General features: G+C 43.5%; 3 protein-coding genes and 2 non-coding genes across 25 annotated transcripts in view; 3 read left to right on the top strand and 2 right to left on the bottom strand.

Moving 5' to 3' along the window:
* Positions 1-4,296: 4,296 nt before the first annotated feature.
* GGCT (gamma-glutamylcyclotransferase) lies at positions 4,297-16,151 on the top strand. 2 transcript variants are annotated; one of them, XM_019799682.2, is made up of 5 exons: positions 4,297-5,837; positions 7,830-7,950; positions 12,529-12,674; positions 13,974-14,106; positions 15,956-16,151. In XM_019799682.2, exons 1-5 carry the CDS (start codon positions 5,710-5,712, stop codon positions 16,097-16,099), a joined length of 672 nt encoding a protein of 223 aa, XP_019655241.2. In that variant the 5' UTR covers positions 4,297-5,709; the 3' UTR covers positions 16,100-16,151. The 2 variants fall into 2 exon arrangements, with proteins under 2 accessions (XP_019655241.2, XP_011223329.1); XM_011225027.3 differs by lacking the exons at positions 4,297-5,837; positions 7,830-7,950 and adding an exon at positions 8,218-8,694.
* A 17,392-nt stretch (positions 16,152-33,543) lies between these two features.
* Positions 33,544-98,144, top strand: NOD1 (nucleotide binding oligomerization domain containing 1). 20 transcript variants are annotated; one of them, XR_004628346.1, is made up of 16 exons: positions 33,546-34,341; positions 57,346-57,435; positions 58,473-58,780; positions 59,886-60,060; positions 62,716-64,540; positions 67,197-67,280; positions 69,623-69,706; positions 70,568-70,651; positions 73,814-73,897; positions 74,814-74,897; positions 77,594-77,677; positions 81,196-81,279; positions 82,820-84,950; positions 93,141-93,195; positions 93,484-93,709; positions 97,139-98,144. XR_004628346.1 is itself a non-coding variant. In XM_034669867.1 (14 exons), exons 3-14 carry the CDS (start codon positions 58,580-58,582, stop codon positions 97,209-97,211), a joined length of 2,766 nt encoding a protein of 921 aa, XP_034525758.1. In that variant the 5' UTR covers positions 33,546-34,341; positions 57,346-57,435; positions 58,473-58,579; the 3' UTR covers positions 97,212-98,144. The 20 variants fall into 20 exon arrangements, 8 of the variants coding, with proteins under 8 accessions (XP_034525755.1, XP_034525758.1, XP_034525745.1 ...); XR_004628353.1 differs by lacking the exon at positions 82,820-84,950; XR_004628347.1 differs by lacking the exon at positions 93,141-93,195.
* Positions 89,370-89,492, top strand: LOC117795543. Its single transcript, XR_004619602.1, has one exon. It is a non-coding gene; the product is annotated as a small nucleolar RNA SNORA24 (small nucleolar RNA).
* Positions 98,145-108,902: 10,758 nt separating the features above from the next.
* Positions 108,903-108,971, bottom strand: LOC117795603. Its single transcript, XR_004619680.1, has one exon. It is a non-coding gene; the product is annotated as a small nucleolar RNA SNORD2 (small nucleolar RNA).
* A 21,341-nt stretch (positions 108,972-130,312) lies between these two features.
* The window catches only part of ZNRF2 (zinc and ring finger 2), a 106,628-nt gene continuing 92,761 nt past the window's right edge, over positions 130,313-144,179 (bottom strand). The window contains 2 exon segments of the mRNA XM_034644571.1: positions 130,313-141,041; positions 143,981-144,060. Of these exon segments, the coding sequence (XP_034500462.1) occupies positions 144,003-144,060 (58 nt within the window). The 3' untranslated portion in view covers positions 130,313-141,041; positions 143,981-144,002.

The following is a 144,179-nucleotide window of genomic DNA, read 5'->3' as shown; positions in this document are numbered from 1 at the left end:
ATGTTTTAATGAGTAAGCTCAAGCATTTTGTTTCAAGAATCTACTGGCCTAACAAGACCTGCCATTGTTACCAATGTAATTAGGTACATTTCCATGAAGTTGTCTAACCTGTTTTATTAAGCCTGTAAACTTCTTTGACAATCTTAAAGGAACTAAGAAGGAACAAAATAAGAAGGGTGGGAAATAGAGCCAAGAAGCCGAATCTTTTTCCAGTTTGAGAATTTTGGACACTATCACTTTTGCTTTCAGCCTTGCAATCAAATTCTCATTTTCACCAGCTTGCAACCATTATTGCATTTAATAGAAGCTGATGGTTGATGGGTATTTTTAAACATGACTCTGCAGTTGCAAATTATCAGTTATCTTCAGTTTCTGGTTATCAGGTATTTAACCATCAAAGGCATGCACCATTTCCATGAGTCAACCTGTGAAAAAAGGTTATCTATCACCCACCAAACCAGTCAGTGGCAAACCAGACAGTAGGAAGATTTAGAATCTTCCCTTTCTAGCTTACACTGTTGCTTGTCTTCAGTTTTCTGGATAATTTAGGGTTTTATTTAATATGATTCTTCAAAACTTAATAGTCATCCTAAACAAATCAAGGTCAGCCTATCAACACAGAGTGGCATTTTCCACACTCTGAATAATATGCTTTCCACATCCAAGGGGTTCTATGACTAAAGAGGTGTGGGAAAGTCAGACAAACATGTCACCAGGTTTCTTCACTACAGGCATTCTCAGATTCCTTCATGTGGTAATAGACATCGTGAATCTCTAAAAGGAAATACAGAGTATACTGTTTTCCAGCTCATTTGACTACACAGCTGTTTTTGGATGGAGGACCATCTAGTGGGGCCATTGTCCTGAGCATCATACTTTGGAAACTATTGCTGTTCAAGTATAATTGTTATTCTTGAACACCCCCTATTGTTAATGGAGCACTGGGCACTATAAGGAGACTCCAGGGCAGGAGCAGCATGTTAGTAATGATTGCTTTTCCCTTCCCACAACATCCACCAAGCACCTACTGGAGGCAAAGGTTCTGCCATCATCCCTTGAAAATAGTAAGGGCATCACATTCCTTCGGTGAGTATATATGGGAACTGGAGTGACCTGTCAGGGAGACATGTCAAATCTGTTAAACTCCCCACCCTCACCTCAAATCAGAGGAAGTTGATGTTCCAGTTATCCACCAACATTATTATTTTTTTGTCCCCCAACCCCTACTCCTTTACCCACCAACATTCTACTGTCACTTCTCACAGCACTGATGAGAAACTCTGGAAATAGAAGGGTTTTGGTTTTTTTTTGGCTTTTTCTTTTCTTTTCTTTTTAATTAAGGTGAAATTCACATAATCTAATATTAACCATCTCAAAGTGAACAACCCAGTATCATGTAAGACATTCACAGTGTTGTGCAACTACCACCTCTTTCCAGTTCCAAGCCATTTTCATCACCCCTAAATAAAACCCTGTACCCATTAAGTAGTTACTTCTCTTCCCCCTAGCCCCTGGTAACCACCAATCAACATTCTGTTTCTATGGATTTACCAGTGCTGGATATTTCATACAAATGGAGTCATACAATCTGTGACCTTTCATGTCTGGCTTTTTTCAGTTACCATAATGGGTTTTCTTAGGTTCATCCACCATGTAGCATGTATCAGTACTTCATTCCTTTTTATGGCTGAATAATATTCCATTGTATGGATATACCACCTTTTATTTATCCATTCATCAGCTGACGGACTTTGGGTTATTTCCACCTTTGGACTGTTGTGAGTACTGCTGCTGTGAATATCCGTGCATAAGTAAGTGTTGGAGTCCCTGTTTTCAGTTTGTTTGGTTATATACCTAGGAGAGGAATTGTTGGATCATGGAAATAAAATTCTAAAGCATATGGTTTCTAATAAAATTCATATGATTTAGCTAGCTTGAGACAGTTTTTAATGCATCTAAAAAAGATGCATGTAAAATGTACTACCCTCAGGAAGCTTAGAGGATGCCTTACTGAAGCAAGTTTCTCCTCCACACAAAACACACCTATTTCTCCCATGAACAACTGTCACTTTTAGTGAGCCATCTGAGTTTCTGTTACTCAGCTATCTAGAGTTTCTGTTGTTTTCTCAGCCAATAAGCATTTAACAAAGACAATAAGTAGAGATGCCTTTTGGGAGCTCTATTATTGGGATGTGTTGTATTCATGTGAAAGCAGAAAATAATGAGGAAGAAAAAAGGTTGACACCAGCACTAGATCAGCTATTCTGGAAAGATTCCCAAACATCCAGAGTTGTTTTACAGTCAAGTAAAATGCTTCATTTGAGTGTATGTCTCTGAGAAGTGTTAATTGTTGATTAAATATTGTTGAATAGACTGAAAACACGAAATCCAAGCACATTAATTAAGCAGAGAGTTCAAGCATAGTTCTCACTTTCCATAAATGTTTCCAAATGCTTAATCTAGGCCTCACTCCAAAGCCATTCTTCCTATGGGGACATGGAGAAAACCTTGGCTCTCCTCTAATTATTATACATGATATTAAGACTTTACTAAGTTTAAATTACCAGGAAGAAAAGAATGAGGTCTGTTGCCAAGGGAAACATTGGGATTCTCACTAAAGTAAATCTACATTCTAAAGTGTTATTGCTTCTATTACAGCTATTGTTGGCAGTAGAAACATGCAGCAATATTCTTCTTTTATGTTTTAATTTCAGTTGAACTTAAAGTGTTGCAAATAATATGGACATATAAACCGAGAAGATGAGTGTATTAATTATGATTCAGTTTATCCAACTTTAACATTGACAGTAGTAAATCTTGGGATTGGTACATCTTGATCTAATGTAGCTATGGTAAATGACATGGAGACGGCTGAATTGCTGTATTTCCAGAACCTCTTGGAAGGGACTTAAGGTTGTCAGTAGGATCTAGCAGGTCATTGTCCTAGAATATACGTGTGGCCTTCCCCTAAACCAGACTGGGAAAATATTCTAGGTCTTGTATCCACGGGCATCCCACAGGGCAAAGAGGGACGATCCAGATAGACACATTGAGATTCTGCCACTGCAGGCCTCTCAGAATGGGGTTGTAACCCTTCACAGAGCAAGGCTGACCTGCTCTGGCCTAATTATCTGACCGGTTGAGAGGCAGACCCAATTGGGAATGTGTTTGCTGGTTCTGCTTTTATTTTGGACAATTTATTTAATCACCCTCTTTTTACCCTCCTGACATTAGATCTCCAAGATTCTGACTTAAAATTCCATAGGATATGAATTTAATAATATATGTATTTTTAAATAATGAAAGTAATACAGGAATACATGCTCGAACATGGAAAAAATATTGAAGAATACAGAATGAAGAAAATGAAAGCTCTTTGTCCAACCTGCTTCCCTATACCCCACCCCTCCAATTCCGTTCCCTTCCCACAGGTAAGCACTGTTAGCAGTTTGGTGCATGCCTTTCCAAAGTGTATGGTTATAGATATAAATACATATAGAGATAAGCACTCTTTTTTTACTAAGCACTAAAAAACTGTATTGGAACCACTTTCCAGGGTTAGTCTCAGAACAAGAATACGGATTCTCTGTCAAACTTCCTGAGAAATAACTGCCTACCAGAATTTTACTTTTTTTTCCCCCAGGACACTTCTGATTTAATATATTCTGGCAGGCTGCCCAGTCATGTGGCCATGAGCTGGGAGGAGATATAAATATAAATACCATTATGGCTAATAAAATATATGAAGAATCCTGTATGTTAAAGCATTAGTATGAATTTTTAAATCTTAAATCAGAGCTGAAGGACAAATGCCTCTCAGTAAGTCAAGGAAAGCCGGAAAAAAAAATAGAGAAAAGAAGGGTTTGGGAGTCTCCGTGAAGGATAGGGGAGATTTTGACTCTGATTCGATTAATCAGCAAATATTTATTATTCATCTGTGCTGTGGTAAGCACTGTAGGTGTACAAGAAGATAAGGTGTAGTCCCTGCCTCCAAAGGGCTTACCATCAGTGGGAAATCAGACTGGCCAAATAGAATGGAATCAGATAAGAAAAAGCTTTCACAAGAGCTTGAACTTGATCAAGTAGTAAACGACAGCCAGCCTCACAAGGTTTCTGCACAAAGGAGTGATACGATAAAAGCAAATTAGAAGAACGTCTTTGGGGGTACCTGGGTGGCTCAGTTGATTAAGTGTCTGCCTTCATCTGGGGTCATGATCCTGGGATCCCAGGGTCCTGGGATTGAGCCCTGTTTCAGGCTCCCTGCTCAGCAGGGAGTCTCCTTCTCCCTCTCCCTCCGTCCCTTCCACCGACTCATGCATGTGCTCGCTCGCTCTCAAATAAATAAAATCTTAAAAAAAAAAGACTTCTAGACTTGTCTCCCCTTCCCTAAGATGAACCCACTACTCCATTGAAATTGAACTATTTACCGTTCCCCAAACCCCTTCCGTGCTGTTCTCATGAGATCCCCCACCCTTACCCCATCTCCAGAGAAAAGCAGAGTCAGGGAAAACAGTTAGAAAGCTGTTGCAGTAATCCAGGTGTGGGCTGATGCCACCAGGGAGAGGTAGTGAGTGTGAGAATGCAGAGGATGGCTGATGGCAGCAGATCTTCCTGATTGGACACAGGGTTTGAAAGAAAGAGATGAGTCAAAGGTAACTCATTTTAGGCTTGAGGCAGCAAAAACAATTCCTTCTCCATAACTGCTTATTCCTCATCCTTGCAGTTGTTGGAGGTTCGTATTTATTTCCTACTGCCTGTGTAACCTGGGACCACATATAATTAATGATTTCTCTATACTTTAGGTCACTAGTATATATTTATTTAAAATAATACAGGTAGAGCAAAATACTTGGGAGCTAGAAGGCTTCAAGACACACTCTAAAATATTGTTGTGGGATTAAAAATGCCGCATTTCACATAACCTATGTGCATTTAATAGAACGTTTCATTTCCTTATTAGTGTGGTTTGGAATATAAGGCTTATGAGACTATCTTGTGAAAACCAAAGTGAGAAATTCGGCTGGGTCCAGTAACAGCTGGAGCCAGGCACCTCAGTGAGCTCAGGGCTTGGATTTCTCTAGCTCCATTCTCTCCTTAGGTGTGGTCTGCTTTCTTCTCAGTCACTCAGGTCACCTGCCTCCTCTACCCATTCCATCTGACACCAGGTCTGAGACCACCAGGCTTCGCAGTTTGAGAAATCTGGGAATCAGTACCCAGGAATGACTAGAATCAGAGGGTTTGGCCGTTAAACTAGGTGCCTGTCATTGCTAGCTACAACCTGGGGCAAGTGAGTTAACCTACTGCACCTCAGTCTCTTCAACTGTAAAATGAGAATAATCTTAGTACTATCCCCATAGGGCTATTTTCAGGATTAAATGAGTTAATATATATGAGTTTAGATTGGTGCCTGGCATTTGGTAAGTGCTCAGTGAATGTTAACTATTAACCAAGCTTGGGTTAAATTTGGAAGAACAAAACCCTTGCTCTCTTTTGCTTTAGCCAACAGGGGTCAGTACACAGCAATCTACAGCTAAATAAAATGCTTAAGGGACGTAAAAAAAAAAGATTTTCAGTGTTTGAGGAAACATCAGTGCTTCAGAAAATTTTTGTAAAATGGTGTTAAGAAAAATCAGTCACCATAAAATTAAGCAATGAGTGAGAAACATAGGAAGAGAAAAAAGGTGAAAATAATGAAATAATACATTTAGAATGTCTAAAAGCAATTTAAAATGCAGAAGGCCATTTTCAGTGGGAATACCAAAGCAGAGGCCTTGGGAATTCATGACCCAGTGGAACACTACTGCCAACAAGAGCAGCTTCCTCACTGAAGTAACCAAGTACGTATTTCAATTTCTACCTTGATGCTTGGGGGATGGGAGAGGGCATGGACCATCCTATGTTCCGATTACGTAACAACGTTATTGCTTATTGAGTGCTCGCTGTATGCCAAGTGCTTTACACACATCACATCACCATATTTCTTTTTTGACTCTTTAACATGAAAATGTGGAAATATATAGGAGAGGATAGAATGATAAAATGAACATCCATATACACATCAATCAATTGAACAGTTAACACTTAACATATTTAAATTTTTCTAAATTATTTAAAAATATAGATATCAAACATTTTACCGCAAAATACATTAATATGTATGTCTAAAAATAGAGACATTTTTCCAAATAAGCACAATGCTATTATCATACCTAATAAAAAAGCAATTGTTTAATAGCCTCTCTTGCCCTAGTTCGTATTCAGATTTAATTGTCCCCAAAATCTTTTTTTTTTTTAAGGCAACCCTTTTTTTTTTTTTTAAGATTTTTTATTTATTTATTTGATGGAGAGAGAGACAGCCAGCGAGAGAAGGAACACAAGCAGGGGGAATGGGAGAGGAAGAAGCAGGCTCACAGCGGAGGAGCCTGCTGTGGGACTTGATTCCAGAACGCTGGGATCACGCCCTGAGCTGAAGGCAGACGCCTAACGACTGAGCCACCCAGGCGCCCCACAAAATCTTTTATATCTGGTTTATTGAACCAGAACCAAGGACAAGCCATTGCATGTAGTTATTATGTCTCTTAGGTTTCTTTTAATCTGGAACAGCCTGCTCTCAGTCCTGTTTTTTTTTTTTTAATAATTACACTGACTTAATTTAAGAGACAGCCAAATTTGTTTAGCAGGGTGTCCTACCATTTGTTCAGAATTTTTCTGATTGTTTCCTCTTGGTGTCATTTTATTCTATCCTTGTAGTTCCTGGTTGAGCTTGATTATATAGAAGTGAAAGAATTTGAGAACAAATACTTCACAGACAATACTGGGGCTTTATATTGTATCACATTAGGAGGCACATAATGTCAGATTGGTTGCTTTTAGTGATTATAAAATTGACCCAGCTTAAAATGGGAGGGACCAGATTCCTTCATTGTCATTATGTTTTTCTTCTGACTACAGCTAGCAATCCCTGGAGGATAATTTGGCCGTAGGTGAATATTCTATTTCCTGTCTCCCTTTCACCAAATGGTTTCATTGATGATCCTGGAATGAATCTGTTATTTCATTAGGGGCTACAGTATGGTGATTTTCTAATTCTATCATTCATCTTACATTATTTAGCTGGCATACTTTTATAAAGAGAACTGTTTCCTCATCAACTGGGACTGTTTGGTTACCCTGAAATACAGATGCAAGTAGAAGGGCAGGAAAAATGTTTATTTTCTTAAATTACCACTTTTCAGAGTAAAGAGTTGCTGTAATAGTTAGCATGGCAAATGAGGCTTTTTAAAAATTGTTTTCTATATTTGGTTTACTCTTTTGGTGGGACTTTGATGTTTGACATTTTCAATCAATTTCAGTCATTCTTTCTGGTGCTCAAATTGTTCTAATTTTGGCCAGTGGGCATTCCTTCAAGCTGGCTCCCATGTCCTTTTGAAAGGACCTCGTTTTTCTTGGATACTTCCAGACTTTACTGTCACAAGATGTCACAAGATGTCCCAAGCTTTCCTATTCATTCCCATCTTTTGACCTGTCATAAACCATTTCTCCAAGGAGCCCTGGGACCTTTTAGTGAAAAGTGGTATTTAGAGATCAAAATCTGGGTGCCAAGAATGACCACTGCCCTGAGTTCAAATTTATATTTTCATTTCAAAGTTAACGATATAAGGTTTTATTTCTTGTTTTTATACGTTTATATCTTATTTTACACTGGAGTTTTTGCACCTAATAACATTAACAAAATTATTCTTTAAATACTTAAACCAACCCTGTGAGATAGGGTATCATAAGTTATATAACTGTGATAATAATTTATGTTAAAATCTCTATTTTACGAGGAGGAAACCGATGAGAGGTGCCCAACCTTACGTGGCCAGTAAATGGCAGCGTCGGGATTTGAACCTGGCACGCTACTTCCTCCGGGAAGGGAGCCCCACACCTTCGGAGGGGCTTCTTCACGTAAGTGATCGGGGATGGGGATGCGAGAACCAGCATATGGAGGAATTGACCCGTCGCGACCGACTGCTTCAAATCGGGAGGGCAGGGCGGGGGCGAGCTCTCTAAGAGCACGAAACGCCAGGGAACCACCCATGCACCAGCTGAAGGTGGGGAAACCTGGTTAGGACCCCACGCGGCGCAACCCCTAAACCGAACCCACCCGACCTGACCCGCCTCCGCGTAGCGCCCCCCCAGCCACCCACGCACCAATCATAGGGAGCCTTGAGCTTCGGGGCGGGACAACAGAGGAGCATGTCCAATGAAGAATCGGCTCCCGGCCGCCTCAGGGCTGAGCATTTCAGAATCCTAACTGGCGAACAGAGAGGAGGTGGCGGGCTTGGCCAATCATAGGGGGAGACTCCACATTTGGGACCGGCAGCCAATCAGAAGAGCGGTCGCTGCCAATCAGAAGAGCGGTCGCCGCCGACTCGCCCGGCCCACGCTTCCCGCCTTTCCGCTAACTCCAGAAGCCCCGTCTCGTTAGCCACAGGAGTTGGGACGCTCACAGTCGTCTCCTCACAGTCTTCCCGTCGACCCCGGGGCCGTGCGGGTGTCTGGTGGGACATGGCGAACTCGGGCTGTGAGGAGCTCCGGGGCCAGGAGGGGGAGAGTTTTCTGTACTTCGCCTACGGTAGCAATCTTCTGACTGAGCGGATCCACCTCCGAAACCCGTCGGCCGCGTTCTGCTGCGTGGCCCGCCTTCAGGTCAGTGCTGCCGCGTGCTGCCCCTGCAGCGTTGTGCCCACCCTGCGGACGAGGGGGCAGGATTTTGAGAAGTCGCTTTCTCGGGGCTGGGAATGCACTTCCTGCCGGTGAGAGGACGTCGGGGCTGTCTTCGCCGTCTGGCTTCCGCCCTCCTGGGCAAGCCCGCCTCGCCCCCACAGCACTGTGCCCGCCCGGCGGCTGTGCGCCCCGCCCCACCCCACCCCCGGGGTCCCTGAGCCCCCCTGCTGACTTGCCCCGGGAGGCTCGTTGTGCCCAGACCTGGTCGCCTCTCTTGGCCACCGACTTAGGGGGGCGCTCACGGCATCCGCTCGCCTGGTGCCTCCCAGAAGGCTTCTCTGTCGCAAGTCAGGGAATCCGTTGCTTTCTCTTCCCCATCACACCTTCGCTACAGGGCTTGTCAGCTGGTATTGTAAAACTCCGTTCACCTGTGTGTTTGCTCCTGATGAGAGAGGTCCTGAAAGCTGGCACCGTGTCGTAATCGTAGTAACGGTTGTGCTCAGTTAAGTCAGGTGGCTGGCTGAAGCGTCACCCGCCTTGGTGAAAGTCAAGGCTCTTCAGGGCCGCCTGGCTGGCTCAGTCAGAGGAGCATGGGACTCTTGGTCTCAGCGTCTGAGTTCGAGCCAAGCCACACGTTGGGCGTAGAGATTACTTAAATAAATAAAAAAGAATAATTGCTCTTCCATACAATCCATTCATTCCTTTGGTAGACTTTTTCCCCTGCAGATAAAAAAGTGATAAAGTGGGCTGCCTTGAGGACCTGTCCACGTCTATAGGAGGGACACCCCCCAAAATTATGTACAAAACCTTTTGACATTGTCAAATTAGACAAACATGGTCTCTGCTGTGGTTGTCAGAGTTCTTAGTTGCAAGCAACAGAAAGTGGCTGATTTAAGCAGAAAAAGAATGCGTTTGAAAGACTGTTGGAGGAGTCACAGAATGACCAGGAAGGTAGGACCACAGAGCTGATAAAACAGGGAGGCATAGGGGACCCTGGCTGAGTCAGTGGGTGGAGCATGGGACTCTTGATCTCAGGGTTGTGAGTTCAAGCCCCACTTTGGATGCGGAGGCTACTTTAAAAACAAACAAAACTAAAAACAGGCAGGCATAAAGGGAGGCACAGCAACCACAACAGCCAGTATCACAGCTAGAACCAGCCCAGGAGGCCACTGGTGTGCCACTGCTGAACTTGGTAAACATGAACACTTCGTTGTGCATCACTGACACTGCCTACTCTGGACCTTGCCTGCTACTGTCACTACACCCCTGCAGTTCCTGAAACCTAGATGTAGCCACCACCTCCAGGGTGCAGTTTCTGCTGTCTTTGGGCACTAGCACTAGCTTCTAATTCAAATCCCAGGTGGGTGTCCTGTTTGGCAAACTCTTGGCCACGTGCCCATGCCCTGAGTGCAAGCAAAGCTGGGAGAACCAACTGCTGGCATTTGAAGCCTCAAAAATGGGAGTTGGGCTCTAGCACTTTCTACCCCCCAGACTCCTAAGGTAGGGAATTGTCCAAATGCGGAAAAGAAGTTCAGATACTTATAGTTGGGACAAGTGGAAGAGCTATCAAGCAAATGATTACTGAATTACAGATATGGTGAGTTTAAAAAGGAGACATGTTGTAACTTCCTCTCAGTTTTGCTGTGAACCTAAAACTGCTCTAAAAAAAGTGAAGTCTTTAAAAAAAAAAAAAAACCTACGAGGTGCTTTGGGAGTGTATGACTTGGGGTCCCGACCTAAGGGCTTAGTAAAGCTTTTCCTGAAAATATCACTTTTAAGCTGAGACCTGAATGATTGGGCAGGGGGAGTCAGAGGAAAGAGAAGAAACAGCATATACAGATGACCTCAGGAAAGAAGCTGGATCATCCAGCTGCTGTGCCTGGAGTTTAGTGTGTGAGGGGGATATAGCTTGACAACTAAAGAGGTAGGGAAGGACCATGTGTTACAGGACCACAGAGGCCAAAGAAGACTGGTCTTTAATCTTGAGAGCAATGAAAAGATACATGGCAGAATTTAAGCAAATGAAAGATTAGATTTACAACTTTGAAAGCTCATTCTGGCTGTTATGGAAAATGGATTGGAAGGGGAGACAACAGTGGATGTGGGGAGCCCAGTTAGAAAGCTTTTGTAGTAATCCATGCTTGAACTGGGTTGGGGAGATATTTAGGGGATAACAATGTTAGGCCTTGGTGATTGATTGTGAAGGGAGGAAGAGGTAACAGGGGTGACTAAGGTTTTTGGTGCAATAGGGTGGATGGTGGTGATATTTGTAAAGAGAAGAGGAGAATCAGTTTTGGAGGGAAGGTCAAGCTCAGCTTAAACATATTGAGTTTGGGGTGCTTGTTATACATCCAAGTGAGCAGAAAAATATTAGTGAGCATTTATTAAGTACTCATTGTGTGGTAGGCCCTGTTCTAAGCACTTTTGAAGTTTAGAAGAGAGCTCTGGGTTGGATTAAACGATGATTGGAATATTGGTTGGTATTTGAAGTCATTGGAGGGGATAGATCGTCTTGAGCAAATTGCTGATGAACAAGAAAAGGGGCCTAAACTGAGCCCTTAGCAACTCTACCATTTAAAGACCAGGTATGGAGGAGGAGTTAGCAAAGGGAATTGAGATCAGGGAAGAGTCTGAAAGTCAGGAAGGAGGCAGATCAAGACAGGGTCGTTAACTATGTGAGAAGCAGCTGAAAAGTGGAGCAAGAGGAGGATTGAAAATTGTTTATTGGATTTAGCAGTAGATAACCAGTACCTAATGTGGTTGTGACTTTTTATCAGCTCTCTTGATGTCCTGCCAGGGCTATTTGGTCCTAGAATATCCACTATACCAACTGAAGATACTGGCCATTCAAACCAACCTTTTTCCTGAAATGTCTGATATTTTTAAGAAAATAAAGGTGACAGGGATAAAATATAAACCTTAGATTTAGTATCTAGTCCAACGTTTTTTATTTTATTATTAAGGAAGCTAAGCTTTGGAAAGATGGAAAGAAATTTTCTACACCAAATGGCCAAGTAAGGGTTTTTAATCTTCCCCAGGATTCTCTCCTCTGATTATCCATCTCTGTAGGGAAGAAGCTAAACTAGAAACCTGGCTCCATTACTTATTAGTTGTGAGACCTTGGGCAAATTGCTTAATCTTTATAAGCCACAGTTTTTCTTGTTGTTAAATGGGTATAATAAAGTTGTTGGCAGGATAAAAATGACAGTCCACATAAAGCTCATAGTGCAGTTATAGAACCTAGTGATGTACTAGTGTTAGCTGCTCTTATGTTTATTATAGATGTAATAGTATAATTCATGAATGTTAGATTAACATTCGTAAGCGTACAAATCACCCTCAAATGCCAGCTTCTTGAAGGCAAACATGGTGATATATGCTAGAAGGATACTCTCTACATCCATAAAAGGAGGTTATAACCCCTATGTAGCTACCCAGCTTTAACAATTATGTATATATACTATGTTTGCCTCTAAGTTAAAATCTATGTGTATGTAGGTAGACTGGGAAGCAATTTTTAAAAATGAAAATAGGTACGTTAAGGCATTGGAATTATGGGCTTTTTTTAAAAACCTGTCTACGGATGCATATTATATATTCAATATACATTTCATTTTAAAGAAAAATATGAAAAAATATAGTCCTTGAGATCTGGTTCCTTGTTTATCTTTGTATTTTTTGCAGCTTCTTATGCAGAGAAGGAACTCAAAGTTTCTGTCTTAATTGCATGGTGTTCAAGGTGAAATTTTTTTATTTTGAGGAGGGAAAATTTGGTTCAAGTGGATATTGATCATATCATTTTGGTTTCCTTTGTAGGATTATAAGCTTGACTTTGGCAATTCCCAAGGCAAAACAAGTGAAACTTGGCATGGAGGTATAGCCACCATTTTTCAAAGTCCTGGCGATGAAGTATGGGGAGTAGTATGGAAAATGAACAAAAGCAATTTGAGTTCTCTGGATGAGTAGGTGACTCCTAATTATAAGTTAATTAGTAACTAATTCAGAAAGCGGATCATATGCAAAGATGTGTGTACGTGTGTGTGTATACATATATATATATTGGTTTTTTTCAAAACCATATACCACATTCTTTACACTTTAGAGGTAACATAAAAGGTATAATGTGCATATCTTAAAAAGAAAAGCCTAGGGGTGCCCAAGTGGCTCAGTCCATAGAGCATGCAACTCTTGATCTCAGTGTTGTGAGTTCAAGCCCCACATTGGGCACAGAGCCTACATTTAAAATTTTTAAAAAAAGCCTAGAAGGGTCATATATTCCAGTTGAGATTTGGGGGACGTTTATAATCTCTTCTGTAAAAAATGGAAGTCTTTATTTTTGTTCTGTTTATCTTTTATAAAAATCTCTTTTTAGTTTCATATTGCGAAAAGGCATGAAGATGTTTGTAATTGTTGCATCTTTTTATTGTTTTCAAAAGCAGTTCAGTTTTTTTTAGAGTCTGTTTTTTTTTTTTTTTTTTTTAAGATTTTAATTTATTTATTTGACAGAGATAGAGACAGCCAGCGAGAGAGGGAACACAAGCAGGGGGAGCGGGAGAGGAAGAAGCAGGCTCATAGCAGAAGAGCCTGACGTGGGGCTCGATCCCATAACGCCTGGATCACGCCCTGAGCCGAAGGCAGACGCCCAACCGCTGTGCCACCCAGGCGCCCCTAGAGTCTGTTTTTAAAAAATAATTCTTTAAGGCAGCAGTTGAATCAGTAAAAAAGTAATAATTTGTAAAACCTTGGACAACATACTAGAAATGTTCTGATACTTTTTACAACTAGAACTCCCAACTTTCTGTGTGGTAGAGCATGTATACAAAGAAAGTTGGCAGAAAAGAGTAGGACTTGAGAAGAACACATTAACTGATATGCTTGACACTTTATGTCACTGGTGAATGAGAGTGAGCCATTCTCTCTACTTTTCTCTGGGTGGATATTCTTTTGTCAGAACACATAGTCATTTTTTGTAAGCTAGAGAGCGATGTTGAGGGGTATAAAGGTTAAAATAACTGTATTCAAACATGGGTTTAGATAGGATAAATGTAGAGATCTGTTAGAAGTATACCAAATAATACTAAATCTGAGGCTTTCCAATTGAAATGCTAAGTTTACTTTTGATGTGGTAATATTTATAATATGTTCTACCATATCCCAAAATACATAGGTAGCAAGTACATCCATATATGGTTAAATTTTTAATCCAGTAAACTAACTTGGCTAAGTCAAATATGGTTAAAATTTGGCTGTTCTGATTTCAGGCAAGAAGGGGTTAAAAGTGGAACATATGTCCCAATAGAAGTTAATGTTTATACTCAAGAAGGAAAAATAACCTGTCGAAGTTATCAGATGAAAAATTATGAGAGTGCACCCCCATCTCCCCAATATAAAAAGGTAAGCTGCTTACAAAGACTGTTGGCAATTCCTTTTTAATTTTCACTGAGCTAAACTAAAAAAATACCTTGTTTTAAAAAGGTTTTGTGTGCATTTAATTCTATACAAACACTTCATTCTTATTTTTTTTCTTTCCCTACCCCTATGAACACTTCATTTTAATCAAAATGTTTTTAATGTGAAAATGATAGTTATTTACCTAACATGCAAATTGAAAAATGCTCAGATTTATTTGGAATGATAGAACCATGTTCCTCAAACAGATTTATTAAAAAAGACTTTGGAAATCTATATGAGCCATAATTCTAGATATGTGTTTTCTTTCCTAAAGTAGAAAATAACATGTATGCATGTATTTTTAGTGGATTTATTCTATACATAGGCTTTTGTAATCACTTTTTCTCTACAAAACAGTATCTCATAACACCAAGATTCATTTTTATGGGGAAAAAACATATTTCCTATTGCTGATATGTTTTCCATCCCTTGATGGAGGGGAAAAAATCACACTTTCAAAATAGAGAAACCACTCCCACAAACATAGGAAGAGAACATGGGATAGAAACCCCAACATCCCTTTTTAGAAACCCAAACTTGGATACTATTGGAAGGCCCAATCAGGACATGGCATGTGGAGTGGATGACCCAGTTCTAGGGCCTAATCTGGAATATTCTAGTATGGAGCCTAGAGGAATTAGCCTGTTATGGATCTGGGAAGTACCACTGAACATAGTTGCCTTTTATTACCTTATTTCATATCCCAGATTAAACTAAAACTGCTCCCCTAAACTTCACATTTTTTTAAAGAATGGTGTTTTTTCTTAATAGATCATGCCAGTTCTATATAATAAGTTTTTATCTTAATACAAAAATATTTTAAATTAGAATGACTAGAATAAAAAACACAAGAAATAACAGATGTTAGCGAGGATGTGGAGAAAAAGGAACCCTCATCCACTGTTGGTGGGAATGCAAGCTGGTGTAGCCACTGTGGAAAACAATGTGGAGGTTCCTCAAAAAATTAAAAATAGAATTACCATATGACCCAATAATTTCACTACTGGGTATTTACCCAAAGCAAACCAAAACATTAATTTGAAAAGATATATGCACCCCTATGTTTACTGCAGCATTATTTACAATAGCCAAGATATGGAAGCAACCCAAGTGTCCATCCATAGTTATGGCTAAATAAGACATGGTGTGTATGTGTATATATATACTCATACATACATACAATGGAATATTAGCCATAAAAAATAAAGAGATCTTGCTATTTACAACAACACGGATGGACCTAGCAGGTATCATGGTCAGTGAAATAAGTCAGACAGAAAGACAAAAACCATATGATTTCATTCATATGTGGAATCTATGAACAATCAAATGAACAGACAAAAAAATACCCAGACTCTTACATACAGAGAACAAACCAGTGGTTATCAGAGGGGAGGCGGGTGGGGGGAATGAAATAGGTGAAGGGGATTAAGAGCACACTTATCATGATGAGCACTGAGTAATGTAAAAAATTGTTAAATCATTATATTGTACACCTGAAACTAATATAACACTGTATGTTAATTATACTTCAGTTTTTAAAAATATTTTAAACCTTATTATTGAGTAAAGTTGATACTCCATGAGAATGTTATCATGTGACTTTGAAAACTCCCTGTACATTTATGCTCACTATGAGAGGAATGACTGTCTCTATTTTGTTCTATAATTGTTTATTCTAGAGTTATCTGAAACCTAATATTTCATACTCTGATACTGCACATAAAGCTGTGGTATATTAAATTATGTTCCTAATTAAAAGGTGTTTTTTGTTTATTTTAACCATGTCTAGGTCATTTGCCTAGGTGCAAAAGAAAATGGTTTGCCACTGGAGTATCAAAAGAAGTTAAATGCAATAGAACCAAATGACTACAAAGGAGAAGTCTCAGAAGAAATTGAAGACATTATCAGAAAGGGAGAAACAAAAGCTCATTAGAACATAATAGTATTTTGGTTAGAAATCTCAATTATAATAGAAAATACAGATATTTTCTGTATGTGCTAATATATTTTTAACATTTAGAAAAGAGATCTGAGGTATCTCTATGTTTAATATATTTTCAATGGTGCTCTGAAGGGATATCTTACTTATGTGATTCCTTGTTTTCAGACTCTAAAAGGAAACTAGGTTAGACATTAGATAATTGAGGGGTGCCTGGGTTTCCCAATCAGTTAGACGTCTGCCTTCGGCTCAGGTCATGATCCCAGGGTCCTGGGATTGAGTCCCGCATCAGGCTATCTGCTCAGCAGGGAGCCTGCTTCTCTCTCTGCCTGCTGCTCCACCTGCTTGTGCTCTCTCTCTCTGTGTCAAATAAATAAATAAATAAAATCTTAAAAAAAAAAAGAAAGAAATTAGATAATTGAAAAGGAGGCCGTGAGGCACTGGAATGCGTGGCAAATGGAAGTAGGTACTCCTATGAACACTTGTTTTCTGGAGTTTGAGTGTATTCTTGCTCTGTGACAAAGGAGAGATTTGCAACTTGATCATGCTGGTGAATTGCTCTACTTTGGGATTTTTTTAATCGGCTTAATAAGAGCTAGCAAATTGCAGAGACAGTTGATAATTTTTTTTTAATTTAAAAATGGCATACTGTTCTTAGAGAAATAAATGTATTTGTGGTTTAACCTGTATTCCCTACTAAAGTACGATATTTTGCTTTGTTAGAGACTCATTGATATGAGTCTCACACACCCTGGGTCTGTTGTTGGCTGTACACAGTCCATACTAGAGGGTTATTGCACAGACTCTGGAATCAGGCAGCCTAGGATCACTTGTCAGTTCTACCACATTCTAGCTGGGAGACTTGGGATTATTTGACTCTGTGCCTCAGTTTGCTCAACTATTGAGTGAGGGCAGTTGAAACACCTATGTCTTAGGATTATTTTGAAGAGTAAATATATATAATAAGGTTAGAACAGAGCCTGGCACATAATAAATATTAGAAATCACTAATGTTCTTATTGAAGAATTAAATTTATACAGAGCCATCCTTGGAACAGGATTTTAAAGTAGGAGAGTCAGGATTACGAGGGGAAAAGATTGTATGGAAGCTCTAGTTTGACTCTTGGCTTCATAAATTTATTTCCTGAACAAAAGGAAAGAAGAGTCATGAATAAAGTAGCACTGGTTATCAAAAAATCAGGTCTCTGGAATGCAGTGAGCTAGACTTTTGAAACAGGTTATTGGAATGAAGTGAGCTAGCTGCAGGAACATAAAGATTTGGTTTGTTCCCTTGGGAAAAATAACCAAAGAACTTTTCGGCTACGGCTGTTGAAGTGGGACTGAACCACAGACTTCAGGTTAGATCATGGTTATAGCTGTTACACCTCACTGTTTTCAAGTATACCCTCTAATATTCTAGTTTTCTCCAGTTCCTAACTCCTCCCAAGAAGACCAAGTTTGTCAGTACCCAGAACTCAGTTATGGTAATATAGTGAGCAAGGCTCAGTATTGATATAAAAATAGAATATTATTCTCCTAATCTAGCTTACCCACCTAAAATGACAACTTTCATTAAGGAATTTAAAACACTAACAATAAAACCTTCATGTCTGTCCTTTTAACCAAAATCTGGTCATCATGAAGAATACTGTTTCTCCAGTCAATTTCAAGGTAGTACTACCAAATATCATATGCAAGGAATTTGCATTTCTACTAGCGATTTTGGCCATCTAACCACAATGCAACTAACTGGATAAACTGTAACAAACAGTTTTATGAAAAGCATTTCTGGGCTTGCAAGAAAATAAGGAAAATCTTCCAAGTTATACCAATCCATTTCCCACAAAAAGAAAAAGATAAACTTTTCCAGCACTGGTAAACAAATGACGCTGACATCTTTGGGTACAAATGCCAATAATAACCCTGGAATTTGACTACTAACCCTTGAGCAATCCTGCTTCAGGACAGGAAAACAACCTGAAAACTCTGTATGAAACTAGGACACTTGAAGAGAACGAGAATGGTCTCTAATGATAAGCCTTGTGGCTTCCAGCAGAGGCAAATGCAAATCCTCTCTGAAGAAAGCAATTCTAATATAGGTCCTCAGAATGTCCACCTGAAAATTTAAAAGATAATAATAAGGAAAATGATACATCATAAGTAAGAACAGATAAAACATCTAGATCCCCAAGGTTTTGAGATAGTGAAATGATCATATATGGAGACTTTGACTTCTGGAAAGATGGAGTAGACTTACTCTTCCTTATTCCTTCTATTAAGTATAACTAAAATCCCTGAATATTATATATAAAACAAGACTCTGAAAGGGAGAGAAAGCAGACTAGCTAGGGACAAGACACAACATGGTACTGAATTCCCTGGGTTTTCCCTTGCCTCCTGCATCTCAGACTTATAGCTGAAGGAGCCAGCAATCTAAAAGTACCAATGAGCACAGACAAGCAAAACAAAGAAAACCTACTCTGTAGTAAAAGGACTAGGAAATGGACAATCTAGCAAGACAAAACTTTCAGAGAACAAGTGCTCTCCAGCCAAACACCACAAAGAAAAATTATGGACCTCCCCGCCCCCCACCTCTGCCCATGTCAGGAAAGGTCAAGAGGGGAGCCTACACTTCCACCCTCACCAACCTATAACAGGGCACCCTAATACTGTCCCACACCACAACTACCAGTGCAGTGTCAGAAAAGGGTGAGTAGAGAGCCATGCAGCAGTCTAGGCCCTGTCTCTCCCCCACTCCCCATAGTGTTAGTGGAGACCATGCAGGGAGCCTGGACTTAAACTGCCCATCGGGCATTAACAAGGTGTCTCCCTCTCTGCTGCGGTGGTGTCAGAGGCCAAATGGTAGGTCAGGACTTTTATCAACACCCAGTGGTAAAAAAGCCACCCTTCCCTGTTGTATCAGTGGACATCATATAGTGGGCAGTGAAAAGGCTTTCCTTCTCCTAGGAGCTGGGGAAGTACCAGTGGAGGCTTATTGGGAGGGTTGGAACTCCCACCTCCACCCAAGTTCCTTAGGTGACAACAGTAGCTAAGTGGGAACCTGAACTTCTCCCACCATTTAGCAATATCAAGGCCATGACCCTTGCTGCCTTCTGCTGGAGTGGCTTCAGGTTAAGCTAGCTAAAGTAGATTTCAGTAAGATCCAGAGGCTTATAATTTCCAGAATGTCTAGGTTTTAATTAAAAATCACTCATTCCAAGAGCCAGGAAGATCTCTAAATAAGAGAAGATCATCAGTAGATGCCAAAACAATTAGGTTATAGTAGAGGAAAGAAGCAGTGAACTGGAACAAAGAACAATAGAAATTGTTCTACGTAGCAGAGGAAAAATAGACTGACAAAAAACTTGCAGCCTCAAGGGGGCTGTAATAGAAGATCTAACATTTGTGTCTCAGAAGGAGAGAGGTAATAAAGAGAGAAAAAGAAAGAAAAAAAAGGAGAAAAATATCCTAAGAAATATGGCTTAAGTGTTCTAAATTTGGGGAAAGACACAAACCTATAGATTCAAGAAGCTGAGTGAAGCCATGACAGTTTCATGTGGTTTAATCTAAACAACCTAACTCCCAGGTTTGTGGGTGGAATTAGCGATAGTGTACATAGAATCCCCAGCACAGTGCCTGATAATACAGCTGTTGCCTAGTAAGTAGTTAACATTAGGAGGAGGAGCTAAGTGAACCCCAAACAAGCCCAAAGAGATCTACACCAGACACTTCATAGTCAAACTTGTAAAAACTAATGACAAAAGTTCTTAAGAGGGATAAATGAGAGATGACACCTCACCTGCAGGAGAAACGATTCAAATGACACCAGATTTCTCATCAGAAACCATGAAAGCCAAAAGGGAGTGGCATATTTTTCAAGTGCTGAAAGAAAACTGTCAAATCAGAATCCAGTGAAAATAGCCTAGAAAAATAGTCTCACAAGCTTGTGAGAATAAAGGGAAAAATCAAGACATTCTCAGATGAAGAAAAACGAATTTGTTGCTAGCAAACACCCTAAAGGAATGGCTGAAGAAGGTTTTCTAGTCAGAAAAGAAGAAATAAAAAAAGGAACTAAAACAACAGAAAGGAAAATGTAACATGGTAAGCAAATATATGGGTAAATACAATAGATTTTCCTTCTCTTGAATTTCTGAAATAATGGTTGAAACAAAAATTATAACCTTGTGCTTCTAAATATATGTAGAAGTAATAAGTGAAGTAATTATAAAAGAACTGGTGAAAATGATGACACCAGTAGACTGAAAAATTATATGTATATATTGTAATGGCTAAAGAAACAGCTTAGAAAGGTATAGAAACAGATACACTTAAAAAAAAAAAACTATAGAGGGGGTGCCTGGGTGGCTCAGTCGTTAAGCGTCTGACTTTGGCTCAGGGCGTGATCCCGGCGTTCTGGGATCGAGCCCCACATCAGGCTCATCTGCTGGAAGCCTGCTTCTTCCTCTCCCACTCCCCCTGCTTGTGTTCCCTCTCTCACTGGCTGTCTCTCTCTCTGTCAAATAAATTAAAAATCTTAAAAAAAAAAAAACTATAGAGGGGTGCCTGGGTGGCTCGTTCAGTTAAGCCTCCAACTCTTGATTCCAGCTCAGGTCATGATCCCAGGGTCGTGAGATCAAGCCCCGCTTTGGGCTCCGTGCTGGGGATGGAGCCTGCTTAAGAATCTCTCTCTACTTCTCTCTCTACCCCTCCCCGCTTCTAAAAAACAAGCAAACAAACCCATTATAGATAAATAAAAATGGAATTCAAAAAAATGTTCAAGTAACCTAAAGAAACTCATACAAAAGAAAACAGAGAATGAAAACCAGATGAACAAAACAAAAAATAAAATGACACACTTAAACCTTAACATATCAATAATTACAGTCAATATAAATTATCTCAATACACGAACTAAAACACAGAAATTGGCAGAGTGGATTAAGAATATGATTGGGGGGGCGCCTGGGTGGCACAGTCGTTAAGCCTCTGTCTTCGGGTCAGGGCGTGATCCTGGCGTTATGGGATTGAGCCCCACATCAGGCTCCTCCGCTATGAGCCTGCTTCTTCCTCTCCCACTCCCCCTGCTTGTGTTCCCTCTCTCGCTGGTTGTCTCTGTCAAATAAATAAATAAAATTTAAAAAAAAGAATATGATCAAAATTTTGGGGTGTCTTTGTGGCATAGTCGGTTAAGCACCCAACTCTTGGTTTCAGCTCAGGTCATGATCTCAGGATCCTGAGATTGAGCCTTGGGTCTGCTTAATACGCTCTCTCCCTCTGTCCCTCCCCACCTGAACATGCTCTCTTTCTCTCTCTCTCTCTCTCTCAAAATAAATAAATAAATCTTTAAAACATTTTCTAAAAAGAAAAGAATATGATCCAACCTTATGCTGTCTACAAGAAACTCACTTCAAATATAACAATATAAGCAGTTTGAAAGTAAAGGGACGGAAAAATATATATGCTGCAAACACTAAGGGAAATTAGCAACAGGTAAAGTAGATTGCAAAGCAAAGTATCAGAGATGGAGGGGCATTTTGGTAACCCATACCAATTCATTTTATGAAGCTTGTATTACCCTGGTACCAAAACCAAAGGCAATAGAAAAAAACAAGCAAATAAAAATAAACCTACAGACCAATATCCCTCACGAATATCGATGTAAACATTATTAACTAAATCGTTGTAAATAGAATTCGGCACTACATAAAAATAATCATACATCATGACCAAAGAGGGCTTATTCCAGAGATGCAATGCTGGCTTGATACTTGAAAATCAAAGTAACCTGCTGTACTAACAAGCAAAAAAGTAAAGTCACATGATCATGTCAGTTTTTGCAGAGAAAGCATTTGGCACAATTCAACATCCATTCATGATTAAAAAAAAAAAATTCTCAGGGCGCCTGGTTGGCTAAGTCACTTATGCATCCGACTCTTGGTTTCAGCTAAGGTCCTGATCTCATAGGTTGTGAGATGGAGCCCCCAACTGGGCTCTTCACTCAGCGGGGATTCTGCTTGGAGATTCTCTCCCTCTGCTCCTCCCCCCACTTGCACATGTGCATGCTGTCTCTCTCTCAAACAAATAAATAGATCTTTAAAAAAATTCTCAGAAAAATAGGAACGGAGGAGAACTTCAACAATATGATAAAGAACATCTATACAATACCTACAGCTTAACATTGTACTTAATTGTAAAAGACTGACTGAATGCTTTCCCCCTAAAACCAGGAACAGGGCAAAGATATCTGCTCTCACCACTATTATTCAAGATGGTGCTAGAAGTTCTAGCCACTGCAATAAGGAAAAAAAAAATGAAAGGCATACAGATTGGAAAGGAACAAATGAAACATTTCCTATTTACAGACGACATGATTGTCCATGCAGAAAATTCCTGGGAATCTACAAAAAAGTATCACCTAGAACCAATAAATGAGTTCAGCAAGGTCACAGGGTACAAGATAAACATATAAAAATCAATTGTATTTATATACACTAAGATACATGGACACTGAAATTAAAAATGTAATAACCATTTATAATTGCTTTTTGTAAAACTAATATTTCTTATTGAGATGAAATTCATGTACCATAAAATTAACTATTTTAAAGTGAACAATTCAGGGGCTTTTAATACATTCACAATGTTGCCAGACTACTACCTTTATCTACTTCCAAAATGTTTTCATCACCCCAAAGGGAACCACATACCCATTAAGCAATTACTTTCCATTCCTTCTTCCTCCCATTCCCTGGAAACCACCAATCTGCTTTCTGTCTCTGGATTTACCTATCCTGGATATTTCATATAAAAGGAATGTGACCTTTTGTGTCTGGCTTCTTTCACTTAGCATGTCTTTGAGGTTCACCAGTATTTAGTATATATCAGTACCTTGTTCTTTTTTATGGCTGCATAATATTCTATTATATGTGTACACCACAACTCATTTATCTATCCAACCCGTATTGGACATTTGGAGTGTTTTCACCTTTTGACTATTGTAATAGTGCTACTATGAACACTTGTGCACATACCTTTGAGTATCTCCTTTTTTATTTAAATATAATTAACATAGCATTATATTAGTTTCAGGTATACAAAAGGATGATTCAACAATTTTATACATTTCTCAGTGCTCATCAAGGTAAGTGTACTCTTAATTCCCTTTGTCTATTTCAGCATCCCCCACCACCCACAGCATAGGTGTCTTTGTTGTCTCTTTTCCTCTTTATTCATTTGTTTCACTTCTTAAATTCCACCTATGGGTGAAATCATTTGATATTTGTCTTTGTCTGACTTATTTCACTTAGCATTATACCCTCCAAGACTATCCATGTTGTTGTAAATGGCAAGATTTCATTCTTTTTATGGTTGAGTAATATTCCATTGTATTATGTATATATATTCTTTATCCACTTAGCTCTATCTATCTATCTATCTATCTATCTATCTATCTATCTATCCATCGTCGTTACCATATCTTGGCTATTGTAAGTAATGCTGAAATAAATACAGGGGTGCATATATCTTTTTGAATTAGTGTTTCTGTTTTCTTTGGGTAAATACTCAGTGAAGTTACTGGATCATATGATAATTCTGTGTTTAATTCTTTGAGAAACCTCCATACTGTTTTCTACAGTGACCACACCAATTTACATTCCCACCAATAATGCCACAAGGGTTCTCTTTTCTTCACATCCTCACCAACGCTTATTATCTCTTTTTGATTCTAGCCATTCTGGCAGTTGTTAAAGTGATATCTCATTGTAGTTTTCATTTACATGTCCCTAATGATTAGTGATGTTGAGCATCTTTTGATGTGTCTCTTGACCATCTGTCTTCTTTGGAAAAATATCTCTTCGGTCCACTGCCAATTTTTTAATCAAATTACTTATTTATTTGGCATTGAGTTGTATTAGTTCTTTTTATGTTTTGGAAATTAACCCTTATCATATATATCATTTGCAAATATCTTCTCCCATTCAGTAGGTTGCCTTTTGGTTTTGATGATGGTTTTCTTCACTGTACGAAGCTTTTTATTGTGGTGTCATCCCATTAGTTTAATCTTGCTTTTATTTCCTTTGCTTGGGGAGACATATCTAGAAAAATGTTTCTATAGCCAATGACAAAGAAATTGCTACCTATGTTTTCTTCTAGGAATTTCATGGTTCAAGGTCTCACATTTAGGTCTTTAATCCATTTTGAGATTTTTTTTTTTTTTTTTTTGCATGTGGTGTAAGGAAGTGGTCCAGTTTTTTTTTTTAAGATTTTATTTATTTATTCGACAGAGATAGAGACAGCCATCGAGAGAGGGAACACAAGCAGGGGGAGTGGGAGAGGAAGAAGCAGGCTCATAGCGGAGGAGCCTGATGTGGGGCTCGATCCCATAATGCCGGGATCATGCCCTGAGCCGAAGGCAGACGCTTAACCGCTGTGCCACCCAGGCACCCCAGAAGTGGTCCGGTTTTATTCGTTTGCATGTTACCGTCCAGTTTTTCCAGTGCCATTTGTTGAAGAGAATGTCTTTTTCCCAATGTATTCCCATTGTATAGAATAACTGATGATAGAAATGTGGGTTTATTTCTGGGTTTTCTATTCTGTTCCTAGATCTTTGTGTCTATTTTTGTGCCAGTAACATACTGTTTGACCCCTACAACTTTGTAGTATATCTTATTTTTTAAAGATTTCATTTATTTATTTGAGAGAGTGAGTGAGTGAGTGAGTGAGTGAGTGAGTGAGTGAGTGAAAGAGCATGAGCAGGAGGAGGGGCAGAGGGACAGGGTGAAGCAGACTCCCCACTGAGCAGGGAGTCCGATGTGGGGCTTGATCCTGGGACTCCGGAATTATGACCTGAGCTGAAGGCAGACGCTTAACCAACTGAGCCACCCAGGTGCCCCAACTTTGCACTATATCTTGAAATCTAGGATTTCAGCTTTGTTCCTCTTTTTCAAGATTGTTTTGGCTATTCAGATCTTTTGTGGTTCCATACAAATTTTAGAATTGTTTATTCTACTGTGAAAAACGCTCTTGGTATTTTCATAGGGGATGCATTAAGTCTATAGGTTCCTTTGGGTAGGATGGACATTTTAATAATATTTGTTCTTCCAGTCCATGAGCATGGAATATATTTCCATTTGTTTGTGTCATCTTCAATTTCTTTCATCATTATTTTACAGTTTTTGGAGTACAATCTTTCAACTCCTTGGTTAGTTTTTTTTTTTTTCTCCCCAATGTATTTCATTCCTTTTGGTGCAATTTTAAATGGGATTTTTAAAAAATTTTAATTCCAGTTAGTTCACATACAATGTTATATTAGTTTCAGCTGTACAATATAGTGATTCAGAAATGTCATACATGGGGCGCCTGGGTGGCTCAGTTGTTAAGCGTCTGCCTTTGGCTCAGGGCGTGATCCCAGGGTGCTGGGATAGAGCCCCGCATTGGGCTCCCTGCTCTGCTGGGAGCCTGCTTCTTCCTCTCCCACTCCCCCTGCTTGCATTCCCTCTCTCCCTGGCTGTCTCTCTCTCTGTCAAATAAATAAACAAAATCTTAAAAAAAAAAAAACCCGAAAAACCCCAAAATGTCATACATCACCTTGTTCTCATCATGACAAGTGCATTCCTTAATCCCCGTCACCTATTTAATCCATTCCCTCACCCACCACCCCTCTGGTAACCATCAGTTTGTTCTCTATAGTAAGAGTCTATTTCTTGGTTTCTCTCTCTCTCTCTCTTTACCCTTTTCTCATTTGTTTATTTGGGTAAATACCCAGTGAAATTTCTGGATTGCATGGTAATTCTGTGTTTAATTTTTTGAGGAACCTCCATACTGTTTTCTACAGTGACTGCACCAGTTTATGTTCTCAGCAACAGTCCTTTTTCTCCACATCCTCACCAACACTTATTATTTCTTTTGGATTCTAGCCATAGTTTATTTTGCATTTATTTCCCTTGCCTCAGGAGACAAAATCTAGAAAACTTGCTACAGCTGATTTCAGAGAGATTACTGCCTGTGCTCTCTTCTAGGATTTTTATGGTTTCAGGTCTCACATTTAGGTCTTCAATCCATTTTCAGTTTATTTTTGTGTATGATGTAGGAGTCTTCTAGTTTCATTCTTTTGCATGTAGCTGTCCAGTTTTCCCAACACCATTTGTTGAAGAGATGATCTTTTTCCCATTGGATATTCTTTTCTTCTTCGTCAAAGATTAATTGACCATATAATTGTAGGTTTATTTCTGGGTTTTCTATTCTGTTCCATGGGTCTATGTGCCTATTTTTATGCCAGTACCATACTATTTTGATTACTACTCCTTTGTAATATAACTTGAAGTCTGGAATTGTGATGCCTCCAGCTTTGCTTTGCTTTTTCAAGATTGCTTTGGCTATTCCGGGTCTTTTGTGGTTCCATACAAATTTTAGGATTGTTTATTATAGTTCTGTGAAAAATGCTGTTGATATTTTTTTTAAGATTTATTTATTTTAGGGGGGGCATGAGCAGGGGGAGGGACAAAGGAAGAGGGAGAGAGAGAATCCTCAAGCAGACACCCTGCTAAGTGTGGAGCCTGATGCAGGGCTTGATCCCAGGACCCTGAGATCATGAGCTGAGCTGAATTGTGTTTTCATTTTCATTTGTCTCCATGATTTTTTAATTTTCCCTTTGATTTCCTGGGTGACCCATTCATTGTTCAGTAGCATTTTGTTTAGTCTCCATGTATTTGTCCTCTTTCCAGATTTTTTATTGTGATTAATTTCTAGGTAAATTTCTAGTTAAATGTGATTTCTATGCATGATATGATTTCTGTCTTTTTAAGTTTATTGAGATTTGTTTTGTGGCCTAAAAAGTGATCTGTTCTGAAGAATGTTCCATGTGCACTTGAAAAGAACGTGTATTCTGCTGTTTTCACATCCATTTGCATGATAAATGTTTCTCCATTCCTTCACTTTCAATCTCCATGTGTCTTTAGGTCTGAAGTGAGTCTCTTGTAGGCAGCATATAGATGGTCCTTGCTTTTTTATCCATTCCATCACCCTGTATCTTTTGATTGGAGCATTTAGTCCATTTACATTCAAAATAATTATTGATGGGTATGTACTTGTTGCCATTTTTTTATGTGTTTTATGGTTGCTTTCATCGTTCTTTTCTGTTCCTTTCTTCTCTTGCTCTATTCCCTTGTGGTTTGATGGCTTTCTTTAGTGATGTGCTTGGATTCCTTTCTCATTATTTTTTGTGTATCTTTTACAGGTTTTTGATTTGTGGTTACCATTACGATATATATACCATCTAATGTTAAATTGATGGTCACTTAAGTTTGAACCTGTTCTAAAAGCATTAAATTTTTACTTTCATCACCCACATTTTATGTATGTGATATCATACTTTATATCCATTTATTTTGTGAATCCCTTGACTAATTTTCATAGATATAATTGATTTTACTGCTTTTATCTTTTTACCTCTGTACTGGTTTTATAAGTGATTAATCTACTACTTTTATTATATTCATAGTTGCCTCTGAAATTTTTCCCTTTCATAATTTTCTTACTCCTGATTATCCTTTTCTTTCCACTCAAAGAATTCCATTTAGGGTCACCTGGCTGGTTGGTCAGTAGAGCATGCAACTCTTGATCTCAGGGTAGTGAGTTCAAGTCCCATGTTGGGTGTAGAGATTACTTTTTAAAAATTAAAAACAAATAATTCCATTTTATGTTTGTTGTAGGGCTAGGTTAGTGGTGATGAATTCCTTTAACTTTTGTTTGTTTGGGAAACTCTTTATCTCTCGTTCTATTCTGAATGATAGCCTTGCTGGGTAGAATATTCTTCACTGCAGGTTTCTTTTTCTTTCAGTGCTTTGAATGTATCATTCCACTCCCTTGTGGCCTACAGATTTCCTGCAGAAAAATCAGCTGATAGCCTTATGGTGTTTGCCTCGTATGTAACTTTTTTTTTTCCTTGCTGTTTATAAAAATTCTCTCTTAATCACTACTTTTTTTCCTTTTCATTATTATGTGTCTTGGTGTGGACCTCCGGGGGTTGGTTTTTTGGAGAAATTTTAGCTTTTATTTCTTCAAATAAATTTTCTGCCCCCTTTACTCTCTCTTCTCCTTCTGGGACCCCTACAATGTGAATGTTATTACACTTGATAATGGCCCTGAGTTCCCTTAACCTACTCTCATTTTTTATTATTCTTTTTTTCTTTTTGCTGGTCAGCTTGATTATTTTCCATTACTCTGTCCTCCAGGATGCTGATCCATTCTTCTGCCTCCTCTAATCTACTATTGATTCCCTCTAGTGTATTTTTTTTAGAGATTTTATTTATTTATTTGACACACAGAGAGAGAGTCAGTGAGAGAAGGAACACAAGCAGGGGGAGTGGGAGAGGAAGAGGCAGGCTCCCAGCGGAGGAGCCTGATGTGGGGCTCGATCCCAGCACACCAGGATCATGCCCTGAGCCGAAGGCAGACGCTTAATGACTGTGCCACCCAGGCGCCCCCCCTCTAGTGTATTTTTAATTTCAGGTAATTGAGTTCTTCATCTCCAGTTGGTTCTTTTTAATATTTTTTATCTCTTCATTGAGGGTCTCATTGAGATCCTCTACTTTGTTCTCAAGGCCAGTAAGTATCTTTATGAACATTACTTTGAATTCTTAATCAGGCATATTGCTTATCTCCATTTCATTTGCTCTTTTGCTGTGGTTTTGTCCTGTTCTTTCCTTTGGGACATATTCTTCTGTCTCTTCATTTATCTAACTCTGTGTTTGTTTCTACCTATTAGGAAAGTTAGTTACATCTCTTGACCTTGAAAGTAGTGACCTTATGAAGAAGGGTTCCTGTAGAGCCCTACAGCACAATGTCCCCTCTTTGCCAGAACCAGGGGATTCAGGGTGTCTCCTATGTGGATTTCACATGCTGAGCCTCATTTGCCTTCAGGGCAGTTGGCTGCAATGGCTCAGTGTGTTGTGGGCCAGGTTTGATATAAGCCTTGTATGCTGAAAACGATAAAACTCTGATGAAAGAACAAAGATCTAAATAAATAGACATACCATGTTTACGGGTTGTAAGGCTCGATATGATTAAGATGTCAATTCTCCCTGGTACAGGTTTAAAACAATTCCTATAAAAATCTTAGCAAGGGGCGCCTGGGTGGCTCAGTTGGTTAAGCGTCTGCCTTCGGCTCAGGTCATGATCCCAGGGTCCTGGGATTGAGGCCCCGCCTGCTTGTGCTCTTTCTCTCTCTCTGTCAGATAAATAAATAAGTAAATAAATAAAATCTTTAAAAAAATCCCAGCAAGATTATTTTTCCAAAAATTATGTTGAAAGTCAAAGAAACTAGAATAGTTAAAGCAATTTTTTAAACAATTTTTTAAAGATTTTTATTTATTAATTTATTTGGAGGTGGGGGAGGAGCAGAGGAAAAGGGACAAGCAGACTCCATGCTGAGCACAGAGCCTGATGTGGGGCTTGATCTCACAACCCTGAGATCATGACCTGAGCTGAAATCAAGAGTCAGACACTCAACCGACTCAGCCACCCAGGTGCCCTAGGTAAAGCAACTTTAAAAAGGAAGAATAAGATGGGAAGAATCTTCCCAATTTCAAGACTGTATGGTATTGACAAAGGTATAAACATAGATCAGTGGAACAGAACAGAGAACCCAGAAATAGACCCACTCAAAGGTGCAAAGGTAATTTAATGGAGGACTGGGGGGACCATAACCTTTAACAAATGGTGCTGGAGCAGCAACTGGACATCCATAGGCCAACAACAGTGGAGGAAGGAAGGAAGGAAGGAAGGAAGGAAGCAAGGAAGGAAGGAAGGAAAAGAAAAAGAAAAAATTAACCTTAACTCAAGTCTCCTACAAAATTTTACTTGAAATGGATCATGGGCTTAAATGTCTGACATAAAACTATAAAACTTTTAGGGAGAAAAAGGAGAAAAATCTTTGAAATCTAGGGCTTGTGAAAGAGTTCTTAGACTTCATACAAAAAGCATGATTCATACAAGGAAAAATTGATAAACTGGACTTCATCAAAACTAAATCCTTTGTGAAGCATCCTATTAAGAGAATGAAAAAACAAGCTAGGTGTGGAAGAAAATATTTGCAAACCACATATCTGACAAAAGGCTGGTATCTAGAATATATAAAGGACTCTCAAAACTCAATAGTAAAAAGGAAACAATCCACTTAGAAGATGAACAAGAGATGCGAAGAGACATTTCATCCAAGAGGAGAGAACAGATGACAAAGAAGGCACATGAAAAGATGTCCAGCATCATTAGCAAATTAAAACCACAATGATGTATCTCTATCACTACACGCCTATCAGTGTGGCTACAATAAAACATTGTGACAGCATCAAATGCTGATAAGGATTCTCTGAAACTGGATCACTCACACATTGCTGCCGGGAATTTAAAGTGACACATCCGCTCTGGAAAACAATCTGGCAGTTTCTTAAGAAGCTGAGCATGTGGGGGCACCTGGGTGGCTCAAGTCAGTTGAGCATTGAACTCTTGGTTTCGGGTTAGGTCATGAGCTCATGGGTCATGAGATGGAGCCCTGCATCCAGCTCTGTGCTCAGCAGGGAGTCTGCTTGAAGATTCTCTTCCTCTGCCCCTCCCCTTACTCTCTCTCCATCTCTCTCAAATAAATAAATCTTAAAGGAAAGAAAAGAAACTAAACATATGGGGCACCTGGGTGGCTCAGTCAGTTAAGTGTCTGGCTTTGATTTTATTCATTTATTTGAAAGCGAGAGACTGAGAGAGAGAGAGAACAGGAGCAGGGGGAAGAGGAGAAGCAGACTCCCCGGCTGAGCAGGGAGCCTGACACGGGAATCGATTCCAGGACCCTGGGATCATGACCATGAGCTAAGGCAGTCACTTAACCAACTAAGCCACCCAGGCGCCCCTCAACTTTTGATTTTGGCTCAGGTCATGATCTCAGGGTTGGGAGATAGAACTCTGTGGGGCTCTGCACTGGGCGTGGAATCTGCTTAAGATTCTCTCTCCCGGGGCGCCTGGGTGGCACAGTGGTTAAGCGTCTGCCTTCGGCTCGGGGCGTGATCCCGGCGTTATGGGATCGAGCCCCACATCAGGCTCCTCTGCTATGAGCCTCCTTCTTCCTCTCCCTCTCCCCCTGCTTGTGTTCCCTCTCTCACTGGCTGTCTCTATCTCTGTCAAATAAACAAATAAAATCTTAAAAATAAATAAATAAATAAATAAATAAAAATAAAAAAAGATTCTCTCTCCCCCTCTCCCTCTACTCTGCCCGCACCTCTCTCCCCCTCTTAAAAAAGAAGGAGCAGCAGCAGCAGCTAAACATGTAACTACAATATGACCCAGCAATTGTGCTCCTGGACATTTATTATGTTCGCATATAAACCTGTATGTGATTGTCTACAGCAGCTTTATTCGTAATAGCCCCAAACTGGAAAAACCCAGATGTCCTTCAACAGTGAACAGTTAAACAAACTGTGGTAATCTATGTGGTAAGGCAATGGAGTACTACCCAACAATAAAAAGGAAAGGACTATTGATACATGCAATGACCTTGAATATTCAGGGAATTATGCTGAGTAAACAAAACCCATCCCCAAATGTTACATACTCTTTGCTCCTATTTATACAACGTTCTTGAAATGACAAATTATAGAAATGGGATACAGATTCATGGTTGCCAGTAACTAAAAGGGAACCGATGTGGCATAAAAGGGCGACGTGAGGGATCTTTGTAATGATGGAAATGTTCTGTATCTTGACTGTATCAGTGCCAACACCCTAGTTGTGATCTTACACTGTGGTTCTGGAATATATTAACACTGGGAGAAATTGGGTTAAGGGTGAATGGGTCTCTCTGCATTATTTCCTCCAGCTGCATATGAATTTGTAATTATCTCAAAGAGTTTGATGAAAAACAAAAAATAACTATGTATTTTTTAAAGTGATGGAATTAGCAAAGAGCAGGAAACTTAAAAATGACCAAGAAAACTAGAAACAGAACCAAAATGCGTAGAAAGTAAATATATTGTTAAAATTAAGAACTTAAATGGGTGGTGTATTGTTTCCTAGTGCTGCTGTAACAAGTTACCACAAATTTAGTGCCTTAAAACAACGCAAATTTATTTTCTGACGTTTTTGAAGGTCAGAAGTCTGAAATTGGGGGCGCCTGGGTGGCACAGCGGTTAAGCGCCTGCCTTCGGCTCAGGGCGTGATCCCGGCGTTATAGGATCGAGCCCCACATCAGGCTCCTCCGCTATGAGCCTGCTTCTTCCTCTCCCACTCCCCCTGCCTGTGTTCCCTCTCTCGCTGGCTGTCTCTATCTCTGTCGAATAAATAAATAAAATCTTAAAAAAAAAAAAAAAAAAAAATTAAAAAAAAAAAAAAAAAAAAAAAAAAAAAGAAGTCTGAAATTGGTCTCACTGTGCTGAAATCAAAATGTCAGCAAGACTGTTCCTTTGGAGGCTCTATGGAAGAATCCATTTTGTTGCCTTTTCATCTTCTAGAAACCCCCTTAGTCCTTGGCTCAGAACGCTGTTCCTCCATCTTCAAAGCCAGCAACATCAGGCCAAATTCTTCTCTGCTTACCATCTCTTTGATTCTCCTTTTTCTGCCTCCCTCTTTCACTTATAAAGACCCCTATGACTACATTAGGCTCATCTGGTTAATCCACCATAATTTTCCCATTTTAAGGTTAGCTGATTAGCACCCTAAATTCCACCTGCCACCTTAATTTTGCTTTGCCATATTCAGTTTCCAGGTATAGGCCATGGGCATCATGGTGGGAAGGGTATTTATTACTCTGCCTACCACAGATGGGTTAAAGAGCAGATTCAAATCTTTGCAAAATAATTGATGAATGAAAAAACAGAAATGAAGAGGTTACTCAGAATGCAGCCAGAGAAACAGGATATGGAAAAGAGAGTTTAAAAGCCATGGAAGATAGAAATCAGAATCCTAGAAGGAAAGATAATTTTTCTAATTTTTCTACCAGAGGTTAAAATAAGGTTAAACTGAAAGAATCAATACCTTTATTGTCTTCGTTTTGGTGTTTACAAGTTGCACTTTCTATCCCTTCAGTTTTACATTTGCAAAGTTTTACTTTTGAGTTATGAACACACTTTTCTCAGAAGATAGCCTTTGGTAGGAACTTAGGAGCATTTGTGGTCACGTGACTGAATGTATTTTAGTGTGAATGACAATTTATAGAATCGGTATGCCTTATGTAGACCTTCCCCATTTAAAACTTTAAAAATTGGGTCGCCTGAGTGGCTCAGTCAGCTGGGCGTTTGCCTCAGGCTCAGGTCATGATCTCAGGGTCCTGGCATCAAGTACCATATAGGACTCCCTGCTCAGCGGGGAGCCTGCTTCTCCCTCTCCCTCTGCTTCTCCCCCAGCTGTGCGCGCTTTCTCTCTCACACAAATACAATCTTTAAAAATATAAATACAAATAGTTTAAACATATTTTATTGGGGAAAGTTATCAAATTTTATTTTATTGGTGAAATCACTGATTAATGTATACCATATAAAATGTACACTGCTAAGAACAAATTTAAGAACAGGAAGGCTTGGATTTTTAAAAGTATAAATCGAAATAAATGCTGTTGTGGAGTTTGAGTACTTTGAGCTACTTTTCATCCAGGTGCACGTGTGCCATTTTAACAAGTTTCACCTCCGCGCCCAGGCTTCGCCTCTGGTTGCAGGATGGGGGCGAGGGGGCGGGGACTTTTAAAGGAAAGTGCAACTGGCTTGGGCTCGTGGCTGCCATGGTCCAATTGGAGCTTTGAGTTCCCAGGCTTGTCACCAAGGAGCGAACTCTCCCGCCTGCTCTCTGGGCCCTGCGCGGTGGTCCGCGGCTCGCGCTCGGGCCCGGAGCGCCCCTTGGGCCTGCTGGCGGCCACTTTCCGCGCGCCGCGTCTCCCGACGTCCCGCGAGCCAGCGGCCAGAGCGCCGACCCCGCCTCGTGCCCCCGCGCTGGCACCGCCTCCGCCCCTCCGCGCTGCCAGCCAAGGCGAGCGGGCGCGGCCGCCAGTGCCCTCCCGGCCAGTTCCCGTTCCGGGCCGGGGCGCGGCTGCTCCAGCTCTGAGCCTCCCGCAGCTGCCAGTGCTGCGAGCTCCCCGGGCCTCGGCGCTCCCCGGGCCTCGGGGCTCCCAGGTCTCCGCGCTCCCCGGGTCTCCGCGCTCCCCGGGCCTCGGCGCTCTCGCTCTGGTTCTCAGCGGCTGCGAGGTCTGCAAACGTGGAGCCCAAGTAAGTTCTAGCGACGGGGGATGGTTGGCACGGTGAAGTTTCCTGGGGTCCTGGGCGCTGCTAGCGAGGAGGCGCAGAGAGGAGGGATCCTGTTTGTGGGTGGAATGCAAAACTCCCCTGGAAGAGCTCCGGGTGGAACAAGGAGGAGAACCGCAGACAGTTTGAGGAATGCAGGAAAAGTTCAAACGATGAACTTCAGCGTCTGCGGAATCATTGATCCCTTGTTTGGGGATTTCTAAATCCGGCTGCAATTTAGAATGCCCGGTCCGCACCCCAGACCAATTACGTCAAAATCCCTGGGGGTGGGACTAAGGCCTCTATAGCGTTTAAACTCCCCCAGGTGATTCCAGTGTGCAGCCGGGGTTGGGAACAACCAATGATCAAATAAAGGCTGGCTGCCTAGGAAGGTGGAAAACAGACAGGCAAGGACCTTGAGGGAGTCCAGCTGCAGACGGATCCCGCTGTACCCAGTGTCCTGCGTGGTCTTGGGGACCCGGCAGCGGGCTTCCCTCCGGCTTTCCGAGCTGCAAAAAGGGGAATGAGACTATGCTTGGCAGGGTAAATAGCATGTTCAAGGAACTTCCTATATTCACAGCCTTTTGCCCCATTGTGAGAAACAGAAGGACTGCGGGTCCTTCTCTTATGGTCCCTGATTGGTTCTGCATTCTGGAAGGTGACAGCATTGTGGCATTTGAAATGAAGTTGGGGGGAAAACCAGTAAACTCATGGCTTCAAAAAATTCTGGGTGATTTGCTTTAAGGGTAAGGCCAGGTGTGTTTGCCACAGGGTTGGGTTTGTCCCTCTTTCTAAAGGCCTCCATCTGCGTTATACGATATCCAGCGAAGGGTGACTCTACTGCGAATATCCGAGAGGAGTGGGTTTCACAGGATGGGCCCTTCCTCATCCCCGGGAAGACGCTGGGGAGAAGTAGCTATAATCCCAGAAGCAGGGCCATTGGACAAGACACAGACTTCTACCACATGTGCAGGGCAGATAAAAAAGGTGGATTTGAAACAAGCAAACGCCGGGAGGTGGAAGAAAGGACTTTGAAAGGTTTTAAGAAGAGTACCTTTAATTCTTGTGGCGTGGAGAAATAAATTCTGAGCTTTGGAGTCCATCCAACCTGGACTCGAAATCAGGTTCTGTCCCTTCTGATATGTGACCATAGGTAAGTTACCTGAAAACTGGGGATAAAAATAGTAACTCTGTCCTGGGACTAATATAGTTAAATGAGATAACGTGTAGCAAATGCCTGGCAGGGCAGGTGGCACGTGGCAGGTGCTCTGTGAGTGGTGGTTATTTGTGTCCGAAAGCTGTTTTCTTAGCATGGCCACGATGGGGTGGGGGAGTGTTTGTCCAGAAATTGTCTCCCTCAACACTCCATTCCCCAGCTCTTCTCCTGCCCTGCTAAGGGGAGGGTTCCTTCCCCCTTGGGCCTCTGGGTGCTTTGAGTTCTGGAATCTCAGGCCACCAGTTCCTCCCACCCCCTGCCCCCAGGGCTAATTGATGGCTCTGGAATACAGCTTTACTCCATGTGGTGGGAATGAACTTCTTGACAAAAGAAAGCAGTCCTTAATCTTGAGACTTCTCCATCATGCTGCCACGTAGATAAAAAATGTGCTCCCAGGGGCGCCTGGGTGGCACAGCGGTTAAGCGTCTGCCTTCAGCTCAGGGCGTGATCCTGGCATTATGGGATCGAGCCCCATATCAGGCTCCTCTGCTATGAGCCTGCTTCTTCCTCTCCCACTCCCCCTGCTTGTGTTCCCTCTCTCGCTGGCTGTCTCTATCTCTGTTGAATAAATAAATAAAATCTTTAAAAAAAAAAAAAAATGTGCTCCCAAGAAAGCTGGGCTGTCTGTAGGGTCTTGGAGTGGATGTGGCTCTCCTACTGGCAGTGTCCCCAGGGGACACCCGGGCTGCTCTTGTTTTGCCTCTGACTCTAGGGACAGTGAATCGTTCTTCAATGGCCAAGCACCGTCCGGAATTTGGGGAAGGGGGACCCAGATCCTACAACTGTCAGTGCCAACATCCCAGATGGACCTTTCACCCTGCTGTGTGTGTCGCTATCAGGATCACTGACAGTAACAGCAGCACTGTGTAGACCCTGATAATATGAACAATGATGTCATGTAAAAATTAAGATCAGGTGTTTTTACAGTGTATATGCAATGGTGATTTTTTTTTTTTTGCTTAAACAAGAATATTAAATTCTTGTCTCTTTTTATCTGAAAAGAGTTCAATATTTCTTCAAAATATAAGACCTAAGCCTAGGATTTGAGGTTTAAGTTACCAGTTTATTTTACGATTCTCTTTTTTGGGATGATTTTAGGCAAGATGAAATTAGAAAAGCTAAAATTTGTCCTTGTGCTGAATTTTTGTCATGCAGAACTGTAGATACTTTGCATGTTTCTAGAAGTCCTGTTTTCTTTCATGGTCTGGGCAAAGTCAATTGTGTCCTGCACAAAGGGCCTCCTTTCATCGGGACCTTAGGGATATGGGCTTCTTGATTTTTTCAGCCTGCCTTCTGGGGGAGGGGCCTGCCGCGATACTCAGGCAACCCTGTTTGGGTAGAGTCTCCCTGTCCCCTGCCAGGGGGAATGGGAATGGGTGTTATACGCAACTAATGAATCATGGAACTTTACATAAAAAACCAGGGATGGGGGCGCCTGGGTGGNCTGGGTGGCACAGCGGTTAAGCGTCTGCCTTCGGCTCAGGGCGTGATCCCGGCGTTCTGGGATCGAGCCCCACATCAGGCTCCTCCGCTATGAGCCTGCTTCTTCCTCTCCCACTCCCCCTGCTTGTGTTCCCTCTCTCGCTGGCTGTCTCTATCTCTGTCGAATAAATAAATTAATAAAAAAATCTTAAAAAAAAAAAACCAGGGATGTACTGTATGGTGACTAACATAATATAATAACAAAATATAATAAAAAAGAGTGCTAGGAAAAAAAAGGGGGGGGCTCCTTTCATCCACAAAGTCTGAACTTGTTTGGAGGAAAAGTCTTTGGTGCATCAAATGCTCATTGAGGACAAGGGTTTTTTTCCAAACTTGCCTCTTATAGTAAGAAGTGAGTAGTCACTGAAACTAAATTTCGATTAATTTATGGTTTTTCGAAGCAAGACTTCCTGGCTTGAATTCTTATTCTTGTGTTTTATCTAGAATGGCCACAGACCAAACTGTGTGTGAGTAGAGATTATGTTGCAGAGTTGGCCAAACCAGGCTCGTCACCACCCCTGCCTTTGCCCTCCCCCCGCCCGGCCTCTGATGCCAGCCGCGTCTGGGGGGCTGTCACCCTGAGGACGTCCTGGGCCTCTAGTGCCCTCACAAGGGACGTGCTGCTAAAGCCAGCAAGACAGTTTTGTGTTGCACTTCATTAAAATCCAAAGGGTAGTCTAGTAAAGTGCCGTTTTGGACTGCCTACGACCCCAAACCAAACCTTCTAGAAGGAGCTTGGTGGAAAGCTAGGCTTTTCTTTGGGGATATCCTTACTTCGTACAGTTCGTGACAGTGGGCTCTTTCATTGGGATGGAGTCACTCATGGACCCCATTTATCAAGGAAGTGTTTTATGCTTCATAGGAATTCGGGCACATCGATGGTTTCAAGTAGAGATGTAAGCTCTGTAGCAAATCCAGACAGGCAGGACTGAAACGGAAAAGACTGTGACTTTGGGGTCAGAACTGAGCTCAAGCCCCTGCTGTGTTCCTTAACTGTGTGACCTCAGCCAAGACACTCAACCTCTCCAACCCTGTGTCCTCCTTTGTCAGATAGCAATAAGCATTCCTTCTTTACAGAGTGGTTTTGAGTATTTGATGAGGTAGTTGATGCAAAGTGCTCAGCCCACCACCTGCTTTCAGGCAATGGTCATTATGACGACGGTGATGAAGATTGCTGGGGTTCGAGTGCTGGGGTTGCCCTGTCTGAGCTGTGTGGCTTTGGATAAGGTGCCTAACACTCGTGAGCCTCGGTGTTTGTATCTGTAAAATGGGGATAACTCTACCTGTGTGGAAGGAGTGCTTGGAGGCTTGATGAGATGACGACACCCCTGATCTGGGAGCCCCTGGGTGGGAGCAAACATGTAGATTTACTGTGTGCAACTCTGATCCAACAACCCTCCGGGCTAGTTATCATTTCCCCCATTTTTTTTTTTTCAGATTTTATTTATTTGACAGAGACAGCCAGCGAGAGAGGGAACACCAGCAGGGGGAGTGGGAGAGGAAGAAGCAGGCTTACAGCAGAGGAGCCTGATGTGGGGTTCGATCCTACAACGCCGGGATCACGCCCTGAGCCGAAGGCAGACGCTTAATGACTGAGCCACCCAGGCGCCCCTCATTTCCCTCATTTTACAGACGAGACAGCTACGGTTCAGTGAGATGGAATAACTAGCTCAGAGTCCACGGATAGTAAATGCCGCACCTGGGGTTTGAAGCAGAACCCTGTTACCGGGCCCCCGGCCCCCCGAAGCAGAACTCCACAAGCATCCCTCCCTCTGCTCACCTCCACGTCCCCATGCCCGCCTCCTTGTAACTGAGGAGCTCTATTTCTCACACAGGGCCCCAACTTCCAAAGAACCATCTGCTTATGAAGGGAAAGTGGGACTCCTTCCCCACCCCAGATTTGCAGCTTTTAAATCTCAGCTGGCGCTTCCGCTGGCCGAGCTAATACCCACTGGGTGTGGTGGGGCTGGGGGAGCCCTGCCATTCACCTGGACTACTGTTCTCAGAGTGGGTTATAGTGTTTGAGAAAAATGTCATCTCCGTGCACTGAGCTTGTTAGCTGGGCGTAATAAAACCTATCTTCCCCCAGACAGGGGTGTGGGGTACTTGGGGCGACAGAAACCAGGCCTGGAAGTTCCAGATGGGGGCTCAGGGGGACACAACAGTATTTAAAGAACATGTCCTCAAAAGTGCAGGGCCCGTTCCCACGTAGACTGCCTTTTCAGAAGTTTCTTACTCATCTTCCCTCTTCTGTACACCTCAGTAGCTTTTGCCTCTTTGGGGAATCTGGCAGTCTTCCAAGAGGCCTGAGCCAGTGGAGCCCCGGCCCAGATAATCAGATTCTCCACCCAGATAATTAGATTCTCCATCGAGTGAATTGTGGATGTTTACGCCTTTCAGAGAATGAGGTGGCAAGTGTTTTTTGGGCTTTCCCCTGGGTGTGAAGTACTTTACTGGCTCCCCAGCCTGGTGTTGAGGGCTGTTAGAAAGCTCTTTGTAGCTCCTGGTTCCTCTTGGCTCAATTCTTCAATTCTTCAGCACATTAATTCAACAAATATTATCAGAAGACCTTGCCAGTGCCAGGAGTCCATGAAAATATTTGGGCTACAGCAGTGAATGAAAGAGACCCAGCGCCTGGCGGAAGGGAGTTCACAGGCTAGCGAGGGAGGAAGGGGTGGGACACACCAGTACGCAGTTCTGAACTGGGCTAAGTGTTTAAGTGGAAACAACAGAATGTCCGGAGACAGAATATCAGAGCTAGACTGGGATTCAGGAAGTCTGGGATATGCCTTTTCTTTTATTTTTTTAATTTTTTTAATTTTTATTTATTCGACAGAGATAGAGACAGCCAGCGAGAGAGGGAACACAAGCAGGGGGAGTGGGAGAGGAAGAAGCAGGCTCACAGCAGAGGAGCCTGATGTGGGGCTCGATCCCATAACACTGGGATCACGCCTTGAGCCGAAGGCAGATGCTTAACCGCTGTGCCACCCAGGCGCCCCAAGGGATATGCCTTTTCAAGAACGAGTCTTTTTGACTAGGACTTGGGATGGAAAGGAGTCCAAGCATGCTGGACACAGGGAACAGCCTGTTTGAAGGCTCAGAGGTGGGAAAGCACTGGGTGTGTTGGGGAATGTGCAGAGAAAGCTAAAGAATGAACCAAACTCAGGCCAAGCAGAGCCTCCTGGGCTGGAACGGATTTGGAATTTTATTCTAAAAGGCAATGGGAGGCCTGGAGGAGCTCCTTCCTCCCCCACCTTTTCTGTTTGTAATCTACGAGAAAAAGATAATTAACGACCCCTATTTTTTAAGCTTTATAAACCTTGTCTTGATAGGTGAGGCAATTCTGGAGACAAATTATGGTTTTCAATTTCTAGGTGAGCCAACTGAGGCTCAGAATAAAGTAAAAGAGGGCAGAGCCAGGAATCGGGCACCGGCTCCGTGGTTCTCCGGGGTAGGTGTGTAAGTGCATGCGGGCCCCCTAGAAGCCCGCCTCCTTCAGCAGGAGCCTCGGTGGAAGGCGGTGGGGGTCCCAGTCCTTCCTGGCCCCTTGAAAACCGAAGAGCAGAGGAGGTTGGGAGTGTGGCTGTGAGAGCATCAGTGTCTGCAGGTGCCAAACGCGGGGGATCCCGTCCCCCGGCCAAGGGCAGGGGCATGGGACCGTCTTCCATGCTAGTCTGCTCTCTCTTGGACTTTCGCCCAAAAGCCCTCAAAGAGGTACTTTCTCTGCCCTGTTCATTAACTGGGGAAATTGCATACGCTTAAAAGGCACATGGTTTGGAAAAAAGGAAGTTCTTTATTTGGAGCTTTTAGGTCACAGAAAAAACCTGCAAACCAGAAGGGGCCAAGACCTCACATGGCATGCCAGCTTGCTCTGTGGGGGTCTGCACTGCCCCCTTTCTCCCTACTCCTATGACGTTGTCATGAGGTCCCAGGGTGAGAGGCTGTGGCAGGGCAGGTGTATTTCGGCTGGTGGGTGGGTGTGTTCCCTGAGATAGGACACACTGGGTGAGGACTCTGGAGGGCCCAGGCCCCGGGTGTTGCTGCCTCGTGGGGGGAACTTGACATCTTCTCAACCTCTCAGCACCCCACAGGGCCACACTACACACATCCCAGGTACCCTGCGGCCGGGCTCTGTGATAGATTTGTGTCCCAGGCGGTTGTGACTGTGGCTGCATGTTCAAGTGGGGTGAATGTAAGAGTCTCCAGCTAAGTGTCTTGGCCGGCAGTCACCAGTGTTTATTTACTCAGGGTCAAGTTGCAATTCAAGCCTCTGAGGTGACTAACATATTCTGTTCTTAAGGAGTGCCTTTCCTTTGAGAAGCCCCAGACACTTTGTGTGTTCGTTCTAAATGCCATCTCCAAATGTCCTGGGCCTTCTGGACCTGACACTTTCTCCCGCCTAAGTACTTTAACCCACTTACAGAGTTCCGGATCTGAGTCTTGGGTTCAAGGCTCTGTTGTCTTCTGTTGGCTTTCTTTATTGAGATATTTCTATTCACTGGCCCCTCGGAATGAATACCAAGCAGGGTGGTTTGGGAACTTTGTTTTTCAAAGCCTGGATAACACCAGGAAAATAACAATCAACAGTCTCACATCAGCCCCCTAAGGCATCGTGGGGGCATTGTCACAAAGCATAGGTGATTTTGTGCCGAGAGCGTGCATAGACAGTGCCCTGGAAGTGGAGAGCTGAGCTCTGGTTGAACTGAAGGCAGCAGCTAATATAAATGCCTCCGAGCAATAGCGAGTGCCTGCAAATCTGAATTTATCCACTAATACACTTAGCAGGTGACCTCCCCTAAGTGCGTGTGTTAACTCGGGAAATCCACGTATCCATTCAGCCATGTTAATGGAGCACCTGCCCTAAGCAGGGCATTGTGCCAGATTCATTCATTCAATTTTTTTTATCTAGCAGCCTCTATGTTCTAGAGAGAGGGTGACTCACCAGAGAGACACCGTCCCTCAGAGTCAAATGCTGTGCCTCGAGGATGAACCAGACTGAAGTCCTAGCCTAATCTCCCTTCTTGACTCTGATACGTGATTACAGGGTGACCAGTGCTATTCTAAACACTGTGTGTATATGCACTCCTTGAACCCTCACAGCAGTCTTAGGAGGCAGGTGCAATTCTTATCTGCATTTGACAGGTAAGAACACTGACGCGCAGAAGGGTGGTATGGTGTCGTTTGTCCAACTCACAGAGCTAGTGGTTGGCATCAGATAAGCTGGTTTTCGAGTCTTGGCCCTTCACTGCCATCATCAATCAATGTGAAGGGAGAAGTCAGGAAAGAAAAAGGTGAAGTACCTGTCCTCTGAGAGAAATGGGAATAAAGTACTGTGGGAGTTCCCAGCAGGCTGAGCCAGGCTGTGGGGAAGAAGAGGGCGAGGAGGCCCCACCCACCCTTCCCCATTCAGACAGGTGTCAGCCCCTGCTGGGGAGTGGGGGTGGGGCATGTGCTGCTGCTGCCCAGGCAGCTCTTCTAACCAGAAGCATCTGCCTCAGTGCCAGGATACCTGGGTCTGGTTCTGGTGGATCCACGCTGCCCTGGGCCTCAGTTTCCTCATCTCTAAAATGGGGGCATTGAACAACATTCTGTTCCACTCTGGAAGTCCATGGTTCCGGCAGAGAAGGAAGGAGCTGTCTCGGTATGCGTTCTCCACAGGGTTTCTTGACCAGAAGGTTTGACTCTGAGGGATGTGGAGTCAGACACTTGACTTCCCAGAAGGTCCTGGCGGCTGAAGGCATGGCTGCATTTCATCAGCGTCCATCCATCCTAAGTGCTTACGTCAGCTGGGGCGGCATTCCTTCCTTTGTAGGCAGGGTGGTGGCGTCTGTATCTGGAGTCCTGTGGAGCTTTCACAAGAAAGGAAGATAGAAACAGAAATAGATGGAAGGATAGGGGGAAGGGGAGAGAGAGGGAGAGGGAGGAAGAGACGGGAGATTATGAGAGAAGACTGACTGACTTCTGTATCTGCTTTGAAATTCTGAGGGATTAAGGGCTTTCAGATACTTAAAGTAAATGAGTGTTAATGGAGCTCAAAAGCTACAAATAATCATTGTAGCCTCAGCCATCTGCTGCATTTTCTCCAGAGGGAACTGTCAGCGGTTTTCTGGTATGACAGAGGCATGCAGGAGTGGGCTTGTTTTCCAGGATAAGAAATTAAAAACAAAGAAGAAAAATGAGAAGACAACAACAGAGAGAGAGAGAGAGAGAGAGAGAGCACGCGAGCGCGAGATGGAGATGTAGACCCATGAAAGAACGGCGGCTTGTATTTATCTCATGTCAGAAGCCTGGGAGCATAATGAACTTATGTTTTTGTGGATTATGCAGCAGGGAAAGTGGGAGCCAATTTGAGTTGACCCGTTGTGTGTATTCTCTGCTCGGTTCTACCAAGATGGTGTGGAAATAGGCTGGACATTCGTTTTCTGTGAGATCACTGTTGGGATGGGTTAGTCCACCTTGTTGGGTACCTTGAGTATCCCGGTGCTTCAAGTCAACACACACAGTATAATGATCTTCAGCAGTTTAAAACTGGTCTGAGGAGGCTATGGGTCATAGTCAAAATGAATCTTAAGAGAGGAGAGATTTCCTTGAGGAGAATCCAGCTATGGCCCTCAATGCTCATGGGTGTGTGGGTTCAAGTGTTGCTGGGGTTTACCCATTAGGTTGGCGGGATCTATTCTAATTGGTGTTTTACCATCCGAGTACTATCTCTGAAGTAGGTAGGGCATGGTGGCTTTATTGAACTCATCTTAAATCCACATTCAGTAAATAACTACCAGTTGCCTATTATCTGATACTAGTGATTGATTTCTGTCATCCAGGTCTGTGGCAGCGTGTTCTAGAAACCTATATTGTGCATGGCAGCCTGGGGCTTTGCCAGAGATGGTGTTTGCTGGTTAGACCTTCATGTCGGAAAGAGCAAAGAATCTAAAACGGTTTCATTGGTAATGGTACCTTTTGGGTGGGGAGCAGATATTGGGTGGGAAAATATGAGGTCCTTTTGGCCTCATCCATCAAAATGAAAACATCACTCAGGCTCAAAACATTCCACAGAAGGCAGTTGAGCCGGTATTGTTTTAAACTGCAGAGGTTTGTGCCACGTGAAAGGAAGGGGAAACATAAAGGGAAATGAGTATTTAATAATCATGGAGCATTTCTTCCATAAGGCGTTGCTTGAGGTCCTAAGATTGAAAACCGTCTACCTGAAAGTCAGTTTTGTTGATGCTTTTGCTCTGTAATTTTTGTGTGAGGACTGATGTTTTCACTTCAGATGCCTTCTTTCAAACCAGACTTAGCGGCATTACCATGAGTGGACAGCCTCCTACCAAACTGAAGACAAAATAAAACTGTTCCCACCCACACACCGGTCAGCTTGACTGTGATATTTCATCAGACCAGAGGGAGCGTGATGTTTATTCACAGGTGCGCAGAAAGAGTCGTAGCACCCTATTTGAGTTTGTTTGGTTTCAATGAACTGTCATTTCGTTTAATGGGGACAGGGCCTTTTTGTCTGGGGGGGATGGGCTTTTTGAGTTGAAAGTGAAAGTTCCTTAGGACAAAATGTTGCTGAGAATGTTTCACTGACCTGTCTCAAAATGGCCTAAGATACCCTGATGATTAAAAAGGCTCCAAAGTGGGGCTCCTGGGTGGCTTAGTCAGTTAAGCATCTGACTCTTGGTTTCAGCTCAGGTCATGATCTCAGGGTCATGGGATCGAGCCCCATGTTCAGCTCGGAGTCGTCTTGGGTTTCTCTCTCTCTTTCTCCGTCTGCCCCTCCCTGCCCCATGCGTGCACATTCTCTCTTTCTCTCTCTCTCAAATAAGTAAATCTTAAAAAAAAAAAAAAGACTCTAAAGTAACTTTATGCAAGTATATATTCTTTTTCTGAAAAGTGAAAACATTGCAAATGAAAGTACGCAATCCTGGCGCTCTCCTTGCCTGTCCAGGAGTAATTGCTATTCTCACAGAGCGTGTCGTCTCCCAGAGATTCTTCTTTGCATTTATGTTTATAGATGTATGCTTGTAGAAAATATATATGTTTTGTGTGTCCCTAGGGCAGGCGAGATGGGCAAGTTCTATCAATGTCACAGTCTGTATTTCTTTCAGCAGCTTGCCCTTTTCGGGTGATGCCATGTCTTGAAGATCTTTCTGTGTCAGTACATATAGCTCCGTCATGTTCTTTTTCTTCTCTGGTGGTGGCTCGTACCCGACCGTCCTGACAGTCATGGTGACGGTGGCCGGGGCCGAGGTGCAGTGGCTCTGGGACAAGTAACTGGGTGAAATGACAGGATGTGGGACCACTGCAGACGCGGCCGCCTCAGCCCCAATCAGTAGTATGCGTGACTTCCTTGTGTGCCTTTTTCCCTTTTTAAGACGTTAGTATTTTTTTCATAGGTGACTGTAAGTCAGAGGTAAGCGGAGAATGGTGTTTTATTTTAACTTACCTCTTTTTTTTTTTTAAGATTTTATTTATTTTTTCGACAGAGAGAGAGACAGCCAGCGAGAGAGGGAACACAAGCAGGGGGAGTGGGAGAGGAAGAAGCAGGCTCATAGCGGAGGAGCCTGATGTGGGGCTCGATCCCATAACGCGGGGATCACGCCCTGAGCTGAAGGCAGATGCTTAACCGCTGTGCCACCCAGGTGCCCCTATTTTAACTTACCTCTTAACTCAACAAATAGAGTCAGTTTTATGGTACCTGAAAAACAGTTGTAGCGGCTTGTCATTCCTACAGGTGGTCCTTTGATGTCATGGGGTCATGCCTTAGAGACATGGAAGACAAGGAAGGGTGAGGGCTGTGGTGTGCCTCCTGTTCTGCCTCCAGCCAGCTGTCTGGCCTGTGACAACGCACTTCACCCCTCTGGGCCTCAGTTTCCTAATGTGCTGAATGCTTTTCTTGCCCAAAAGCATGATATCTGTCAGGCTGGGCTAGGTTACAGATAATCCCCAAATCTCAGCAGCTCAGACAACAGAGGTCTGTGTCTTGCTTGTACTGTGCCCATCACAACCTGGCAGGAGGCGGTCCTCACTGCTGTGACTTGTGGGCCCAGGCGGATGGAGCAGCCGCCATCTTGAAGGAGCTGGTCAGAGGGCCAGAGGAAGAGCAGTTGCACATTGACACCCGTGGGGCCGAGGCTGAGAGCTTCCTACCCAGAGTAACTCCTTCCACTTCTGTTCACATTTCATGAGTCAAAGCAAGTGACTTCAAGGGGGGAGGGAAGTGTAACCCTACCTTATACCCAGGAAGAGAGTCCAAACTGTTTGTTTTTTAAAGATTTTATTTATTTTTAAAAGATTTTATTTATTTACTTATTTTAAGATTTTATCTTTGTGAGAAAGAGAGCGAAAAAGAACACACAAGCAGGGGAGGGGCACAGGGAAAGGGAGAGGAAGAGGCAGGTTCTCTGCTGAGCAGGGAGCCCGATGTGGGGCTCGATCCCAGGACCCTGGGATCATGACCTGAGCCGAAGGCAGACGCTTAACCGACTGAACCACCCAGGTGCCCCTAAAAGATTTTTCTTAATTAATCTCTACACCCAACATGGGGCTTGAACTCACAACTCTGAGATTGGGAGTTGCACACTCTGTCAAATGAACCAGCCAGGCACTGAACGAGTCCAAACTATTTAATGAGCCACCTACTTCTGTCACTGTGCTATTTTGCAAGGAAGAAGGAGGAAAGTCTGTGAAACTGTCCCATGGTCGATGAAGTCCTCTCCCTATGCTGATCCTCTCTATAAAACCACTGACCTTTTCTTCCCCTGTGGCCTCCCACATTTCCAGAGAGCAGCAGCCTGTTTGGGAACTCGCATTTTGAGACATGAGCAGAACTTGGCAGGAGGGGGCCAGGGGAGGGCTGTGGCAGGTGGCGACGGGGTCAGCATGGGTGCAGAGGCTCAGAGCGCTGGCCAGATTCCACAGCACCTGACGCCGGCAAAGCTGGCTTCGGTTTTCGTGTTCGTGTTTGTTTCCCATCTCCGTATGGAAAGTGTCCGAGGCAGAAATGCTTGCAGAATGGCCTGACTCCAGAGCTCGCCGTTGAGAACACTCTGGGCTGTAAGTCCAAGTTCGCCTCTGCTGCGTTGTTAAAGAATGTTTGAAGCAATAGGGCCTCAGATCCCTTAGGGGTCTTATTTGCTCTTGCAACACCAGTTTGTGGAAAGCTGTGTCATTTGTTCTGAAATCTCTATCTTTCAGGCCCAGGGTGAAAGAGGATTTCCAGTAACTGGGCGTCTAAGAAAAGAGTGAAATCATGAGGCCCGTGTAGATGACGGGAAATGATTTTCTTGAGGTTTCTGGAAGCCAAATTCTGTCCTACTCATCCTGGGAGTTGACATTCATAGGAATACTGTGGGCGGGGTGAGCTCTGCACCCTGGCTTTGCTGGGTGATTCTGCACAGAGCAAAGCTGGGGCTGAGCGGACGCGTTTGCCAGCATCTAACTCACCGTCTCACTCAGAGACAATGCCGAGGCTCTCTCTGTTCAGAGGGGTTTATCATAAAGATGCACGGGATAGGGGGTGGCACCCCTGGGTGCCCAGGGAGACTGTGTCCCTCAGCTGTGGGCAGCCTTGACCGAGCACTTGTGTGCTGGGATTATTGGGACTCCGTGTGTCTCACATTCCAACTCCTAGGGGACAGGGGCTCGAAGCACTTGTCTCGGTCACCCGTGGCTGCAGAGGCTCCAGCGGGGTGGAGGGAAGCCCTGCGGGGAGCTGCAGGCTGGCGCTGGGGCCTCATTTCTCATTTGGTGTGCTCACTGCACTTGAAACCTCTTGTTCTGTCCATCTGTCCTGCTGGATTATAAACTCTGTGACTTTGGGAAGACAGTTAACCTCATGTGCCTCAGTTTCCTCATTTGTAAGTCGGCGGTAACCATGGCCTCTCTGCCACCTAGTGTTGTCCCGAGAATTGAGTCAAATAATAGAGAAGATTAAATCAGGTGATCATTACTGAGTATTTACTCGATGCCTGGTCTACGCACTTCGAATAGGAACTCGGTCCTTACAGCAACACTTTGAGGTAGGGACTGTCCCTGTGAGGAAACCGAGGCACAGAGATGCTGGCTAACTTGCTAATGAGTGGTGGGCCCCTCAGCCTGGTTGGCTCCAGAGACCACATCTAGCCCTGCGTTACTGTCCCTCTCACGGGGAGTGGAAAGCAGGAGCTGGATGCTGGGCCCCTAGTGAAGGGCTTACTCAGTGAGGGTCTTTCTGTGTCCTGCTGGGGCCACCACGCAGCACAGGGCTTGACACCAGACCTCTGGAGAAGGACACAGGAGGCCGGCATCCTGGAGTCTTCCCAGCGCCCCTCCCCCATCTGGTCCCCTGTGGCTCTTCCTCGGGTCCCATCGGTGATAGTAGGTTGTTTTGTCGACTGGCCGCAGATGGGAGCATCTGGATTTGCTGAGGTGGTTCAGGCAGGCTGGCCGAGCGGGGGCAGGTGTTACTCCTAGGTGTCGTCTTTGATCCTCCAGTTTGGCACGTGGAATGTCTCAGTTACGGGGCTTTAAAAGATCAGAGTGGCAGGTGGCTCTTACTTTTCTTTATAAAATAGAAACCCAGGAAGTAAAGCATCTGTCAGAAACTAGCTTCTGCGGCTCGAAAGAGAAGGTGGTTCCCTGGCAACACAAGATCATGGTAAAGGTGCAGCAGATGTATGTAGTGTGATGCCAGCAAGCAAAGATCAGTGTAGGCATAACTGCATGTAGAGCAAAGCAGAAAGGGAATACTCCAGAATGGTAACAGTGGTGCGGGTGATTTGGCTTTTTGTCTATTTTTTTTTGGGGGGGGTGTGCATTTCCCAGAGCTTCCACAGTGAGCAGATAAATTGCTTTTATACTTGGGGAAAGTTATTATAACATAAAAAGGAACATCTATGGAGATGAACATCATTAGAAAGTGCTTTTTATCTTAGCATCTCAGTCACAAAGAATGCACATCTACTTTCAGGGTCCCTGGGGATAGTAGAGAGGGAAGAAAGCAGCAGCACTGGGCAAAATCTCTCTTTAGAAAGTGAAACTGAGTGTGAGGGGAAGGGCCTCCCCAAGATTCCGGGACTGAAAGGGGAACAGGAGTCAGTCAGTGTCTGCACAGGAGTCACGGCTGCTCCGTCCCCAGGGGGGACTCCTTTCTAAGTGAATCCTTTCCCCGATGTGTCCCTGTGACCTCATCGCATGCATTCTGACCGTGGGTCAGCCACAGCGCCCCGCTTAGCCTCCCCCCACCCCCCCAGCCTCACCTGCCTTCCCCAGACTTCTGGCTAATGAAGACCTCCCTCCGTTCTGGGCTTCCAAGTCCACCTCAGGCAGAAGTCTTCGCTTTGTTTCCTCCATTCTTCAGTTATTTTGTTTTCCTTGCCTTTGGTGGTCTGCCAGGTATCTGTTGATTAGGCTGTCTCTCTTGTCTGTGAGCCCCCGACGGCAGGGCGACAGTGGCCTTTATGCACAAGGAGTCTAAATGAACAAATGAATGACCCTGAGGTCTCTGCTCTTGGGCTGGCCTGCTTACCCTCACTGTGCTCTTCAGCCCGGGGGAGGGGCTGCTGACCCTTTTGCAGCAAGACTGCCTTGCAGTAGCGCTTTCTGGAAGGTGTGGCTTCGTACTACTCCTCACCTACTTGCCCTCCAGCTTCTCCTGGCAGCTGGCCGGTGAAGGAGAGTGTGGTGGCAGCCAGAGAACCCAGGGACCTGCATTGACCTATGCTCGTTGTTCTAAATAAATTCCTGATCTTCGAGGAAAGGCTCTCAGTTTTGCATCACGGAATATGATGTTCGCTGCAGGGTTTTGATATGTGGCCTTTATTATGTTGACATATGTTTCCTCTAAACCCACTTTGTTGAGAGAATTTTTGTTTTTCCCTTTTTTTGGGGGGGGGGTGGAGAACAGGGATGGGGGAGAGGGAGAGAGAGAATCTTAGGTAGAAAGAATCTTAGGGAGAGAATCTCCACGCTAGGTGTGGAGACACATGCAGGGCTCCATCTCACAACCCTGAGATTATGACCTGAGCGGAAATCAAGAGTCAGACCCTTAACCGATTGAGCCACCCAGACACACATGTTTTTCTTCTTTTTTTTTTTCCTTAAAGATTTTACTTATTATTTGAGAGAGACATAGTGAGAGACAGCACAAGGAGGGGCACAAGCAGGGGGAGCAGCAGGCAGAGGGAGAAGCAGGCTCCCCGCTGAGCATGGAGCCCCATGTGGGTCTCGATTCTAGGACCCTGGGATCACGACCTGAGCAGAAGGCAGACCCTTAACTGACTGAGCCAGCCGGACACCCATGTTTTTCTTTTCTAATAAATGCATATAAGTATATAAATTTCTGTGACTTCTTTAATTGTATCCCACAAATGTTGATATGTTGCATTTTCATTATCATACAGTTCAAAATATTTTCTAATTTCTATTTCTTCTTTGACCAGTTGTTTGGGGATTTTCTAGGTATCTTCTTATTTTTGATTTCTAGCTTGATTCCACTATGGTCAGAGAATATATTCTGAATGATTTCAGTCCTTTAAAATGTGTTAAGAACTTGCCAGGCGCCTGGTTGGCTCAGTCGGTTAAGCATCTGCCTTCCACTCAGGTCATGATCTCAGGGTCCTGGGATGGAGCCCTTGGTGTTGGGCTTCCTGCTCAGCAGGGAGTCTGTTTCTCCCTCTCCCTCTCCCCTTACCCCCGTTCATGCTAGCTGTCTCTCAAATAAATGAATAAAATCTTTAAAAAAAAATGTGTTAAGAACTTGCTTTATGTCAATTTTGACTAATACTACATGTGCACTTAAAATGCTGGGCGTTCTGTTGCTGTTGGGTGTGTGTTCTACAGACGTCAGTCAGTTAGGAGACTTGTTATTCTGTTCAGATTCCCCATATTCTTACTGTTTGCTAATTTTTTGTTCTTTTTGTTCTCTCAGTTACTCTGAGGCATGTATTAAAGTCCCCCATTGTGATTGTGGATTTATCTAGTTCTCTTATGATTGTCAATTTTTGCTTTATTATTTTGAAAATGTTACTAGGTGCATACAAATTAAAATATTTGTATCATCCTTTAGAATTGATCATTTTATCATTCTGAAGTGTTTTTCTATCTCTAGTAACATTTCTTCCCTTAAATTCTTTATATTTAATACAGCTATGCCAGCTCTTTTTTGGTGAGGGTATGCCTCATATTTCTCTTCCTATTTGGGGAAATCAATGAATTAATTAAACCCCATCATTTAAGATGTGTCTCTTTAGGCGGTATTTAGTTTTTTTCTATCAAGTCTGCCAAACCAGGGGCACCTGGGTGGCTCAGTTGTTAAGCGTCTGTCCTTGGCTCAGGGCGTGATCCCAGCGTTCATGGGATCGAGCCCCACATCAGGCTCCTCTGCTATGAGCCTGCTTCTTCCTCTCCCACTCCCCCTGCTTGTGTTCCCTCTCTCGCTGGCTGTCTCTATCTCTGTCAAATAAATAAATAAAATCTTTAAAAAAAAAAAAGTCTGCCAAACTAAGTTTTATAATTGGTGTATTTAGTGCATTTACATGTAATGGAATTATTAATACATTTGGATTTGTATCTGTTGTCTGGTTTCTGTTTGTCTTGGCTGTTTTTTTTTTTTTTTTTACCTTTTTATTTCCCTGTCTTCTTTTAGAATTAAGTGTATTTATTATTCCATTTCCTCCTTCTATTGTCTTGTAGTATTTATTTTACTATTTTTTTTAGTGGCAATCTTAGAGATAATAATCTGATCTTTGAACTATTACTATCTAAAACAAAGTAATACTGGAGCAACTAGCTGGCTCAGTCACTGGAGCACATGACTTTTTTTTTAATTTTAATGTTTTTTTATTATGTTAGTCACCATACAGTACATCCCTGGTTTCTGATGCAAAGTTCGATGATTCATTAGTTGCGTATAACATCCAGTGCACCATGCAATATGTGCCCTCCTTACTGCCCATCACCAGTCTATCCCATTCCCCCACCCCCCTCCCCTCTGAAGCCCTCATTTTCTTTCTCAGAGTCCATAGTCTCTCATGCTTCATTCCCCCTTCTGATTACCCCCCTTTCTTTATCCCTTTCTTCCCCTACCGATCTTCCTAGTTCTTATGATGAGAGAAATCATATGATAATTGTCTTTCTCTGCTTGACTTATTTCACTTAGCATTATCNTTTCACTTAGCATTATCTCCTCCAGTGCCATCCATGTTGCAGCAAATGTTGAGAACTTGTTCTTTCTGATAGCTGAGTAACATTCCATTGTATATATGGGCCACAACTTCTTAATCCAGTCATCTGTTGAAGGGCATCTCGGCTCCTTCCATGATTTGGCTATTGTGGACAATGCAGCTATGAACATTGGGGTGCATATGGCCCTTCTCTTTACTACGTCTGTATCTTTGGGGTAAACACCCAGTAGTGCAATGGCTGGGTCATAGGGTAGTTCAATTTTTAACTTTTTAAGGGACCTCCACACTGTTTTCCAGAGTGGCTGTACCAACTTGCATTCCCACCAACAATGTAGGAGGGATCCCCTTTCTCCACATCCTCTCCAACAATTGTTGTTTCTTGCCTTGTCTATCTTTGCCATTCTAACTGGCGTAAGGTGGTATCTCAGTGTGGTTTTGATTTGAATTTCCCTGATGGCTAATGATTTTGAACATTTTTTCATGTGTCTGTTAGCCATTTGTATGTCTTCATTGGAAAAGTGTCTGTTCATATCTTCTGCCCATTTTATGATTTGTTTATTTGTTTCTCGTGTATTGAGTTTGAGAAGTTCTTTGTAGATCTTGGATACCAGTCCTTTATCTGTGGTGTCCTTTGCAAATATATTCTCCCATTCCGTGGGCTGTCTCTTAGTTTTTTTGACTGTTTCCTTGGCTGTGCAGAAGCTCTTTATCCTGATAAAGTCCCATAAGTTCATTTTATCTTTTATTTCTCTTGCCTTTGGAGATGTGTCGTGAAAAAGGTTGCTCTGGCCGATGTCATAGAAGTTGTTGCCTATGTTCTCCTCTAGAATTTTGATGGATTCCTGTCTCACATTGAGGTCTTTCATCCATTTGGAGTTTATTTTTGTGTATGGTGTGAGAGAGTGGTCAAGTTTCATTCTTTTGCATGTAGCTGTCCAATTTTCCCAGCACCATTTATTGAAGAGACTGTCTTTTTTCCACCGGATGTTTTTTCCTGCTTTATCAAAGATTAGTTGCCCAAAGAGCCGAGGGTCCATTTCTGGGTTCTCTATTCTGTTCCATTGGTCGATGTGTCTGTTTTTGTGCCAGTACCATGCTGTCTTTGTGATCACAGCTTTGTAGTACAGCTCGAAATCCGGCATTGTGATGCCCCCAGCTTTGTTTTTCCTTTTCAACAGTTCCTTGGAGATTCGGGGCCTTTTCTGGTTCCATACAAATTTAAGGACTATTTGTTCCAGTTCTTTGAAAAATGTCCTCGGTATTTTGATCGGGATAGCATTGAAAGTGTAGATTGCTCTGGGTAGCATGGACATTTTAACTATGTTAATTCTTCCAATCCATGAGCATGGAATATTTTTCCATCTTTTTATGTCTTCCTCAATGTCTTTCAAGAGTGATTTATAGTTTCTAGAATATAGGTCCTTTACGTCTCTGGTTAAGTTAATTCCAAGGTAACGTATGGTTTTTGGTGCTATTGTAAATGGGATGGATTCCCTAATTTCTCTTTCTTCAGTCATTATTCGTGTATAGAAATGCAACTGATTTCTGAGCATTGATTTTGTGTCCCGCCACATTACTGAATTGCTCTACAACTTCTAAAAGTTTGGGAGTGGATTCTTTTGGGTTTTCCATATAGAGTATCATGTCATCTGTGAAGATGGAGCATATGACTCTTAATCTTGGGGTCATGGGTTCAAGTCCCACGTTGGGCATAGAGGTGACTTAAAAAAACAAAACAAAGTCATTCTTTTGCCTAGTATCAGAAAGTGCTTTGCCTTAGAACACTTTAAGTCCATTTATTCCCCTCCACGTTTTGTGATATTACTATTATACATGTTAATTCTGTGTATATTTTAGACTCCACAAGATATTAGTATTGTTTTGTTCAGTCAATACACATTTCTATTTACTCACATTAAACTTTCTGTTTCTCTCCTTTTTTTGTCTTAGGATGATTTTTCTCTACCTGCAAACCCCTCTCCATATACATACACACACATATGTGACCTATATATAGCACTTCAGTCAAGATAAAGGGTATTTCTATCTCCCAGAAATTTCCCTTGTTTCTCTATGCAGTCAGTTTCTCCTGTCTTCCAACCCATCTACCCTATGAAACCACTGCTCTGATTTCAGGGTCAGATTTCTAGAATTATATTAATGGAATCACATATTATGTACTCTTTGGAGTCTTGTTTCTCTTATGCAGCATAATATCTGTGATATTCATGTAGTATTTCATTCATATTATTGAATAGTGCTCTACTGTATGAATGTACCCCAATTTTTTGATCAGTTCACCTACAGTTGGCCTCTGTGGAAGTCACAAGCTACTGTATCACAGCTAGAACTAGAAGAAACTTGTTTAAGAAAAACCAAACACAAAATTGTCAGAACCTCTGAATCTTTTCAGGAGGCAGATTTCTAGGATGGGAAGTTACTAAATTGAACTTTTCACAGGCTCTTGATACATACTCTGAAATGGGTTCCCAGATGGTCTGCACCAGGATACGTCCCTGCCCACAGTGTACGGAAGTCCCTGTCTCACTATACTATCAATAGCATTTTTGACAAAAATGCTTTGACAAAAAATCGTTCTTATTTTTAGTCTTTTCCAGCATGCAAAGCTTGAATTTGTTATCTAGTCCTTGAAAGGAATTGTACGCTGACTATAAACCAGTGGGTCCCCTACTTATTTCCTTTCTGAGTTCACAGAACTGTCCGTGATCTCTCCTCTTTAACTACCTGCCTCACTGACGTTCTGAGAAACCAATCTGAAGAGCCAGTTCAGAGTCCTTCCTGGCATCAGTCTTTTAGATGGCAGGGGGGATGGGGCAGGAGCTCCGATGTCTTCCTACCCCGGCTTCCAGTGGGGCTCTAAAGCTACACCGTCTTGTGCAGTAGCCACTGGCCACGGGTGGCTGTTGAGCACTTGATGTGTGGCTGGTCCAAATTGAGAGGGGCTGTAAGTGTAAAATGCACACTGGATTTCAGAGCCCTAGTATGAGAAAAATGAATGTAAGATGTTTCATTCTATATTGATTACATATTGAAATAAGGTATTTAATATATTGGGTTAAACGGAACGTTATGAAAATTAATTTCATTTCTTTTTACTTTTAACGTGGCTACTAGAAAATCTTAGATTACACACATGGCTTGCATTTTATTTCTATTCAACAGTCTGTAGTCTACAGTGTTCTATAGCCTTACAGAGTTTCTCTCTCCTGTCTCTACTTCTTTTTCCCTTTGAATGCCTGCCCTCTCGCTTTGATTTCTTCAGAGAAGCTTCCCTTAGCCTTTCTCGGAGGGTCTGCAGACTTTATATTTAGTTCAGAAGATCAGATTGCAAGATGGGACCTAGGCATAGATCTCTATAAGGAGCCTAAGGCAGTGGATTGACCCTGGGATTCTGTTACCTGGGAACTAAACCTCTCTGAGGGCAGATCAGAAAGCCGGGAAAAAGAGGACACATTGGGGGTACCATCTAACCCCTCAGTTCTCAAGGGGCTCCCTGCCCACCAATAGGCTCTACCCCCACTTGCCTTTGTCTCAGGAGGCTTTAGGCTTTAGGTGGTAGACCAGCCCTCCCCTGATCTTTTCTCCTTCATTTCTCTGCTTCATCTTCCTCTTTTATTCTGTGATGGGTCTTGTTTTCTGGCCATCTCCATTGGCATAATGGATATTTTTGGCTGTTCCCTGGCCTTTCCTCACCAGGATCTCCACCTTCAGTCCTCTCTGCTTTACACCACTGCTCAGGGGGGAGCCCCAGCCATCGGAGCAGATCCAGCTCACCAAACCTGATTCTGGCCCAACCTTGCTCTTCTGTTTGCCTGGACGTGACAACTTGACCGTCTTCATTAGCCAGACCCACCTTTTACCAGGTGAAGACCATAATGGATCCCCTATCAGGGCCGGGAGATCCCTGGCTCTGTTTGGTAGTAACCAGGTGCCCATGAAGTGAATTTCTCTGCGGTGCCCCAGGATATAGATTTGGTCTACCCTTGAATTCTGTTTCCCAGGGCAGGTTCAGCTTTCTGTTTCCTCTTGCACCATCTACGCCTTAAGTTCTCGCTGAAGCGCGCTAATTCCTCAAATCTGATTAAATCTCAAACCGGGGCTTCGGAAACGATAGAACCCCAGCCAGCTGGCTGACACGTGATTTGTTGCTTGGCTGAGGTGGCCATAAATCAGGAGACTGAATTCTCTGCCTTGGATAGCAAGAGGTGGAGATGTCTGTGGGGTCAGTGTGGGCAGGCTGAGGGGAGAAATCACAGGTTTTGTGGGACTCCCAGGCTTGGAAGAGACAAGAGCTGTGAGTAAAATAGGACGGACGTGGATTAGGTTTGAACAGATGAAATGTAACACCTATTCCAGGCCTTCTTCCGGCACAGCAGCCGTGCCTGCGAAACACTGACTCATGAAGTAGGCAGGCACTTCCCCTTCCAGTTCTCGCAGAGGAAGGATCAGCATGAAGAAGGTCGCAGTTTTGTGCTACTCTGTCTTTAACACCCTCAAATGCTTCTGCGAGCGCATGGGCCTCAGACCTTGGACCTTTCCAGGCAGCACTGTTGAGGTGCAATACGATAGCCTGGGTTTATTTCCAGCGAATTTATTTTTGTGTTACTTTCTATTTCTGGGAGATGATAGTTTTCATTTATAATGCTGATATAAGACTTCCTTTAAAATTAAACTGAGTTTTAAAATAGTCAGTTTACGGGGATTAGGGTGTGCACGTGCCGTGATGAGCACGGGTATCATACAGAAGTGTTGAATCATGGTAGTGTCCACCTGAAACTGACATCACACTGTGTGTTAACTATACTAGAACTGCAACAAATAAAAAACAAAAAAATAAAACAGTCCCTCTAAAGCACTAAGTTAAGCAAATAAAGTATAGGTAGGACCCAATTGTGGCCAAAAAATATATACATATAAGTGAATATGTCGCCCAAATGACATTTAGAAAACATTGTCCTGAAGGAAGAAGGTGCAGAGAGGACTCCAACGTCCTAGAGTTTTGGATTTAAACTGTCCCGTCATCAATTTCATTTGTTCATTCACCATTCATTACAATAGTATTTTTAAAGAAACTTGTCTCTCTCTTTTTTTTTTTTTTGCAAATTCCAGAAAGAAATTGGAGACTGAAGATTTCCGAAGAGACAGTTATTTTAAAATATTTTGATTTACTTCAAAGAATAATGCTGGAAACTTAAAAAGGTATCATTAACCCCTAATTGTAATTTAATATTATCCACTGTATCCCTTCAGAGAACAGTTTTCCAAAGTTGTGGATCCTAAAATAGATCAGAAAGGAACTTTCAGGGATGGAAATGACTGGCTAATTACTACTGTATTAGACATATGCTTGCCTCTTAGATGTTAACACAGCCTTTTCCACTGTGGTCAATTGTATGTCCCGCTTCACTCCACACATGGCCGTTTTTCCTCCTTCATTCCCCAGGGTGCTTGGTAAAAGGCAAACTTTGCTGGAGGTGTGAAGATAGCTGGAGCAGGGGTGCGGGAAGGCCACGGCACAACCCGGAATGGGCAACAGTGATGGAAACGTCCCTGTTCCCAGGTTCCTGGGCTCTGGCTACCATAGGAGACTTCATGCTGGCTATCTCCCTCCTCAGGCCATTTTGGGCTCAGACCCTCTCTCCCATCAACCCTCAACGCCCCCCAACCATGGTTCCTCTGCTTCTAATTCTGGATGCTCCCCATTCCTTTTTATGGAAAATAATACACCTTTTATCTCTATCCCAGGCTGGGATTGAGGCACACTTTTCTTATTATTTGAAAGATAATAAAGTTTTGCTGTACAAAAGGGTTGTCTACCTCTGGTCACCCTCTCTAGGCATGTAACCCACAAGCAGAAACAATTCAATTATTTTTTTCTTTAATGTATCTCAGATCACCATCTTTTTAAAAATTTATTCTTTAATTTTTTTCTTTTTAAAAGAGTGTGCGTGGGCACACGTGAGCAGGGGGAGGGGCAGAGGGAGAGAGAGAACCTCAAGCAGACTATCACAAGTGCAGAGCCCGAAGCGGGGCTCGATCTCACGATTGCGAGATCATGACCTGAGCCCAAGTCGAGAGTCGTGTGCTTAACCGACTGAGCCGCCGAGGCACCCCTCAGATCACCATCTTAAGCATGACTCCTCTGCCTTGAAGTACAGAAATTCCAAGACCAACGAGGAGGGGAGGGATCTTTCCCATGGCTTTTGCTTCACTGGTGACTTCGTTTGTCTCTTCAGGGGCGGCACTGAGAGGCGGGCGTCCTGGATCCTGATTGCCCTTCTGCCAGGAAGACACATGTAGCCAAAGATGAATTTGGACAAAGTAGCCGCTCGCTCCTTTAGCCATGGAAAAGCAGGGCCACCGTGAGATGGGAATGATCCCATCAGAGCCTCACTCCCACGTTAAATTGTTGAAAATCAACCGGGAACTTCTGGTCACTCACATCCGCAACACTCAGTGTCTGGTGGACAACTTGCTGAGGAACGACTACTTCACTTCTGAAGATGCGGAGATCGTGTGTGCCTGCCCCACGCAGCCCGACAAGGTGCTGGTGACAGGGGCTGGCCTTGGCGGGCTGGGTGTCTTGGTCGCCGGAAGGGGCTTCTCCCATTGACCTGAGTGAGGACCTCTGGGCATTTAGCACATTGGCGGGATTTCCCGTTGGGGTCATTTATAGAACAGAAACACTTGAGTTATCTGCTTATGACACGATTCCGTATTTTACTTCTGTGTTCGTGTGGAGAGCAGACTCCGCTTACCTCTCCGCTCTCCTTGCTTAAGTGTATTTCTTCCCAAACCAGTTGTTTTCAAATCCACTTTTGATTAGGAGGAGGGAAAACGAAAACGACCATCAAACACTAGCAGTGGTGTTCATTCAGTGCCTTTAAACTCCAGAGAGCTGCTTACTGCTGGGTGAGACTCTGAGGATGGCCTTGCCTCTGGTTTGGGAGCAAACGCATCCCGGGCTGGGTCCGCAGTAAAGACTTCTCCACACTCCACCGTGGGAAGTCTAAACAGCCCTTAATTTCCTTTCAGCTTTGTGTCATCTCCCGAAAAATAGAATTGGCAAGACCCAAAACTCTTTGGTTGGGGGGGTGACAGAACTTGTTTGTAATGTGATCCTGCCGGGCTCTGGGGAGAGCAGAGGGTTTCTTGGGGGGAAGTACAGTAGCTGACTATGTGTGATTTTTTTCCCCCCGGCATTTTTAATAATACAACAAGCCTTTTTTAGGGTATAATTTACATGGGGAGCTGTTAGCCCCTTGTGTGGCCCAGCACCCGCCTCATTCTGCCTGTACAGTCACTCTGTCCCAGCAACACTCATTCCCGGTCAGCAGTAGTGTTAGCTTAGAGGGACAGGAGACACAGGGAGAATTCCAGGGGTGGGCACACCTCTCGTTTGTGAGTCTCGCCTTTTTACTTTAAGGTTCATGGAAGCCTCCTGGCTTTTTAGAGCTGTGTGCCTTAATTCCTTACTAAGTGGGGGTCCCTTTCACAGATTCTAGGCCTTCAACAGGTAGCATCTCACCCGGCTGGGTGGCGGTCAAGCTCGAGGCTGTGGTAGGAGCTTGGAGCCCTGCATGTGGGCCTCTCTGGTAGGAGGACTCCCCAAGCACCAGCTTACCCCCTCATGCTTGTGCCTCCACCAGGTCCGCAAAATTCTGGACCTGGTACAGAGCAAGGGCGAGGAGGTGTCCGAGTTCCTCCTCTACGTTCTCCAGCAGCTCGCAGATGCTTATGTGGATCTCAGGCCTTGGCTGTCGGAGACTGGCTTCTCCCCGTCAGAGCTCATTCAGAGCAGAGTTGTCGTCAACACCGACCCAGGTATGAGTCCGCCCCGGGGAGGACTGCAGACACCAAGCAAAGCCCTGGGGTTTGGAAATGCTGTGGTGTGTGGTCTCAGCAGGGCATGAACAGGGGGTCCACCACAGTAGGCCCAGGTGCTGTGTTCCCCGTCATCCAAGTGCCACCCGGGGACTATGGCTGAGCTGACCACGTGTAGCTGATCTGACTTACAGAGAGGCCTGTGGAAGTGTGGGAATGGCCTCTCTTCTGGCTTCTTGCTTGCTTCCCATTCGGACACATATAGACATTCTAATGGTCACGCAAATTCAAGGTTGCATTTTTTTTCGTTTTAAAAATCTTTCCAGATTTTATCCTAAGCAAAGTATTCTTCTATCAGCCCTAGTGGCCAGTCCTGATTTCCGAAGCCCAGTGGGACTGCATTAGCTAATCAATTCGTTCAACAAGTAATGATGGTGTTCCCACTGTGCCAAGACATTGTTCTGGATGCCAGGGGTATGATGGGGAGCAGACCAGATATGGTTCTGGCTCTGAGAGCTTGGAGGCCAGTGCAGGAGGCCCAGCTGTAAGTGGTCACACGAATGTGTGATTGCACGTGGTGACAAGGACGAGAGGAGTTCAGGCTACCGTGAGCGCATGTAATCGGGGCCGTGATCTGGTCTGGGCCCCGGGGAGCTTCTTTCTGTGCCCGTGTGCCCTCTAGCTTCAGACACTTGCTGGCAGTGTACCAGCACCAAGATCCCCAACTCTGCTGTCTAAAGAATCTAGTGTGACCTTGAACACAGAAACAGAGGACAGTGTCCCAGACCAGCAGGGGTGTGTTTGGGGGAAACCAGGCAAGCCAGCAGGGTCAGGGCCCAGCTGTTCTGTGGCTGCTATTAGCTTCTTACTCTTCCTGCTCCTTCCCACTTCGTTCTGCTTCCTTCCCCAGGAGCAAAGGAAAATGTTCCTGCCTGTGATCATTCTTTCAAAAGATGTCTCCACTGGTTTCTTTCTTTCTTTGTTTTAAAGATTTATTTATTTATTTGACAGAGAGAGACAGCACAAGCAGGGGGAGCTGCAGGCAGAAGGAGAGGGAGAAGCAGACTCCCTGGTGAGATGAGAAGGGAGCCCAATGAGGGGCTCGATTCCAAGACCCCGGGATCATGACCTGAGCCGAAGGCAGACACTTAACCAACTGAGCCTCCCAGGCGCCCCTCCCCTGGTTTCTTTAGCCAACTACTTCAGTAACTTTTAAAGTATAAGTCACTCTACAGAGCCAGATGTGAAAGAGCACATATTGTGTGATTCTATTTATACGAAATGTCCAGAAAAGGCAAATTAATAGAGACAGAAACAGACTGGCAGTTGCCTAGGGCCAGGGGCAGAGATTGGCTAGAAGTGGGCTTATGATAGAGAGGTTTTAGAACTGGATTGTAGTGATGTTTGCAGAACTCTGTAAATTTACTAACAATCATTGGGTAGTACACAATGCCTATTGTAAAAAATGTGAATTTATGGTATGTAAATTATGCCTTATTAAAGATGTAGGAGATAAAATTCACAAGTTTTGAGCAATCAAGTTGGACTCAGTTGATGGGAAAAAGTTATAGATGAATCTGGAAATGGGCATGTGTATCTCACTTATGTTAACAAAATTACAACGAAAATCCCAGAAGTATTTTAAAGGAATTTGTGGAACCTCTTGTGTGGGGAAGGACCACCTCCCTCTCAGAGTAAGCCTGTCTCTAGCTCAGGTTTGCCGAGCTCCAGGCCCATGTTGCATGTTGCCGTGTCTGGTCCCCGGTGGGCAGGTGCTCAGTCAGTGGCGCCCAGGTCTCGGCGGGGGCCCTGGGGCTGCTGTGCGCTGCATCGTTGAACAAGGTAGTTTTTATCTTTGTTTGCACTCTTTTTGTGCTTAGGCGCAGCTCATTTGTAATCTAGATTAATGTCGAATGTTGTATCTTCTCCCTGAAAGTTTTGGCATTTATTTATTTATTTATTTTTTTTAAAGATTTTGTTTATTTGACAGAGAGACAGCCAGAGAGAGAGGGAACACAAGCAGGGGGAGTGGGAGAGGAAGAAGCAGGCTCGCAGTGGAGGAGCCTGATGTGGGGCTCGATCCCCAGAACGCCAGGATCACGCCCTGAGCAGAAGGCAGCCGCTTAATGACTGAGCCACCCAGGAGCCCCAAGTTTTGGCATTTAGTTTGGGGATTTCCCATTGTTTTTGGAGCAGGGCGACAAGCAAAAGAAAGGCTAAGGCAGTTTCTTCCGCAACAACCCGAGTTTCCAGTGCCTGGCCGACTCAGTCCCTGGCGCCTGCGGCTTCTGATCTGGGGGGTGGGGAGCTCCAGCTCCACGCTGGGTGTAGAGAGACCTTAACTAAATACAAACACTTTTTTTTTTAAACTTTACATTTATATATTTTTTTGTTTTTAAAGATTTTATTTAATGATTCGACAGAGATAGAGACAGCCAGAGAGAGAGGGAACACAAGCAGGGGGAGTGGGAGAGGAAGCAGTCTCATAGCGGAAGAGCCTGATGTGGGGCTCGATCCCATAACGCCGGGATCACGCCCTGAGCCGAAGGCAGACGCTTAACCGCTGTGCCACCCAGGCGCCCCTAAATACAAGCACTTTAAAAAAAAAAGCGTTTCACGGGGAACTGGCTGTCTCCCTGCCTCCCCCCCTTCCAGTGAGCAGGTACACGGAGAAGCTGCGACAGCAACTGGGCCGTGACTCCAAGTTCGTGCTGTGCTACGCCCAGAAGGAGGAGCTGCTGCTGGAGGAGATGTACACCGACACCATCGCCGAGCTGGTGGGCTTCCAGAACGAGAGCCTCGGCCCGCTGGGCAGCCTGGCCAGCCTCCTGGACCACTCCACGGGCGTCCTCAGTGAGCAGGGCGAGACCGTCTTCATCTGCGGGGACGCGGGTGTGGGCAAGTCCGTGCTGCTGCAGCGGCTGCAGAGCCAGTGGGCCGCGGGGCGGCTGGAAGCCGAGTTCAAGTTCTTCTTCTGCTTCCGCTGCCGCGTGTTCAGCTGCTTCAAGGAGGGCGACACGCTGCGCCTGCAGGACCTGCTCTTCAAGCATTACTGCTACCCGGAGCAGGACCCCGACGAGGTGTTCGCCTTCCTGCTGCGCTTCCCCCAGACGGCCCTCTTCACCTTCGACGGCCTGGACGAGCTGCACTCGGACTTCGACCTGAGCGGCGCGCCTGACACCTGCTCCCCCTGGGAGCCCGCCCACCCCCTGGTCCTGCTGGCCAACCTGCTCAGCGGGAAGCTGCTCAAGGGGGCCGGCAAGCTGCTCACCGCCCGCACGGGCGTCGAGATCCCGCGCCAGTTCCTCCGCAAGAAGGTGCTCCTGCGGGGCTTCTCCCCCAGCCACCTGCGCACCTACACGCGGAGGATGTTCCCCGACCGCGCCGTGCAGGAGCGCCTGCTGGCCCAGCTGGAGGCCAGCCCCAGCCTCTGCAGCCTGTGTGCCGTGCCCCTCTTCTGCTGGATCATCTTCCGCTGCTTCCAGCACTTCCACAGTGTTTGGGACGGCTCTGCGCAGCTGCCCGACTGCACGGTGACCCTGACCGATGTCTTCCTGCTGGTCACCGAGGTCCACCTGAACAGGACGCAGCCCACCAGCCTGGTGCAGCGGAACACGCGCAGCCGGACCGAGACGTTCCGCGCCGGCCGCGGCACCTTGCGCTCGTTGGGGCAGGTGGCCCACTGGGGCATGGAGAAGAACCTCTTTGTCTTCGGCCCGGCCGAGGTGCAGGCGGCCGAGGTGCAGGAGGGGGAGCTGCAGCTGGGCTTCCTGCGGGCCGTGCCGGAGCAGAGCCTGGGCGGCGAGCAGCAGTCCTATGAGTTTTTCCACCTCACCCTGCAGGCCTTCTTTACCGCCTTCTTTCTCGTGGTGGACGACAAGGTGGGCACCCAGCAGCTGCTCACGTTCTTCCAGGAGTGGGCGCCTCCTGGCGGAGCAGGGGCCGACTCCTGCTATCCCCCCTTCCTCCCTTTCCAGTGCCTGAAGGGCAGCGGTCTGGCGGGGGAGGACCCCTTCAAGAACAAGGATCACTTTCAGTTCACAAACCTCTTCCTGTGCGGGCTGTTGTCCAAGGCCAAGCAGAAACTGCTGCGGCACCTGGTGCCCGCCGCGGCCCTGCGGAGAAAGCGCAAGGCCCTGTGGGCACACCTGTTTGCCAGCCTGCGGGCCCACCTGAAGAACCTGCCGCGGGTGCAGGTGGAGGGCTTCAACCAGGTGCAGGCCATGCCCACCTTCGTCTGGATGCTGCGCTGCATCTACGAGACGCAGAGCGAGAAGGTGGCGCGGCTGGCGGCCAAGGGCATCTGCGCCAACTACCTCAAGCTGACCTATTGCAACGCGTGCTCGGCCGACTGCAGCGCCCTCTCCTTCGTCCTGCACCACTTCCGCAAGCGGCTCGCCCTCGACCTGGACAACAACAATCTCAACGACTATGGCGTGCGGGAGCTGCAGCCCTGCTTCAGCTGCCTCACCGTCATCAGGTGAGGGCGCTAGGCACAGGGAGCAGCCCGGGGGGTCCGGGGGGGCGGCCAGGCTCGGGAGACACCAGGACGAGCCTCGAGGGGTGGGAGCTCCTGATTTCCCCTGGCGCTCATGACCACTGGTCTTGGAACCCCCGGACCTATTCTGTTTCAGGGAGGCAGAGGACAAGGAACAAAGCTTCCGTGGCGGGCAGCCCCAGCTGGGTGTCCTTGAATGAGTTGCTTAACCTCTCTGATTGCTCATCTGGAAAAAGGAGATGCTGGTATCCTAGCAGTTACAGTAATAACCACCAGCGTTTCTTGAGAACGGGTGAAGTGCAGTACGAATTTTACATGATCGAACCTTCCCCCCCATAAGGTGGTAGGTACTGTTATCTTCATTTTGGCAAACGAGGAAGTGTTGGCACAGAGATGTTCTCAAGGTCACACAGCAAGGCCATGATGGAGCCAGAATCATAAAGAACCAACCTTTTCGAGATTCATGGGAGGCTCAAAGATAGCGCGTGAAGTTTCTGGTGTGTGGGAGCTTTTGTGATTGCCCAAAAAGCAGACTCTGTGCTTCTTGGCCTCAGTTACTTTCCATGATCAGAGCCAGCAGCCCTGAGCTGCCAGGGATCTTAGTACGGAATGCTGACTCTTGAGTGGTTTCCTGTTTGATGGTTTAGAGGAAAGAGAGGCCCGTCTGCTTTCTCCTGTTAGTATTTCCTATATAAAATACACCTTGTAAATCTCTACAAGGGTTTCAGTTCTCGGTTCTCATAACTCGGCTCATGCATTTCTGAAGAGCAGAGGGGATTTGGAACTGATCCTGTGTGCCTGTTACAGCAATGCCGGTGTACGATATGTGAGGACTGGGGATGCAGGGAGCCTGAGGCTGCCCTGGCCTGTTCTCTATGCTCTCATCCTGGGGCATGCTCACATTCCGGGCCCCTCTGTGCTCATTTCATGAGATGGCATGCACCAGGGTGATGCTTCTGCCCCAGGCAGCTGTCCTCGTTTGACATTTTCCTCCACACCAGCAAAGGAGAGAGCGGGAGGAAATGGGCAACTCCAGAGAAGCATTTTGAGCTCCCTGAGATCATCAGTTAGGGTTATTTTGACTGAGAGTTGGCAAAAGCTTAGATAGGTTATAAGCTTGTCTCTCATGGAAGAGTCCAGAGGAGGGCAGTTCAGGGCTGCTGTGTGCCTCCACGAGCATCAGGAGCCCAGACTCTCTTCTCCTTTGCGGTGGCCCTGCTGCCCTCACTTCCTGATTTCCACCTCTTGGCCCAAGATGGCTGCTCATTTCCAGTCATTCAGTTGACATTCTAGCCACCAGGAAGAAGAAAGGGCAAAGGACACACCTCATTCTTTTAAGAAGACTTCTCAGCTATTGCTAATGAGAATTCAGCTTAGATTCCATGGGGTAGAACTTAATCCCATGTGCCCAGTTAAAGAAATGGCGGATTCTGTTTCTAAGAAAGCGTAGATATCGGAAGTGACTAATAGCCTCTGTCACCCTGAGATGGCCATGCAGTGTGTGTATGCCCTCTGCCCCAGCACCTAAGTGGGCACCAGGGGAGGAGGGGTCCTGAGTGTCAGGCCACATCAAAATGATCAGGTCAGAAAATCAAACTTTTACTTGTTCAGCCTTTCACTTATTACAGAGACCAGCTTGTGAGCCCAGTTTGGCCCAAGGCTTGCATTTGTAAATAAAGTTTTATTGGAACATGGCCACACCCATTTACACATCGGCTGCTTCGCACTACAGAGTTGAGTAGTTGCAATAGCGATCACATGGCCCGCAGACCCTAAAATATTTGCTCTCTGGCCTTTTACAGAAAAAGTTTGCTGACCCTTGGATGATTATCTCACCCACCCCTGATACCTCACTCTCATCCATCCCTGAGCCTTACTGTTTTTTGAGCCTCCCCTAAATGATGGGGTGGAAGATTGAAAAAATCATGGTAGTTTGTTACACAGATTATATGGTAGTAAAAAAATAGTATTTCACATTTTAGCCACATCAAAATATCCTGTTAGTATAGGGATTGTGCAGAACAATTCCAGCGAGGGGCTGGCCCTCGTGCAGGAGACAGCCATCATCCTGAAGGCTCGCTTTTCCCGCCCCTCTCTGTGAGTGGGACTTCCAGAGGGGGAGGCTGTGGGCACTGTGGGTGAGACCGTTCTCGTGGGGACTGTCTGCTTCTTGCAGGACACCTACTATCTCTGGCCCCACCTGCAAGACAGGGGAGCGTTCCTCCTCCAGCTTTCCATCACTAGATGGAAACAGCTCCACATGTTTCCAAATCCCGTGGCCCCTGCTGTGCAGTGAGAAACGCAAAGAGAGCCTGGCTGATACAGAGGCCGCCCACAAAGGATGGATGTCAGAGCTGGCTGGCCTTGCACGTCCTTTATGTGTCCCTTGTTGCCCTGCTGTTGGGTCGGGGCTGTGCCGTAGCCTTGCTGACCGGCGGGTTCTGGGTAGTTCTGTCGGCCCCATGACGACCGGGCTTTATAGGAGCTCTTTGGCTGACTGCTCTGGCCGCCCTCTCAGGTGGTGGTCATAGCTGGGAAAACTCCGGGACCTCCAGGCTTCTGGATCCTTGTGGCATTAATGCTGCTTCATAGGGATCAGCTGCCGTGATTTGTAACTTTCCTTGCTGTTCTGTTTCAGACTCAGCGTAAACCAGATCACTGACAGTGGGGTAAAGGTGCTATATGAAGAGCTGACCAAATACAAAATTCTGACCTTCTTAGGGTACGTATTTCTGACCAGCGCCAGGCCAGGGATGCAGTCATAAGACAGAGGAGCGGGGAACTGCCATTCATGGGGTCACTGGATGGTTGGGATGATGGTTGAGGCGCCAGGAAGATCCCGGACGGGGAGCTGGGCGTCCGGGGTCCTGCTCTTGGCTCGGCCAGCAGCCCACTCTTTGAGCAAGTCAGGAAATGTGAAACTGCAGCCTTTTCCCTTGTGCATTGGGATCCTCATACAGGCAAGTGTTTTACGAGTGGTGATTGGGGGTTGCTGAGGGAATAGCTGGGGATATTTTTTTTTTAAGATTTATTTATTTTAGAGAGAGCGAGCTGAGTGGAGGGAGGGGCAAAGGGAGAGAGAATCTTAAGCATGCTCCCCACTGAGAGTGGAGCCCAACACAGGGCTCGATCCCAGGACCCCGAGATCATGAGCTGAGCTGAAATCGAGTCAGACGCGTAACCAACGAGCCACCCAGGCGCCCCTGGGGACAGGTTTTATAAATGCTAGATGCTGTTTACACATTCGATTCGCCACTGTGGGCCCATGGTCTCTCATCCAGAACCCTGAGGGCAAGACACCGATCAGAGTTCAGGGTACATGCTGTGTCGTGGTGGTAGGACCGGTGAAGTCAAGGGCACGCACCCCGGTTTCAAGTACTTTACTATTTCGGCAGCAAAGTGGATGAACAGTCAAAGCAGTTAGGATAAAGACCACGAATGGTGGCACATCAGTGGCCAGAATAGTTGTGAAAAAGCTTTGGGTTTTCAGAGCCTCTGGGAGGTGGAGCGTAAGCGCTGGGCGGCTGGTCCAGCCGGCCCCTGGCCAATGCTGGCTGAGTGCGGCAGCCTGTCGTCAACCCGCGGGCCTCCCCTCCTTCCACGCTGGGGTGAGGCCCTGGAAGCCCATGATCCCAGGCGGCCGTTCGGCTCAGGTAACTGCCCATCACCCAGTTACTCCATCCCTCCACCCACACTTGAAACCCGTCTAGTTACCACTTTCAGCTTCTCTCTGCCTCCTTTTTGAACTGGTATCAGGTGGTTAAATGACTAACAGGGAGCAGTGAGGAGGCTCCAACACAAAACATTTTCCCCTCGAGATGCTGCTTGTAACCGTGATGGAACAATACCCATCACCGGCCGCTGGCTGTGCACCCGGGCTTGGAGCGGTCGCCCGCAGTTGTCCCAATGCCCCTGTGGGGGAGCCCGGATTCCTGCTCCTCCCTGCAGGTGCAGAAGCAGAGGCCGGGCCAGAGGCACAGCTGGCTCTCCACCCGGCCTGCGGGACCCCGGAGCCCCAGACTGCTCTCCGTGTCCTTCCTCTCTCCTTTCAGCCCAGACCTCAGAAATCGGCAGCCAGCACATACCCCACTTTAAAAATGGGGGTCATTAAGATGACACTGGGACACGGGAATAAAAGGAACAGCGTAAGGAGTATAAATCAGTGATAGTGGTTTTTTTTTCAATAGAAATATTTTTAAATTTCAGTTCAATTAACATAATGTAGTATTGGTTTCAGAGGTAGAGGTCAGTGATTCATCAGTCTTCTCTCACACCCAGTGCTCATTACATCACGTGCCCTCCTTAATGCCCGTCACCCAGTTACCCCATCCCTCCACCCACCTTCCCTCCAGCAACCCTCAGTTTGTTTGCTATGATTAAGAGTCTCTTATGGTTTGTCTCCGATTTCATTTTATTTTTCCTTCTCTGCCCCTATGATCCTCTGTTTTGTTTCTTAAATTCCACATGAGTGAAATCATATAATTGTCTTTCTCTGATTGACTTACTTGCTTAGCATAATACCCTGTAGTTTCATCCATGTCATTGCAAAAGGCAAGATTTCATTTTTTGATGGCTGAATAATATTCCACATCTTCTTTATCCATTCATCTGTTGATGGACATCTGGGCTCTTTCCGTAGTTTGGCTGTTGTTGATAATGCTGCTATGAACATTGGGGTGCAGGTGCCCCTTTGGATCGCTACATTTGTATCTTTGGGGTAAATACCCAATTGTGCAATTGCTCGGTCGCAGGGTAGCTCTCTTTTCAGCTTTCTGAGGACCCTCCATACTGTCTGCCAGAGCGGCTGCACCAGCTCGCACTCGCACCGACAGTGCAAGAGGCTTCCCCTAGTCAGTGATGTCGTACAGCACCCTGTGGTGACAGATGGGAACTGCACTGTAGTGAACACAGCATAACTTATAAACTTGTGGTTTCACTGTGCTGTACACCTGAAACTAATGGGACATTGCGTCAACTCTACTCAAAAAAAAAAAAAAAAAAGAAAAAAAAAGAAAAAAGCTGACATTGGGATCCTAAAGTCTCATGCTGTGCTTTCTCTCGAAGCCTATACAACAACCAGATCACTGATGTCGGAGCCAGGTACATCGCTAGAATCCTGGACGAGTGCAAAGGCCTCACACACCTGAAGTAAGTGGGGTGTGCGTGGCAGGTTATTCAGTCGCCTCTGTGGTCACCCCTTCATTAGTCAAAGAATAAATGCCACTATAAAGAGCGCTCACCCTAAAGCCTTCTGCTTGCCCAGAGTCACACTGGTCCAGTGAGAACTGTGTGTGGCAGGTAAGCTGTCCACGTGGAGGAATCGTGGCCTGACGGGGACGCTCGGGTTTCCACAGGGCCAGGTGAGGGGCGGGCTTCTGGTTCACGGATGGGGCCTTTCTGCTGTGTCCTCACACGGTGGAAAAGGAGGCAAGGGAGCTCTGGGGGTGCGCCTCACTGATCCCATTCACACCAGCTCCGTCCTCACGACCTCATCCCCTCCAAGGGCCCTGCCTCCTAATACCATCACCTGAGGGGTTGAGAGTTTCAGCATATGGATTTTGGGGGGACACAGATGTTCAGACGTGGCACCCATCTAGTTGCCTGTAAGAGCCTGATCCTTGGCCTTGTCACAGAAATGCTCTGACAGAGGTGACTGAACACCGGGCTCGGAGGAGCCCCTGGTGCTGCACTGGAGACCTTGGCCACTTACAGCTGAGACGGGAACCCCCGGGTCTGCTGATGGAAATGAGCCATACTCTGCAGGCCATTTAAAGAACTTCCAGGAAAGCTTAAGTCCCTAAGTTTTGGCAGAGACAGCGACCACGTCTGGAGAGGATTCTGATGGCTCTCTCTAGGGCAGTGGGTCCTTCCTTGAGAGGAAGCCCGGGCATGGGCGCGGCAGGTCCCAGGAGAACGGGGGGCAGAAGGGGCCCTGTGCGGGGCACAAGGGTGCTGACGGTGGAGTCCCCCCACCGCTGGGGGCTGACCTGTGCACGGCTCTCTCTGCAGACTGGGCGAGAACAAAATAACGAGTGAAGGAGGAAAGTGCCTCGCCCTGGCTGTGAAGAACAGCAAATCAATCTTTGAAATCGGGTGAGTAGAGGCGAGTGCGTGCGTGAGAGAGAGAGAGAGATACACGCTGTTCTGTGTAGGATCGTGCCAGCTGCTGTTCTCGAACGTAAATACACCAAAAGTCTGGGACTGACTGCAGCTTCCCTTGCACACACTTTTATTTCATTCATGCAAGAGTCCGTTATTCTCACCACCAGCAAACAGAGGAGCCGATCTAGCCCTGTGCAGTAGCTTTCCACAGACAGTCTTCACCTTGGCAATGTTCTATAGTCCCTGGAGGCTTTTTTTTTTTTTTTAAAGATTTCATTTATTTATTTGACAGCACAAGCAGGGGCAGAGGGAGAAGGAGAAGCAGACTCCCTGCTGAGCAGGGAGCCTGATGTGAGTGTCGATCCTGGGATCATGACCTGAGCCGAAGGCAGACATTTCACTGACTGAGCCACCTAGGTGCTGATGCCTTTTTTCTTTCTTTAAATTCAATTCTTTTTTTTATTGTGGTAAAATACATATAATATAAAAGTCCCCATCTTAACCATTTGTAGGGGCACAATTCAGGGGCATTACGCATCCTCATAGTTGTGCAACCATCACCACCGTCCATCTCCTCAACTCTTTTCATCTTGCAAACCAGAAGCTCTCTACCTGGTACATGAGAACTCCCCGTCGTCCCTTCCTCAAGCCCCCGCCCACCACCCCCGGCTTTCTGTCCCTGGGAGTTTAGAAGTGACGCCATACGGTATTTGTGTCTCTGGGACTGGCTTTCTTCACCCGGCCCGGGGTTCTCAGGGTCCATCCATGCCGCAGTTGTGTTGGCACTTCCTTCCGTTGTAAGGCGGGGTAGCAGTCCACTGTACGTACGCGCCACGTTTTGTCTGTCTGTCAGTGGGCACTTGGGTGGCTTCCGCACTTGAGCTGTCGTGAGGGCTGCTGCTGGGAACATGGTGTACCGAGATCTCTTGGACTTCTTTCGGCTATACACCCAGAAGTGGAGTTGTTGGATCAGCTGGTGATTCTCTTCTGAGGTTTTTGAGGAAATGCCACAGTGGTTCCCACAGCAGCCTCACCGCGTTACATGCCCAGACGCAGGGCACCAGGGTTCCAGACTGTCCACATCCTTGCCGACACTTGTTATTCTCTGTTCTTTTGCTAGTAGCCATCCTAACAGGTGTGAGGTGGTATCTCACTGTAGTTTTGATTCTGGAGGCTTTTTAAACCTCCTTATATTGCTATAATTTTTATCTGATTATGAAAGAAACACAGATAATTTATCTGTAAACTATGAAAAATATACTAAAAATCATCTCAGAAATACTGTCAGCATTTGAGGAGCAAGAAAGCTCTCACATGCAGGCGTGTGCTCTATTTGAGGATAGGAAAGGTCAAACTATGTACAGAGTTTTCTTCTTTTTCATTTAATCTCCTATCACGGGTAGTTTTCCACTCTATTAAAAATTTGATACCATTCAATTGTATGGTAAACATACCTTTTTTTTTATAGTTTCAATTTTTTATTCGTAGTTTCAATTTTTTATTTAAATTCCAGTTAGCTAACATAGTGTAGTATTAGTTTCAGGAGTAGAATTTAGTGGTTCATCACTTACAACACCCAGTGCGCACCACAAGTGCCTCCTTAATGCCCATCACCCATCTAGCCCATCCCCCACCTACCTACCTCCAAAGTGAGGTTTGTTCTCTGTAGTTAAGAGTCTGTTTTATGGTTTGCCTCCCTCCCCCCACCCATGTTCATTTGTTTTGTCTCCTAAATTCCACATATGAGTGAGATCCTACGGTATTTGTCTTTCTCCGACTGACTTATTTCACTTAGCATTATACTCATTAGCTCCATTCACATTGTTGCATATGACTACATTTCTTTCTTTTTGTTGGCTAATATTCCTGTGTGTGTGTGTGTGTGTCTATACACACCACCTCTTCTTTATCCATTCATCAGTCGATGGACATTTAGGCTCTCTCCATACTTTGGCTATTGTGGACATTGCTGCTATAAACATTGGGGTGCATGTATCCCTTCGAATCTGTGTGTTTGTATCCTTTGGGTAAATACCTAGTAGTGCAATTGCTGGGTCAGAGGGTAGCTCTATTTTTAACTTTTTGAGGAACCTCCATACTGTTCTCCAGAGCGGCTGCACTAGTTTGCATTCCCACCCACAGTGCAAGATGCTTCCCCTTTCTCTGCATCCTCCTCGAATACACACACTTTTTATGCAAAACACTGAGAACTCCTTGCAGGGCTCTAGCATCTGCAGGGGATGGTGGCGGGTTGCAGGTCTGGTGAGAGCCCGTTGCCCAGGTAGCCCCAGGTCGCTGGGTGGGGGCCGGGCAGACAGTGCTCTCAGCCTATTAAAAACAGCTGCTGCGTGCTGTAGGCCGGGCACCTTTCCAAGTGCTTTGCATATAAATTAACTAACTTAACCCCACACCTACTCTGGGGGAATATTAGCCCCATTTTACAGATGAGGAGACTAAAGGTCCACGAGATTATGTAATTCACATAATGTTAAATCCAGGTAAAAATCCAGTTAAAACGGGAGCCCAGTGTCCTGCCACGCAGAGCCTCGCAGGTTAGCCGCTGTGGAGAGGGCAGGTGTGGGGCTTTGTCACTGCAGCTCCCTGCCCAGACCCCCAGACCGCAACGACCCACTCGCACGCAGGGCAGGGCCCTCGTCACCCTGAGCGGCATTGCCAGTGAGGTTTCTGAGGGTGCTTCTTGGTCCTTGCTTCTTGGAAGACCGACTGTGTCCTCACGAATGTCTCGGACCCCGCAGCGGGTCAGACGGACGCTAGCAGTCGGCACCTCCACGGGCCTCCCTTTTCGGCCGCTGCCAACACGTCTCCTTGGTGGCGGGGGCATTTCTGCGACAGTCGTGTGCCCAGGCCCTCTGACAGCTCTCCGAAAGCCCACGGTGATGTTGGTCTCTAATTGTGCAAATACCCGCTGGGCTTCTGTCCCCAAGGCTTCTGCCGGTCTTACCCCTACACTTCCCTGTGAATGTGAAGCCTAGAGCATCCTCACTAAGGGGCTGCCGGGGAGTCTTCTCCAGGCCGAGCTCCAGGGACGAAGCCGAGACCTGTGCCTGTGAGTGAGGACACAGCAAGCACGGCCCCCCGCAGAAAGCAAGGGGTGAGCGCGAGCTCACACCGCCGTCTCGCCTCTGCCCTCAGGATGTGGGGCAACAGAATCGGTGATGAGGGAGCCACGGCCTTCGCGGAGGCTCTGAGGAACCACCCCAGCCTGACCAACCTGAGGTACTGCTGCCTTCTGGGACCCGCTGTCCCCGGGGTCCAGCCTGGGCACTCCATGTGCCTCCTGGTGTGCCAGGGGAGCAGCCAAGGGGAGGGGGGTTGGCTTGCCTAATGGAGAAGGTATTTGTGTGTGTGTGTGTGTGTGTGTGTGTGTGTGTGTGAGATTTTTCTTTTGTAAACCATTTTATGGACACGTAAGAGGCAAAGCACATTACCGTTCAGCTCGGCCACTTGTCATGTGTCACCACCACCCAGATCAAGACCTAGGACCCTGCCAGCCCCTCAGCGCTCGCCCCGGGCCCCTTGGCAGTGGGGACGTGGGGAGGATTCTCAAGTCCAGATGACACTGGAAGGGGATGCTGTCCCTTCCTCATTCACAGGACGGTGTTGACACAGAGGGGAACCTTCATCTCTGTAGAGACCTGCTCCTCCCTGGCCTTCTTTTAGGCCGCTGGCCAAATCCCAGAGCCTCGGGTGTCTCCCTGTTGCCCGGGTTCTTCCTGACACTGAAAAAGAATCCAAGATAGTGGGGGCAATAGCAGAGTTTCTTCTTCACCAGGGCAGAGGATGCTTTTCCAGGTCTCACTGATGGGCACCTTGCAAATGTTTGTCAGCCGCCTGAGGCAGAGCCCTCCCAGCCCCTGATGTGCTTGGGACCAGGTCTCGCGGACGTTCCATGTCCTGCCTGGCCTCTCCCTGAGCGGTCCTGTGCCTGTCCTCATGCTCGGAACGTGGGCCCTGGAGCAACAAAGCTGGAGCCGCTGCTGGCCAGGCTGAGCACTTCTTCCTGCCTCAAGTCCACTTCCTTCGTGGGCAGGGGCCGCCTCCAGGCAGCACCTTCTGGGAGCTTCTGTTGCTGAAGCCAAAGTCAAATGTAGACGTGTCTCTCATGACTGACCCCACACGTTTTCCTTCCTAGTCTTGCTTTCAACGGCATCTCCACAGAAGGAGGAAAGAGCCTCGCACAGGCCCTGCAGCACAACACCACTCTGAGAATATTCTGGTAAGAACCAGAGTCCTGTTGAAAGGTTGGGTCTCAGGGATTATTCCAAAGACCACATGACCTGGAATCTTAACTGAAAAGCCACCTTTTTAATTGAAAAGGCTCTAGGCCTTTCCTCAGTGTTGGGTTGATAGTTTAATTTCCTCCTAGAAAAAAAACAGCCATTCCTAGAAGCACAAACAGGTACAGAAGGGGGAAGGGGGCCTCAGGAGCATGGGTTGGACCTTAGCCTTCTTTGCCAACCCAGACCTCAGGAAAACCTGAAAGCTGGCCATTCTGTCAGGATTATCCTCGGAGCACCTTCAGATAAGCTTGCAGAGTCCAACTTTGGTGCACTTGCCTCAAACTTTTCTCTCTTCTTCCTCTTAATCCACGTTCCCCTCCATGTGCCCCATCACAGGATCTGGCCCTTCGTGGTCCAGCTCACCAGTCACTGGAAGCCCACTTCCTCACTCCCTCTCTGCCCTCCAGGGGGGACTAATTTAGTGTACGTTGCCTTCTGACAGTGCTCTTTTTTTTGGTTTTGTTTTTTCTTTTGTCATTTAATTTATTTGAATTTTTATTTACTTGCCTGTATCATAAATTCCTTATGGGTGAGAGAACTGTATTAGGGACTCAGGGCACCTATCAGCTGAGTTTGTTCATTCTGACAATGTCATTTTGAGAGTTCTAGTAGACCTGCTGGCCATGAAATGCATTTTTAATTCTGTTCCTCTAAAAAAAAATATTTAAAAATACTTTATTTTTAAAAAACTGTAAGGAAGTCAAAGTAGGAAGTGAAAGTACTTCCTCCCTCGTGTTTTCCAGATATAACTTTTTTTTTCTAGCATTTGAATATATATTCATACATATCCCTTTTCTTACAAAATAGAATTTTTGTATTTTACAAAATATCTTAAGGGGTATCTGGGTGGCTCAGTCGGTTAAGCACCCGACTCTTGATTTCAGCTCAAGTCATGATCTCAGGGTCGTGAGATCGAGTCTTGTGTCAGGCTTCACACTTAGTGCAGAGTCTGCTCAAGATTCTCCCCCTGCCCCTCCCTGCTGTGCATGCGCTCGCTCTCTCAAATCTTAAAGAAAAATCTTAACCATGTATTGTCCATATTTTACATGTCCTTTATGTCAAGGTCTCTCAGTCTCAACACTGTTGACATTTTGGTCTAAATCATTCTTGCGAGGGGCTGTCCTGTCCATTATAGGGTGTTTAGCAGAACCCTGGGCACCTACCCATTAGACACCAGCAGTGCCCTCCAATCTGATGCTCAGAATGTCTCCAGATGTTGACAAATGTCCCGTAGACAGAGAAGCATCCAGTTGAGAACCAATACTGTACATGGACAGTAACAATGTTAGTACCGAGCATTTCTCGAGTGCTGACTGTACGCCATGCATTCTTCTTGGCCTTTTACTTTTTTTTTTGCGAGAGCGAGCAGGAGAGAGTGAGTGTGTGAGTAGGGTGGGGGGCAGAGGAAGAGCGAGAGGACCTTGAGTAGGCTCCACACCCAGTGGAGAGCCTGACACGGGGCTCAGTCTCACGCCCGTGAGACCATGACCTGAGCCGAAATCAAGAGTTGGACACTTAACCGACTGAACCACCCAGGCGCCCCTAATCTCAGCCCCTTATAGTTGTTCACGCACCCTCACGGCCACCCCATAACATCTATACTGTGCCTGTTCACCCTTATTTGTCTGGTGAGAAAACTCAGGCGCAGAGAAGTTAAACCACTTGCCCGAGGTTGTCCTGCTAGTGAGTGACACACATGGGGCGTGTCTGGCTCCCGAGTACCCTTCAATGCCGTGTTCTTCTGCCTTGTTCTCTCTACCTCCTTCCCTCTAAAGGCTGCACAACGTCCCACTGAACGGATGTTTGCAATTTAGTTTCCCAGTAGCCTCTGCTGATATTTACCGCTGTCCACATTTCACATTACGACCGATAACGCCGCGGTCGGTACCACGTGCACAGATCTTTGCACAGATCTTTTCCCGCCACAGGGTCAGTGTCCAGAAATGCCATCGTGGGCTGAAAGTAGAACACATTTGAAATTCAGGTCGACACTACCAAGTTGCCCTTTGAGGAATGATATTTTAAGGTTCTGTTTCATTCTTCTTCTTTATTCTTTCATCCACTGGTACAACAGGGTCCAATCCTATTTACACCCAGGAGCTTCTAGTCCTCTGTGCTTTATCCAGACCACTTCGAGTTTTAAGAACAGCTGAGAGACTTCCCGAACTCTGAGTCCCTGAACGTGGGTCCTTCACAACAGGCTTCAGAGCAGAGCATTGAGCACATTTTAACACGTAGATGACAGGCTTTTCTAAGTCTTCCTACGACTGGCCTTGGTAACAGGCTGTCCAGTGTGTTCAAGGGGACTTGGGGGCTGGAAGAAGCCCGGGAAGCAGGTCCCTATCTTCTGGGGTCTGAGGCCCCAGCAAAGATGGGGAGGGAGCATGGCTCTGCTAGAGCAGCAGAGCTAAGAAGTGGGGGCTTGCGTACGGATTGGCACTAGGAATGAATCACCCTTTATTGTCTAAGGGGCTCGGAGGCTGGGGTCGGGACCTGGCTGCTTGCTCGGGCCAGCAAGTGATTAGCAGCCTAAGCTGCGGAGATCTGGGCTGGGATCCCACTTCTGAGAACGCATTTAAAAATGCGTGCCAGGTAGGGTGTCTCCTGGGTAAACACGTCCTTTCTTTTCTAGGCTCACCAAAAACGAACTCAATGACGAAGTGGCAGAGAGCCTGGCGGAGATGCTAAAAGTCAACCAGACGTTGAAACATTTATGGTAAGTCAGAGAACCTCCGAATTTCAGGCTGTGCTACTTGTAAAACCTATTTTTTGAGATGAGGTGCCTGGCTGGCTCAGCTGGTAAAGCAGGCGGCTCTTGATCTTGGGGCTGTGAGTTCGGGCCCCATGTTGGGTGTAGAGGATTAGTTTAAAAAATCTCAGTAACGTACAGGTCAGTGGTCTGTAGTGTACCCACAAGGCTGTGCAACCAGCACCACAATCCAGCTGCAGGTCGGTTTTACTTCCCCACGGCCCCCAGCCCGAGAACGCCCCCATGCGGTAAGTAGCGCCTCCCCGTCTTTCTCCTCCAGGCCCTCGACTATCTCGTCCCTGTGCATTTGCCTATTCTCTGCATTTCATGAAAATAGAACGCTATGACGTGTGACTTGCGTTCTTTCCCTGGCACGTGTTTCCAAGGTTCCTCTACGTTCTCGCACGTGTCAGACCTCGCGGCTCCGTGTGGCTGATATCCCTCTGTGCGAGTCGTCCACAGTCCGTTCGCTGGTTGGTAGGCATTGGGGTTGTTTCTACTTTTTGACTGTTGTGCATAATGCTACCCTGAACATTCCTGTGCATGTCTGTGTGTGGACATATGTTTGCTTTCTTTTCTCCTGGGCACACACTTAGGAAGAGAATTGCCGGTCATATGGCCACTCTGTATGTAACTTTCTGAGGAGCTGCCTAATATTTTCTTTTTTTTTTTTTTTTAAGATTTTATTTGACAGACAGCAAGAGAGAGAGAGAGAGAGAAGAGAGAGAGAGAGAGAGAGAAACAAGCAGGGGGAGTGGGAGAGGGAGAAGCAGGCTTCCCGCCGAGCAGGGAGCCCGATGTGGGGCTCGATCCCAGGACCCTGGGATCATGACCTGAGCCGAAGGCAAACACTTAACGACTGAGCTACCCAGGCGCCCCCAAATATTTTCTGAAGCAGCTGCTCTCCTTCACCTTCCCACCAACACTGTGGGAAGGCTCTGAGCTCCCACACCCTCACCAACAACACTGGTCATTGTCCATCTTTTTGAATCTCGCCACTCTAGTGGTTGTGACGTGCCCTCTCATTGTGGTTTTGATCTATATTTCCCTGCTAACACTGGGCCTCTTTTCATGTGCCTGTTGGCCTTCATGTATCTTTGAAGAAAATGTCTCCACATCCTTCCCCCAGATTTAATCTAAATGTTAATAGATTTAACTTTTTTGCCTTTTTATTATTGAGTTCTTAGAGTTCTTTATATATTCTGGGTACTAGACGCTTACGAGGTAGACAGTTTGAAAGTATTTCCTCTGTGGGGTTTTTTGCTTTCTTATTAGTGATCTTTGAAGCACAAAAGTGTCTAATTTTGATGGAAGTCCAATTTATTTTTTTTCTTTGGTGGCGTTTTAGGTGTCTTACCAAGAAACTGTTGCCTAATCCAAGGTCACTAAGATTTACATCCAAGTTCCGTTAACTGTTCTAGTTTGGCTCTTGCGTTGAGGACTTTGATCCTAAATGTTAATTTCTGGAGCTAATTATTGTGTGCGGTCTGAGGCACAGGGCCCAGATTCATTCTTTGGCATGTGGCTCTCCAGCTGTCCCAGCACCTCTCATTGAAAAGACTATCTTTCCCTTTTAAATGGCCCTGACACTTTTGCCAAAAATCAATTGACCGTAAACGTATGGGTGTATTTCTGGACTTTCTATGCTAGTTCACTGATCTGTTTATCCTTATGTCAGGATTACACTGTCCTGATTATTCTAACTGTAGTTAAGTTTTGAAATCAGGAAGTGTGAGTCTTCCAACTTTGTTCTTTTTTCTCAAGCTTGGGCTCTTCTGGGTCCCTTGTATTTCCATATGAATTTCAGCTCACCTTGTCAGTTTCTGTACAACAGCCAGCCTGTGCTTTTACATCTGTTTTGTTGTCGTTGCCGTTTTCCTGGCCTTTCGACTTTATCTCCTGCCCTTGGTGCCCTGCCAGCCCCCGCAGGGAGCCCCGAGCTGGACCAGGGCTAGAGAGTGAGTCTCTGCCGCTTTGTGTGCTCGCACAGACCACACTGGCCCTTGTGCAGGAAGCCCTGGGGGGCATGTGTCCCTGAGCGCTGCCACACTTTCTGGCTTTCTTACTACCCAACCTCTTGCTGGATCTTGGCTGGAAGCAGCTCTCCCCGCAAAATGGAGGTGATGCCAGTGGCGGCAGCCACAGAGGTGACGAGGAAGCAGCAGTTTAACCCCGTGCACGGTTCTGGGTCCACTTCCAGGTTCTATCTTTGCTCCTTTTGCCAAAATGTCCAAATTATGTTGTGGTCATACTTACCAGGGGGTTATCACCTCCACCGCAGAGCCCAGGGGTCCCACTTTGGGAGACGTGGCTGGGAGACTGGGATGCAGTCCTATGCGCTGGGGCAGTGATGGTGACAAGCTCCCTGCCCCGGGCCCAGGGGCAGAAACCGTGAGAATCACTTCCTTTATACACATCCTCCCACTGAGACCTCACACACCTGGGGAGGGGGTGTTCTCTTGCTCCCCTTTTACAGATGAGGCCACTGAGGCACAGATAGCGTGAGCTTATTTCTTCAAGGATCTGTGGCTGGGAAGTGGGGAGTAGGTGTGTGTAGGAGGGGAGCTCTGAGCCACTATGCTGTCCTGCTTCTTCCGGGGACTGGCCCCTTCTCACCTAATTTCTATAATCTCATCAATCACGATGGCGAAGCTGTCATCTTCCTCGTAGGGCTGCTTTCTTGGGTCAGTGCCCAGAATTTCTTAGGGTCAAGTTCAGCAGTAGCTTTATTCTGCAAACAAACAGCCAGGAGCGAGGAGTGGGTGCGTGATGAAGCAAAGACCCATCAGTGCCTCGTGCGGCATGTAGCTCTTGGTTGGGTTGGAAGCCCCGCTGCCCAGGGGAGCACTTGAGAAACTGCCCAGGCTCCCCAGCTGTATCAGAAACCTTCGTTTCATTTGGATCACTGCTGACATCATGGGGTACACTCTTAGAGGCCCCATTATCGATGCTTTTCGGCTGGGACCCATGAGAGGCAGCAGGAGAATCTCTCTTCCCTCCCCCCACGAGATGTTGGCGAGGACATGGTGCATTCTTAGAAGCCTTTGTTTCCCCAAAGAAGTGAACGGCCAGTTGGCAGCTGCTTAACTGTAAAAAGCCACCAGACTGCCTGTCCCCTGGGTGTTTCTTAGAGTTTGTTGTTCAGCCTGGTGGCCTCCAAACACTTTTGATGGGGCACCCGTGCAGCAAAAAATGCCAACGCACACACCTACATGTATTCATGTATTAAATTATCTATGTATGAATACACAGATACATTAAGCTCACTCTAAAAATACACCAAAAAATTAAACATGTTAAAGGATGTCCTTTATTCTAGCAGATCTAATCAAGACCGTCTGAGCCAGATTACAAGTCACGTGGACCCAGTTCGTCCGCTGACCCTGTCTCATTCCCACCATACCCTTAACAACTCCCTAACGGGGAGGGGGGGGCGGAGTTAATCCAGTATTAAGTATCTGCTACAAGACATGTTCTTCTTTCAGGCTTATCCAGAACCAGATCACAGCCAAGGGGATTGCCCAGCTGGCAGACGCCTTACAGAGTAACACTGGCATCATGGAGATTTGGTAAGACACGTCAGAATAATGATAACCGTGCTTACTCAGTCAGCACTGACTGGGTGCCAGCACAGTGTGGAGCCTGTGCACCTACTCCTCGTCTTTCCCATTATCTTGTAAAGTAGCTGGTATCATTTCCATTTCACTGATGTAGAAACTGAGGCCCAGAGCAGTGAAGTGAAACTTGCCCAAGGTGCAACCTAAGGAGAAGCTGGAGTCTGGTCCAGACTGCCTGACTCTGTGCTCAGTGCTCTCCTCCCAGGCCACCTGTCCTCATCTGCCCCCCCGGGGTTGCATGGGGCAAGCAGCCCAGGACAGGGGTTCCCACTGGGAGGGAATCAGGAGGCTGAGAGATGACCGCGCTAGCTGGAGGGTGGGGCTCATTCTCCTTTTCTGGGCTTCCTCGGCTTGCGGAGATGCGTCCATGCTGGGTTTGAACTGACTTGTGCTCTGCCTCAACTTCCTATTTCAAAATATGCTTTGAGGAGTTGCTTATGGGGCTGGTGGGAGGGAGCCAAATCATTTGCTTTCTACAACACTGAGCCCCATTCCACTCCGTATACCCCTGCCACCCCTGTTGGGTCGGGGCCTGTAGAATGTGCTGGGCCAAGTGGGGGTGGGGGGAGTTCCCATTAGTAACAGTTGCAGCCATGGCTTGGGTGCTGGGGAAATGGCAGCCAGACAGAAAGGACCCTGATTGCTTAAGAGGACTGGCTTCCCGGAGCTGAGAACAGGGGGCTGAACAGACTGCTGAGTGTTCTGGAGTTTGTCTTGTACGTCGGGTGGAAACAGCCCTGCAGAGTGACGGCGTGGGGGACCCGGCTGGGAGGCAGAGCCAGACCTCCCTTAGGACCCAGACTGGAGGAAGGGTTCACGCTCTCATTGTGGCTTCTCTGAGATCCAAGGAGCAGCCTCACTGTGCACTCGAATCCTCAGCTCAGGGGGTAGTTACTCATTAGCTACTTTATTTCTTCATAACTGGGGAGAATTTCCCAGCCAAAAAAAAGTAAATCGAGGTACAGACCCTTGACCTCGGCTCCGAGAACAGTGCTTTTTAAACTTTGGTTTGGAACTTGTCAGCAGGTCAGAAAATGAGTTTGATGGGTTGCAACCAGCACTATTTAAAAAACGAACTCGAGCAGAGTACCCGCAGGTACCGTGCGTAGTCTGAAGTATGATTTTATACTCTTGTTTCAGATATGGACATGTGTCTCTGAACAGATGCTGGTTCATGGTGTAAAACGTAGTTCTTATTTGGGTCATGGTTGAAAACACCCTTGGAAAACACTGTCCTAGAGGAGACAGGCCAGCTCCAGCAAGCCTGAGGGAGGCGCTGGGGCCCTGCCCGCTCCTCTGTCCGGAAGGCATGCGGGAGCGGATGAGACTTGAGTTCAAGCTCATCTCCAGCCCCCCTCCTGCCTGAGGCCCCTTCCCCAGAAGCCCTTCATCTCCGGCCGCTTCTGTTGTCCAAGGACGGCGGGCAGAGCGGGGAGGAGGCAGGCCAGGCTGCAGAAGTTTGCAGACAACCGCTGGCCTCTACTCTTCTCAGGGGCTGACGAGGACAGTTGTAAGGACACACAGCTGCTTTCTGGAACTCTGTCAAGCTTGAAAAGGTGCGTTTGCTGCCTCTGAAGGACCACTGTTCCTACCCAAGGCATGGTTTGTGCAGGGCCCGGTGTCTCTAGCTCCCAGGTGTGCTACCCAGAGCCGGAAGAGGGCACTTTGTGCGTGGATGGGGGGCAGGGGGTGGACTGAGAAGGAGGCTCAGGTGCTGGCCTGGCAGCATCTTCCCTTCAGTCCCTGGCTTGCCCCACGTGGGTGACGTCATGGAGCGGGGTTCCGCGAAGCCCGGTCGAGGGTGGGGGTGAGGGAGCCGCTCTGACTGCAGTCACCGGCAGCACAGTGACTCGTTCTTTGGACGTCTAGTTCTGCCTCGCCCGTGGCCCAGAAGCCCTTGCAGTCTCAAGTCCCGCTGGGGGCTCTGCTGCAAAGGCAGGTCGGGTGTTTCTGACTTGACACTGTACGGCGTTCGTCACGCACGTTTATCCTGCCAGGCGGTGTGCTGCAGACCGTGAGCTCTTTGAGGGTGGGGCCCGGGTGATGGTGTTGGAGAAACAGATGCAACCGGGTAAACTGGAAGGTCTAACTGGCTTTATTAAACAATTCATGAGCTGGGCAGCATCCCATCTAGCACGTATGGGGGAGCTCTGCTGAGCCAAATGAGACAAAGGTTCTTAAAGGCAGAGGGCATAAACAAAGATGAATTGATTAGCAGGGAATGTATTGTTTTATGCTAGGTTGCCCTCCTAAGGGGAGCTGAAGGCGTGTCTCAGCAAATTTCCTAGCATTGACCAGGAAATTCTAGGTTGACTGATGAAAGGTTCCATTCATTCTTCTCAGCGACTGCTCTGTGGTTCTGCGCGCCTCTGCTGACCTTTGGCATTCTCGGGTCATGATATTGGGGCTGTATCTCCATGCCATCCACAGGTTACGGCTTTGGATTTATATGCCTTTAAGTCGGTTGTCCTCTTTGTACCTGTTTGTTGGTCCATTCTGAGGGAGACCACTTGCTTGGTGGTGAGCGGCTGCAAACGTGCACTGAAAATCTGTGATGATGATGATAATCCCCAGTGTTTGCAGGGCACTTTGAAGCCACGGTTTCCAATCCAATCAAAATCCAATAAATCAAAGACCCCCTGGAAGGAGTCATCTTTTTAAGGCAAGTGGCTTGTTTTGTGATCTGCTGTAACTGAGTTTCAACTCTCCCGGAAGGGAGGCTCCAGCTGCAGGCGCCTCCTCGCCCAGCTGAACGACAGCCGAGAACAACTGTGGCCGGGAGTCGAAGGTCTTTGTGGGGCGGGTCTTGCTAGTGGCAGTTCGGACAACATTTCAAGAATTAAAGAGAAGTTCCTGATCATAGTTTCAAGCTATTTATCCCCGGAAGTAAGGATCTGCCAGAAGGAGCGTTCTGAATCATGCAAGGCTCCTGGTAGTTCCCTTCCGACTCAGGATGTAAATTCACAGGAGCCGACGAATGATGAAAGTGCGATTTTTCTCCTAGCCTGAAACAAAAGGGGCCTCTGAATTCCGGAGGCTGCCCCCTGAGCGGTGGCCTGGGAGGGAAGGGGTGTTATCTCCCCAAGCCAATGTCAGAGGGAAGGGAAGGAAAAGAGGGCAAATGGTGTCCTGTTGAGCTCCAGTGGGAAGTCTTGATCCGGCGTCATGAGCGGAGGCAGTCTATCGGGTGGCAGCTGTTTCTCTCCCTGGTCAGGGTGTTGGTAGGTCTCCAGCGTTTGTACAGGACCAGGGCCCGGGTGGAACCTTCTTCAGCGGGGTGATGGGGACTCACGGCTCCATGCTCTGGTTGTGCAGCGGTGTCAGCGGTCAGGAGCATTCTGTAAAGTCCCAAGAGCTGTTTTTCTCTGGTGCTGTTTCCAGAATCCCTAATCCTCAGAAGGCTCTAGACTGTGACTAACAGGACCCTTTGAACTGGGATCCCAGATGGTTTCTTGAAGCTGTTTGTAACAGGCTGGAGCACAAGACACCGAAGGCTCACAGTGGCTGCTCACACAGGCATGAAACAAGGGAGCAGCAGAAGGCTGTACCCGCATAGAGTTCCAGGAAATCTGCAAGGTTCTCAGGAAGTGAAGAGGGTGCCTCGATCGCTGGAGATTTACAAGGTATACCCCAAGCCGGAAACACTTTGAATAGCTTATTTCCCACTGTGAAGGCACCAGTCTTGTGGGACGGAAAGGCTTCAACCCATCCGAAAACACACATGCAATATAACAAGACTATTGGTGACCCGGACCCAAAGGCAGTTGAATGCAGCGCAGCTCCAGGTGTTCAAAGGGACCAGAGCAGGAGGGCTGAGGCCTCTGGGGACAAAAACAGCTTTTTCAGGATTATGGACCTGACCAGTCACACATTGCTGAAAGACTGTTTTTGCAATTTTATAGACATTCACCCGTTAATGTCTGTTGAGTAATCTTGAATGCACCGTGATGGGTGCAGGATGGCAAAAACCAAAAACGGGGTCAGGGGAGCGAGGAAAAACCAAGCGACCGTCCTGGGTTTCCCATAGTCTGTTAGTTTACTTTCTCTGCTTCTGGAGCAGACCTTTGCCATGTTGTAAGGACATCAGGATGGCAAATGTCTGGCCCTGAGGGACCATTTTCTGCAGAAGGAGAATGGAGTTAGTCTATATCTTTATAGATTCTGTTGTTGCTGCCTTGTACAAAAGTTGCCTTGAGCGCCTATTAATATTTCTTTCCCAACAAACCTTCTAGAACTTTCTTTTTTTACATTCAAATTGTGTCCTAAGTTTTCCCTTGTTAAATACCCAGTCTCACTTTAGGACAAAATTAGTTTCTTTTCCATCAAAGATGTATGTCTGTTTTTCATATTTTTTCTTATTTTCAGTAGCCAATTACATTAGAACTTTTAAAAAAGTTTTACTTAACTCTTAAAACCCTTAATTTTCAGTGAAAGCTAATATGTAAGCAAATGTGAACTGTTATGTCAGCATTTTTTAGATTTTCAGATTTATGAATATGTTTCATAGTTTCTAGAAGTATATACGCCTTTTTCAATTTCCCAAAGTAGCACAAACATATCAAAATAGCTTTTAGTTTCTCTGTAATAAGTAGTCAAACATAGATAAACCTATGTATGGTAAATATTTTAGTGTTTTAAGAAAAACTTCCTTAAATCTGGAAAAACAACATTTTTAAAAAAATCAGCAATGTTTTAAAAAGTTATAAAAATTATCCTCCTTAGTTCATTTAATCACATATTTTTCTTGTTCTGCTTGAAAGTTCTGGAAATTCTTACCTAGTTTAGTTTTATGAGGTGAAGATTATTAGGAACCTGGACAGAGAGGTCTTTCCATGAATCTCATGTAAGACAGAATACATTTGCAAGAGGCTTTTGCAAAAGTACAACTGTAAAGGATAGAAGTCTTAAAAATGGCCATGGTTAAAGATGTGGTTGGAGTTTATTACAATGTAGGTGGCAAGGAAATTTGGTTATATTTGTGACATATAACACTTTAAGATAACAACATACCAGGACATATCAGATTGTTTGGAGTTTCATAATTTTTTAAAAAGATTTTATTTATTTATTCGATAGAGACAGCCAGTGAGAGAGGGAACACAAGCAGGGGGAGTGGGAGAGGAAGAAGCAGGCTCACAGCAGAGGAGCCTGATGTGGGGCTTGATCTCATAACGTCAGGATCACACCCTGAGCCGAAGGCAGACGCTTAACCACTATGCCACCCAGGTGCCCCCTCATATACTTTTTAGAACGCTTATTTGGTAACCGACATCTACACAAATATAAAGTTTGGTCGCTCTTATTTGACAGTTCTATGGGACTAAACAGAGCAAACAAGCTTAATGAGTTTAATTATTCACAAAATCTTTGAAATGTGCAAGGGGCCCTCTGGAAAATTTCAATTAGGATGGGGTTGGAAGGACTTCATTTTAGAATTTGATTTTTGGGAAGTATGCCAAAAAATATCAAAAGGTTTGGACATGTGGTTAAATCAGATCATGATTCGTTATAAAACAATAGTTATCCATTTAACCAAAGGGACAATAAAAGATTATGGAAGGTTACATAGTTGTAAGCAAAATTTAGCCCTTTTAATATTAAGACTCAGTTTAGGTAATGAAAAACCTGATAAACATAGGATGTTATTCTGGCAAAACACAGGAACCTTGTTTTTTAGGCCAATAACTTTAATGGTAAAGAAAAACTTTTGGTCTGCTCTTAGTAAGAAATTATAAACAAAAGTTCAAGAAAACCTTGACCTTTTAACAAAGAGGAAACAATTCTAATTTTGCACAATTTTGATAATAAAACTCATTTATTTAAATTTTATCTTACCCAGTACTGGCTACACAGAAAATTTCTTTCCCGTAAATCTACAATTTTTTTTTTTTTACATCCAGATTTTGCCCTAAGTTTTCAGCCTCACTTTTCTTTTTCTTCAACAAAAATGTATTTTTATTCCTCATATTTTTTCTCACCCAAAACACATATCTTTTCTTGCATATAGATTTGTCTTATTTTCAGTACCCTTAAAAACATTAGAATTCTTAACTCTTAGAAACCTTAATTTCTAGTGAAAACTAAGTAAATATTTTTTAATTTAAGTAAGCTGTATGCCTAATGTGGGACTTGAACTCATGACCCTAAGATCAAGAGTCAAATGGTCCACTGACTGAGCCAGCCAGGTGCCCCTAGATTGGCAAATTTATGAATACGTTTCATAATTTAGAAACATGTGTCTTCATAGTACAATACCACAAAACAGGTTTTGCTAACAGACCCAAATTTGTTTTATACAGAGAAACTAAAAGTAGATAAACCTATATTAATACTTAATGTAATTTTCTTATTTGGAAATGACCTAGACACTCAATGAATTTTTCTTAAGATAGATTGCTCATGTGCGTGCACGCATACACACACGCTCGAGCACTAGCGGAGGGAGAGGGAGGAGCCGGAAGTGGGGCTCCATCCGAGGACCCTGAGATCATGACATGAGCTGAAGGCAGATGCTTAACTGAGCCTCCCTGAGGCCCCTAGATACTCAATTTAACTATCCATTTAATTTAGTAAAACTTTAAAGTTTTGGGTTACCACCAAAAAGATTTTGGAAGCTATTTAAAAGTTTACCTAGAGGGACACCTGGGTGGCTCAGCCGTTTAAGCGTCTTCCATTCAGCACAGGTTATGATCCCGGGGTCCTGGGATGGAGCTCTGTGTGGGGATCCCTGCTCCGTGGGGAGTCTGCTTCTCCCTCTGTCCCCGACTCGTGCTCCCTCACTCTCTCTCTCAAATAAATAAAATCTTATTTACACCTATTTAATTTACTTGTTCTTATTATATTTGGACTACCCATAAAACTTCATGAGGCATTAGACTCAACCATTATTCTGTTTTGGTTTTTTTCTGACAGATTTTGCAACAGAGAGAACATGAAACGCACCTGACTTTCAGTAAACACAGGCAGAATAAAAGGTTTATAGTTAATGCTGATAACTGTAAAGACAGGTCTTTTTTAATTAAACCAATAACCTTAAATTATTTTTAATACCAAATATTTTCCCAGATCACGTGAACTTAAACATTTGGGTTAGTTTTTAGCTTTCTGAGTTTTAAAAATTTATTTTAGAACAGTGCAGGTGGGGGGCGGTGGTTGGCAGGAAGAGAGGGAGAGAATCTCAAGCAGACTCCTCTGAGCACAGAGCTCCCTCTCACAACCCTGAGATCATGACCCCAAGATCATGACCTGAGCTGAAATCAAGAGTTGGGTGCTTAACCGACTGAGCCTCCCAGGTGCGCCCCAAGCTTTCTGAGTTTTAGAATGCCCAATTCTCACCAAGTGCTTGCCTTCAGCCAAACTAGAGCTCTGTTAACTTTAGCCATACCATCCAGAAGTACAGAACAAAATCTCACATTTACAACATACATGGACACACATACAAATACACAGACCAGAGGCAAACAAAATCTCCTAGCTTTTGATTTCACTCATGTTTGCAGAGAGATTATAGGCCCAAATTCCAAATACCCCCCCTTCCTTTTTCTGTTGAAGAGCTCCCCTCTCTTGTCTGCATCTCAAAGAATGGCTCCTACCTAGGTCCTAGAGAACATGGGGGTAGAAAGTACCAAACTTTTGTCCAAGGTGGAGATTTGGAGCGTATCTGCTTGTTACCAGAGGGGCTAGAGTGGGCGCGAGACCCTGGTACCGGTTTGTATTTTAAAAAGGCCTCTTTGTGGTTTTGATTTGTGTTTCCCTGACGGCTAGTGATGCTGATGAGCACGGGGTGTTCCGTGCCACTGATGGACTGTCGAACACTACAGCAAAGGCTAATGGAGTATTGTATGTTGGCTAACGGAACATAACCCCCCCCAAAACAACAGCAGCAACAACAAAAAGGCCTCTTTCCCTCCCATTTTTCCTTAAGCCTCAGGCCATGGTGTCCTGTGTTCACATTTCAAAGACAAGATTATGACTTAAAGGGACAGAGAAAGAATGCAAAAAAACTTTTTTTCTAATAGTTTTGGGGGCAATTGGGACTTGACCTTTTTTTAAACCTGTCAGCTGTGGCAGTCTCCCTTCCTAGCCACGGAAGAGCACAGTCTTGTGTATTGGCAAAGCTGTCACCATTTACTAGGGGTCAGATTCTGACTTGCACAGGTAACCTCTTCACGTCTGAAAACACAGAGGGTGCTGGGTTCTTGGGCACATACCTAGCTATTGTTCAGATGCTTCTAGGAAGCTCAGTTATCCCAACGGGCAGTGGAACACAGGACAAGATACCAAGAAATTCAAAGCGATGTGGGTGGAGGCCTGTTTATTTGGCATCCTGGGGTACACATTGCCAAACGTGATTTTAAATCTCAACAGCTTGGGTCCTGAATGGTGAATAATGCTCTGGAAACTATCAGTATAGGCCTGAATATTATTTCCGCCCAAATATGGCATTTAAGGAGAGAATAGGTGAGCGCTTCCTTGTTGTAATGAAATAAAATGCTTGATTCCTCTGGGGGGAAAAATTGCCTTTTTTCCCCGCTTAAGTACAGGGCAATTTTGTTCCAATATCCTGACCTTTGATAATATCCACAAGTATTCTGAGAGGAACAGGTGAGGTTTGGAGATTGGTAAAGATAGGTAGATTCTGACTTATTTCTAGAGTTGCATTTCTGGCTTTATGGAGATTTGTAAGACAAAGACCGTTGTTTTTAATTCCCCCAAAGAACTGGATTCCAGCCTGAATATCAAGGGACTGGCCTACCTTTTTAACTAAATTTGCTTCTTTATATCAAGGGGAATTTGATGCTTTTATACGGTCTGTATAAAGCATTTTAACAAAAGCCTTCTTCATGCTTACACAGTTCAGCCTTGGCTTCTGTTAGCCCCTCAGCATCAGCCTTCCTCTAATCATTTCTAGGCGGGCCTAGGAGAAATTTTATTGGTCATCTCTTTCCTCTGTGAAGAGGAAGTTGTGAACAGCCAAATCTTTTTAATGTTTCTCTAAGTCTGGTAGGATCTTCTGAAAATGGAGGAAAAGAGGCTTTATAAAAGATTTGCTGCTGTTTGGGAGACATGAATTTTTTTGCAGTAGGGGGCGGGGCCTAGGATACACCTGGCAAAGGTGAGCATATAGAAATGTCTGAGGCTGACAGAGGTCGATTACAGTAAACTAAGTCGTCCTGTTTGTCCTAGGTGCTTCTGTTAAATTCACTTTCTGGCTTCTAGCATTTATAAGAGTAGCCTGGATTGAACCTATAGGTTGGGCTGGATTTTAAGAAGGGGAATTTTCATGGAATGTAGACATTTATCTGTCTTAAGTCTAATTTCTGTTCTTTCATCTTGTCAAGGGAATCGCTAAGACTAGCCCTTATACTAATAAGACAATTGAGAGCTCTTCACAGATAATTTTTCTCTTTCAAATAGTCAATTTACAGGATCTAGTGTCTGGCCATTGACAGACTGGATCTTATTAATTTCAATAGTGACTCAAACCCACAAGCCTTTTAATGGCTTAATCCAAGACTCAAGAGGCGTCCCTAGAGAAAGCATGGATGATGCCACCCCTGTGACCCAAAAGCTGACTCCCAAGAACAGTCTGAGAAAGCCACCACCTTCGTTGTACAGGCCGTAAGAATGAGGTACTGTGTACGGTACCTCGGGTCTCCCAGAACGTAAGACGCCTCTAGTCACAGACCTGCTAACCTGTGACATCGGGCAGGTGCTCCTGCAATGAGATTTCTCCAGTACTAAGGAGCAACGAGGGGTGAAGCAACAGAGGCCCCTTACGGGCTGGGACCTCTCGTGACAAGCTTTCCTGCGAGCTGGCATGGCTGGACAGAGAGTGCTGCTCGTAACTGTGTCTCTCGGGCCCCCGGTCTATTACTTGCCGCCAAGATGCACCCTGGTAAGTGTGCACTCCCAAGTGACGGAGACCAGAGAAAATATGCTCGCTGGTCACAAAGCCAAGCTCTCAGGACACAGAACAAGAGGAAAAAATCTCTTCTATTCAGCCCTGCCTAAGCCTTGGGTCTCTGGGGGCCAAACCAATACCCAGAAGGACTGTGCCTTGAGGTTGGGGACTGTGCAGTGTTTACCGTGTACCTTGCTGCATGGACATTTTCTTGAAGCTGGCAAGGGGCAGAGTGTCAATCTAACCCATTCCATGACCAGGTTATCCTAATGGGGGTTTCTGAGTTAGATGATAAGCACGCTAACAGCTTCTAAGTGCTGACCCATGACCACCAATTCCGTCGCTTGGGCTGCCAAGACGTTTCTTTAGCAACAGCCTTTCCCTCACACGTGCGTTAACCCACAGCAGCGTGTGTCTAAACACACCCTGGCCTGAGGAGACCCGTGACCTCACCAGTCCGTGAGGCCGGCTACACAGCAGGGTTATAGAGCCGAAGCCTGCATTCTGTCCTGTGAGAATTCCTTCCTGTGACACTCTAAAAGACACACATGAAAGAAACCATCTCTGGGAGGAAATGATCAGTCACCCAAGAGTATGCTACCAAAAGTTGCTCAGCCCAAGGAACTAGTTCTACAGTATTTTCTTCTGCTAACTAAATTTAGAGAAAGATTCTTACCGCTCTCGATCCAGCAGACCCTGCAGACGGACAAGCTGGGAGGCTGGCGCGGTCGGAAACCTTACCTTCTGGCTGTGTGTCCGCAGTCCTGGGGCGAGCAGCCGTCCCGCAAAGGAGTATCCGCCGACTACGCCAACCAAAGGGAAGGGAAAATTCTTCCTTTATCCTTCAAGGTCTTCCAGCTGGACTAAGAGTTAAATTTACATAAAACGGATTAACCTGAGGGAAAAAACTAGAGTTTAATTATGTGTGCACAGTACACATAATGAAATTGAGACCTAAAGAGATGACCAAGGCAGGCAGTTTTTATACTTTTAGAGACAACAAATAAATCCATGAGGAATTGACGGGACGAAGAAAACTTAACTTTGGGAGCTCCAATTAGTAAGGAACTCTAGGCAGAATTTAGGGTGTGATATTAAATTAGTAAAAGTTAACAAGGATTGTTGATACAGCTTTTTTGGCTCTGAATTTTCTATCTCTGGTGATAAGAATGTCTCCACCTCCCTGGCACAGGGAGGGTGCCTTTCACATGGGAGATTTATCTCCTGCATTCAGGCATACAGAGGAGGGTCCGAGTGCCCTTCTTGTACGGGTTGTCCCTTACATATGCTTTATTTAAAATAATCAGTATGCCACAGTGGCACATTCTGGAGCAGCCTGCCCTTGGGCCCTACAAAACCAACAAACCATCTCTGTAGATATTCACAGCTCTCCCAGCACCATGGTTTTTAGACCTAAAATGAGCAGGTGTGCTGGAAGGTGGCATGCGAGCACTTAAGGATCCTATTAGCTAAGGCTTTATTTACACGATTGCTCTTTCTAGATGGTATTACTAAAATCAGTTTGTGAAGCAATATCTCACATTTATGACATACCCACAAACCACAGAGACAGGAGCATCCGGATGGCTCGACTGGACGTCTGCCTTCGGCTCAGGTCACGATCCCGGAGTCCTGGGATCAAGCCCCGGGTCAGGTTCTCTTCTCAGCAGGGAGTCTGCTTCTCCCTCTCGCTCTGTGTGCCCTCTCTCGCTCCAATAAAATTAAAAAAAAAAAAAGGCAAAAATCCTATAGTTACTAATATTTGTGGAGAAGATTTTTTTAAGATTTGTATTTGTCTCTGGAATCAATCTTAAGGAGGATGTGCTAGAGTTTGGGCACAAGAGCCCTTTTTAGCAGTTTGTACTTTAAAAAGGCCTCTTTTTCCCCCTTTTTTCTCCCTCTGTCTCAGGTGATTGATGGGCTGTGTTTGATAGATGTATAACTTCAAGGGACAGAGAAAGAATGTAAGTTCCTGAAAGAAGGGCTTGGGTTTCCCAAGACCAGTAATTTACGAGCCTTTGAGATAAATGAGGGAAGTTTTGGAATAGGTAAAGGAATAGGTGAATTTTGAATCGTGCCTGGAGCGGATTTTTATTTTGAAAGAAAAATATTGTAAGATAAGGATAGTTGCTTTCAATCTCTCAAAGAATTGGGCTGTAACTTGAATGACATCATAGGTCGGCCCACCTATCCCAACTACGTTATTAACGTCAATTCCTTTCTTTCCCCCTGGGTACATATTTGAATTTCAGATACTTCTGGCAGTACTGAGTAATCCCCCTGGGGTGTTAAGATGGGTTCCCAAAGAGGGCGCAAAGGATATTTACCTTCCCGAGATCCAGAGTCACTCCCAAAGACAGCCAAAAGACAGAACCACCGCCTGCACGTCCCAGGCAGGCAGAAAGCCAAGCCTGGTTACACAAATGGGACAAGGAAGAGGATGACAGCTGCCCCTGGGAGAGAGGGCATCCACAAACGGTGGGTTTGGATTCGGGAAGGAAAGGGTGACGTGCATTTTTCTCTTCCCCTCTCCACTGAGCACTGCAGGCACGTTCAGAGGAAGTGATTCTTCCAGTTTTTCCATGGTCCCCTGTGCGGCCTCTGCTATCTACTGGAGTTTCCCATTGGCTGTTTATTTTTTTTTAAGGGATTATTTATTTGAGAGAGAGGGAGCGCAAGTGAGCAAGACAGAGCACGTGTGAACGAACGAGCACCGTCGGAGGGAAGGGCAGAGGGAGAGGAAGAAGCAGGCTCCCCGCCGAGCAGGGAGCCCAAGGATCCCAGGACCCCCAGATCATGACCTGAGCTGCCAAAGGCAGATGCTTAAGTGACTGAGCCACCCGGGTGTGCCCCCCTCCCCTTTGGTTGAAGCAGTTTACCAAAAAATTCCTCAGTCCCATTAACTCTGAGAGGGGCCTAAGCGCAGGGGTAAAGACAATGCAGACCGAGGATTAGCAGAACGAGTGCTCAGAGGACAGAGAGGGTCAGCAGAAGTTTCTTCCGTCTTATTTTAGGTCCCTCTTCTACCTTTAATTTTCCTGGGCGTTTTGCTAAATCTTTTAATTACTCTTCTAACGAAACTATTTTGGAATTTTGAAAACTTTTGGAGCTCTGCTTGCCAGTGTAAACCAGCATCCCGTTCGGTTTGGGAACCGGTGCTTTCCAATGCGTTTCTTTTTTTTTTTTTAAAGATTTTATTTATTTATTCGACAGAGGTAGAGACAGCCAGCGAGAGAGGGAACACAAGCAGGGGGAGTGGGAGAGGAAGAAGCAGGCTCATAGCAGTAGAGCCTGATGTGGGGCTCGATCCCATAACACCAGGATCACGCCCTGAGCCGAAGGCAGACGCTTAACCGCTGTGCCACCCAGGCTCCCCTCCAATGCGTTTCTTAAATGACCTTGTCTAATGGGAACACTCCCCATCGTGGCCAATGTACTGCTAGCTTGTTTTTAGCAAAGTTTTGCCATTTCTGTAGATATTCACAGCTCCAGGCACCGTGGTTTTTAGACCAAAACGAGCAGGTGTGCTGGAAGGTGACATGTTTGACTCTTCAGAACTTAAGGATCCTATTAGCTAAGGATCCTATTAGCTAAGGCTCTGTTTACACGAAACGAGACAAATAAACATGTGCACCTAACATACCAGCAGTAACCACAAGCTGTTGCCGCCGACGGGCGGAGAGAAGGCCGCGCCCAGCACGGGGACGGGCGGTTCCCCGTGTGGACTGACCCAGCAGCCTCCGACCATCGTGGAGACTGCAGACTGGAAATGGGAAAGGACTCAAGCAGCAAAGTCCAGTAAATGGGGACTGCGGGTGGGAGCCGGGAAGGGATTCCCGTGTGGACTGGCGGGCTGAACCCAGGCTAAGGATTGGCGCTCCGCGAGAGCCCCCCATCAGCCTATGCTGACCCGGTGACCCTGGGCTGTTAAGCCCACTAGGTCAGTAGCTTGAAGGCAAAGAGGGGAGAAGAAACCCAGAGGACTCACCGGTGGCACCTGCGGAACTGCAAGAAAGGCGGGGAATGCAGACGGGCTCGCGGGGCGCCGTGCCTGTGATTCTCCTTGTCCCAACGGCGGCCAGAAGCTTGCTGCCAATCCAGTGCCACCACCACGGCTGTGAAACAAAATTCAGCCGTGTAAACGGGAAGGTCTCGTTGGCTTTATTAAACAATTCACGAATCAGGCAGCATGCCATCTAGCAAGTAGAGAGGAGCTCTGCTGAGCCAAACAAGAGAACGATTTCTTGAAAGGCAGAGAAGGCATTAACAAAAGGGAATTCACTAGCCAGGAATGCACTGCATAGGCCAGGTTGCTCTCCTAAGGAGCAGAAAGGGTCTCTCGGGAAATTTTCTGGTCAGGTTGCCCTGCTAAAGGCTGTATTCCCGGGGAGGTGAGACTGCAGTTCAATTAGGTACTGAGTCCTGGTTTACTGACCTGGGGCGTGTGAGTTTCATTTTAAAAAATCACTGGTCATTACTGTGTCCCCAGGGCTTAGCGTGACATCTTCATTTGCTGAATAACGAAGTGCTTGAGTGCCAGGCACGGTACTAGCACCATCCAGTGGTGACCAAAATGGACCTACCCTCTTTCATGGGTCTGCCACCTGGTGAGGGAGACGCAGAGTAAAGAAAAAAATCATTCAAGCAATTCATTACGATTGCTATAAAGGAGAAAGCTAAGAAGAGGACCTAATACAGATGAGGTTTCAGGGGACTTCTCCCTAATGAAGTGGCATTTAAGCTAAGCCCCGAAGAATGAATAGGAGTTAGTCAGCTGAGGTGAGGTGAAAGTGTTCCAGACAGAGGGAACAGCATATGCAAAGGCTCTGAGGCAGGAAGGAGGAGCATGTTATCCTTGAAGAACAGCAAGATGTTGGTGTGCCCTGGGGTTCAGACAGTATAGAAGAAGGGGCAAAAGGGGGGAGGAGAGGAATTGGGGTATACTAGACCAAAAGAGATCTGTGGGTCGTGTTACATATTCTGGTCTTTATCCTAAAAGCAATGGAAAGTCATGGAGGGGTTTGAAGCAAAGGGGGATATGATCCGATTTGCATTATAAAAAGACCACTCTGGCTCCTCCACGAAAATGGATTTGAAGAAGTTAGATGAGTACATGTAAATGGACCAGTGAGGAGGGCGCTGCAGGGATCCAGAGATGATGGCGCTCAGACCACCATGTGGTGGTGAAGATATGGAGAGGTTCCAGGGAGGCATTCTGGGGATGTTTAGAGAATAAGATAGAACTCTGGGATAGATAGAATATGAAGATGAGGAAGAAGGGGTCAAAGCTGGTCCCCGAGTCACTAACTTACATAGCTGGATGAAGAGTGGTCCGACACTGAGCTAGGGGCCCTGGGCCAGCGTGGCCACCTTGAGGTGCCTGGGTGGCATCCAAGCGAAGGTGTGGTGGGGCCACACAGGAGAATCCTGGGCTGCAAGCCCACTGACGTCGGGATGAGGTCACCTGGGGGCAGTGATAGGCCCTTCTCCCCAGCCTGAAGGAAATCCAACATTTAGAGGCCACATGCAGGAGAATAGGGGAGGAGAGACAGAGATGGAGTGGCAGACACAGGAGAAAACAGAGAGCCTACTATCAAGCCAAGTAGGTGTGGTGTTTCAAGGGGGCAGAGAGCATGACAGCCAAATGCCTATGAAGGACAAGACAGACCAGGCCTGAGAGATGTCATTAAGTTCAGGTTCACAGAGGCTATTGGTGACCTTAGTGAGAGCCAGTTCGGAGAGTGACGATAGCTGGAAAGGAGTAATGTTATCAAACAAGTACCCGACAAGAGCACGTCCCATAACTTCAGGGCGGTGTGAAGAACAGGAGTGTGTCAGGAACACACGCTGGCACGCCTCCTACAAGTTCCTAACATCTCACTTGTGTTCTTTTTTTTTCTCCGACAGCCTAAATGGAAACTTGATAAAGCCAGAGGAGGCCAAAGTCTTTGAGGATGAGAAGCGGATTGTCTGCTTCTGAGAGGCCGCGTCCATGTGCGGGGTCCCTGCCCCGGGAGAAGCCGCCCCGCGTAGCTGTTACAATTTTGCAGGGCAGGAGTGTGCCCGGTGAGCCGCTGCAGTGACTATAAATACACTATGAGAAGACATAATGCATATCCAGGATTATTTTTATCGGACATGAAAGGAATAAGACTGAGCTCGAACACCGGCCCTCAGGACCAGGGAAGTGAGCTGGTCATGCGTCTTCATGGAGGAGCTGAGGACACGGTAGAGAGTTAGTGCCAAGCTTCCTGGAGAAAAGGTGCTCAACAAATAAGTGTTTTACCTGGAACATTCTCTTCCTCCTCGGTCCCTCCCCACAGGTTGACGGTCTGCCCACTTCACAGCTGTAGGTGCTGAGATATGCACAGTGTCGGGTTGGACGCACCCAAGGTTGTGCCAGAGCAAAGGCTCCTCGTGGGCTTCTGTTTTCGTCCTTGGGTCCCAGTGTCTGTGGACAGAGATGACGGGGTAGCCTCTTAGCAGGTCTAAGAGAAAGGGTGGGGTCTTCATAATGCTGAGTTTCCACTCAGGGCTTTCTCGTGCTGGGCTGAGCTCCTCAGGAGGGCTGATAAGGGTGGGCGCAAGTGCTCTGTGTCAGGAGGAAGAAGCCGTGCCCATCCTCCAAAACGAGTAAGGCCCCGTTTGCCTTTGTGGCCTGAGGTCCAAACAGAAGCTTCTCTCTCTGTCTCTTGCCCTCCTGAGGAAGGGAGGTCTCTCCCTGCCCCGGACTAGTGAGGACGACTGAACTGGACTTAAGGCTGAGGGAGTTGCTGAGAACCCAGCTGGCAGAGCATGTTACACCGACCATCATGGCAGGCACGTGCTGGGTGTTAAATGGGGGAGGGGGTGGTGATATTACCACATAACTTGTTCTTTTGCCAATTCATTTAATAAAGTACTGAAAACATTATTTCTAATTGCCCGAGTCTGGGATTTTTAAAAGGGAATTTAGACTGATAAGCATGCTAGGATCCCTGGACTGCATGCCTGGGCTCCCTTCAGGATACTCAGTGCGTTGGGTGGGGCGCTGGCGTGTGGTGCTGTGAAGCGCCGCTGTAGGAAGGCCAAGGTGTCGGCGTTATGGTCCTCTGCAGCCCTCTCCACCTACCAAGGGATCGAGAACAGCCAAGGAAGCAACTGAGGCCTTTTCCTCCCTCTGACCTCTGAATCCATACAGCTGGCTTCTCAGAGGAGCAGACTTGGTCAGGGGTGGCTGGGGCCAGGATATGCTGCATGGGCCAAATTTCACAGCCCTCACCACTGTGCCATGATAGGCCCTGGCAGGCCAGGCTCGATGTCCACTACCTTCTGTGGCAGTTCACTGCTGAGTGGACCCGTCACCCACTGTGGCAAGAGGCACCAGGATGGTAAGGACCAAACATGAGAGGGGAAGGGATGAGGAGGCCTTCTGACAGTACCTCTGGGTTCTTGGAGGTCCCGTCTGCTTTGTGCAGCAGCCCCTGTCAGGAAGTGTGCAGGTGAGGAAGTGAGCTCTGAAAATCCTGTAGTCATTCAGCCACATGGTGCCTGTTCCCCTAAAGGGGGCCACTTTGGTAGCTCCAAGCCAACCCTCCCTTCACCCCAGATCTGAGTATTCACGTAATAGTCACCCCCTGAGGCACTAACTCTCCCGAACAGAGCTTCTGGGTAACAGGTATGGAATGAACGTGGCGAGCTGAAGGCCAGGGGTGCTTAGGACAGACTTCAGACTTCCTGAGTAAAAGAACTATACTTCTCAGCTGACAGATTCGGAATTTATTAAACCACTAAAACTAAACTTTTGAGAGACTAAAGTTTACTCAGAAACTACCACATAGTACTGCTTTTACAGATTATCAAAATTAAAACCGCTACCTCTAGGGAAATTAGAATTTGCGTAGTGTTGACTTGAATACTGTTTGGAAATACTTCTGGTCTTCTAGATGGTGAACGATAGATTTTCTATTTCTCAGTCTCCTAATTTGCCGGAAAGTTTCTCCGTTACTCACTGGTGAGCTTCTGTGCAGAGAAGTGGAGACTTTCCCTCATCAAGAAAAAAAGACCACTGAAAATTGAAAGAAAAAAAACAATTCCACAAACTTAGGAGAGGATTATTTCTTCCCACAAGACATCTTTTGGGAAAGAAACAACAGCTCCTATATTTCAGGCCTGCATTTATGGCATGTCTCTGCTGATTTGGAACTTATTAAAAAAGAAAAAAAAGAAAAGCCACATCGAGTCACCAGGTGGCTTTAGGCCGGGTCCCAAGACTCGGAAAGCAGGGTCGCTGCTCAGTACACCCTAGCCACCGTGAAGCCGACGCTGCTGTTTCTGCTCATCAGGGACCGGCCAGGTGGGTCTCCTCTCCGCTGGGGGTTTAGGGAACTTTGACAAGGTCACCTAGGGGCCTGGAAGTTCTCAAAGTCAGGTCCAAGAATATTCCATCTCAAGCAGTTTGGAATAGTCCGGCTTCGGCAGCCGAAAAGGCACAGCCATTAGAGTTCATCATTTCCACCCAAGAACCTACCGCTGAAGCAGGACTCACCCAACAGAGGGACGCACAGCAGCCCAGTCCTCCCCTGGTAAAGAAGGAGCAGGAGCCCACACCTCCGCCAGGTATCCCCCCTGCTCCCCCACTGGATGCACGCGGCTCACGGATCTCGGTCCACTCCCAGGCGTGCCACGTCTACTGCCGGTACCTGAGTGCTCCCTCACAGGAAAAAACCCTCACCCTGGAGCTGAAAGGCAAAACCACGATCATTAGCCCAGCTTCCAGAGAGAGGGATTTCAATGAAAACGGAATTCGCTGGCGAGGAGGCCGAGGCTCCTGTTACCACGCAGACGTGCTCGTAGCAGCGCTGCTGGGCCCGGGGGCCATCCCAGCACGATTCTCAGTCTTACAATGCAACTGACTGCATCCAAGACCAGCTTAAGACTTGTAAAGGCACTAAGCAGTGGAAAGGTTATGGGCCTCCAGTGATCTGTAATACATTTTTTAAACAATAATAAATGATAAAATAAGTGCAAGGATATTAAGCAAGTTTTTCCCATGACCACTTGGGTGGTTTTTTGTTTGTTGCAAATAACAAATATCAAAAGATCTCAACATTTTTTCCTTGTTTTTTTTCTGCCAGTGCTTTCTGTTATAAAAGCAGTATCACATTAAAGGAAATTTTTTAAATAATGCTTATAAATGACACAACACTAAGTTACTTTAATTTTTACATGTCATCTTCCCATGTTTTGCCTACTTTGTGCCATTTTTCCCAATTTTTTTTATTGTGGCAAAATACACATAAAATGTACCATCTCAACTATGTTTAAGTGTACAGTTCAATGGTATTAAATATATCTGTAATGTTGTGCCACCATCACCACCATCCAGCTCCAGAATTTTCTTAGCACCCTGAAACTCTAGATCCATTAAAGAACTCCCCATTCCCCCCTCTCCCCAACCCTTGGCAACCACCCTTTCTGTCTCTAGGATTTAAACAATTCCGAGTACCTCATATAAGCAGAATCACAGTATTTGTTCATTTTGTAACTGGCTTATTTCACCTAGCATAATGTCCTCAGGTTCATTTTCCCACATTGTTACACAGGCTTTATAATGATCATTTGTATTCTGTTGGTTTGCTTAATTATGTTCCAAATGTTACTAATCTTACAATTTCAGAGTTGTTTGTAAGTCTTAAGTAGGCCAGTACTAGGACATATGTTGACCCTTTAGAGTAGACGCCATTTTGTTTTGGTACAATTCTGCCCAGCATCAGTGTTGGAGTAGGAGACCCCCGAATTTCCTAATGGATGATGTTAAAGAAGAACCAGTCCTAACGAAAGGTAACCAGGAGGTTGTCTGGAGGAGCTAAATGGGACTGTAAGGCTAATCCCTAATTATCACAGAGCTCTACTAACCCTGCCGCCACACCAAGTACGGTCCATGATGGGGCTACTAAAGACTGTGTATAAAGGACAGCCACTAGGAAGCTAGACTGACCTCACAGCTGCGGAAGGGGGTGGATGCCTATTAATCAGGAACTACATAGAATTTAGCCAATTCATTTCCAAGGTGGCGGAAGGAGACCCGAACACAAGAGTGAGCATGCACTCCAAACCAACCATCCCTCGCCTGCAAGATTCCCCCAGCTTCTGCCCCTGAGCGTACCCTCCACTATCCTGCACTAAGACAAGGAAGAAGACGACAACAATAAAACAAACATTGCAAGGACCTTTTGGGGTTTAGGCCAGACTCCCTGGACAACCTATCTTGACCAGAGGGCTATAACATGCTTTCTGAAATAGGTTTTTGGTAACTCTAGAGTGTACTGTTCCATAGTAAATGGTATTAAGGGTTAGCCATGGAAAAAAACAAAAAAGAAATCCAGTCTTCCAGATTGGTTGTGTGGTGATTATTTCATACAACGTTTCTGTGGAAGTAGAAAATTCTTTAGGACTGTTTCTTTGGAGTAGGATTATCAAGTCAAAGATTCTTGCTATGAAATTTTCTTTCTTTTTCAACCTCTGTCAGCGCATAAAGTCTAGGGGTATACCAAATGGTTTGGAAGCAGATGGAAGTTATAGAACAATGTAATGTGAAGCTGGCAATGTCTCCTTTGACCCCATCCTGGACCCTGACCCTAGACAGTGTTGAGGCACTGCCCCTGCTCCCCCACCCTACGGATTATAGCTACAGACTGGCACCGGTGACCACTACGGCTTCTGGGAAGAAGGAATCATCCACAAATCAGCCATCTGTTTGAAACTGGTGCTGTGCAAGATAATAATTGATTAGTGTAGGTGTCAGTATCTTCAAAATCAGTTTTCCTTACTTTAAAAAACTTCTATATGTGTATATATGTCCTTGCTTTGCCCAAACACACCTACTCTGACTGGACCCATCAACACTGGGTCAGATGGAAACTACCTCTTCCCAAGAACCCTACAAAGTAGGACTTACCTCACGAATGAGGGAACCTGAGAACCCATGACTGTGGATACAGGTCTTCGTACTGATCAGGATGTGCATAAAAATGGGGGAGGGACAGGGTGGAGCAAAACCCTTCAGGAAAGGGATTTTGGCAAATGTAGAAAGCCACACCTGGCAACACCTGAGATTTTAAGCTCAGTTCAATCCACTCACTCGACCACTGAGGAGACTGGTGTCAGAGCAAAAGCAACTTGCCTGAGATCACACAGTGTTTCACTGGGAAAGCACGATCTAGAACACGGGCCTGTCTCTGTTCTGATAGTTGTGACCTTCGGTTCATTCTGCAATTGACCTTTCTCCTGCTAAGTCTGGTAAATCTGGTCCCAATCCACTAAGGCAACTTAAACAAAATAAACTCTCACCCTAAGAACACAGATGGGGTCCCTTTAGTCCCTGGTGCTAAAAGTTACAGGACTCTGGAGTCACATTTTCAAGCCTCACTGACAGTCACAAGACTAGGAACGCCCAGGAGAAGGCTGGGTGATGGGAGTCGGACTCTACCGAGCCAACAGCTTCCTCATTGGCCACTGATCCTCCTTCCGCCAACCAGGGATCTGGACCAAAGGAAGCAAGTAGGCACATTCCCAAGAGCTGGAGAAGATGCTATTTGGATGGTTTTCACACAAGAGGGCAGCATGTGTCCAGCAAGCAATTAATCCATTATGTCAGTGCCTCCCAAGGATCCAGCTGTGCTGGGGGCCTGGTGACATCGTTCTTTAAGACTCCATACCAAGCACATAATGTTAAAAGCAATTTCATTTTAAGCCCATTCACCCTTGCATCCAAAGACACTGGTAAGCAGAGTCAGCCCCAAGTCTCCATAAAGAACAGCACTGCAAGTCTCCGGGTGCTGAGGACAGAGGTTCAAATCTCAGTGCTACCAGTAGTTGTGTGACCCTGGACAAGTAACTTAGCTTTTCTGTGCTTGGGTTTCCCATTGAAATACTAGTACTCCCCTCAGAGGGGTGTTTGGTTAGAGGAGTAAATTAATACACGTAAAGCACTTAAGACAGTACCTGACGGGTAGTATGGGCTCCAGAAGCAGTAACTCTTATTCTCCGATCAGAACCTTTTCCTTCCGGCGGCCTTAATGAGCACGAGGGATAAGGAAAGAGAAAAGAGGCGCCTGGGCTGGGCCATCCTTCCCGTCCTTCAGAGCCCCTCTGAAACAACATCGCCATTTTCAGACCAATAGCAAGCTCTAGACTTTTAAGCAGCCTAGAGCCGGAAGCTATTTCCAAGGCTCAATACCTATGGGATAAGAACCATTCCCTATATTTGACACCGTCTTTCATTTTTACTTTGTTAAGGAACCGCATATCTGTGTCCTATCCAGAAACAGGGATTAGGGAGGCCAAAAGCCTGTTTGCATTTTGATTTGGTTTCACAGATGTTAGCATGTATTATCTGGCCTCCCACACTACAATCATATGGCTGAAGGTCATTTCTTTGATGTCAGCCCGTGGTTCTCTGTTTCTAGCATTTTTTTCTTTCACTCATTAACATTGCTACTGATTCCCCAGCCTGCTGAAGAAATGAATGATGGGAGTCTTGAGAGGCGCAGGAGGAGAGGGGAAAGGGAGGAAGAGAAGGAAATAAAGCAAAACGAATCGGGAGGGTGGGAGGTGGGTGGGTGAACTCCTGACTCCTGACTTGCACCCAGCTTTGCCCCTCCTATCACCTTGTCCAGGAACTGGCCCCGTGTGTCTCAGGCCGGCAGCCCAGCGTCCTGGGCACTGGTGTTTATGGAGACAGCAGCCCAGCATCCACTGAGCAGCTATGGGAGATATCCCAGCTGCCCACTGCTGCTTTTATATTTCCCAGTGGATTTGATTTTCTATTTCCCACATTCTTAGGCAATGTGTAAGGTCTTTTTCCTTCCGTCAAGATAAAGCACTAATTTCTAATTCATCTTCCCAGGAGGACCCATTGGTGATCAACAACATTCTTCCACCTGAATCATCTAGTCCAGCATTTCTCAACTTTTTTTTTCATCACTGCCCCTTCGAAGAGACTTTTTAGACATTTTTTCCCTAATCCTCTTCCCACCATGAAATTCTAACACCACAGTTATACTGTATTTCTCTTTATAGCCCCTGGGCACAAACCATTGAATACCCAAGTTCTTTTTGGTCTCCCATGAACTAGTTTTTACTCTCTAAGGGGTGACAGCCTCCCAGTTGAGAATGCTTGATCCAGTCAAACCCTAGATAATTCTTGTTACCCTTGCCATCTCCAAGAACCCCACTGTCACCCTAAAGACCATTTGCCTTTATACACATTATTCAGCTTCCAATCCAGTAAATTTTAGTAGTTACAACATTCTTATTCCTGCCTTCATTTTTTTATCTGTCCTGAAACAAGTTTAATCATTGTGCAAAAACATTGCTTGTGTTGTTTAAAAAAACGCTAAGTGTAAAAGGGGAACAGGCTGTCCTAACAGGGACTGTTCCTACCTGAAGCATTCTGGCACCAGCAGCTTCAGAGCTGAATTCCAGTGACTGCCACCAGGCCTTCAGGCAGAATCGGAGGCTGACCAAATCTGCCTTTGCTGTTGTCCCACTTCCCTTTCTCACTTCCTAATTCCCCTACCCTCACCACCCATCCAAGAGATCCACAGAATCCAAGCCTCTGCTCACCCCAGGGTGCCTACCTCCTACATCAGCACCCTCCTGCTCGGTCATCACCCTCACAAACCCCAGAATAATTCCAGAATACATTTGGCTCTTATGAAAGGGTTTGATCCCTGCAACGTCTTAAGCAGAGCTGAGAAAGCCCGTCCTCCCTCCCTTCCTCCTTCCCTTCTCTTCCTTCCTTCCCCTCCCCCCCCCCACAGACAAATACTGAATACTTACTTTATCCCAGGCATTTTGGGGGCTGGTAAGAATACAATGGTTAGTGTCACGTCTGGGATTTGATTTTACTCTATTTACAGGTTAATAAGTTAGACTGTTACTGTTTCATGGATGCTGGTATGACACGAGACTCCTGGGTCAGATACACAAGACTTTACCATCCACAGAACGGCAGAGAGCGGATGGAGAATAAAATTTTTATAAAAAGTTTCCATAAGGAAATTTGTCAACACTGAACGTTTCTGTAAGGTCAAAGTGAGATTATTCCTGAAAATGCCCATGGATTTAGTGACATGGAAGTTAAAGTTCACCTTGATAACAGCCATTCTGATAAACTGACAGCAGCGAAGCCAGACTGGAGTGGGTTGAGAAGTAATTGGATTAAAGATGACTTTCAAGAAATAAATGAAAGAGAAGAGATGGGACAGTGCTCAAAGGGGATATGGAATCTAGGGAGGGTTACTTCATCTGAAGTAAGACCAGTTAAATAAACATTAATTGGGAGGGAAAGATAGGGTGGGAGAGAGAGAGAACTCGAGACTCCTGAGGTGAGCTGGACCAGGGCCTGCCGCATAGATGAGACACTGAGTGTCCCACAAGCAGCGGGGCTCCAGGGTGAGGCGCAGAGCAGGCGGGTGTGCGAGGCTAGGAGGATGCTGGCACACTGTCAACATCCACGGTGAATACGAGACTCTCTGAGACAATCATCTCTTCAGGGGGAAGGGGAACCAAAAACAGAGTAGAGTAGAATTTATTCCTTTTAAATGTGGAAACGTTTTTTAGGACCATTTTTGCCCCTTTTGATTCCTTTAGTTTCTGAAAAGACGAAAACGAAAGGTAAAGTAAGCCGCACTTACAGTCTTCCCCCAACTGTCCCTCCTCAGACAGAAGACTCCAGGGCCTACCATCACGGAACGTCACTGAAGGAATGAGGTCAAGGATACCAAGAGATTACTGGAATTGTGGCAAACTCCCATAGAAGGTTCACAATGTGTCAGACCCTCTTCTAATCATTTATATATACTTTTTGTTTTTTTTTCTCACTTCTCACAGTAACCCTATGAAGTCAAGGAAACTGAGCTACAGAGAGATTAAGGTAACTCACCCAAAGATCACACAGTAAGTGAGATAGCAGATATTCCAACACAGGCGGTCTGGATCCAGTTGGCATGTTCAACCACGTACGCCATGCTGCTGCTATTACTGAGTGCCCAGTAAAGAGTAATCCAGAGATGAGCAGAGACGAGAGGCCCTGGGAGGAGAGATGGGGAGACAGTTTGAGGCTGGGGGGAGAGGTGGATCCATTAAGCCTCAGGTACAATGGGCCACCTTAATTTGGACTGTAAGCTAAGACATCATCACTACCGTGGTTTAACCAAATGATTAGGACTCATTTATTTAAATGCCAAGTCTACTCAAATAAATTTATAATGTATCAGTAAAGATTACATTTTTATAAATAGGCCTGAAATGTAATTTTAGGCCTATTTATGTATAAATGTATGTATATATAAATGTATGTATAAACGTATTTATGTATAAATGGATACAAATGTATAAAATGTATAAAAAATCAATACAATTTTTATTATAACCAACAGTGATATTAGAACTTGATCTGGGTTCTGAAAACAGCCTCATAGCTGGACAAAATCATCAAACATATGACTAAGATGTTACAGATATGTGAATGATTTGCCTAACTTGTGCATTAGTACCATAATATGTATGGTAGATTCTTATGGCAAATGCTCCCCAATAAATGGGTCATGAAATGACACATTGGCAAACATGTTAAGCAGAAGCCTGGAAAGTGCTCGCAGATCGGACCTTGTCCTCTCTTGCTGCTGGGAACCCTTCCACTGCCGTGTGAATAATGCCAGGCAAAGCTGCCGGAGACACTTGGGCCAGCCAGCAGCCAGCCAGCACTTACCTCCAGACATGTGCACCTAAGACAACGCCCCCAGCTGACCCACCTGCTGGCTGGAGACGCGTGAACAAGTCTAGGCAAGAGCCCACATTTCTGACTCGCAGAACTGGGAGTTAAGTAAGGCTGTGCTTTTAAGCTACTAAGTTTGGGGGTGGTTTGTTACTCAGTGAAGGATAACTGAAACAATACATAAAAATTAAGGAAGGCTAGCTGCTGTACTAAATGACCCCTAGATACACAATGGCTTAAATACAATAGAAGTTGACCATTCACAGAAACAGTTCAAGAAGGTTTCAGATTGGTGGTAGGGGGCTCTGTTGCATACAGTCACTCAGGGACCCAGGCTGCCAGTTTTTGCCACCTTCAACGTACGCTCGCCAGGTCACCTAGGCACCGTAAACCAGACAGCAGCAGCAGAGACAGCGTGGAGGGCAGCAGATGGGAAGTTTTATGGGCCCGCTCAAGAAGCAGGGCACATCTCTTCTATTCGCATTTCCAAGGTAGAACCCGATCACATGGCCAACCCTAACTGCAATGAAGGAGTCTAGCTGTGCGCCTGGAAGACGAGGAAAAGAGCATGAGGAACTCACGGTTTGATGCTACAGACTTACATTAGCTTTTTAGGCACAACAAGAGCACAGGGAACCTAATCCACGTCCATCTTCATTCCTTCATCTGCAACACAGGGAAATAAGTGTTTCCGTGAGGTGGTTACAAGGATTCCATGTAAAGTACTCGGTAAGGGTGTCGGACACATGACAGGCATTCAATAAATGGTAGCTATTAGCGTTATTGCTGTTACTAAGTTGAATGGTGTGAGAAATCAAAGAGTATGGAGAGAAGGAGTTACACGATGCTATCCAGATAGCAGTAACATTACTCATGACATGTCCAAGTGCAATCACGAAAGTCTAACTCAAACCAGTGTTATCAAAAAAAAAGGAGGGGATTTATTAGGATAGAAAGACAGGGTGTAGCTCTCCACATCAAAGGAAGACCTGCCAAACTGGAACCTTCTCCAAGACTTCAGAGGTTGGAACTCTTCTCCCTTTTCATGTTATATGCTACTTACATAGATGTTTGCTTCAGTCTAATGACACACCCTTTGCATGTTTCAACAGGCTCCAGGATTTTTCTAATTTTCAAATGTATGGTAATATTGTGGTAGTTGTATTTTTAAAGAGTGTCTACTGGCCATGAGTTGGTAATTGCTGAAGTTAGGGGATGGGGACATGGGAGTTCACCACACTGTTCTCTCTACTTTTGTATACATTTGAAAATTTCCATTGAACGAACAAACAAAAGAAAACAAAAGCCCAAGACGGATCTCATCTTGACTTAGCGATTCAAGAAGGAGGGACGCATCTGATTGCATCTTACATCACATTTTTAAGCAGTGATTGTCTGCCTTGGTGACAACTGTATGTCCGACAAGGGAAATGCTGCCATGATCAGCACTGTCATCCGTTTGGCTGTGGTTTTTCTGGATTTTGAGAGCAATAGCTAAAGTGATACAAAGACATCAGACTTGACAGGGTTGGATGAATTCAACTACAACCTTTTCTTGACCTTACTGATCGCTAGAACATATTCCCCACTTTCCTCACATCATATCACCTTAAGAAAGGTAGAGCTATCTTGGCAGCATTTTCCTTAAGGACCTTCATATTTAATAGTCTCAGGAGAGAACAGGTCAGAAAAAAAAGCACAAGAACTACAGAAATTACAGATCTACTTTCTAGTGATGGGGACAAGAAACTCAGGATAGTCACATTTGTATGAAGGGTATCTAATCAGAATATCCAGTACATACGAGGCCCTCTGGCCAGCAGCAGAAAATAAAAAAAGAGGTTGAGAACAGCTACTACTCTTTCTTAGAGGATCCNAGGGCCCCCCCCCCCCCCCCCGCAAATAGCCAAGAGAGCAGGAATGAGTATTCTCTTCATTTCAGGTCAGTCCTAAAAAATGATTGCCATCATTTCACTATAGGATGTATTTTTCCGAAGAAAAAAAAATCAATTTCTCTGTATTACATTCTTCGTAATCGTGTCCTATGAATTGGTTGATCTCGTCTATTATACTGAGCACATGAAAAATAAGGGCTGAGGGGAAAGATGCTGATAATCTTTAAAAAAAATTCTAAGGATATAGGAATCATTTGTTGACTATAATGCAGTACTCTGTCCAGAAAGAAAGAGCACATTCAAATGTAACTTTTACAATTAAAATCTATGCTAATCAGTCTTGATATTCAAGTCATTTTGTATCCAAATCAGATTTTTTATTTTCACAAATGTGCCAGACTGTCCTTACCAAAGACAGATACCACAACATATTCCATCCCACGTTTTTGTTTTTGTTTTCTTTTGTTGTTTTTACCATGTAACATTGACATTCCTTCCATTGGGTGGTGGAGTCTATGTCTTCTCCCTGTGAACCTGGAAAGAACCTGTGTCTCCCTCGACCAACAGGGTACAATGGAAGTAACTCTATGTGCCTTTGAGACAAACTTGGCACTTCTGCCTTGCCGTCTTGGGACAACTGTTCTTGGAATTGAGCCACTGAACTATGAGGAAGTCATGCAGCTACACAGACGTGTCATGTGTAGGTGTGCCCCAAACGTCCCTCACTGAGGCCCCAACCAACACCTCTAACATCGGCCACCAAATGTGAGAGATTGAGCCTTCAGCTGATTCTGGCCCCAAGCCACTGAATCCTTGCCAGCTCTAGCTGATAATGCATGGAGCAGAGATGAGCGGTCCCTGCAACCCCAACCCAAATTGCAATGGGAATAAAATAAATGATTGTTGTTATCTTAAGCCACTAAGTTAGAGGTGATTTATGATGCAGCAAAAATAACTGAAAGAATAAATATGACATTATTAAATTAGTAAGGCTTTTGTCTTTTGTATATGGCAGAATAAATTGTTGAATGAGTACGAATAAGTGGAGTATTTTGAAGCAGTCAGGAAGGATGAATTAGATTTATAGGTAGCCACATAAATAGATCTCAAAAAATACAGTGAAAAAATGAATAATCCAAATGATATATAGACAACAAACATTTATATACATTTTAAAAACATAAAGCAATCATATATATTTTTCAGAGATTCATAAAATCTAATTAATATATAGAAGGTAAATCAGAAGGACATATATTACATATACTAAGGTGTAGGTCTATGGGAGTGGGAATGAGGACAAAGGAAGAAAATAATTTTAAAAAAACCACCATGAAAAACCCAACACAAAGAGTGTTATGTAATTATAAAACTTAATTCACATTTCTTCTGAGCACACAGCTAAAATCTACTTTCCAGCCTCTTGTGCATTTACGTGTAGGCACACGATTGCATTTTAACCAATGGAATGTAGGCAGAAGTCATATACGCTATCTCCAGGCCAGGCCCTTAGAAAGGGCAAAATGGCCTTGACAACTAATAGAAAGGCTGTAACATTCCCACTGGAATATAAACAATGATCACAGTAATGTCAACAATGACAAGGCAACTCTGTGACCACAGTAGACCCGAGACAGAGCACAGCCACTCTGTCAGCATGTCTGAAACAAGAGACTGACAAAAATACTGCAACTACAAATATAATTATACACCCCCATGCTTCTAACGTTTGGTTTTTGGCAATGATGACTCTAGCTCAGCTTTAAGTGTACTGCCTTCTCAGATAAAATTACCAAGGTACACAGCCAAATAACCCCCACAGGACCCAAATCACTACTGTTCTCCACTTCCGTGAACCCTTCCTGAATCACCCAGGACAAGTTCAAACCTACAAGCTTGTCCGATTCTCTTACAAGGACGCCCCTGGGTTCCTCAGCTAGCTCGAGAAACCTCACTTTCTTGACCTCACTTTTGTGGGCCGCGTGGTCTCTGGCTGGTGAGCTTTGACAAAAGTGGAGGCTCTGGAGATCTGGTTTCAACCCTTCCCCGCCCAAACTGTGATCCCTTAACCTGAAAATGCCCTATACACCTCACATTCCTTGAATCTCCATATTCTCAGGGCCACCTTTCCTGAAACAACAGCCTCTGAGTATGAGCCCCAAATAATCTATTGAGCCCTCCACTCTTAGGTCTGTGTTTCATTCCCGGGACTTTTGAATTCTGATCAGTTTGTACTGCTCTTTGGTGAAATTTCGCTTCTAAGCATTTAACTCAGCATTCCTATGACCTGTCTGATGGTCCACAGTCTTAACTGTCACTCGTCTATAAGAGAGAAGCCTATAGGAAGGGACACAGGCCAGATAAACTCAATGAGGCTGGTTCTGATGGCTGATGAGTTCAGGACATATCTCATCAGCCCTGCATCTTTGGAACAGACTTCGCCTGGGGTCATTACTAGTTTGCTAGGGGTGCCACAACAAATTCAACAAACTAGGTGGCTTAAAACAATAGATCCCGACTCTCTGACAATTCTGAAGATGAGAAGCCTAAAATTAAGGTGGCGGCAGGGCCATGCCCACTTTTAGGCTGCAGGGAAAAATCTTTGCTAGCTTCCGGCGGCCGCTGGAACCCTTGGCCATCCTCGGCTTATAAGGCAGTGCCCCAGTCTCTGCTGCTGTCATTACACAGCCTACTTCCCTCCTTGTGTGTCTCTGCACCCCCAAGCCTCCCTCTCCTAATAAAGACGTCAGTCATTGGACTTAGGGTCCACTGTGATCCAGTAGGACCGCATCTTAACTTGACCTGACTTCCAAATAATGTCGCATTCACAGGTACCTGGGGTTTGGACTTCAACATAACATTTTGGAAAAACAATTGAACCTGCAACAATCACCTTTCAAGATATTTTAAGAATTACTCTTTTTAGCTGTATCTTCCTAGAGCTCTTTTTGCTTTGTTTTGTTTTCGCATGAGTCCTCAGCTGGCAACAGCTGACTCTTGGCCAGATGCTGGAGACGTGTAGCTGCCCAAGCACATTATCAGTGCAGTAATGCTCACCAGGTCTTTGTAGTCGAAGTCTGCATTCAACTTCAGACCAAGCGTGATATCCTGTCATATTGATAAATCATGCATACAATTTTCCAAGTTGCACAATTGTATCAAGGGCAATCAGGTATTGCAGTGGTCACTTTGGGGAAATCTGACATGAGCAAATTGTTCACTTGACAGGCACCTTAGCATAAGAAGGAAGCAAAACCCCAACTACCCAATGGTAGGCTTCTACATTCTATCTGAAGTGGTATCATGTTGATAATGGTAGACTGTGGTAAGTTACATATGCAAAAATAGAGTAACCACTAACAAAATTATACAAAGAAACAGACTTATCAACACTACAAATAAATTTAAATGGAATACTAAAAAATGTTCAGGTGACTCACAGAAGACAGTAGAGCTCGAAGAGGAACAGAAGGAAGAAACAGAAAAATAAAATAGCAGACTTATATCCTAACATACCAATAATTACATTAAATATAAACAGTTACACACATGAATTAAAAGAGATGGACACAACGGACAAAAAAGCATTTTAACGCCTACAAGGAAGAGGAGACAAGACAAATTACCAACATCAGGAATGAAAAAGGAGATATCAGCTGACATTACATACTCAGCAGACAGTAAAAGGATAACAAGAGAATATTACAAACAACTCTATACACATAAATTCAACAACTTAGATGAAACTGATCAATTCCTCAAAAGCTACAAACTATCAAAACTTATCCAAATGAAAGATAACGTGAATAGTCTTACAACTACTAAAGAAATTGAATCAACAATTTAAACCTTTTGATAAAGATATCTCTAGGTCAAATGGTTTCAGTCCTGAATTGTACCAAATATTAAAAAAATAAATAACAGCAATCTTACCTAATTTCTTCCAGGAAACAGAATAGAAGGAAACACTTATAACTGAGTTTTGCAGGGTTCCAAAAAAGGAGATTCACATACAAAAATCAATTGTATTTCTGTATACCAGCAACAAACATATCAAAACTGAAATTAAGAACCACAAAACCACTTATAATTGCACCCCCTAAAAGAGAAATACTTCAATCTAAATCTTTTTTCTTTTAATTTAAATTCAATTAGCCAACATATAGTACATCATTAGTTTTTGGTGTAACGTTCAATGATTCATTAGTTGCATAAAACACCCAGTGCTCATCACATCACATGCCCTCCTTAATGCCCATCACCCACCTCCCTTTCCACAACCCTCAGTTTGTTTCCTGGAGTCAAGACTCCCTCATGGTTTGGCACCCTCTCTGGTATCTAAGATCTATAATGAACTTATCAAATTCAACACCCAAAAAAACAAATAATCCAGTCAAGAAATGGGCAGAAGACATGAACAGGCACTTCTCCAAAGAAGACACACAAATGGCTGACAGACACATGAAAAAATGCTCCACCTCACTTCTCATCAGGGAAATACAAATCAAACCCACAATGAGATACCACCTTACCCCAGTTAGAATGGCTAAAATTGACAAGACAGGGAACCTGAGTCTAAATCTAACAAAATAAGTACAGAATCTGTATGGAGAAAACTGCAAAACTCTAATAACATTTTTTAAAGACTTAAATAAATAAACTTACTATTTTTATGTTTTGAAATTCAACAAACTAAAGACACCAATTGTCCCCAAATTGAATTATAGGCTTATTGCAACTTTATGGAATCTCAGGGTTTTTTCTGTAGTTCTAGAGAAACTGTTTCTCAATACAAAAAACAAACAGAAAATAAAAAGGGAAAGAAAAGTTGGTAGAATCACAGTACCCAATTTTCAAAGTTACTATATAGCTACAATAATGAAGGCAGTGTAGTAATGTGGGTTACACAGATCAATAGAAGAGAATGCCAGAAATAACCTACCCAATATAGCCAACTGATGTAGACAAAAAGGCAAAAGCAAGTCGAAGGAGAAAGGATTTTTTCCCCCAACAAATGGTGTTAGAAGAACTGTACATTCCTAGGCAGAAATTGGAACCTCGACTTAGACCTCACACCTAATACAAAACTTAACCCAAAATGGATCATAAATCTACATGTAAAAGTGAAACCATGAATCTTTTAGAAGACAACATCGGAATTCATAGACACGACATCAAAATCATGATCCATAAAAGAAAAATGCCAATAAACTGGACTTTATCAAAACCAAATCCTTTTGCTCTGAGTAAGACCCTGTTAAGAGAAAGACAGATTTGGAGAAATACTTGCAGTTCACAATTCTGACATGAGATCTATATTTGGAATATATAAACAACCCTCTAAAAAATGCAACAGCAAGAAAATAAAAAATTCAATAAGAAAATGTGAAAAAGACTTAGACATTTCACCAAAGAAGATATTCAAATGGTAAATGGTATTTAATGGTATATAAGATATTCGACATCATTACCCACTAGAAAAATGCAAATTAAAGCCACTACACATCTACTAGAACGGCATTAAAAAACTTCCACAATTCCAACTGCTGATGATTATATAGAGCAACTAGATGGCCCTTACAGAGATGGTAGGAATATCAAATGGCACAGCTACTCTGGAAAAGAGTTTGGCAGTTCCTTATTAAGTTAAACACAGACTTACCACAAGACTCAGCAATCATACTCCTGGGTATTTATCCTAGAGAAATGAAAACACACACCCACATAAAAATCTGTACATGAATGTTTATAACATATTTGTAATAACTGAAAACTGGAAACAATCAAAATGTCCCATAAAAAGTGAACAGATAAACTGTAGTACAGCCATACAATAGAATACTACTCAGCGATGAAAAGCAACATGATACATGCAACAAACTATTGATACATGAAGAGATCTCAAGGACGTTATGCTCAGTAAAAAAAAAAAAAAAAGCCCATTTCAAAAGGTTATATACTGTATAATTCCACTTATATAACATTCTTGAAATGGCAAAATTATACAGATGAAGAACAGATCAATGGTTGCCAGTGGATACAGGTATGGAGAAGGTATGATTATATAAGGTTAGCATCAGAGTTTTCTTTGTGGTGCTAGGACAATTCTGTATCTGGATTGCTGTGGTAGTTGTAAGAATCTATATATGTGAGCGGGGGTGCCTGGCTGGCTCTGTTGGTGGAGCATGTGACTCTTGCTGTCAGGGTTGTGGGTTTGAGCTCCATATTGGGTGTAGAGATTACTTAAAAATAAAAATCTTAAAAATAATCTATATATGTGATAAAATTTCATAAAACTATACAAAAATTCAAGTAAGGTCCATCGTTAGAAGTATTGTACCAATGTCAATTTCTTGGTTTTGATAATGAGCTCTGCTTATACAAGATATCACCACTGAGGCACCTGGGGAAAGCTGGGTGAAGGTACACAGGAATTCTTGGTACTATTTTCTGTAATTCCTTATGAGTATAAAATTATTTTAGAAATATCAGTTAAGCATCTGTCTTTGGCTCAGGTCATGATCCCAGGGTCCTGGGATGGAGCCCAGTACTGGGCTCCCTGCTCAGCAGGGAATCTGCTTCTCCCTCTCCTTATGACCCTCCCCCCCACTCGTGGCTCATGCTACCTCAAATAAATAAAATCTTTTAAAAAGTTATTTTAAAATACAGCTAAGAAACTGATGGGGAGGCTTTTAAACATAATCCAGATTCTAAAATTTCCCAAAAGATGTATACCTAGCTCAATGAGATATGAAAAAATTTTAAATCTGCCTCCCTTATGGATCCATCTAAATCCTGTCCACACTTTCCTGTTTATCTTTCCTTTCTCTTTCCTCCTTTTCCATCTTCAGAACTATCTATATTTAAAGTCCCTTAAAATTGCAACTGTCATATGAAGAGGTCCCTCATGTTTCCTACTGTGTCAACTTCTGATCCTAGTTACAGTCAGATCTTTGTGTCATTGTTAAGGACTTCCCAAATCTTGTCTTGGCCCATATACTCCAAACCTTCTTGACCACTAATCAAACAGTACTTCTTTTGGTGGGTCCAGGAGATACAGAAACTTGATATTGCAAACAAAAAGGTCTCTGGAAAACTGTCCCATTCTAGCCCCAAAGAGGAAGAACTAGAAGTCTCTGAGTGATTATAAGGGAGATCCAAGGGAAACTGGAGTATCCAAATCCCAGTGGTTCCCTTAGCATAACAAGGTGAATTCTTTCTTTTTTTTAAGATTTTATTTTTAAGTAATCTCTACACCCAACGTGGGGTTCAAATTCACAACCCTGAGATCAAGAGTCATGCACTCTACCAACTGAGCCAGCCAGGGGCCCCCTAGGTGAATTATTTCTGATGGAAGGACAGAAAACTTTCAAAGTGACACAGGTGGCACTGTAAATCCTACAACTGTTTCTATAATTGTAAAAGTATATTTTTCAGAACTATAAAATTATCAGGTGATAGGTAAACTTTGCCCCCGTCTGATCTGCCTATAGCTGGCCTCTTCTCATTTCCTCTCCCCCTCTCTTTCTTTCCCCTTTTCCTGGAAAGACTTTAGGAATAAAAAATTTAAAAAATGGATCAAAAAATATTCTGTTTTTATTCACATATTCATGCAATCCAGATAAAATTCAGTTTTTTTTAAAAGTCTCAACCTTTACACATAATGGCTCTTTAAATTTTTCTTGCTAAAATATAGGAGGAAAAGCTGTTTGAATAATGATCTTAGTTACTAGGTTATCAGATCCAAAAAGTAGGAAAGTTAAAACTTTTGACATGATATGAATTTTTGGTTTATGAATACAGAGATTCATTGTATATCAGAAAATCTTTAAAAGATGCAAAATGTACAGCAATGGAGTAAAAAAAAATTAGGTTTATGTTTTCTAGTTCTGTGTTTGGAGGAAACAAAATGTGTTATTCTGGTTAAGGTAGTAATTAAATGTTTGAGACTATACTATAGTACAGTTATAAAAAATATAACTCATACATATAATAGTTGTGGTTTATCTATTTGTTAAGGAAACTTAATTTTATTAAGATGGTAAATTCAATATACTACATATGTTTATTTAATATGCTCATCAAGGTAACTGTATTTTAAAGCTCTAAATTTAGTACATGTTTACATGTATCTAAACAAATATTTGGGAGGGCTTGAGAAGGGTGCATTAATGAAAGGCATACAAACCCTTCAGAGCAAATGATCACTTGATATAACAAGAGTCAAATTAAAATTAGGGTTTTCTTTCTCTAAAATGACCCAACTCATTCTGTACCCAGATGTAGTAGAGTTTCTTTTTATTTTATTTTTTTAAAGATGTATTTATTTTTTAGAGAGAGAGAGAGAGAAAGACAGCACAAGTGGGAGGAGCAGAAGGAGAGGGAGAAAGAATCTCAAAGCAGACCCCGTGCTGAGCTGGTTGCAGGGCTGGATCCCAGGACCCTGAGATCATGACTTGAGCCTAGAAACTGGAGCCTTAACCAACTACACCACCCAGGTACCCCTAGTTTCTTTTCTTTTCTTTTTTTTTTTTTTAAAGATTTACTTACTTGAGAGAGACAGTAACAGAAATTTCGAGAACACACCATCAGGGGGAGGGGGCAGAGGCAGGGGAGAAGCAGACTTTCCGCTGAGCAGGGAGCCCAACGTGGGGCTCGATCCCAGGACCCTGAGATCATGCCCTGACCTGAAAGCTGTCTAAGTTTCTTAGTTTTGAAAAAAAGAATGAAATTTCTTATAATCATCATCACTTATTGCTGCTGCGTTTACATTTTCAACTTGTAAAAATGTCCTGCATTTAAACTGGTGCAGCCACTCTGGCAAACAGTATGGAGGTTCCTCAAAAAGTTAAAAATAGGGGTGCCTGGGTGGCTCAGTTGGATGAGTGTCTGACTCTTGGTTTCAGCTCAGGTCATGGTCTCAGGGTCCTGAGAGTGAGCCCTGCATTGGGCTCTGCACTCAGCACGGGATCTGCTTGAGATTCTCTCTTTCCCTCTGCCCCTCCCCCAGCTGGCATGCTTTCTCTCCTAAATAATAAAGTAAATAGTATTAAAAAAAAAAGTTAAGAATAGAACTACCCTATAATCCAGCAATTGCACTACTAAGTATTTCTGCAAAGGATACAAAAATACAGATTCGAAGGGGTGCATGCACCCCGATGTTTATAGCAGCATTATCAACAATGGCCAAATTATGGAAAAAGCCCAAGTGCGCATCACGTGATGGATAAAGATGTGGACTATATACGATGGAATATTACTCAGCCTTCAAAAAGAATGAAACCTTGCCGTTTGCAATGATGTGGATGACCTAGAGTATTATGCTAAGTGAAACGGCAGGGAAAGACACATACCATATGATTTCATTTGTGGAATTTAAGAAACAAAACAAATGAACATGGGGGGGCAAAGAGACAAACCAAGAAATAGATTCTTAATTACAGAGAACAAACTAATGGCTGCCAGAGGGGTGGTGGGTGGGGGATGGTCTAGATGGGTGATGGGTACTAGGCAAGGTACTTGTTGTGTTGAGCCCTGGGTGTTGTATGTAAGTGATGAATCACTAAATTCCACACCTGAATCCAATATTATACTGCATGTTAACTAGCTGGAATTTATTTTTCAACGACTTACTTTAAGAGAGAGTGAGCGTGTGATGTGAGCAAGGTGAGTAGCGGGGAGGGGCAGAGAGAGAGGGAAAGAATCCTCAAGGTGACTCCTTGAAGAGCACAGAGCCTGATGTGGGGCTAGATCCCAGAACCCTGAGATCATGACCTGAGCCAAAATAAAGAGCTGGCCACTTAACTGACTGGGTCACCCAGGAGCCCCTAACTCTTGGAATTTAAATAAAAAACATGGAAGAAAAAAAGAATTTCCTGCATTTAGATGCTTCTTACTTATGTTTGTATTTTGTCTCCAGGTCAACTCCTCTTTATTTTGCCTCCTCCAACCGGAGAATAGTAAAACTACCAATGTGTTTTTTAGAACTAAATGTTCTGGGGCACCAGGGTGGCTCAGTTGGTTGAGCGGCCAACTCTTGATTTGGCTCAGGTCATGATCTCGGTGTCATGGGATCGAGCCCCATGTCCAGCTCCACACTCAGCACAGTGTCTGCTTGTCCTTCTCCCTCTGCTCCTCCCTCACCTCTCTAAAATACATAAAATCTTTAAAAAAAAAAATAAAAGTTCTTTGGATATCCTAGAATTGCTACAAGGTAACCAGTAATTTGCTTTTTCATCTTATAAAAGGATTCATAACAGAATGAACTGAATTGTTTATACTTCAAATTTTAACTCACTTGAAACTATTTTGAGAGCTCCTTTTAGTTTTCCAAACACAAGCTAAAAGAACAAAAACTGAAAAATTGTTAAGAGAAAATTTAAAAAGTGATACAGGGGTACCTGGGTGGCTCAGTTGGTTAAGTGTCTGTCTTCAGCTCAGGTCATGATCTCAGGGTCCTGGGATCAAGCCCCGCATAGGGCTCCCAGCTCAGAGAGAAGCCTGCTTCTTCCTCTCCCTCTGCCTGCCGCCCCCCCCTGCTTGTGCTGTCAAATCAATAAAATCTTTAAAAATAAAAAAAAAATTTAAAAAGTGATATAGTATCAGAGAAAAAGTACCTTTGAATCTTGATGAAATAGGCCTTTCCTGAAGATCCTGAGCTCCTGAATCTTAAAAATCCTCAAGGAGAAGACAATCTTCAGATGAAGTCAGCTAACTCAAGACCCTCAGATCCAGGTGATGAGGACACAAAGCAGACAACTTCCACCCAGCACGGCAGAAGATGAATTTTCTGATAGCTTTTCTTTCTTTTCTTCTCCTTCTCCTTTTTGCTTTGCTGCAAATCATACTACTGTGCCCTGGTGCCCTCTAGCAATGGCCTAATGGTTTCACAGAATGCTTTTCTATACCTCACTGTTGTACTTTCATTATCCCATCTTCCTTGTGACGTAAGAAAAGGCGAAACTCATGTGTTCTCTGTCCATAGCTACTGCCCTAAATCGAATGGACTGCCAGATTATCATTCCCCAACCTGAACTCACTGACAGAAAAAAATGAACAGCTGTTACTTTTTATATACCTCAGGTCCCTTCTGATATTTTTTCTCTTATTAACCCCAACCTCCAGCCTTTTAAAAACAGGAACCTAATCTCAAATCAACAAAATACTTCTGTTAAAATTACTATAGTACCGACATTATAAGCTCATTAGAAGTGGGAACACATCCTGGGGCTATCCTTGTGGCAATGGTCAGTGTGTTCTCGGAGACTTTCCAGCTTGATCTGGAAGAACTCTATTTTCACTCAGGGAATCTGCCTGCCTTAGAGGACAAGCAGTTGTCCTTATGTGATAAATTTCATTTACCTAACATGATAAATTTTATTTACACTCTCAGTATGGTCTACCCTCAATTTTTAAGCCAATCTTGTTTTCACCATTCTTTTCAACCAAAATATCACAATTTGTTGGATACAGCTAAAGCAGGGCACAGAAGAAAATTTATAGCCTTTTATACAAAGTCTTTCAGAAAATAAAAGAGGAAAGGACCACTTCCCAACTCTTTCAATGAGCCCTCCACTACCCTGATACCAAAACCAAAAATACTGCAAGAAAACTATAGACCGATATCCCTCACGAATACAGATGCAAACAAACCCGTAGTTAAACATTAGCAAATTGAATCCAAAAATATATAAAAATTTAGTTTTAACATTCAAAAATCAATGAAATTTATAATATCAGAATTAAAAAACAAAACCCATATGAGCATTTCAACAGATAAAAAGCATTTGACAAAATTCAATATACATTCATGATAAATCCTCTTGGGAAATAGGAACAAAAGGCAACTTGCTTATTATTAAAAAGGGTATCTACAAAAACCCTACAGCTAACATAAACTTAATAGTGAAAGACTGAATACTTTTCCTTTAAGTTCAAGAACAAGCAAGGTTCTCACCTTTAGGGCTTCCATTCAAATTGTACTGGAGATCCTGGCCAATGTAATAAGGGAAAAGCAAAGAAGGGAGATGGGAGAGAAGAGGCAAGTAATAAAGAAAACAGGAAGTAAGTAAAAGACAGGTTAGAAAGGAAGAAATAAATATTTTCTATTTTTGGATAGTATGTATACACAGAAAACTGCAAAGTATCTACAAAAAAGCTACTAGAGTGAGTTTAAGATCACAGGATACAAAGTCAATGTACAAAAATAAATTTTTTTTTACATAATAGCAGTAAACAACTGGAAATTAAAACTTCAAGAACAGAATCATTTTTAGTAACACTAAAAAACATGAAATGCTTAGGTATAAATCAAATTATATGCAAGATCTATACGCTGAAAACTATAAATTACTGAAGACATCTTAATAAACTGAACTAAATAGAGAGATACTGTGTTCAGTTGCTAGAAGAGTCAATATGATTAAAGACTGCAACGAGTGATCTATAGACTCAATGCAATCCCAATGAAAATAGCAGTAAGAGTTTTTGTGTAATTGACAGGCTAATTCCAAAATTTATACGAAATAGTTAAGGAACTAGAAAAACTAAAATATTATTTTGGGGGGGGGAAAAAGAGTTTGGAGGCCTTGCACTACCCAACATCAGGACTTCCTACAAAGCAGTAATCAGCATAGTGTTGGGGAAGGGCAGAAACACATATAGACAACGAGAAATAAACCCACCTATGTATGGATAATGGATTTTTGACAAAGTATAAAGATAACTGGAGAAGGAATAGCCTTTATAACCAAGCAGCGTTAGAGTAACTGGACATATATAGGCAAAAAAAAAAAAGAGAGAAAGAGAGAGACCTCAACCCATACTTGGCACCATATTAAAAAGTAATTGGAGATGGATCATAGATTAAATGTAACACCTCAACCTTCTAGAACATTGGTCAGCAAACGAAGGCTCATGAGCGAAATCTGACCTGTTACCTGCTATTGTAAGTTAAGTTTTACTGGAACATCCATTCATATATGTATTGTTTACAGCTGCTTTCAAGCTATAACATAGGCTCTGCGGCCTCCAAAGCCTAAAATAATTACTGCCTAGCTCTTTACAGGAAAAGTTTGCTCACATCTGTTCTAGAAGAGATAGAAGAAAATCTTTGTTACTTTGAGTTAGCCAAGGATTTCTTAGATTCAACACCAAAAGCATGATGTGTAAAAGAAAAGGAAAAAAAAAAACGGACTGCTATCAAAATATAAAACTTCTGCTCCCCCAATGTTCATAGCAGCATTGTCCACAATAGCTAAACTGTGGAAGGAGGCAAGATGCCCTTCAACAGACGAATGGATAAAGAAGATGTGGGCCATATATACAATGGAATATTACTCAGCCATCAGAAAAAAATGATTACCCAACATTTGCAGCAACATGGACATGGACAGGACTGGAGGAGATTATGCTAAGTGAAAAAAGTCAAGCAGAGAAAGACAATTATCATATGGTTTCACTCATTTGTGGAACATAAGGAATAGCAGGGAGATCGGTAGGAGAAGGAAGGGAAGAATGAAGAGGGGGTAAACAGAAGGCGGAATGAACCATGAGAGACTATGGACTCTGGGAAACAAACTGAGGGCTTCAGAGGGAGGAGGGTGGGGATTGGGATAGGCCAGTGATGGGTATTAAGGAGGGCACATATTGCATGGTGCACTGGGTGATATACGCAAACAATGAATCATGGAACATGACATCAAAAACTAATGACGTACTGTGTGGTGACCAACATAACATAAAAAAAAAACAAACTGCTCTTTGAAAGATATTTAAAAAATAAAAAGACAAGCCACAGACTGGAAGAAAATATTTGCAAATCAAATTTTTTTTAAAAGATTTTATTTATTTATTTGACAGAGATAGAGACAGCCAGCGAGAGAGGGAACACAAGCAGGGGGAGTGGGAGAGGAAAAAGCAGGCTCATAGAGGAGGAGCCTGATGTGGGGCTTGATCCCATACCGATGGAATCACGCCCTGAGCTGAAGGCAGGCGCTTAACCGCTGTGCCACCCAGGCGCCCCTGCAAATCAAATTTTTGATAAATGATTTGTATTCAGAATATAAAATATAAAAAGAATTCTCCAGACTAAAAAACTAGAAAAACAAAACCCAGTTTAAAAAAAAAAATGTATATGAGTTTAACACTTTGCTTTTAAAGAAGATACACAGACAACAAATAAGAAAGTGAAAAAAATAATTCAGCATCATTTGTTATTAGGGAAATGGAAATAAAAAACAATGACATAAACCATATATCCCGTGTAACAAACAAAAAACAAAGCAAAACCATAACCACCACCACCACCAACCCCCCTACCAATAGTGAGTTCCAGTGAGGCTGTGAACCCCTGGAATTCCCATACATTGTGGTGGGAATGAAAAATGGAACTGCCACTTCAAACAGTCTGGCAGTTTCTTATAAACATATAATTGTCATACAACCCAGCAATCCCACTCCTAGAAAGGCACCCAAGACAAATGAAATCTGTTCACACACAAAAACCATTAGGTGAATGTTAACAGCAGCTTTATTTGTCATCAGTAAAAATTAGAAACAAGCCAAACCTCCTTCAACTAGTAATGGATGAACAAAACATGGTACATTCACAATGGATTACTGCTCAGCAACTAAATGGGACCAAACTATTGATACATACAATAACATGGGTGAATCTCAAGTGATTAAGCTAAGTGAAAGCAGCGGGCTCAAAATCTACATATCATATGTGACTTCATTTACAGGCCATTGTTTAAAACACAAAACTTTAGGGAAGAAAACAGACCAGTAGTTGCCAGAGGCTTGAGCTGGGGGAGGAAGGGGAGCATAGGGAACTTTCTGGGGATAATGAACTGATTTCTATCTCATGTTGATGGGTACGTGAGCAGACACATTTATCAAAATTCATACAACGGCACACTAAAAAGGGTGATTTTTACTTTATGTAAATTATACCTCAATAAACTTTAAAAAATGACAATTAATAGTAACCAGCCTATGTAATCTCTGATTTCTGTTGAGTCTCATTCACATTCGGGTTGTTTGCATAACTTGCAAGAATCTTTACTGCTTGCTGCATATTAACCTTGAAAAAGCATTAAAGGCCATCCAAAGATGGCTGTGCTTCTGTCAAGGTCAGATTCTGAGAATCTTGGCCCATCCAACTATGCATACTTAAGGAGCTAATCTTCAGGAAGGCAAATCTGCACAAAACTCCCAGGGAAATCGCCTTTTCTTTCTTTCCTCACCTGCTCCAAGACACAACACAGCCCTCTTTTACAGATAACTCTTGTAGCTTTGTTATTCCAGTGTTCCACTTCCCTCCTTGGTTATAGACCTTCATCCAAAAACTGACCTGGGAGTTCCTATTTTTTCATGCTTTTTAATCCAACATTTTATTATTCTTAGTGGTCAGCCATCACCAGAAATTTAAGTCCAAAAATGCTTTTATTTCTTAAGTAACTGATGTGTATGATAAAAATTCAACTCTTACAGAAGAGTACAAGAAAAAAGGAAGCCTTTCCACTGCCCCATCCACCTGACTTCAGTCCCACCCAAACCTACTCCTCAGAAGTCCTAACGCTCAATGGTCTGATTTTAGTTCATCTGAAGGTCATAACCTCCATCCCTCCAATGAATACCCTTATATCTCTGCTTCTTGGTTCATAAACTCCACTGTAAACAGATAATATTCCTTACACTAGATTTGCCTCCTGTCACACTTCCAGTGTGTTAGTCTTATTATTTAGCTTACTGAGAGCCAACTATATGCTAGGCAGTGTTTCAGACACCATGGACACAAGAGAACAAAACCAAGGGACTAACCTCACGTCACAGCACTTATATTCTGGATGGAAAAAGAGTGACCATAAATAAAATCTGTCAGATAGCTGTTAGAATAAATAAATAGAATAAAGCAGGGTAAGGAAAACAGGGACCATGGGATGAGGGCAACTCAGTGAGCTTTGCCTTTGTAACTCCCTACGCACTCCTGCTGGTATAGTTTCAAATTTCTGCAGCCAGGAATCCTGATACTCATATTCGTAATTTCAAGTTCAGTTACCTACCACTGGTTTGCTCTGGGGCAAATCACTTTGCCTCTTCAAGTTTCCTCACCTGTGAAGATGGGGATGAAAATCCCTTTCTGACAGGGTTGTTGTAAGGATTAAATGAGATGGTTGTGCTGAGCACAATGGCTGGCGCTCAGAGAATGCTCCAAATTCAAGCTATCACTTTTATGAGCATAATATCATAACACAAAACCTTGAACAAGACCGAAAGGCTGATGTGACTAGTTTAACTAACAGTTTTATCCATCGTTAGGTGTGGTCAACCTATGCCCCCAGCATTAGAGGACTGCACAGTTTCCTCCTTTCATATTAAATTATATTCCTCTATTGCTTTTTAATTTCTAATTTCAGAGATACTGGTGGATAATTTTCTTTCACGCAAACATCTCAACAGAAGTTAACACATCAAAAAATTATCGATGATATACTTTAAAACACTGTCACTGACTTAAATATTTATTGAGTGGCTACTATGCACCAGAATCAGCTCTAGGTTCTGGGGATATAACAATGAACAAAACAGAAAAGATCCCTGCTTCCACGGAAGCCACGTTCCGGTGGGAGACATAATAAGCAAACATGATGAGGTCAGACAGTGCTAAGTGCTATGAAGAAAATTAAACAGGGAAGAGGATACAGAACAATGAGTGCAGTCTTCATTAGACAGAGTCATCAGAGAGGGCACTTAATAATGAGAGGGTAGTCACAGACAGCCTCTCTGAGGAAGTGACATTTATGCAGAGTCAGAATATTGAGAAAGAGCATAAATATTACATATATTTTTATAAAAAGGTAAAAATGTTGAGCAGAAAGAAGCAAAACAAAAACCATAGGAAAAGAACACTATCATAAATAAGACTCAAAGTGAAATGACAAACTGAAAAACACTGTAATGTATATTAAAAATTAATAGTCTTAACATTTAAAAATATCTTAAACCATTAAGGCGAAAAAAGCCAAAACAGGCAATGATCACAAAATAATTTGCAAGGAAATACAAATGGTCAGGACACTAATGAAAAGATGTTCAACTACAGTCGAAATTAAAGAAATGTAATGAAAACTGATTTTGTGCTTATCAGAATAGCAAAAGTGTAAAAATAGTGAGAAAATTCAGTTTTGCCCAGAGAAACCTGAACTCCTACGTCCTGCTAAGAGTGTAACATAGAAACAGTTTAAAATTTCAACAGCACTGTAAATGAAATTATAAATAGATTTGCATTTAATGATGAAAATATTTATGATATACTGTTGAATGCACAGGCTGAAAGATAATATTTGGTGTGACACTAGGCATGTAAAATTATGTTTACACAGATTGATAAGCAAAAGTATAGTCACCAAATACTAAGGGTGATTATCTATCGATCTACAATGGGATTTGAGGTAATATTACTTGTCCTTTGACTGTGTAAGTACTTACATATTTACTTTTGGAACTGTCCCAAAGAAGGATTTTTAGAAAGCTATACACTAACTTGACAGTCGGCTAACAATTCAAATACTCTGATCATCAACATGGTTTGAGTTTCCCCCTGCTACACTAGGGAAAGGGCAGTAAGGGTATTTGTAGAAGATACTATAAAGCCGAGATTATGGTCAACTCGAGTAAGGGGAAAATGCCCAGTAGAGAACTTTCCCATCATTTGTATACATCATCATTTACTTTATGCAAAAATGTGAAGCTACCTTAATATTTTACAAACTGGCATTCCCTAATTTTTAGTTCAAGTGACATGAAAAACTCCCATTTCTAAGCCAAAAATACTTCCACATTCCAAAACATATTACAAATATATAGCTCTCAAGATTGTAGTTTGGTACTGGCATAAATATAGACATAGATCAATGGAAGAAAACAGAGCTGTGAATAAATCCATACATAAATAGTCAATTGATTTTCAACAAGGGAGGCAAGATACTTCAATGGGGGAAAGAATAGTCTTTTCAACAAGTGGTGCTGGGACAACTGGACATTCACATGTAAAAGAATGAACTTGGACCCCTACATCTCATATTTTATATAGATGTTAATTCTAAATGGATCCAAGACCTAATGTAAGGGCTAACATTATAAAACTCTTAGAAGAAAACATAGGTGTATATCTTCGTAACTTTGGACGAGGTGATGGTTTCTTAGATGACACCTAAAGCACAAGCAGTCAAAGAAAAAAATTTAGATAAATTGGACTTCACTGAAATGAAAACTTTTGTGCTGCAAAGGTCCCTATCAAAAAAAGTTAAAAGACAATGCATAGAATGGGAGAAAATATTTACAAATCATACATCTGACAAAAGTCTAGAGTCCAGAACATATTTTAAAAAATTCTTAAGGGGCACTTGGGTGGCTCAGTCAGTTGAGCATCTGACTTTTGGTTTCCGCTCAGGTCATGATCTCGGGGTCATGAGACCAAGCCCCAAGTCAGGCTCTGTGCTCAGTGGGGAATCTGTCTCCCTCTCCCTTTCCCTCTGCCCCTCTCCCTGCTCCCATGCATGCAAGCACACACATCTCTCTCTCTAGAATAAATAAATCTTTAAAAAAAATTCTTAAAACTCAGTAATAAAAAAATAATTTTAAAGTGGGGAAAGAATTTGAACCAACATTTCTCCAAAGATAGACAAATGGCCAATAAGCATGTGAAAAGATCCCGAACGCAATTAGTCACGGAAACGCAAATCAAAGCCACAATGAGATACTCCTTCATAGCCACTAGGATAGCTATGTTTAAAAAAAGATGGACAATACCAAGTGTCAGGTGAGGATGTGGGGAAATTAAAACCTTTACACACTGGTGTAAAATGGCACAGCCACTTTGGAAAAAGTTCATCAGTTTCCATGATGTTAAACACAGAGTTGCCATACATTTGACCCAGCAACTCTACTACTAGGTACATACCCAAAGTAATTGAAGACATATGTTCACAGAAAGACTTGTGCACAAATAAATGCTCATCGCAGCATTATTCAAGATAGTCAAAAAGTGTTAACAACCCAAATGTCTATCAACAAAATGAGATGTATCCATACAATAGAATAGTAGTCAGCCATTTATAAAAATGAAGTACTGATACATGGTACAGCATGGATGAACCTTGAAAATATTACACTAAGTAAAAGAAACCAGACACAAAAGGACACGTATTGTATGATCCTTTTAATGAAATGTCCAGAATAGGCAGATCCAAAGAGAGAGAAAGTAGATTAGTGATTACCAAGAACAAAGGGAGAAGGGGAGAACAGAGCATGACTACTGATGGGTATGGGGTTTCTTTTTGGAGTGATATAAATGTTCTAAAATTAGACAGTGATGATTGCACAGCCTTGTGAACATTCTAGAAACACTGAATTGTACACTTCAAAATAGCAGATTTTATGGCATGTGAATCAAAAAAAATTTTTTTAAAGAATGATGGCAAACTTCTTGCCTGAAGCTATGTAAGACAGAAGACACTGGGGCAGTATCCTTAAAGTGTTTAAAGAAAATAAAAACAATCAAAAAAGCATGATCTAGAAAATCTAGGCCTGGAAAAATTTCTTTCAAAACTGAAAGCAATGACTTCAAAAGTTACTACAAATCTACAGTAATAGACAGTGTAATGCTGGCATAAGTACAGACATGTAGGTCAATGAAACAAAAATGAGCCCAGAAATAAACCTACACGTATAAAGCTATCTGATTTTCAACAAAGACACCAAGTTAACTCAGTTGGGAAAAGAGAGTCATTTCAACAAATGACCTGGAACAAACTGGAGAGTCATATGGGCAAACATGAACCCCAATACTTACCTTCATATAATACACAAAAACTAACTCAAGTTGTATCACAGATCTAAATGTAAGAGTGACAGAGAAAATCTTTGTGACTTTGTATTTGGCAAGAATTTCTTAACACTAAAAGCATGAACAGGAAAAGAAAAAAACTAATAAACCAGACTTCATCAAAATTGAAAACTTTTGTTCTTTCAAAGACACTTTAAGAAAATGAAAAGGCAACAAGCATTTGCAAATCATATATCTGATAAAATATTTGTATGGAGAACATATAAAGAACTCTTACAACTCAGTAATAGGATGATGCCCAACCCAATTTAAAATGAGGAGCCCCACGAGACTTCAGGAATAACTGGGTAAGGAGTATGGCATATTTTCACCCCAAAAAGTGATGAAAAAATTTGACAAAACGGTTCAAACAATCATTTTAGAACTTCGGAAAATAAGCAAAAGCACGCAGCAAACTGAGAAATGTTTCCTCAAGAAAACCTACTGAACCTTGGTAAAAACCATGGGAATCTGGCATTTTAGCCCAGAGCAGTTTTCCTATCCTTCGGCCCCACACATAACGCCCCTCACAACCTCCCAAGTTCGGTGGCACCGTAGTTCCGCCAGAGTGGGGCAGACTGTGAGGAGCTGCGGCCCCCCTGATGGAGGGGGTTACGCAGATTTAGAGCAAAATGCAGGAAAAACTCATGTCCAGGGGTATTGCTGGAAACCTCAATCTTGGTGGCAACCAGGGAAGGCCAACATTGTAGCTGGCCTGAGGCTGAGACACTGGGTGTGGAAGCAAGAGAAGTCATCACAACAGCGGAAGCTGAACACAGTGACCTGGGGAGCAGATAACAGTGACCGAGCCTCCAACATACCCCAGGATGGGATGGCACAAACAGATGCATGCACATAACCTAGCGATTCTACTTCTAGGTACTTACCCAAGACAAGTAGGAAAAAGCCTACGTCCACACCTGAAGACCTGAAGGCGAACGTTCATTAGCGGCATTATTCATAAAAGCCAAAAAAGTGGAAACAATCCAAATTTCCATCAACTGGTGAGTGAACAAATGTGGTACATCCATATAATTGAAAACTATTCAGCAAAAATAAAAATTACGAATGCATGCTAAACATGGGTGAGCTCAGAACACTTTAAATGACTGGATTTTATGGTGTGTAAATTATACCTCCACAAAGCTGTTAAACTATAATGGGATAAAGATTTCAACAGACCTTCCACCAAAAGAAAGACAGGAATGACAAATGTTATGATGTTAGTATTATTAATGGTTAGGTAACTTCAAATTAAATCACGAGATACCATTACATACCCACTAGAATGGCCAAAATTCAAAATACTGACAATAGCAAGTATTGGCAATAATGTGGGAAAACCCTCACACAGCACTGGGCCACCGGTAGGGGTGGGGGGAGGAGGGGGGCTGGAAAATGGTACAGCCAGTTCGGAAAACAGTTTGGCAGTATCTTAGAAAGTGAGACAGACATTTACCATAGGACTCAATTATTCCACTCCTAGGTATTTATTCAAGAGAAATGAAATCACATGTTCACATAAAGATTTATATATCAATGTTCACAGCCACTTTATTCATAATAACCCAAACTGGAGAGAGCCCAAGTGTCCACCAATAGGGGAGCGGATAACAAACTGTAGTACAGTCATACAATGGAATACTACTCAGCAATAAAAAAGAACGGATTCAAGCAGTAACACTGATGCCTCTCACAGATACACCGAGCATAACAAGCCTTACACAAACAAAGGACATACTGAATGTTTTCAGCTAATCTATGGTGACACAAGCAGATCAATCTGCCTAGGGGTGGAGGGTGGATGGGTGGGAACCGGCTGTAAAGGGGCTTGTGGTACCTTTCGAGGGGTGACAGAAACATTCTCTATCTCGGTTGTGGTGACAGATGCACAGGTGTCTGTATGTATCCAAACGCATCAGACTGTACACTTACAGTGAACGTTTTTGTTGTATGTAAATTATAACTTACTGGAGTTACTTTTAAAAAACTGTGAAGAAATAAATCAGATTAGAAATATACCCCCAAACTTACTGAGGAAACAGGCCTCTAAAAAATGGAAATGAGCTAACCAATCTGCCTGGCTGTGTCTCCTGCAATCCTAGTGTTTGCAGAACTTTCATCTGTTTTCACCTGTTCTGGCAGCACTGACACATACCAGGGTCTGGCACCAGCATGAAACTGTTAACAGATGCACAGTCACATCGAGCATTTGCCAAAGACTTTAATAATCTTATGCCTTGAAAGATCTGCCACAAATGCTTATTCAAGAACTAGGTTTCACACACCACGTTATTTATACATTGGATATGCCATGCCTCATCCCCAGCTTTTGCTAAGAATACTGAACCGTAAGCTCCGTTAAGGGCAGCAACTCTTTTTTCCACATCAGTGTACGTGCGGTGTCTCACACGGTCTCTTACTTCTCTCCCATGTTCAGTAAGTATGTGCTAAATGAATGAACCCACACTTCAGCTCACCCTGTGTTCCAGTTCAAGTAACTCCCACACATTCTTCTTCAGGCTGAGAAGACGTCAAGATTACCAATGTAACTTTAAGAATGAAAATCACACAAGAGCTGCTCACATACAGTTACCCACAGTGGCTCTCTAGTGACTGCTGGGACTCTAACAGAATGCTACGTCTGAATTATTAGCTGCCGCATTTTTCGTGCCTTTCGTTCCTGGTTGCTTATGACAACTCTCTCAGTGACTCACTGGCAGCTGCTGCTTCAGGAGGGACAAGAAGCAAAACCAAGACATGTCTGCTCAACTCTGATGTCAAAGTTTTTTTTTAAAGCCAAAGGAAGAAACATGAGCCCAAAAGCAAAAAGGCTTTTGATTTGTCAGAGCCGAGTTCTGGAGGCAGAAAGGGCTTTTAGCAGTCTACAAACTCTGGGGTGCAAAGTGCAAAAAAAAAAAAAAAATTCAAGGACCTCAGCCTGGCTGAAACAGGCAGTTTATTCTATGAACCACACAGTTGGGAAGAATGGGTAATGATACAGGAACAGTTTTTTCATTCAAAAAGAGCCGTACATTTGAGAAAAGAGAACTGGAGGGAATGTAGCTAGATCTTAGTTGTAAAGGTCTATGATACGCTTGGCACTCCTCCCCAAGGGCTGACACTCCACGTGGGGTGTGAGTGAGAAAACCACAGGTAAAGTTGTGTGCCGGCTGTACAACAGAATCACACGCCAACAGTTAACTCAGAATCTCTGGTGTGGAGTTAAGGCTTTAGTATTTTTTTAAAAACTGTCTTCCCTTCCTACCTCCCAAGTCGATCCTATCTTCAGCCAAGTTTTAAGGATTACTGACTCGCAGGGACCCCAAAGTTGAGGAATGCAATATACCTGTCTTCCCACGCTGTAGCCATCTTTGTGGACAAACTCCCTGGCAATCCCACCGACTCCTTCGAACAGGGCGCTGGAGCACAGAACTCCCACACAGACACCACTGGGGACTCGGTTTTGTGAACGAGGGTCTGGTGGACAAGTTTAGCGGTTGAAGCATGGATGTGGTACAAAGTTAACTACTGCCAGAAGGCCTGAAACTCATGCAACTGTCCCCACAGGGCTCTACGCAGGGGACAACTCAGACTAGAGCTATTCATCAGCACTGCTCACAGTTCCTGCTGACGACCACAAACCCACCAACCCCTAACTGTAACACCGACTCGGTTATTCAGAGCCTGTGCATCTTTACCAGAACCCTGCAGTCATAACAAAAGCCAGTGACATCTGTGAAAGCAAATAAAGGATTCCTTAAATCATCAACTTTTTCAAGGTATTTCCAGTCTTACTGAAAAAATTAGGAAACTCTGACTCAATTTAGTAACAAGAGGACTAGCTCTGCTCATGCATAGTACCTAATTAACGTTAAGGGACCAAGGTCTTCACCAAGTTGGAATTATTAGACCTCCAAAAATATTCAGCTGAGGATTGGAGTGGAAAACGAACTTCCCAGATTCATCTAGACCTATCAGTCACTGGTCGCATTTGGCTCTTGAACGCTTAAAACGTGGCTATTTCCAAATACAGATGTGCTATAATATATATCACATTTCAAAAACTGAAAAAAAGATCTAAAAATATCTCACCGACAATTTTTATACCAATTACAAGCTAAAATGCTGACAGTTTGGATATTTAAACACCCTAGGAAGGCCTTTTAGCCTTTGCAATGTTTGAACTCCAACAATGGATGAACTATATGCTGTTTGACTCCCTTGATGGATATCCTCTATCTGGATAACGAATAGCCTTAACATTTACAGATTTAATAACACTTTAATTTATAAATGAGCTACTTTAAAAGGTTCGTGACATAGTTATCTGCTATTTTTCTGAAATATAAATCTGCATTGCTCACAGTATACAGTTTGTTTTCAGCTACCGAGCTACTAAATTACCAAGCCAATCAGAAAGAATTTAAGTCTTAAACTGACTTTGCTGGGAAGTTATTTTTTGGTCAGGTACTTTTTAACTATCATAAAATAATGAACACTGAATTCATAAGTTCATGGAAAAGAACCAGAGGCATAAGGCACTATATGGCAGAATTTAACAATGCTCTTATAATTACAGCATCATTAAGGTATTGCAGAAAAAGTATTTTCACTTTATTTTACATGAGAAGTCGAATCTTAAATCATGCAATTATATTTATGATTATAAGGGTTTTTTGTTTTTTACATTTTAGGGCAATTCCCTCTAAGGTGTTAAGTTTCTATTATTCTAACGCAAGTGTAGGAATTCCTGGTCTAGGAAGTTCCAAGTTACCTACTGGTGCATCTTTGAACCAATTCAGAGAAACCTGTGAAAGTTTAGCGTCCCCACAGATATGCTGTATTAGATTAGGGAATCTGGGAGGAGAATGGACTCCTTGACCTAATATAATACAAGGATATCCCAGGGTTTCTGCTGCTTCTCCAGAACTAAATATAAGCTTATCAGTCCTCTTTTCCTGTCCCTCACTCAACAAAGATAATCATGAAGCACCCACTGGCAACCCACGGCCTTCCAGGAACGAATAAACCTCTTCTGGTCCTCCTCTTGCTTAGCCTAACTAACTGACCTACCGCAAAGCAGCATCCATCTTTCCTGTACACCAACTTCTACAAATACTCTATTTCCAGTAATAGCTTCTTTCTGTTGTGAGTGCCTGAGAAGACTCGCATAATGGAAAGGGTCTGGGACAAAAGGCCAGAGAGAAAACCTCATGAATGCTTCAGAATGCATCTCAGCATCTCACCACACAAACCTGGAAAAACATGGCCCTATTCCAACAGACACCTGAAGTTAAGAGGGAACGTGAGGGTGGTGTTTTGGGAGAAGTCCAACTCAACCAACCTAGATATCATTATACTTATCATGCACTTATGGACTCTTCTAACAGTGTTGGCGACATTTGTGTCTAGACAACTCCTGAACCTTAACAGCCACACACACACATACACATATACATATATTCTTTTGCCTTCTCACAACTTGCCAACTATACCTGTCTGGCTTCTCCCTCAAGGCTCTGCCTCCTATTTCAGATCCAATTTCTTTATGTTAGAGTTGGTGTTCTTTATCTCTGGCTCTCCAGGAATACTTCCGACATACTCAGCTTCCCCAAGTAGAGACAGGCTGTCCTTAAGACTCAACCCTTCACGATGTGGAGAACGTACTGATGGAGTTGTCCTGGTCTGGTCTTTCATCCCCAACATGTAAACGATTACCGAGATGAGTTAATTTTCTCTCTAAATTTTTAAGTTCTTCAACTTTCCTTTCCCTATTGTCATTCCTTTAGTTTTGCCTCTCCTTATCTTGCCTGAACTGCTACACATTTTCTAACAAAGTCTCTCTGCCTCTAGTTTCATTCCTCTCTAATCTGAAGAGTAAATCTGTCTTTTTCCTGCTTAAGATCCTCCAATTGTAGTTTGGCACCTATAACCCTTTGTGCTTTGCCACCTGCTTACCTCTCTAGACATAGCAACTTCCCAAGAATGTCCTGCTTGTAGGTGCTATGCTCTCTGCCTTAGGAATACCCTTCCCAAACCTCTCACTGCTCATGTCCGTTTATCCACAGCTCCTGGAGTTATGTATGATCTATTTGTCCTTAAAGATTTCGTTTCATCATTCTCTTGCCTAATCCAGTGATCTTCCTCACTACCCCCGCTATACCTTGTGTACAAGTCTATAACAGCAATTATAATTCTTTATTATATGCTTGCTTACTTATTTGCTTCCCCCACTAAAGGTTAAGGTCTTAGAGGTTAGCTATCTTAGATTTCTGTATTTTTGTTCCCTAACAGTCCATAGAATCAAGTACACTTAATACATAATTGCTGGGACAGTAAATCTCTAGATTTTACCAAGAAGGAAGAACAGAATCCACAATGTCTTCTTTATATACATAGGTTTCTTAAACACATCAGCTAAAGTCTAAGACATTACTTTTCTACCTTGTGAATGGAGAGAATAACAAAAATGATTTATTCATAGATGGACACAAGTATTTTTATTGTCTGTAATAACCCCTAACATTATTAAGAGTTTACTGTGTGTCTGGTGCACACATGTACCTTCCCCCTAAGCCTCACAACAACCTTGAGGTAGGCAGTAGTTTCACCTCTTTTTATAGGCAAAGACAAGGCACAGAGAAGTTAAGCATCTCGCCCAATGTCAAAGAGAGAGCAAAACCAGGCAGTCTGGCTCCAGAACCCATGTCCTTAACCACTCTGCTCCAAAGCTCAATTCCTCCTGCATCATGAAAACTGGCCTTCAAAAGATTAATTACACCTCTTTTTAAAACATAATGTAATAGTACCAAACACAATCTAAATTTTAAAAGTTATGATTACACACTGACAGACCATTCCTCCCCAAAACTTAATAGCTCTAATACAATCATATTTCAATTAAAAACTTTACAAATACGTTTCACATTGGAAATTTCAAAGTACATCTTTACTTATCTTTATGGTAATGAAGACCTCCTTGTTCATTACCACCACAGTCGTTTCTCAAGCTATTTTAGACGTTTAACTCAATGGGTGTACAAAAATAAACAAACTGCGACATCAGTTAATTCATGGTAACCCTTCAGCAATAATTCTCAATTTTACTGTAATATACTGTCAACTTCTAGACATTACACATTACAGTGGATAAACTTTCTCTTATTTTCTATTTCCATTTCTAAATAACAGGATAATTTGGCAAGATCATTTGGAAGTTTTATTAAAATATTAGTATGAATTGTTCCATTTTAGTTCAGAACATACTAATACAAGTTGTTCCTAATACACTTTCTGTAATTCTTGTGATGGATGCTTTTGATATCTTTTTTGACAGGAAAGTACTTTCTAATAGAGGAAAATAAGAGGTATTACAGAAGAGTCATTACTGAAATCATGAACAAAGCAATGAAGTAAATATTATTACTGTGATTTTCTAAAAACTGATAGTCATTGCAAAGAAAGAAGATGCAATGGATTTCTGTAATAAAGATCAATACCATCATCAAATTCCAAAATCTCTTTTAATCTCCCTATAGGGTCTGTATCATATGCACACAGGTGCCCCAAACACTACTGACTAAAATGTAACCTTTTCAAAATGCTAGCACCAGGTTCACTGGTAAGAGGGCACAGGCAGAACTGTAAGTTTATAAACATGAACCATTGGTACCTATCAATCTCAGCATATCAGATCAAAAAGGCAGGCATGAAAATTTACAATAGGAGAAGTCAGTCACTTATTCTAGGACCTGGGGTCCCTACAGGTGCCTCACAGTCTAGGGCAGAGCTAAGAAGCACAATGTTGGTTGACAGACATTACAGTATCACTTTAAAATTTTTCCTTTATTTCTGGGATGTGAGTTTATGCCATGCCATACTGCTCTCTGCTTCTCTATAAACAAGCAACCAACAATTCATCTTATTATTAGCCACTGGTCTAAAATTAACGATGGCTTAAGGATCTGAAAATATGTCATCTCCCCTTAGTAATGTTTCAGCTAAAACTTAATATTAACATATCTGGTTTTCTTCAATGCTTTTAGTTCTTTCCAGAGAATCACCTGAACTTCAAAGACCAGGTATTTCCCACTCAACTCAAGAATTCTGTGATTTAAAAAGAACATGCAGCTTTCTAGCTTAAACACAGCATACACAGAATACGGCCCTCAAGGTACTGCCTGGGTAGTTATTACCGAATTCAGCTGTTCCCCAATAAGAATCACTACTAGGAGTATACCAAGTAGCAACTTCCTCTAAAGAAAACCAAGGAGTAATTTAGTTTCAGAATGAAAAGATGTGGATAGAGAAGAAAAGTAGACAATAAAAAAAGATAATTTAACTATTGTTATTCACAATATAGCAAAGAAAAAACCAGAAGTTACACACTTCAAAAAAGGGGTGTGGGGTGATAGGCCAAAGACAAAATACTGGCATGCTGGAATTTTTTTTTTTTTTTAACTTGGAAAATATCTGTATAAGAACAAGGAACACTTCACATTTAACACATTGTCAATATGTATTGAGTTCACCTCAGGACAGATCCAACTGCAAGAAAATGGCCCCAATGAACTAGAAGATTTCCCGCAACTAACAAACTGTACTCACAATTAATAAGCAACATTTACCTCTAATGCAGTTTTACAAAGTTCCTAATAATCTGATTTATATGGAAACTTCCTCTGTGGAAAAAATAAGATGGTTTGGATATTATTATCAATGCACAATATGGATATCAATCAGATAGGAAATTCAATTATTATTGAATTTTTAGAAAGAGTTTCATGCTTTGTTCGAACGTAGTAGCTTATTGTTAAGAAATTTCCTTTCTTCAACTCTCCAAGTTAGTAAATAAAATTAGGTAATATTTACATTTAATTTACTGTCTTTTTCATTTAAAGAAATAGGTTTTAGTCTTGTTATATAATAAGTTAATTTAAACTACTGCTCTTAAACTTCACTATACCCAAAGGTAGAAAGTAAAATAAGCTTTGAAAAGGAATCTGCCATTTTCACAAATACATTTTAACCTGAAATCTTTTCAAAATACATATTGCAAATATGCTGACGGTGCTGCACGCTCAGGCATTTCGGGCTACATTCTAATACAGCGTTCAGTGGGTGAGAACTGAAACAACAGTATAGCGTTTAAAAGAAACATAAGACTTGCACTGAGAAACCAAAACCCATATAGCATGCAACAGTTAACGACATGGCCTTTTAAATGTTCAGCTATCACAAAAAAAAATCAGTTACAGAAGCCATTATTTATATTTCAATCACAAACACTGCTCTTAAAATACAATCTATATCGGATTTATACCCAGATCTGAAAAACACAGATTAAGATGAGGCTTAGTCTAATTTTTCTGGCAAAAAAAGTCAAAAGAAAGGTAGAATAATTCTTACTATCTCTTACATATTCTGGCAAGAACAACAAAATCCAAAAGCCAGATCAAAGTACAATGACGAGTCAAAATTGGCAATAAACCCATTATGAAGAGTGGCACTAAAGTGAAATTTCAGAACATATTGCTTTTCTAAATATTAAGTGCAATCTTACTGGAAAACATGTATTTACAAAGATTCTAGAACGCTATCACCAACTTGGTGTCTAGGTTTTCGATCTTTATTTTGTCTCTGTAATATTCAGTTGTCAGTAGTTTCAAGCTACATACTTAAAAATATCTAACGTGATTTTTATAGCCTACTTACACTATTCAGTGTCCAGGTACAGATTTACAAATATTGTAAGTGACATTATGTAGAATATTATAATATTTTCCAGAGTAGCAACTTTGACTTTGAATAAAAACCAGAGTATCCGGGCTATAAAAACATTTTCTTTTCGATTCCTAAATTCTTCTTTTTGGGGAATCATTGATGGAGACTGAACTCAAAGTAAAAAATGCTAACCTTTGTCAATTTTAACAAAAAAGGGATTGCTATAAACAGATTTTAAGTAAATACTGTTCTAGACAAATATAATAATCAAGTAGCACTTGACACAAACACTGAACTTTCGTCTAAACCACAGGAGCTTTACTGGAGCAGCGGCAGCACAGAACTCTGTGACAATCAGAGGCTGAGAGGACGGTCCAGAACAAAGAAGGAAAAGAACGTAAGCTCAAAAAATTAAAAAGTCAATGAATAACCTGTATCAGAAAATAGCTTCCAGGAGGATACTAACAGGTAATTACCACAGCCAGAGTTCATCTCTGCCTTCAAGAATGGAAGACAACAAAAACAATTCTTACCGTAACAATATACCAGTAGTAGAAAAAAATGAATTATTCATAGAATATTCTAAGAGGCTTTTCCTGGGATGAGTGGGTTTGTGTGTATGTGTGTGAAAGCTTACAAAATTAAAAATGTGAAACAAAATGGATTCATATTAAGATTCATGATAACAGAACAAAATTTAAGGAAAGAATGTTTTCCTTGAGGGAAGAGTATTTCCCAAAACCGGTTTAAAAAGCACCTATGAAACCATGCTATCAGCTGTCACAACAGAGGTTTTGGATGCTTTTGTCAATTGCAGCATAACAAAAGGCATTTCACAGCATAACTTTAGGGAAAATGTTATCTGGTCTAGAATCACACAGAAAGCAACGAAAAACTCTTTTAATTGCCTCTAAAACACCAATTTTTCTGGGGAGCAGCAGTTGCTCCTGCACGTGCCCTTTCAAAAAATATACAGAAGCAGAAATAGGGAAAAAATTTGAGAATAAGAGTAGCAGCATTAAATAGAAAAGCAAATACTTAAATAAAAGTTTAAAATAAGGAAACAGTACTACTGTGCAACTTTCAATTATACCAAGTAAAGTGCACTGCTTAAATGTTCACTGATAACATTTTCCCTATATGTTGAAAATATGAAATCTACTTATTGGTATCTTTTTATATTAAAAAAGAAAAAAAGACATTCACTATTGTAGCCCTGATAGCTCTCTTCCAGTATTTTTTAACCATTCAGATGTATTTTATGGGAATATTTATTCACATAATTTTGCTTAATACATTTCCTTCTATACAAGACTGAATTTAAAAGTCTCTATAACATTTTCAATTACAGTAATAACACATTAATAAATTATAAATTAACAAAATCTTCATATTTGCTTTAAAAAATCATTTATCAAACACTAACCTCCAGATTATCTGGAAAATTAAAGATGCAAATTGCTATAAATCTGGCATCCCGATTAAATTCTGATTTTTAAAAGTATATAAAATGTCCCTCAAATTATTCCAAGTTCCACTCAAGAAAATTTTATTTTACCCTTTTCACAAGTTACTAAGTTTACGATCTGCTAAACATTCTACCCAAATGTGGGAAAACTGTCTGGAGATGCAAAGCACAATAAAATAATTACATGAAAAGAACAAATAAAAATACCCGTTAAAACAAAGTTATTCTAGCTGGCAGCGCTTAAAATTGGTAATTTGTATTTTTTAAAAAGTTGCATAGCTGCAAGATGATTCATTACTGATTAACTATTGAGCAGTTTTACTTAAGAGGAAATAATATACTTAATAAATCACAATTCAACAGACAATCTTAGATTTAGTTCATTAAAATGTAATTATGTAACTTGATTTTTACTCTTTGGACTGAATTCTGGTACTGTTACTGGTACTCGGTTAATTTCAACTATTAACATATTTTAGCTCTCCTATGTAGAAGTCTATTTTCCACTCTTGGGGGGGAAAACAGAAGAACTTGAGATCATGTCTACATTCAGACAATGTTTTACTGCTTGATTACATTTCTTGGTTTCACATTTAAGACCTTAATTTATAAGAAGTACATTATGTGGTCTTCAGTTTAAGAATAGATGAATGCAGAAACATCGTGTTGGGGAAAATAAAGTGACCCCCAACCAAAAAACAAGTCAAAACACAACTAGTTGCGCGGCTCTACAGAACTTGATAAAATCAACTTCTAAATCAGTTAACTTTGGCGTCTGAATACAAAATGTTTATCAGTGTTACCTACGTAGATGACTATTAAGGGATGTGCAGCATTTTCAAAATCCCTGTGTGTCCTTTATATGCATGTTTGGTACACTGAGTTCTGTGGCAACTGTCCTCTCTTCGGCAGGGTTACCCCCCTGTGTGAATGTCCATCTCTGCATTACCAAGTCTCACAGAACTCAGATTTCTGGCTGAGTATGCCTGCAGTTTTGTTTTTCTTTTTCCAGAGACAGATCCTCATATCCTCTCAGTTTTTCAAGCATCTTGGAAAGACAAGAAAACCTGTGTAGAAGCAGATGCATTAGGTTTACGCAGTGGTCCTAACACTAACACAAAACACAACACCCATTTCCCCACGAACACTGCTTTAGTTGCTATACATTTTCATACACTTACTATTCTAAAAACTCCTAAAATTAGGGTTCTGTAGAAGAACAGATAAAGGACAGAAGGACCAATTAAAGCTTAAGACAGTCACAGAAAATAGCCACCACATAACAGTCATTCTCCCTCCACAAGATCACGCCAGAGTACAGAAAACACACAACACGTAACACCTACACACCTATTAATCTTTCCCCAAATAATTAACAACCTCCAATAGAAACAGTAAACGATTTCCTAACTAATCCAAACCTTAGATTGTCATGTGTATCTATTTTGGGCTGTCCACTAAATTCTTAAGCTGAAGAACATCAGAAATGTTGTGCATGCTGCTTTATTGGTGTCTTTTTTTTTTTTTTAAACATGTTTTAACAAAAGGGGCGCCTGGGTGGCTCAGTTGGTTAGGGGTCTGCCTTGGGCTCAGGTCCTGGGATCGAGCCCTGCATCGAGCTCCTTGCTCAGCGGGGAGCCTGCTTCTCCCTCTGTCTGCGGCTCCTCCTGCTTGTGCTCACTCTCTCTCTCTCTCCCCGACAAATAAACAAAATCTTTAAAAAAAAAAAAAATAAATGTTTTAACAACAAATCCTCTTCACCCACATGCTTAATGAGACAGCAAAAGGGATGGGAGGAATTTATCATCTGACAAATAAGAACAGTCAGAACTGAAGCAAAAATTTGAGTTAAGATATTCCATGTTTGTACATTTGTAAAAATGACTCTTCAAGACCCAAAGAGACAAAATTCCACTGATTTATAAAATTTATAAGGGCAGCTGCCACCAAACTAAGGTTCTGTGTACAAAAAAAATCAAAAAAAGATAACACTGATACATAAAGTAAGGAAACCGAAATGCTGTTTAAGACCAACATGCATATTGACTGTGAGATGAGATGCATGTTCCTTATACCCCATAAGCTCATTGTAACACTAAAGGAAAAATGCAGCTGATCGGATCATGAAACAAATACATTTTTATGACCATAAAAATCCCACCTCACATAAACAAGCTTATTGCCTCTGAAAGACACATTTTACCTATAGGTGAAAACTTCAGACATATTACCTTGGTATGTAAAATACTAAGATAAAAATTTCATTTTATTAGCATGAATTTTTAGTACTTCTCTTTAAATGCTTCTATAATTTTAGCCATACTTTTAGGTTCTTGGCCCAGACATAAGATTATACTGAAGATATTCCAAAGCATCCCCCTCTTCAAACCTGTTTGCTGTGAGATAAAAACATACCTGCACATATACTCAAAACATGACCCCATCGCCACTCTTCTTTTACACAGAAGTCTTACCCCAATTCATACTTCCAGTGTGTCAAGGTCTGATCTCAATCACCTCATGGGAAAAGATTCAAAAGCTGACAGTCTTCTCGTACCCTCCAGCTTCCCAAGGCGTTCCCATTTCCCATGCAGAACCCTACTATAATTGTGACAGAGGTCTCACTTCGTGCTGCCATTCTTACTCGGTCGTTATATCGGCTATTCAGTGACCTCAAATCTCCTCTGTCAATACTCTAATCTGCTGCTATTAAATTATCCTCATCAAGGGCAATGATCTGTTCCAGTTTCCTGTCTTTAGTCTTAGCCATTCAAAAAAGACTGTTGGCAGTTACTGGCTTAGGTCTCTGAACAGAGAGGCTCCAACTCCTGAAACAATTCCAGGATCGGCTAAGATGTTCTGCCTGAACGTAAAAACCCAATGCTTTATGTCATTTCTGCAAGTCTTCTCATAAAAAGCTTTTCATATATATGAAGGTATCAATTAAATTATTTTTTTCAAAGCTAAATGAGGTCATTTAACTCACTTCATGGAATATGGAAAAAAGCAATAGTCAAGTGAGTTTATCATTCAATTCACTGAACATTTTCAGATAATGCAGGATAATGAATAAGCTAAGTCAGCAGAGCAAAACAAATTCTGTATTTGGTTTAAAATTCATTTTTTTTCCTCCTACTGTATAGACAGGCACCATATAACATGGTGCAAGACTAAACTGAATGAATGAGTACATGATGCAACTTTTTGAAGAAAATGCTCCTACCTAATTACAGCAAAATAGCAAAGAACACAATCTTTGCAGCCAATATGCCTGGGTTCAAATCCCAGTTCTGCCAAGTAACTAGCGTGACAAGTTCCGTAACCTCTCTGTAACTCTGTTTCCTCATCTGTATAATGGGAAAAGGAACAGCAAGAGTCCTGAGCTCAAAGGGTGGCTACAACAATTAGTTGAGTTATTAATAGATGTAAAATGCTTAGAACAATGCCTGGCACATAATAATGCGACATAAATGTTAACTGATTATTATGATTAGAATTATAATATTATATTGCATTACTAACTAAGAACATACCTGTCAAGTTTGGAATAAGAGTACAGAATTTGATTCTGCTTCCTAACGCATGCCTTGGACTATTACGCATACTGCTTCTTAACATCATGAAATTAATTACTTTGGCCCTCAGATTTCTTAGTGGTAAAACGGGGTAATAGGTTCCAATATGTACATATATGTAGTACATGTGTGAAATTTATACCAACCATATCCTTCATGGGTTTCAATACTAAACTAAAATTAAATGTGTCTTAAAGTACCAAGAATGCAGAAGTTACTCAATATTATGACTTTCTTCAGGAATCGATAAAAGTTGTTTTCTATTTATCTTTTCATGTGAGTTTTTTACATGGTAACCTAACTCAATGTCTGGGACAAGCACACATACACACACTTCAATGAATGAATGAATGAATGAAAATGGTGGCTGAGAAAAGTATAACTCAGGTAACAAGTTAAAAAGCAATTAAAACAGAAAAATGGAGAATTACCTATAAAACAGGAAGCGGATGCTTAATCTGAAGGGTGCTCAGGGCAAGATCTATTTACTTCAAACCATTCATCTATGCAGCTAGAAAAGAACAAAACCAGAAAAGCTGAAACACTTTTGAATTACTGATGTCATGACAGCCATAATAATAATTCTTACTTCTTAAGGTCGACCTTAATATGTATTTACAGGGGAAAAAA

This window comes from Ailuropoda melanoleuca, chromosome 1, assembly GCF_002007445.2.
Source record: "Ailuropoda melanoleuca isolate Jingjing chromosome 1, ASM200744v2, whole genome shotgun sequence".
NCBI classification, from domain to species: Eukaryota; Metazoa; Chordata; class Mammalia; order Carnivora; family Ursidae; genus Ailuropoda; species Ailuropoda melanoleuca.
Note: the sequence above shows the minus strand (reverse complement) of the source record. Positions and strands in the feature narration are given on the sequence as shown.

Coding starts and splice junctions, on each gene's coding strand:
- NOD1 (XM_034669793.1), top strand. CDS start 58,580: ATGGAAAAGCAGGGCCACCGTGAGATGGGAATGATCCCATCAGAGCCT. Junction 67,281..69,622: donor AAAATTCTGACCTTCTTAGG/GTACGTATTTCT, acceptor TTTCTCTCGAAG/CCTATACAACAACCAGATCA. Junction 73,898..74,813: donor CCCAGCCTGACCAACCTGAG/GTACTGCTGCCT, acceptor TTTCCTTCCTAG/TCTTGCTTTCAACGGCATCT.
- GGCT (XM_019799682.2), top strand. CDS start 5,710: ATGTCTAAAAGCAATTTAAAATGCAGAAGGCCATTTTCAGTGGGAATA. Junction 12,675..13,973: donor AATTTGAGTTCTCTGGATGA/GTAGGTGACTCC, acceptor TTCTGATTTCAG/GCAAGAAGGGGTTAAAAGTG. Junction 14,107..15,955: donor CATCTCCCCAATATAAAAAG/GTAAGCTGCTTA, acceptor AACCATGTCTAG/GTCATTTGCCTAGGTGCAAA.